This window comes from Stegostoma tigrinum, chromosome 28 (genome assembly GCF_030684315.1).
Source record: "Stegostoma tigrinum isolate sSteTig4 chromosome 28, sSteTig4.hap1, whole genome shotgun sequence".
In the NCBI taxonomy this organism is placed as follows: Eukaryota; Metazoa; Chordata; class Chondrichthyes; order Orectolobiformes; family Stegostomatidae; genus Stegostoma; species Stegostoma tigrinum.
Window position 1 is genome coordinate 14005042 of NC_081381.1, and position 144179 is coordinate 14149220.

Here is a 144179-nt window from a genome sequence, read left to right on the forward strand (position 1 = left end):
GAAGTACATTCCTTGGCGACTGTACCAACATTCACATTTACATGATTGCAAATAAAAACAAAAATCAGCTTTTAGATAATTTGATACCTCGCAACTAGTACAATATCTAGGGTACAACCACAGAGTCAGAGTTGTACGGAAACAGAGCCTTTGGTCCAACCAGTCCATGCCGAACACGTTCCCAAACTAAAAACTAGTCCCACCTGCCTGCTCCTGGCCCATATCCCTCCAAGCCTTTCCAATTCGTGTACTTATCCAAATGCCTTTTAAATGTTGTAATTGTACCCACATCCACCACCACCACCTCAGGAAGTTCATTCCATACACAAACCACTGTTTAAAAAAAGCCCTTTTTAAAAATTCTTTCTCCCCTCGTCTTAAAAATGCACTCCCTAATCTTGAAATTCCCCTATCTTAGGGAAAATGCAATTATCATTAATTGTATCTATACCCCTCATTGTTTTTAAACTTTTATAAAGGTTGCCTCTCAACCTATACACGAGTGAAAAAATCCCAGCCTCTCCTTATAACTCAAACCTGCCAGCCAATGAACTGAGAACATACATGGGGTTATGGAACTCTGTTTTCCCAACTCCAGAATAATGAAAGCATTGAAAACAAGCCAATGGCTCTTACAAGCACCCTTCGGAATATACCCAAACTATGTACATTAGACTAAAAAGCAACAATAAACATTTTTCTGCCTCACTTCCAACTTCTCATTGCAACCAACTCGCTCTTCAATAAATATTGGAAGGGAATTTGCTACAGAATTAAACAAACATCTCAGGTGTTATGGCCTCAGTAACATATTACGAGCTCAGTGACTATATGGAGAACTGCAATTCCCCCTACTCAAAGTAAAATGTAAAACCCAAGCATCAAGCAAATGTTTGGCACATACACTTGCCATTAAAAAAAGAGCAACTGCTGAATTGTTTTCTGGCAGTTGTGGTGCAGAGAATAAAATGAGCATATGTGGTAGTTTTACCTGCAGAGAATTGCTCCACAACAGTTCCACATTTCTGCAGTTACAGAGTAATCAAATTCTATTCAGCTGAGAGTATGTTAACTGTGAAAAAAATCAGGAACTCAAAACTTTTTGGAGAGGAATCAAGCCTTGTGTAAAAGTAGGGTTTAATGACAATGTCAGTGAACATGAAGTAAGCTGTTGTGTCACTGTGACCTTTGTAGGCATGTTCTAGGACTCTGCTAGATTTGAGCTGTAAAGTTTCCAAGGATATTGGTCTGTAGCTTTAACATCATGAACAGTCTATTAAGAGACATTATTTAAATGATAACCTAGAAATCAGCCTGAGTTTGTACAAATATCCGAACAGCTCAGATGGGAAGACCCTCCATGCACAGAACAGCAATAAACAAGATTAATTGTTTTGCTGCAAATTATGCTTTTGATTGGATTACCATGCACTGCGGCTGAGACACTCAGGGGGCAACCTGCTCCTGGTTACAGCACTGTTAAAGAGACCATGGACATTTGTGGTCTAGGAAGACTCCCCACTGACATTCCTTCTTTATTATTAGAAAATGTCTAGCCTGCATCTGGCTACTCTCACATAGATGAGTTTGGTAATCATCTGTTACAAATTGCCTTCTTTTTATACTGGAATATATTGCATGACTGCACCATTAATCTATTTGTAAAGCAAGGTGTTTCAAATGGCTGCACTCCTTTGCACCTTCTTTAACATTAACACTGCTGCATCTAATAGTAAAATTAGATTTGATTCCTTTCTGCAATGACCTGTTGAAATCAGAATTGAGCAGTTATGTGGTTTTATGACTATTCCACATAAAGGTTCATCAAAGCCCCTCTCATAACAAGCTTTAGGATCTGCAACGTACAATGCCTAGTGCTATTCAAAACCGATTTCTAAAATAACTTGAATCTGGAATCCCTGAAAAACCATTTTGAACAAGAATTGCAAAGTTTTCCAACAGCATAGAGTACAGTGATCACATGGGAAGTAAAAATGCTATGCTGCTACATTGGGCTTAATTTGAAAATCAGAAGTAGTCTTATTTACAGTGAATCTCTTCAGAAAGTTGAAAAAGCATGCCTGGATGAAGTCCCAGGAGGAACTTCCACCAAGAGTACAATTGTGGAAATGGGGCACAAAGAGGAAAAAAAAGTGGGGGGGTGGGGGTGTCAAAACAAGCACATTGCGATGCTCTCTTTCATATTGAACCTCCATTTCCATCACATCCTACATCATAATTAGTTGAAGGTAATTACACCAATATTCAAAAGCAAACCAATGACTAATTCTCGAGGATTTTCAGAATTTAGTTCAAATTGAGAGTCAAATGATTATCTAGGTAGTCAGGAAATGTGGAGCTGAATGCAGAAATCAGATCAATGATCCTTTGAAATGACAAAAACAAGATGCCAAATAGGAAAAAAACCAGAAGCAGTGGGCTAACGAAAGAAGTAAAAAACAGACAAATCTTTCAGCAAAAACAAGTTGCTAAAAGTTATTAGCAACTGAAAGCTACACAGTCAGACTAGACTTCATTCAGGACAAAGATTTACAAAGACGTCAGGGCTGTCTTGTGGAAATAGGATGGGCAAGAAAGGACAATTGCTCCCTGAAACTGTTGACTTTGTTAGAGCATTAGATTATTTTCATAAATAATCACAATAAACAAATAAGTCACAACATGGGAGTATATTTATTGCACTTTACTTTAGAACTAGACTCCCTATGCTGCAAAATATTCATCCAACGTTCACTGCAAATGACTGTTTTCATTGAGCCCTGTGAAGAGACTAGCATCAAATTTTACCTGATTTGACAGAAAAACACATTTCTACTCTGACCCACATGGCCTCAGGTCTTCTCAAATCATTTTCCTTGGCTAATTAAGTGTGCATGTAGACACTATTATATCATCAGAAACTGTAGCAGTTAATTGTTTGCACAGCAAGATCCAAAGAAACAGAGACACTGGTTTCTATTGTGGCTTAACCGTTGGCCATGGCATCAGGACTTCTGTCATAACCTTGTCTGGGCTGTATCACAGAATCTTTTATACCCACCCAGACATGGCACCAGTTTGACATCTCATTCCAAAGAGGAGCAGCTCAGACAATGCAGCAGTCTCAGTTCTGCACAGGACTGCCAACCTGAAAATGTTATGCTCAAGACTCTGAAATGCACCTTAAACCCACAACGTTCTGACTCAGAGGCAAGTGTGTTACCCACAGAATCGTGGCTGACATGTTGCATGAAACATACAGAACAGCATCCAGGTAGTTCTTGACAAAACAGTTTGCAACATCTGCTTTATAACAGCTTAAAAATTAACAGCTAAAATACCAGTTCAACAATTAACACAGATAGATAGGCATTGGTCCAGCACAATTTCTGAACAGGCTACTACATAAGGAAACAAAAGTTAAAATTCAAGAGATAGAATGATGAGTCATCCTCAATTGTGCTCTGTAGTCCTCTTCAAATACCTTCCTCTTCAAAAATTATTTTGATGCTTTGCTTTTGCCAGTATTATATGTTTCACTCATTTTTTTAAAAAAAATCAATATGTTCAACCATATTAAGATGCTTCTCCAGGACAGGTGAGACTTGAATCCGGACCTTCTAGCCTAGAGGTAGGGACAACACCACTGCACCATAAGAATCCTAACACAAGTAACTGAAATGTTTACTGCACTCATTTATAATTCAACTGGCTTAACAGAGAATGCTCAATAATTCCACCAGCTACCTCAACTGTTTTCAGTTGATGGCCAGAAGCTTGTGCACAGAAGCTAATCTGGTTGGTCAATAGGTACATTCAAAGTTACATTTGGAACCTTTGGATTCCAATGTGCACCACACATCATTTTTGTCCATTTAAAGCTTACCTAGTTGATATTCATACGTAACAACATCCGTGGAACATTCAATTTTAAATAATGAAGGAATTACTCATCCCTGTCACAGACTTGTGAAAAGAGAGTTGGGTAACAGTTACTGCATCTTTCATTTTAGTACTAAATAATGCAGAAGAATCAGTCGCATATATACAACTTTGGTCATTCTTTGCCTGCCACTGCTCAAGTTAGATCAAACCTTGAAACAGAAGTTTGAAGAGGAAGGTTAAATCTAATAAATTCTACAACTATTCTAAAATGAGACATGAATGTGGTGTGCAAGTTGGCCATAGCTCAGGAAGAAATAGTGTCACATGCAGTCTACAGAACAATGAAGACACAGACAAGCAAAGAATTATGCAAGGAATCCAGTTCAGAGTCACTAAAATGCAAATATATTTGGCTTCAAAAACAGAATGAAGAGTCTCCAACTCAGCAGAAGACAATGATACCATTTTGTATTTGAAATGTATACCACCATTTATTGGAATTCAAAGGATTGGAAGCAATCAGAAGTCTATACGAATTACCATTTCGAGCAGGCTTATCATTTAAAAACAGCTGTTTTCTAATAAATGCTGTCATAATCAAAGAAAACTTCCAGCTTTTTAAAATAAGAAATAAACCAGAAATTCAAGTGCCTATAGTTAGGGGCAATATGATATTACCAAAAAAATGCAAATTCTAACTGGACAACATAGCTGTTAAATTTCCTCGTTTACTTGCTGCAGAGCTAGAATTTCCAGTTTAACAATACTGGAGTATAAAGGATAGGTAAATACAAATCACAATATCATGGTATCATTTTAGTTGGCTGAAGGAGTGCAAATTACCTTATACAACATATCTGACAATCTTAAACAAATTTTAATTCTTTCAAGTCATGGATGGTCTCAATTGTCTTTTACACAACTACACTGGTACAGTTTCTAAAATAAATAAGGCCTTGAATTTAAAAAAGGGGGAAACTGAACAAAGCAGCAGTTAGAAATCCATGAATGTCTACATTTGGTCAAAATGTTAATTCTGGATGGCTGGGACATTATGGGTAGTCATATATTTGAATTGTATTATCTGGAGAAAGGTTCTGAATTAGAAGAGGTCATCTATTTTCTCAACAGGCCACCTCAAAATTTTATAAAATTACAAAAATGAATTTCCAAGTTTAGGTGAAATTAACAACAGACTGTTGTGCATGTTGCATGTCTGAACTGGAAAAGGATAGACTTTGCCTCACATATTACTAACTACATTATAATCAGTAGTAGTTTTAAGATCGGGCTATATAACTTGCACAAAGCCACCTTACATGTTCTTTATCTGAACAGCTTCCTTCCCATTTAAAGAGTAAACAGAAGCCAACATCTGGCCACGCCAACAAATTTTGGCTCAAAAGATTAAACAGGTGATTCTGAAAAGGACAAAATGAAAAAAATGCACTAGATTCACTTAATAAAATACTTAGTCTAAATTTCTTTGTTTAATAATCTAGTCCTAATGTGTGTAACACAGCTGCTGTAGAAAACATACAACCTTTAGCAAAAGCATTTTATGTTTAAATATTCTAATTGAAGGGACAGGGGCAGGGACAAGGCCAGTAGCAAGTTAAAAAGATTCATCCTTTATATTCCAAGTTATAATACTTGCTGACCTGCAATTGTTGGACTTAAGTCTCTGAAATGTGACTTGAACTCCATCATCTGACTCGGCAGCGAGTGTGCTACCCTGAGCCATAGCTGACATGATGTGAGAATACTCTATCCAGGACAGTGCGCTGTTCCCTTCTTGTTGAACTGCTATTGCAACACGTGGGGCAAGACACTCTACTAAAACAGCTAGAATACCAGTTTAACCATTCAAAAAGAGAGAGAGTCATTAATGCCGATTGGATAAGTCCTTTATGAAACCAGATTTATATTCCACGATTGTCAAAGCTAAATTTAGGCATCTCAAAAACAATATAAAAGGGGTAGAAATGCAGAGCCGGCCAGGTAGGATTTAGAGACAAGGCAGGTTCAAATCCCTGGATAAGTTAGCAGGATGGACACCTCAAACATTGGCCTGTCTTCTCTTTTTACTAACATCGCTGAGAGGGCTGTGTATTTCCACCATTTTACACTTTTATTGCTGAATTCCAGGTTTTCTTTCAAGATATTTTATAGACTTGCAACATACAGATTTAGTGTACATTTTCAAATTTTGCACAGAGCTATCAACAGATGTTAATTTATATAATGGTGAGATGTAAATGACCAGCTTTTGATGTGACAATATTTACTTAATCTAGAATTAGGGCAGAAGTACACAGATGTTAAGTACAGAAATGGGCTCAGAACCCTAAAATTGCTTGCACAGGATTAAGTGGACTATCATACATTAGGACATATGCTTGCTGGAGTTTTGCAATGAAAATCATCCGATTTTACAGCCGGCAATTTTAACACTTCCTCAATTAACCCTTTGGCTATCTTCCTCTTTGTCACTCAAGTACATTGCATTAGAACATACCGCTAAAGTTAAGAATCAGTACAATTTGAAAAGTGTAAAACCAGATTTGAAATCTAAGAGCATGGTAAAATATTTGCCAGAAAAACTTATGCTCAGCAGATCTGACAAATGAATTTGAAGAAACAAGCTGCAGGCAACTAAAATGAAATGGACATCCTTGAACGGAAAATTGGTAGGAACAGAAGTACTGAACGTGCTAAGAATGGTAGGGATAAGTGCACATTCTGTATAAAGTTATAATAAAATTCTAGCTCCCTTTGACAGCATTTTGTACTGTGGCCTCCACTTATTGCTGTTCTGTAATGATTTTGCACATTTACAGACTTCACTGCAAAAAGAATTAAGCTAGACAATTACAATTTCGAGACTAAAGGTGTTATGCAGCAGAGCACTCATCATTCACAGTTATAGCAAAGGCTTGCAATTGATGTACAGCAGCACAACACTGATCACTATACAAGTACAGCAACATGCCCACATGCTCGAACCTGATAACTGGATTTCCTTTTCCTGTTAACAAAGATGCTGTTGCACTGAAAGGAAACGGTGGCTAGTCACGTTTTGTTACTATAACTGGATCCATGCAGATTTGCAAATGTCACAGTGCAGCAGTTTAAAAGAACATCAAGATATTCCAGTGATACCAGATGATTTCTAAATTGTCAGATACAGAAATGGCAACAGTCAATTCTTCAATCGAAGCGTTTTTGTGGAACTGTGAACAACTCAGTTATTTGGAAATCATTTGTAATTTGGGATTTTTCTTGCATACTTTATTTAATTTGCAAAGAAGATTTTCCATAATGCAAAGTAACTTCACATTACCTCAACTTGCTGCAATTCAGGACTGTTGAAATAACAAGCTTCGCAGCAAATTACACAGAATGTAGAAAATGTAGTCAACTTACAAAGAATTAAAAGCTCTAATTAATGTAACAGAAGAAGTGAATACAACAGGGCCGATAGAAAAAAAGAATTTGGAGTTTGCATTTTTATTCACTTATCAGGTAGTCACTGAAGTGGCACCAACTATATACTAGTTAAAACACATTGATATAAGGCTGAAGGAACTCCTGGCAAACAAGAGTGCCCTCTAGTGTGCTGTAGCAGTAAAAGGTCCTCAGGGAGAGGAAGGCAATCCAACAGCAGCTGGACTGAAGTACTTTCTCGGAGAAAATCCCTCTTAAAAAAAAAAGCCTTATTGCAATCAAAATATTCCAATAATGCAGATCAGACTGTGGAAAAAAAATGATGGTCATAGAACATGGTTCAGCAGAAATGGAGGAAATCCATAACCTCGCTTGCTACAGAGTTTGCACAAAAGCCTATGCATTGGTGTCAGGGAGGTGGGGAGGGGGAGAAAATCTAGAGACAAAAATATAAGTTAATGGTAAACAAATAGAATTCAGCAGTCTCACCATTAATCATGTGAGCCAACTGATTATGCCTCATAATTAAAACATCAGATTTTAGGGAAAGGGCCTGTGCATTACTTTGGTTTTGAGAAACATTTAGTGCAGCAAACAAAACAGTCCCTTTAGCAGCGACTGGTCGCAAGATACAGTAATAACGTCAACCTAAAATACAGCCATCTTCTGTTAATACACAGTCATTTTAAAAAAAACATTGTTTGCTCAGACCGTTTTTGTCTCAAAATTGCCGCAAGGCAATTGGTCACGTGTAGCTGTACTGAAAAAGGTATTCTAAATTGTACCCAACACCTCTGAACTTTTCTCCTTTTAACTATTTTTGTTCTTTAAATTAGATTTATTTACAGAGACATAACATTTTTCTAATGTGTTCAGTTCACCCTTTTTAATATCAGTGCAGCAGACGTAGCCTGCAGAGCCTCAGTGTTGAGCAGATTTGCTTTTGGGTCTTAATAATCTGGTGGTCTAAGTTCACAAATACACATCTTTTCTCATTGTATTCCACATAAGTAACACTTCACTGTGAAGAACGATTTGCATGTTGCTTCTCTTTCATCCAGGCATGGATCTTTTCCTTCAGTTCAGGCACTGCAATATAGAAAATAACAAACTAAGAAATGAACGGAACTAAATTTAGAAAGGAGCTTCCTCCATTGCATTTAATGTATTCCATCACACTCCTGACTTATAGGTGGAATATGCTCTCCTGTCACACTGGAGAATGCATGTGGCTGGTCTGGTTGAGTTGGTGAATGGTGACAGGTGGGGATTTATGATGGTCATGTTGAATCTTATGGGGAGATGGATAGGCTTTGCTTCGTTGGAAGTTTGTTGGGAAGAGATAACGACTTTTCTTTTATCTCTGGTTTTTGCAACATACCTAACAGCTAAGATCAGGCAAAATGGCAATGGGGAGTCAGTGTAAGCTGCTACACTGCCAGTTTGTTGCAAAGCGAGAATTGCTGCACTTGATTTAAATAATGTGACTTATGTTGGGGTACAATTTTTTTTTCCCCAGACAACCAAAGCCTTCTGGTATATCTTTCAAATGTCTGACCTCTATAATGTGTGTGAACACACTAAGCATAACTACAGTCTATTCCTACCGATACGCAGACTAAACCTACAGCTTTCCTGGAGTATAGAAGTCAGCATACTGGGCAATGCCTTTGCCTAATTTACCACTGGAAGAAACCCCATTAACTAGTGCAATAAAAGTTTATACGGGTTTAAAGTAACTTTCATTACCTGGCTCCAACATATTCTCTGTCAGGTGTTGACGGTTAAATGGATCTGTTGGTGAATTCAGCAAGTGTCTTAAAATAATGGAACGGTCCATTATGGTCCCAGAGGGTAGTTTCACAGGATCATTCATCAGAGTATCCATCAAAGGATCTGTAACAGAGGTCTTTTAATTCAGCAACTCTAATAGCTATTATAACGTTGTAATCAAAATTTATTTAATTAGACACTCAGAACTCTGCTGCTACGGTTTTCTATTTGAAGCAGCTCAGAATGCAGTAAGCCCTATTAAAAATACAGAGATTCCACAATACTAGCAGCAGGAAAGCAATGACAGACAACGGTGATAAAGCCACCATTTGAAAAGCAGCAGAATACAACCTACCCATGGACAGTGGCATCAGCTGCCAGCAGTAGTGCTGCTTACAGAGGAGGCTGTGAAAAATCACTAGCTCCAGCTTACTTGCCATCTCACACAGGTTGGCCAGAAATCAGGCTGTTACAGACCTGCAAACTGCACCTCCCAATCGCAAACCATTTCCACTCCCCCTCCCATTCTCTAGATGACATGTCCATCATGGGCCTCCTGCACTGCCACAATGAAGCCACCCGAAGGTTGCAGGAACAGCAACTCATATTCCGCCTGGGAACCCTGCAGCCTAATGGTATCAATGTGGACTTCACCAGTTTCAAAATCTCCCCTTCCCCTACTGCATCCCTAAACCAGCCCAGTTCGTCCCCTCCCCCCACTGCACCACACAACCAGCCCAGCTCTTCCCCCCCCCCCACCCACTGCATCCCAAAACCAGTCCAACCTGTCTCCGCCTCCCTAACCGATTCTTCCTCTCACCCATCCCTTCCTCCCACCCCAAGCCGCACCCCCATCTACCTACTAACCTCATCCCACCTCCTTGACCTGTCCGTCTTCCCTGGACTGACCTATCCCCTTCCTACCTCCCCACCTATCTTCTTTACTCTCCATCTTCGGTCCGCCTCCCCCTCTCTCCCTATTTATTCCAGTTCCCTCTCCCCATCCCCGTCTCTGATGAAGGGTCTAGGCCCGAAACGTCAGCTTTTGTGCTCCTGAGATGCTGCTTGGCCTGCTGTGCTCATCCAACCTCACATTTTATTATCTTGTTACAGACCTTGCCTAGTTTTAATTTGTTTTTGCTGGCTTTTCAGCTTTTGTGCATTTTTGTTCCATTCATTTAGTCAAATTCTGACTCCATGGTTTTGAAGAATGTAAGACGATCTCATTAAAACTTACAAATTTTTACAAGGTGTTACAGGGTGGATATGGATAACTTGTTTGCCCTGGTTGATGAGTTGAGAACTAGGAAAAAAAGTAATCATAGGATAAGGATAGGCCATTTAGACTAAGGTAAGGAGGAAAGGTGATGAAACTTTGGAATTTGCTATCCCAGGAAAATGGAAGCTCAATCATTGAGCATGTTCAAGCCTGAAACCGGTGAATTCCTAGAGACTAACGACAGTAAGAAATATGGAAACAGTCTGAGATGGTACAGGGATGATGTTGTGATCTAAAATGGTCTACTCCTGTTCCTACAACATTAATTTTACTACTAGTAATATTTAGGGAGTAATTGAACGCTTACTGTACACCACAGGATACAAGTCAAATCTCAATTTTTCAGCAGCAGTAAGTTTGCAGATAATACAAAAATTAGTTGAGTGATAAATAGTGAGGAGGGTAGCCTTTAATTACAGGAAGATATAGATGGGCTGATCAATGGCAAACAGAACTCAATTCAGCTAACATGTAGGCAATACACTTGGTCAAGACAAACAAGGCAACGAAGTATGCGATGAGCAATAGTATTTTGGGAAGTACTGAACATCAGAGGGACCCTGGTGTTCATGTATACTGATCCCTCAGGGTATCAGGACAGATGAAAAACGTGATTCTGGCAGGATGTGGCGTACTCACCCTTATTAGTCAATGCATAGATTTTAAGCGCAGGGAGGAGATGCTAAAGCCAGATAAGATGCTGAAACTACCAAAAGGCTTGATGACAAAATTACCTTGCATCTGCTACCAAAGACAATGGATTTGACTGTTTATAACACATTTTAATAGAGTTAAAAGGTACCCTTTGTAGAAATAATTCCATCAATGAACCACATCGCATTGATTTAATGTGAATTATTGTTTTAGTTTTACATTTCAAAGAGACAATTATATACTAAATGTAAAATGCAATTGCCAGTGTCAGTAGACCCTCGTTCTTGTAAAGATTTTGATACTTCAAAGGTGAATTTATACATTGATCTGTGGTGGTTGAGAAAGATTTGAATTTGTAATGTTCAGTGTTAGGAATGAAGTACAATTGGTCCTCATACGGTCATCAATACAGCAGCAATTCAACATCAACTGCTCATGTCATTTCCACTAACTGTTACACAGCATTGCTTAAGATCCACATATAACCTGACGTCACCCAGAGATGATATTGCTAATCATAACAAATTAACTCAGTGGGCTGCAACAATAACTCAAACTAAGAAATGGGTGCTACTGGAGACTTTATTACTAAAAGGTTGCTGTAGTACATAACAGGCCATTCTTTCATAACATTGTAAAATGTGCTTATTACAGCATTTTGCAAAGCAGTTAGTGTAATTTAGTTGGTGTAGTAAGTTTTGGTCCAGGAACTTTAATGTATATGACTGAATCTGTAACAGTACTGCTCACTAACTGCCATTTATTAGATCAGGTAAGTCACCTGCAGTTCCCCTGCATCCTGAATCAGCTACCGACTAAAGTATAAAATTGTAAGAAATAAAAGCTTTAAAAAGGAATCTTGCCAGTCTACGATAGGTTTTTATTTTTTTGAAAAATTTGCTAGGTTAAAGGAACAGGTATTCAAAACAAATGCTTCATCAGCATCAATAAATGATCAGATTATAACATACCAGAATTGACACAAATTGAGAGTATTTTACAAGGTTCTGCAAAGACTCACCAAAAAATTTTCCATTCTAATTCGGCAAAAGAATTTTTCCAAATTAATTTACCTCTGAATTCATCTGGTGCATCTCCATAGTCAATTTCTGCACGGGCATTCTTTGTAACTATTTCTTCCACTTTTTCTGCCAGAAGTCTAAATTTTTCAATAGCTATTGTTGATTTAATTCCTGCTTTCCTCATTTTTGAAATCACCTCATCAAATAATTCTTTACTGTATGATCGCTGTTCCAAAAGAAAAAAGGTATCAGGATATGAAAAAAATTACAGGAAACATTCATGAACCAATAATCATTAATAAATGGATTTAGAAATTACTATTACAGAAGAGGCCTAAATGACCTGACAAGCAGGGAAGAAAAGATACACTATCTATACTAATCCCACGGCCTTAAACATTATGACACTTCAAGCGCTCACCCAAGGTCGGGAGACCCATTTTGTTAAAGGACAAAGTGTTGACCAACAGGCAGCAGAATGCAAACTTAAACTCAGTAATTTAGTGTTGTCAGAATGAGCACAGACCACGTTGGAAGAGAGTGCTTAATATCAGATTGTGGCCAACACAGCGGTTAGCACTGCTGCCTCACACCATCAGGGTCCCAGGTTTGATTCGAGCCTCGGTCAATTGTCTGTTTACACATTCTCCGTGTGTTCACGGATTTTTGCTGGGTGCTCCAGTTTCCTGCCACAGTCCAAAGATGTGCAAGTTAGATGGACTGGCCATTCTAAATTGGCCAGAGTTCAGGGATGTGCAGGCTAGCTATGAGAAATGTCATGGGTCATGGGGATGGTGGGGGAGAATTAACAAACTCTGGGTGAGATGCTCATGGGTTGGTGCAGTCTCGATAGGCCAAATGGGTTCTTTCTGCGCTGTAGGAATTCTGTGGTTCTACCGATCTGCACACTTTCTGTTGAGTTTCTTAGCATTAGCAGAGTATCATAGGATTGGGTGCTTAACCATTTTCTTGGAAGCAGCTCATGATGCACATAGCAGGAGTGCGCACTGGGTCTGAAGGTATGCAAGGAGGGGTGCAGATGGTTTGAAAATACTAATCTTGTCTATGCCCAAAATGCAAAATATACTTCTGACAGCTTGTGACTGCTTGACTGCCCTCCACATAATCTACAATATTAACATTTAAAATGAGAAGCAAAAATCAATGACTAACAACTTATAATCAAACAGTAGTTTTCAAGGTTGTTGGCTACATCTTCAGTATCAGTTTTTGTACGGTAGGAACAGCTGTTATTTCGTTGGAAGGGAAGTGAGTGATAGAAGCACAAAATCTTATAACACAGAAGGAAGCCATTTAACTTTTACAACTCTTTGAAACAGTTGTCCAATTTAGTCCTGATCCCCACCTTCCTCCAAGGAGGAAACAAGTAGCCTGTACACAGCCTGTCAAACTTGATTTACCACCATTATTGATCTTGAGCTTCAATTTCCCAGAGACACCAAAAATCTGTCCATCTCAGCCTTGAATACTTTCAACAATGAAGCATTCACAAATACTCTGGAATGGATAATTCTAAAGACACTCAACCTGTTTGAGAACTTCTTAACCTAAGTCTTTGAGACAGTGGTGGAAAATTTAAAATTCCCTGACCAGCTGAAGAAGCCTCTCAGTGTCTACCCTGTTCAGTCCCTTCAGAAACAGGTTTCACTCAGGTCAACTCTCATTCTTCTAACTTCCAAAAAAATATAGAACCAATTTACTTAGAGACTCTCATCATAAGACAACCTTTGCATGCAAGGGGACAATCTAGAGTGAAGCTTTGCTGTTTTGCCAAAGTGAAGGTGTACTAAAATACGGGGACCAAACTGGCACACAATAGTCCAGGTGTGAACTCACCTGTGCCTGCACAATTATGGCAAGAGTTCTTTATCTTAGTATTTCACACCCTTTGCAGGAATGGCAAATGCCTAATTGCTTACTTATCTCCATGCCAAATCTCTGCACTCCTGTACAAGCACAGCAGGTCTCTATGTAATCAATAAATATGCTTAAAAAGTATTCAGTTTTTCTATTCTTACAGCCAAAGTGACGAACATCAAACAATCTTGTAAATCAGTCCTCTTCAATGCCACATCCAATTGCCTTCTGAAAGATTCCAAGGAATTGGATTCTACCACGCTCTCAGGTGGTGTACACGAGATCTAAAGAACCCTCTGCAGGGTTGAATGTGAATGCTAAATGTCCGAGACCAGGAGGAGGCACATGCTGGAAGTCTGCAGGGGTTTCCTCTGATGGTCAACTTAAAAATTGGTCATTGACCTGACCAATTTGCCCAGAGTTGGTGCTACAGCTGCAAATTCCTTCCCTTCAGAAGTTGCAAACATGCACTTTGTTAGAAGTTACTCTTAGAAATAGATGTAAAATAGGCAAAAGGAAAGCACTTAAAAATGATGCACACAAACCTGATCATCAGCAATTGCTTTTGCAAACCGGGGGCAGTCTAAATGCAGGTAAATATCTGTCAGCTGATCCAAAAGCTTCTTTGGTTCAAAACCATATTTCTCTGGATTCTCTACCTTTAGATCGCGACATTTCGGTCCACATAGTTGCTGCAGGTTAAAATTTAACATGGCAGCTAGGCGTGGGCCAAGTTCCTGCAATAAACAAGGAAAAATTAAAAAACGTGTTCGTGAAATACTGATCTGTAATAGTTAATGTAGAGATTCCAATTAGGTCATTTTATCAACGTTCAAACAATTTTCTGAATACCTTAAACTCCCTGACAAAAACAAGAGAAACAATGAACAAAAGAAAATAAAGACAGAGCAAGTACTGGTGAGCACCTATAACAAAAGATATATTTTGGTTATTAGCATGCACAAAAGTAGCCCTGGTTAAGATAGTCGTCTCTTTTCACTCCTACATACAAACGTCCTTGCTACCTTCATCATGTAACCCTCATTATTTTATCCTTCAGCAAATAAGATTTAGTAAAACTAGTTTACAATGTCAATGTGAATCTTTGGTCAAGCAGGAAAACAATTATGATGGGGTTGAGAGCAATCTCAAGATATCCATTCTATGTCCCCAAGCATCATTTCTTCAAATCTAAATGATCATGCTCAGCATTTAGCAACTTAAAAGTGTCTGAAGTTCTTTCACACACTGGACAATAGTATGCCTGAAGCAAAGTGAATGTCTCACTACTACTCAAAAGTAAGACATAACAATCATGCAAAATGGTCTTTATATCTATGAGCATTGGCAGATTAAAAGGTGGAACAAATCACTAGATAATGTACTCACAGGTCTTAGGAAAGGTTTTTGTACTTGTTTGGTGAGATAATGGAACATATCTACTGTTTCCGCCCCAAGAGCAAGGTACGAGCGGGAGACACGTTCATCCTGTGTCAGCTGTGATTGCCGACTTTGTTGCTGATCCTTTGAAAATAAAAACCGTGAATAATTCGAGGTCCATTAAACGGTGGAATTTATTTTATTCAAGTATATAATCTACATTTTAAAAATGCAAGATGAATGCTGCCATTTCAAAATGCTATTTGCTCATAATTCTTCATAAAAATTAAAAATAAAATGACAGCAGATTTTTAACTCCTAGTTTTAAAAAACGTCATGCAGACCAATGGTGGAACGATAAGGAAGCAGAATCAAACAAACAGCCCAAACACCAGGCATTTAGCACAGTGACTCTGCAGCTTCCTTTTTACATATAACAATCCTAAAAAGGAGCAAAATTCTAGGTTTTGCTCTCAAAAACATTTGAAAGTTTATAAGTATTTATCTGCAGTGATTACTTTGGAAACAGTGTCTTTACGGACAATTTATCACCTAAGTATTTTTCGGTTCTCGACAAACAAAAACAAGTTTGCTATTTGGATACAGTTTCACAAATAATGGGCAACCAGTTATGCAAATACAGCATGCTCCCTTGTTCTTGAATTTCAAGATGCTGCTTTTAAGCACCCTGGAATTAGAAACGGTTTTTGTCTCATCTTTCTGTGGCCATCAGGCAAGATCCTATTCTAGTAATTATTCATAGTAATAACAGCAAACACACATTGAGATGCAAACTCACTCTGGGCAATGAATCCCAGCGCTCTTTGTTCTTCATTTCTTCTTGTACCTCATGGATGCGTTTGAGAGAATCTAGACTTTCATCCAGCAAATAGGTGGTGTCATTTATGAGCATATTGATGTAACGAACAAATTGCTTTCCCGAACTGTAAATATAAAATACATGCAGCGTAAAGCAGGATACAAAACAGCAAGCAGAAAAACTTCATAAATCTAATCAGGTTTTGGGAACAAAACCACAAATAACTGTCCATACACATGGCACTCAGTGGTTACAATGAATCCATGGTTCTTCAGGTTATAGAGTCAGAGAGACGTACAGCACTGAAACGGGCCCTTCAGTCCAACTCATCTGTGCTGACCAGATATCGTCAATTAATCTAGTTCCATTTGCCAGCATTTGGCCTAATCCCTCTGAACCCTTCCTATTCATGTACCCATCTAAATGCCTTTTAAAATGTTACAATTACAGCCTTCTCATCAATCTCACAGTAACATATCATCATACACAAAACCAGTCCTTTCTTTATTGATAGGAGGAAGTTGGGTTGCATCAACTTACTTAAATTCTTCCATGAAGGTACCTTGATGTGCCACATTCTGCCAAAGGCTCTTAAAGATTGTGCTGATGTGGTAACGGATAGTGAACTTGTCATAGAATTCACTGGTTGCTCCAGTATGTTCAACATCTGAGAAACAAATTAACACCCTTTGTTGTTGTTTCCAAAATACTGAAGATCAGTGTAATACGTCAGGTTTGATACTATCTGCTTCAGTAACACTATAACACTAATGTTATTAACGCAGCCCTAGCAAAAGATCACCCAGTCACACATTTTCATCAGGTTATTAGTTTACAAAGCTCCAAAGAAAAAAAAAATTTCCAAAAATGTACATCCTAAGACACTGTACTACCTTCCAAATATTAAGTTAGGATAATTTCACTGACAATGAAGATAAGCATCATTTTTTCCATATAATTTAAAACACATGCACTGAAAATGAAGTGCAAACTAAATGAAGATTTCAAAATAACTATTTGAACAATTCCTGGCACCCGCTGATATGATGCATTGTGATAACACTGTAACATTATAACCAGACTCTGCTCCCGACAAAAAAGGGTCAGTTCAGCTCAGTTGGCTGGTCACCTGGTTGGAGATGAAGCCAACAGTGTGGATTCAATTCCCTTGCTGGCTGAGGCTACCATGAAGATTTCTCAACCTCTCCCCTCATCTGAAACATACGAGTCATCTCTGTCTCATGGCAGAACAGTCTGTATAGTCTGGTGGGACTCTAGCAACTTCATTGTTTATTCTCCACTCAACCCAAGTAGGGCACTAATGTACAAATGTTGTGTGGACATGGATACCCCTAATAGTCAAACAGACCCACACAGCACCTGCATTCACTAAGGATGAGTACTTGTTGAGGAACCATAGGGTGGTCAGCACCTAAGGAACCAGATCACAGCATTAGTTCATGCCTCAAAATGAATGGAGACAGGTTTTTTCCTTTCAGAAAATCAGAACAAACATTCAATTATTTTGTAAAAGGATCAGTCCTTTCATGAAGTTGGTGTTCGCCATTAATTTTCCAATACAAAGTCAGATACTAATCATTGGCTTCAGTGCTTGATTTCTCGTCATGAAAGAATTAACTATACTTGAGGAAGCCTTGGAGTCCTTTAGCCTTTTAGTAAATTGAAAAAAGTCTAATCAACCCATCCTGGAGTGAAATGCTGTCTAGTATGTTTATTGCTGGTCTACCACTAATGATGCTGTTTCCCCAATAAACATAGCAATGAGAATTTAGGAATCACGAGAATAAATTTCTTGAGAAAGTACTTTACAGGAATTTCCCATGTAACTCGCGTGACCCGCGATAGGGTTAGGCTAAGCTCCTTTATCCAGGTGATTTAAACTAAGTCCATTGTACATCAACTGATAAGATTTCCAAGTTAACTTGGGTAATAAATAGGACAAACAGCATACCTGTGTAAAATTTCATTAATGCAGGCACAAGTTGTTTAGTAGCCAATGGATGATTCTCCATTATCTCATAGAATTTCTGTGTTCGAGGCTGAACTGCTGGATTTGTCACAAACATGACTTCTACCAACTTGGCAATCAAGTAAGGATTTCGGATATAGTTCTGACTACAGATAAATACAACAAGGAAGGTCACAACGTCCTGAGTACAAGGTTCATACAAAACCTGAGGGGAATATCTGCAGAAGAATAAGTGAAAAATAAATGATAAGAAAGAGCCATCAATTGTAAAAGCTGGCACATACAATGTTTTCACAAACAGCTGACAACCGGCAATTTGATATTATTTGACAGAGGCACAATGTTACCAGTAAATGCAAATATATTATGAGTAGGTGGCCGTTCAGCCTGTCTGGCCCGCTCCACTACTCAATAAGATCATGGGTGATATGATTACAGCTGTAACTCTACACTCCCACTTACACCCAAAAATTGACTCCCTTGTTAGTAAAGAATTTACCTCTTCCCTTAAAAGCACTCAATGACTCGACCTCCACCACTATTTGGAGGAAAAAAAATTCTAAAAACTTCCAAACCTACAAATAAAATCCTCATTTCAGTATTAAACAGCAGACCCTTTATATTTAAACTGTGTCCCCTTAGAAACATAGAAGATAAGCACAGGAGGCCAATCAAACCTTTCATCACAATCCTAGCTGATCATCCAACTCAATAGCCCAGTCCTACTTTCTCCCCATAACCTTTGATCCCACTTGCCGTCTCTTTAATACATTCAAAATTTTGGCATTAACTACTTCTTGGTGGTAATGAATTCCACATGCTCACCACTTTTGGGTGAAGAAATGACCTACTGATCTCCATCCTAAATGGTGTACCCCGAATCCTCATGCTGGGACCCCTGGTTCTGGCCACATCCATCATCAGGAACATCCTCCTTGCACCTACCCTGTCCAGTCCTGTCAGAATTTTCTCAGTCTCTGAGGATCCCCCGCACCTCATTCGTCTGAACGCCAGCAAAAACAACTGTAACCTATTCAATCTCACCTCATACATCAGTCCTGCCATCCTCGGAATCAGCCTGGGAAACCTTCACTGCACTCTCTCAAAAGCAAAAGCATCCTTTGTCAGAAAAGGAGTTCTGACTACAGATATATACAACATGGAAGGTCTCTTCTAATAAAACAATTATCCTTTCAACAACCACCTTGTCAAGTCATCTCAGGATTTTACATGTTTTGAAAATATCATGTCATAGGAAAATTTTAAATTAACCTTTTTGTTACTCAGGATAAGAGAAGCATTCAGAAAATGGAGAAAAGATGCTTATACCACGGATGTTCATGGTCACTTGTTGACTTTTCGGGGAGACAACACCAATAAAGCAGATATAGCCCAATGCTTCAGTGGGGTTGTGTTTTGTTGCATGATAGTCAACCAAACAAGTGAAAACAGTTCCAGATAGAACACTATCATGTGCTGGATTTACCAGGATACAGCAAGCACGATTAGCCACAGAGCCCCAGGCAATTTGAGAGTGGCCAGAAATAATATTGGCTGGAAGATGTTCAAACTTTGATTAGTTACGGCATACAGACAGAACAAAATACGTTACATTATGCTTTAAAACAAATTGATCACACTTGTGTTGGTTACAGTTGCCATTCAACAAAGAAATATACTTGCAAACATTTTCTGTGTCATTGATAAGGAAAATATTAGGGTTATATTAAGGAGTTCCACAGGACAAAATCCTGACTTGACATATTTCTCAATGGTGTATGCAATTTAGACAAATCATCAAAAAGAAAATTAATTGAACAATAGCATTTACTACCCCTAAATGAACTCAAACAGCGCAGCTTGAGTGTAAGTGGGTGAGGAAACACAATTACAATGCGCAGCTTCTAAATGGAAGCACGTGTAAGCGGCTTCATTACATTAAGATTACAGCTCCAGCAAATTGGCAAATTGAGAGAACCGCAAGACCCCAAAGTCAATTTGAAGGAAGTTCTTCTCATAACCTGGTGAACAGTCTAGACTAAATCAAAATCTGAAAAAAATGCTTTATGTAATTGGCATTTATTCCACCTTCAAAAAATAATTACTTTTGACAACAATATGCACTAAATTGAAGACTCTGACTTGTACAGAGAACCATACAAACTTAAGTTAGTCGAGAACACCAAAAGACCAAATTCTCCTCGAACAGTGGTAGTGCTTTGTATTTTTAGGCTTACCAATCTTGCATAAAAGAGAACTTGTTTTGATCAGCACCCTGGTGATTACACATCACCAAGGGACTAACACCATATCATTAAACCTGTTGAAATTACATTTACATTTACTTACTGTACAATAAACAGCAAAAATTCTGCAATATCTTCTAAATAGAATTCAGGCAATGCTGCAAACACCTTCGGGATCTCTAGGTTAAGGGGCAGTGTCATGCTGTGAGGAGAAAAAACAAACAAACGTTCAGCAATCCTGTAGTTAGTGAACAGCTCAAAAAAAACAGAAGAAACCATGTAAGTCACCACCTATTTGATTAGTATTAGTCTAATTTGTTCAGAAAAAAGTGACTTAAGTTAATATGTCTTCAAAAAGATAAGCAAAACTACAACAAGATCACTTTGTTCACTGACCTCAAAGTAAATGGTGTAGTTTTAGTGTTTTAGGAACAGAGAAATAGGTGATAGTAATTTATAACATGTTCCATACAGATGCTGAATTTGCATTCAAGTCAAAGACTGGTGGAATGCACATCGCTTGCCTTCTGACAGTTCTAGCCAGCAATAAAGCTGGTCATCTCAAACCATTCTTAGTGGCCATGAAGCTTTTAGGAAGTAACATAAATCTACAGCAATTGACAAGGAGGCAAGAAGGATAGCTGATGTCAGTAAAAGTTGACACAAGCAACTCAAAACTAACAGGATAAGTACATTACATGGACCGTTCTCTGTCTGCAATGCAATATTCTGGATTTTAGTACTATAGTCTGCCTACTGCTTGTGCACAAAGACAATTTGCTCATACAACATGCTTTACAGCATTTTGATATAAAAGGGAGTTTTTAAAAAAATCTATTCGTGGGATGTGGGTGTAGCTGGTTGGCCAAAAAGTTTTGCCAAACCTTAGATGCCCTTGAGAAGGTAGTGGTGCGTTGCCTCGTTGAACTGCTGTAGTCTGCCTGCTATGGGTTAACCCACAATGTCATTAGAGAGGGAATTCCAGGACTTTGACCCAGTGACAGCGATGGGAAGTCAATTTACTTCCAAGACAGGATGGTAAGTGGCTTGGAGGGGAATTTGCAGGTGATGTTCCCATATATCTGTTGCCCTTGTCCTTCTAGATGGAAGTGGTCATGGGTTTGGAAGGAACTCTCGAGGTGTCTTTAGTGAATCTCTGCAGTGTATCTTGTAGATCGTATACATTGCTGCTACTGAGCGGCAGTGGAGGAGGGAGTGGATGTAGTGCCAATCAAGCTGGCTGCTTTATCCTGGATGGTGTCAAGCTTCTTGAGTGTTGTTGGGGCTGCACCCATCCAGGAAGTGGGGAGCATTCCATCACACTCCTAACTTATGTCTAGTAGATGGTGGGCAGGCTTTGGGAAGTCAGGAGATGAATTACATGCCACAGTATTCCTAGCTTCTGGCCGGCTCTTGTAGCCCTTATGTTTAATATCATGAATCCAGTTGAGTTCCTGACCAATGATAACTCCCAGGATGTTGGCAGTGGGGGTTTCAGTGATGGTAACACCACTGAACGTCAAGGAGTGGTAGCAGATTGTCTCTTGCTGGTGACGGTCATAGCCTGGAATTGTGTGGCATAAGTGTTAGTTGCGATTTGTTCAAATGCAATATCTAGGTTTGACATGGACTGCTTCAGTATCCAAGGCATCAAGAATGGTGCTGAACATATCACAGAGGGGGCGAGGGCAGGGGCGGACCAGAGCGTTTGCTGCCTGATACCCACTGATTCCAGTTTTGCTAGGGCTTCTTGGTGTCAAGGGCTGTCACTCTCACCCCACCTAATTAATTCAGCTCTTTTGTCCAAGGCTGTCATGAGATTAAGAGGCAAGTGGCCCTGGCAGAACCCAAACTGGGCGTCACTGAGCACGTGCTGCTTAATAGCACTGTAAGTGACGCCCTTCATCACTTTACTGATGATCAAAAGCAGACCGATAGGGCAGTAATTGTCTGCGCTGGATTCGTCCTTCTTTTAAAGTAAAGGACATACTTGGGCAATTTTCTACATTGTCAGGTAGATGCCTGTGTTATAACTATACTGGAACAGCTTGGCTAGGGGAGCAGCAAGTTCTGGAGCACAAGTCTTCAGCACTATTCCCAGAATGTTGTCAGGGCCCATAGTCTTTGCAGTATCCAGTGTCTCCAACCATTTCTTGACATCACGTGGAGTGAATCAAATTGGCTGAAGACTGTATCTGTAATGCTGGCGACCACTGCAGGAGGCCAAGATGAATCATTCACTTGGCACTTCTGGCTGAAAATTGCTGCTAAAGCTTCAGCCTTATCTTTTGCACTGATGTACTGGACTCTTCCATCATTGAGAATGCAGATATTTGTGGAGCCTCCTCCTACAATGAATTGTTTGATTGCCCACCACCATTCACAACTGGATGTGGCAGGACTGCAGAAAGTAAATCACATTTCCTTAACAATGCATTTACTAATAAAGTAATCAAATTCAGATCCCTCATGCGAATGGAAAAGGGAAGAAAGTATAAATCAGCAAGGATTTCTGAGGAGGACTGTAATTCAGAAATCCCTCCTCTTTCCATTATAGGCAAGGAAGATGCTGGCTCAGGAGCCCTCGTCTTGCTCTCCACCACTTAAATTATTAGTTGTCCACTACAAGTTATACACCATCAATAAATGATGGGAGCAAACATTAGAAAAAATAACAATAATAATCGAGAGCAGGAATCATTATGTGTTAGTCATCAGATTTAAAGTGATCCATCTGACTTTTTTCTCACTGAAAACAACAAGCATATTGAACCGATATTCCAGTGGGGGGGGGGCATGAATAAATTATACTATCTTTGTGTCTAACAGATACAAATATTACTGCAATTTGTGATGATATTGTGTAAAACAAGGGCAGAACACTTACTCTGGGTAGTGTGGATCAACCAGACGAAAGATCAGTTGAATTAATGTGCCATAAAACTGGAGGCATCTTCTCAATAGATTCTCATCTAGCAAACCAGCATCAGCACATGCCTTGCTCCGCACCAATTTCTAGGAGTAAAATTGAGAACGCATCAATAAAAACCTAAAATCATCCCCAACTAAAATAACTTTTTAGACAAAACAAAGAATAGACCATTACCGGCACCTACACATCTCAGAACCAATTTCAACATGCCACATTTACACAATCCTCCGAATTTTGTTATAGTACCAACACAAAGGAACTTTGAAATCTATTTTAATGGCTTAACCCCAGGTTTATCGTTAATATCAATAAATAGGACAAAATCAGAATTAAAATGTTAAGGTTCCAAGAAACCAGCATTAATATGTATTGTATTTTAATGTTGTGTGCTGCCATTTAACACTTAGTACAATCTTGCGTCAGATCACCAATGCAACCTTTTTTTAAAATAAAGTAGACAAAGGGAGAGCCAGAGAACTTGGTTTAAGATGAAGGCTAAAGATTTCATGATTTTGAACAGTAAATTTTACTATCCAAAATCAGAACAGTAATATAAATCTAGAATACAACTAACACAAGAATTAACTAGGTAAATGCATAAACAGACTGATTGAACATCCAATTGCAAATGTGATCAAGACAGAGCCCACAGACATCTCAGCAACTCCCAGTCCTGATGGAGCATCAAATCTCACTTAACTTCACACGGGATTATAATTCTTCACTTGTGCCAATCAGGTCTTGAAACTCCATTTCAAGGGCCATTCCATCATAAACTACCTCAAACGACTCTTCCCATTCTGAATTTCCTTTTCTGTTGCATCTAACCACTACCTCTCTCTACTCCCCTCCCCCTCCACCCCCTCTAGTGCACATTCACAAGTGCAAGCTCAACTCTTCACTGACAGCCAGTTCACTAAGCTGAAACTGCTCCTGGGTTTTCTTTGAATTTGAATCTTGTTCAACTGCATCCAGCAAAATAAGCCTTTGGCTGATGGGCATTTCAACACCACTTCCCTGCACTTTCCCCGTAACCCTTGATTCCTTCTGAGATCAAGAATTTGTCGATCTCTGCCTTGAAGGCATCCAACGTCCCGGCCTCCACTGCACTCTGCGGCAATGAATTCCACAAGCCCACCACACTCTGGCTGAAGAAATGTCGTCTCATTTCAGTTTTAAATTTACCCCCTCTAATTTTAAGGCTGTGCCCACGGGTCCTAGTCTCCCCACCTAACGGAAACAACTTCCTAGCGTCCACCCCTTCTAAACCATACATTATCTTGTAAGTTTCTATTCGATCTCCCCTCAACCTTCTAAACTCTAATGAGTACAATCCCAGGATCCTTAGCCATTCATCATACGCTAAACCTACCATTCCAGGGATCATCCGTGTGAATCTCCGCTGGAGATGCTCCAGGGCTAGTATGTCCTTCCTGAGGTGTGGGGCCCAAAATTGGACACAGTATTCAAAATGGGGCCTAACTAGAGCTTTACAAAGCCTCAGAAGCACATCGCTGCTTTTAAATTCCAACCCTCTTGAGATAAACAACAACATTACATTCCCTTTCTTCATTACGGACTCTACCTGCAAGTTAAACTTTAGAGAATCCTGGACCAACACTCCCAGATCCCTTTGCACTTCTGATTCGCGAATTTTCTCACCGTTTAGAAAATAGTCCATGCCTGTATTCTTTTTTCCAAAGTGCAAAACCTCACATTGAATTTCATCAGCCATTTCCTGGACCACTCTCCTAAACTGTCTAAATCTTTCTGCTTCCCCACCTCCTCAGTACTACCTGCCTATCCACATATCTTCGTATCATCGGCAAACTTTGCCAGAATGCCCCCAGTCCCTTCATCCAGATCATTAATATAAGGTAAGCAGCTGTGGCCCCAACACTGAACCCTGCGGGACACACTCGTCACCGGAGCATTACAAAGCTTCTTCTGAGGTCCCACAGGTTAAGTCTTCCCAAGCCCTCACTAAACAGAGCTACTCAACTACTGTAAGACTGTGCAGCCCTCACTGCACAAAACCTGCGCAGATTGGTTGCCATGTGCAGCACAGTCAACAGCATCACTAGTTCTATTCTCGTCAGTCTTCTTCAACTAAACAACCTTTGAAACTCTTTTCAGTGACTCCCAAACTGTCCCGAATGGCTTAATAAAAATCTCACAAGAAGTCCTTCCCCTATTACCGTGCAGAACTGAATGTTGCCACCCAGCAACTCTTGGAACTGCTTGTTCCATAAACATGACCAGTCATAGATTGATGGCTTGTTTAGTACCAACAAAATACAAATAGGGGATTGCATTACACAAAACAGTTCACCACTGCACTTTAATGTTACTCTAAATGATGATCAGTAATTTCTTTTACCAGGCTCAACTTTTAAAAACTTCTAAGATGGATGTCATAAAGTTTATAATAACTTAGTTTACAAGGTCATGAAATACTGCTAAGCTAACTTAGCTACAAAAATACAAACACAATTTTATTGTGCAAAGTTATGAATGGGCTGACAACCAACATGAAATATACACCATATTTTTAACATTTGAATTCAATCTACAATAGTTGATGCTAAATTCAAGTTAATAGTATGTGCCATCAATGGTAAATGATATTCAATACACAGATTTTCTACATGACTGCAGTCACTAACAAAGCCCTACAAAATGCCACTCAACATTACGGGTGCAACGCACATACATCTCAGGACGTGATCTCTGGAAAGAAAATCATGAACATCAGGGTTGATAGTGATAAGGGAATGGGGGCATAGTCTTTTCAAAGTGAAGAGAAAGTCATTTTTACCAATTCAAAGTACTCCGATAATTAGAAAGGAGTAAAATATGATGTGTCTTTCAAAGGGTTCTTAACTGTTATGACAACATAGCACATGTGCTCTGTACAAAGGCTGGTCCTTGCCTCAACATGTACCGAGGCTTCATTCTGAGCCATTTTCTTGGCAGTTTTTGTCAGTGGTGGTTTGCCATTGCTTTCCATTCTTAGTTATCGGGAGAGGAGGCGGGTTTCAAGTGTACATCAGCCAGAGCAAGAAACAAATCTATGCCCTTGGCATTATTCAGCCAATTAAATAAAAATCAGCCTCTACAGTTATGATGCAACAGCAAAAAGTAGATGGACCCATCACTTTTTTCTGTGGAATCTAAAGAAACTAAATATTAGCACTATTGGTGCCACAATTGTATCATTACCTGCAATAATTCTTACACACCTTCAACTGTGTCTTGCATCGCTTCAACATCTCTCTGTGTCTGTTTGCCAATGGAGAATCCTTCCACTGACTTTCACTATTTTTCAGTTCCTCCACAGTCCTGTGGAAAAGGGAAAAGAAAAAGTCAATGTACACCTTAACTGAACTGGAAGAAAAGTTCACTGACACAATGGAGATCAATAAGTATAATTACACACTATTAGTAGAATATTGTGTCACATTTATGGTTTCAGGTTGCCTGTATAACCCCTGTATATGGGAACTGTGCTAAATGAGCTTGTACTGGTCACTCTCAAACCACATATTCTTTTGTGTATAAACTTCCAAGTGCAGACTAATAGATTACCAAACTATCTACTTCGCCATCAAGCTCCTTGAAAGGCCTTCCAAAACATAAATCTATTTTTGCAACCCCTTCCTACCGGTTTAGATCTCTAATAGCTCGCAGTCTTCTTATATATCGGCGGCAACTTGGCAAGATAGCAAGGTGGTGCGCATGTAGTGTCAGGAAGAAGCATTCTGTGGGGAACTTTGGCTCAGCAAACTTAGACTGATCATCTATTGAGATTTAAAAGAAAATATGTAAAGTTTCTAAAAACAATTTAAGCCAAAGAACGCAGTTTAAAATAAACACCTTACTCCAACAGACAGTTACAGGAGAAAGAAAAAACACAAAATTGCATACTAAATACATCAAATGTACTTACTGAGTTCAGAAAGCCAGCTTTTAATGTCTTCCATAGAGGCTTTCACACGCGTCTCATCAGATAGTATGTTGATGCGACACTTTGGGTGGAAAATGTACATCGGGTCAACGGTTTCTAGCTTGATCTTTGTGCTCAGTTGCTGTAGCACCCACAAAAAATTCAACATGAACCCATCGGTCGATACCAGTCGGTCATCTGTCTATTTAAAATAATTTCTACATTTTAAAAATGCTGTACTTATCATGGCGTTTTCAACTATAATTAGGAAATGAGACTTTTTTAAAATGGGCAATATACTCAACTATTTTAAAATTATTTTGTTGGACATGAACATCGCTGGCAAGGTCAGCATTTTTTATCCAACCCCAATCACTCTCAAGAATGGGATTTTGAGAGAAAGCTTCAAATACTATGCTCCCATTCTCTAAATCTCAGGCATTTGATTGGAGTATCTCTGGATATCTGAGTTTTTGTCTAAGGAAACCTAAACAGCAAAATTCACAGCTGATCATGGAAGATCATGTATGGGCGAGCTCACGGCAGGGGAGCAGCTGTGTGGCTTTTGAGAAGTGTAAGCTTACTGCTTTCATTCCCATAAAATTACAACAATAAGTAAAGTGGGTTATTTCTTGATGAAATGCCTTATCAAGATCTGTCTCTTGAATAAACTTCAAAAATATAAACATATGCACTAGGTTAGCCTGGAACAGCGTTTTTAGAGCAGCAAGACTGCTATTTTCTGCGTCTGTAGATTGCTAAGGTGCAAAGATGGCCTTTAGTAGAGTGATGTGCTCTTCCTGTCAGATGTGGGAGATATTCCATGTTACTGATGATTATGTCTGCACTAAGTGTTTGGTTGCAAATCCTATTGGATCGCATGGATCAGTTGGCGTGGCAGCTACAGACAATGAGGAATCTACAGGAGCTACCAAGTGTGATGGATGGCAGTTGCAGGAAGGGAGATAAACCAATGACAGAGTCGGGTAAATGGGTTACCTCCAGGAATGGAGGCTAGTCGTGCGGGGTTCTCCTGTGGTTATCCCCATGTCAAACAACTATGCTGTTTTTGAAACTGTAGAGGGTAATGGACTTTTTGGGAAAACATTGCACTAACAGCAAAGTTTCTAGTACTGAGACTGGCTCTAATGTCACGAGGGGTATGTCAGGTACCGAGCAATCGATTGTGGTGCAGGACTCTCTAGACATAGGCACCAGACACTTCTGTGGCTGAAAGCAAGACATCAAAACTGTATGTTGCCTCCCTGGGGCCAGGATCAAGGATGTCTTGGAGAGGGTGCAAAATATTCTTAAAGAGAAGAGGGACCAGCAGGAGGTCATTACACACATTGGAACTAACAACATAGGAAGAGAAAAGGATGAGATTCTGAGGGCAGAACGTAGGAAGTTAGGCAAGAATTTAAAAACGAAATCCTTGAGGGTAGTAATATCTGGATTACTCCTTGTGCCAAGAGCTAGTGAGGTAGGAATAGGAGGATAGAGCAGATGAATGTGGAGCTGGTTCAGGGGAGAAGGATTCACATGTTTGGATCACTAGAATCTCTTCTGGGGTAGAAGTGACCTGTATAACAAGGATGGGTTGGACGTTAATTGGAAGGGGACTAATACACTGGTGGGGACATTTGAGAGAGCTGACTGGGGGGAAAACTAATGGGGTGGGAATGGATGAAGTGGGGGGCGAAATAGAGAGAGATCGCAAGGATAGACATCAGTCTCAGACTGGTACGGTTGGGAAAAAGCAGAGAATAAGGTACGACTGATAAATTAAACAACATTTATTTTAATGCTGGAGGCCTACTAGATGAACTTGGGGCATGGGTGGGCAGACTGGGATATCACAATAATTACAGAGACAAGGCTCAGGGATAGACGAGACTGGCAGCTTAATGTCTCAGGGTGTAGATGCTACGGGAAGGATGGACAACACGGTGGTGGGGGGGGAGGGGATGAGGATGAGGAGGAGGAGGAGGAGGAGGAGGAGGAGGAGGAGGAGGAGGACGACGGAGGCGGAAACAAGAGAAGAGGGGGAGTGGCATTTTTAATTAGAGATAACATTATGGCTGTATTTAGGGAGGATACTCCTGGGAATACATCCAGGGAAGTTAATTGGATGTTACTTGCTTTGGCAAATGGGGTTAAGGAGAATCCAATGGGATTCTACAAATACAATTTGGACAAAAGAGTAACTAAGGAGAGAACAGGGTGCCTTAAAGATCAGCAAGGCCACCTACATGTGAAGCTGCAAGAGATCGGGGAGCATACTAAACGAGTATTTTGTATCAGTGTTTACTGAGGAGAAGGATACAGAAGGTAGACAGAGGAAATAATGTGAGACATCTTGAAAAATGTCCATATTACAAGGGATGTGGTGCTGGACGTCTTAAAATGCATAAATGTGGATACATCCCCGACACCTGATCAGGTCTACCCTAGAACTCAGAAGCTAGAGAAGTGACCGCTGGGTCCTTTGGTGAGATACTTGTATCATCGATAGCCGCAGATGAAGTGTCAGAAGTTTGGAGGTTGGCTAATATGGTGCCTACTATTTAAGAAAGGTGTTCAGGAAGCGCCAGGGAACTATAAAAATCAGTGAGCTGACGATTACATTAGATCCCCTACAGTGTGGAAACAGGCCCTTTGGCCCTACAAATCCACACTGCCCCTTGAAGCATCCCACCCAGACCCATCCCCCTATAACCCACACACCCCTGAAAACTACAGGTAATTTAGCATGGACGATCCACCCTAACCTGTACATCTTTGGACTGTGGGAGGAAACCAGGGCACCCGCAGGAAACCCAAGCAGACACAGGGAGAATGTGCAAACTCCACACAGACAGTTGCCCGAGGTGGGAATCGAACACGGGTCCCTGGCGCTGTGAGGCTGCAGTGCTAACCACCGAGCCACCGTGCTGCCCCGGCGGGCAAGTTTTTGGAGGGAATCCAGACAGACAGCATTGACCTGAATTTGGACAGGCAAGGATTGATTACAGATAGTAAACATGGCTGCGTCTATGGGAAATCGTGTCTCACTAACTTGAGTTTTTTGAAGGAGTAACAAAGAGGATGGATGGGGCAGAGTGGTGGACGTGATCTATGTGGCCATCAGTGAGATATTCAACAAGATTCCTCATGGTAATCTGGTTAGCAAGGTTAGATCACATGGAATACAGGCAGAACTAACTATCTGGATAGAAAACTGGCTCAAAAACAGAAAACAGAGTTTGTCAGTAGAGGATTGCTTTTCAGACTGGAGGCCTGTGGTGTGACACAAGGATCGGTGCTTTTTGTCATTTTATATAAACGATTTGGATATGAACATAATAGGTATGGTTAGTAACTTTGCAAATGACACCAAAATTGGAGGTGCAGTGGATAGTGAAGAAGGTTACCTCAGAGTACAATGGGATCTTGATCAGATGGTTCAAAGGGCCAAGGAGTGCTGGATCAAGTTCAAGTGACAGAATCCCTACAGTGTGGAAACAGGCCATTCGGCCCAAAGAGTCCACATTAACCCTCTGAAGAGCAACGCACACAGACCCATCCCTCACCTGTGGCCAACACATCTAATCTATACATCCCTGGACACTACAGGGCAATTTGGCACAACCAATCCACCTAACTTACACATCTTTGGTATGGGAGGGAACCACACAGACAAGGAAGATGTGCAAACTCCACACAGACAGTCACCTGCAGGTGGAATCAAACCCAGGTCAGTGGGGCTGAGACACAACATTGCCAACCACTGAGCCACTGTGCTGCCCCCATTTAGATAAATGTGAGGTGCTGCATTTTGGAAAGACTAATCAGGGCAGAACTTGTACACTTAATGGTAAGGTCCTAGGGACTGCTGCTGAACAAAAAGGCCTTGGAGTGCAGGTTGTATCAGGTAGATAGGATAGTGAAGAAGTCATTTAGTATGCTTGTCTTTACTGGCAAGTGTATTGAGTATACAAATTAGGAGGTCATATTGTGGCTGTATGGGACATTGGTTAGACCACTGTTGGAATACTACATGCAATTCTGGTCTCCCAGCTATAGGGAGGATGTTGTCAAAGTCATAAGGGTTCAGAAAAGATTTACAAGGATTTTGGAAGATTTGAGCCAGAGAGGAGCTGAACAGGCTGGGGTGCTATTTTCCCTGGAGCACCAGAGGCTGAGGTGTGACCTTACAGAGGTTATAACATCATGAGGGCTGCAGATAGGGTGAACAGATAAGGTTTTTTCCCCCCCTGATGGGATGAGTCCAAAACTGGAGGGCATTAGTTTAAGGGCCAACATTTTCATGCAGAGGGTGGTGCATGAATGGTATGAGCTGCCAGAGGCATGGTAGAGGTTGGCACAACTACAACATTTAAAAGGCGTCTGGATGGGTACATGACTAGGAAGGGTTTACAGGGATATGGGCCAAATGCTGACAAATGCAACTAGATTTATTGAGGATATCTGGTCAGCTTGGACAAGCTGGACCAAAGGGTCTGTTTCCATGCTGTACATCTCTATGACTCTGAGATAGAAGCCATATAATAAAACTGCGTCGCGGTTGGCCAAAAACCAACTGAAAAAAATTGAAGGGCCAGGCTTCCCTGCTGCAGCTTTCACAAAAGCAAGTCCCAGGGAAAATGACAAAAGTTCAAATTTCAGGCAGAGATTAACAGACTATGTCAAAAACACCACCAAGGGGTTTTATATTATCTCATCCAAAAGGCAACCCGAGAAGTGACGTGTCCATTCATCCGACACTTACCTGCATTTGTGCTTTCTTCATATTGCGATTTACCACTGCTGCCATGTAATTTAATGCAGACTCTCTAGTCTCACCATTAAGTAAAATATTGTGCAAAATTTTGAAGAGATCAGTCTGCAAACCAAAACACAAAAAGGGATATTAAAAAGTTGGAAGGTTGTCATTCAATCCACATTCAGTGAACTTCAATGGTTAAATAAAAGCAAAATACATGAGTAAAAGAGTCCACTTGTCACTCATTTGAAATTGCATCAGCAGATATCCTGGATTTAAAAGGTGCAGGTGTAGAAGACCGTAAAATCCGAAATGATGGCTCAGAACACAATTGCACATGACCAACTAGAAAATATTGAATTATGGGATTCAAACTCCATTCATGGATGCTTCTCACGTTCATGTTGATGAACTTGAAATGGTTGCCAAAAATAAATGGTGCTCACCCAGTGCATCATTTATTTAGTAGGCTTAACTTGAGCTAAAAGTTATTAGGCTTGAAATTCTTAACAGACCTGACAAATAACTCAGGGCATGGTTGGGAACATTGGACTGGGATATCACAGCTATTACAGAAATGAGTCTCAGGGATGGACAGGACTGGCAACTTAATGTATAGATGCTAAAAAGGGAGGCAAGAGATGAGGGGAAATTATATTTTTAGCTAGGAATAACATTACAGCACTATTTGGGGAGATATTCCGAGGAGACTGGCCAGTCAAGTTACATGGGAGAAACTGAGAAATAAGAGGACGAGCACCTTATTGAGATTGTACTATGGACCTCGTAATCAACAGTGGGAAATTGAGAAACAAATATGTAATGAGATCACATATCTGCAAGAATAGGGTTGTAACAGTAGGGGATTTTAACTTTCCAAACATAGACTGGAACTGCCAAAGTGTTAAAGGCTTGAATAAGGAGATATCTATTAAGTGTGTACAAGAAAATCCTTATTGAATATGTGGATGTACCTACTTCAGCAGGAACAATACTTGACCTTATGTTGGGAAAATAAGGCAGAGTAAACACGTGTGGTGTCAATGGGGGAGTACTAGGGGGCAAGTGACCATAATACTACAAGTTTTAAAATTGTTTTGAAAAACGATCGGACTGATCAAAAGGTTAAAATTCTATGTTGGACTAAGGCCCATTTTGACGGTATTAGACAGGAACATTCAAAAACTGATTTGGGGAGGTTATTGGCAGGTAAATGGGATGGTTGGAAGTGGGAAGCCTATAAAAATAAGATAACAAGAGAGTCCAGAGGCAGTAAGCTCCAGTTAGTGCGAACGGCAAGATTGGTAAATGCAAGGAATGTTGGATGACTAGAGAAATTGAGGTTCTGGTCAAGAAGAAAGTACGTCAGGTATAGACAGCAAGGATCAAGAAAATCCCTACAGGAGTGCTTAAGAGGGAAATTAGGAGGACAAAAACAGACATGAGATAGCTTTGGAAAATGGGATTAAGGAGAATCCAGAGAGATTCTATTAGTACACTCAGGTGAAAAGAGTTACTAGGGAGAGAACAGAGCCCCTTAAAGATCAACAGTGCTATCTATTTATGGATCCACAACAGATGGATGAGACACAACGAATATTTTGTCAGTATTTACAGGGGAGAAGGTCATGGAAGCTAGGGAACGTGATGTGGGGGGGGGGGGGGGGGGGGGAAATAACGATGTCTTGAAAATAATTCACATTTTGAAGAGATGGTACTGGAGATCTTAGAATGTATAAAGATAGATAAATCCCCAAACATGATCAGGTGTACCCTAGAACTTTGTGGAAAGCTACTGAAGAGATTTCAGAGATATTTCTATCATCGATGGCCACGGGTGAGGTGCCAATAGACAGGAGGTTGACTAATGCAATGGAATTATTGAAGAAAGGGTGAAACAAAAAAACAGGGAACTATGGACCTGTGAGCCTTATATCTGTGATGGGTAAGTTTTTGGGGGCATTCTGAGGGACAGGATTTACATTCATTTGGAAAGGCTAGGACTGATGTGAGGTAGCCAACTTGACATTATGCTTGGAAAATCATGTCTCACTAGCTTGATTTGAGTTTTTTTTTGAAGTGACATAAATGATTGATGAAGGCAGAGCTGTAGAAGTTGTCTATATGGACTTCAGCAAACTGTGTGGCAAGGTTCCACATGATAGACTGGTTAGTAAGATTAGATCATATGGGATCCAGGTGGGGACACAAAATTAGATCGGACGGTTGCCTTTCAGACTGGAGGTCCGTGACATAGGTTTGAGGTGACAGGAAAGATTTTAGATAGGATTTGGGGGATAATTTTTTCCATGTAGAGGGTGATGCACATGTGGAACAGGAAATGGTGGTGATGATGATACAATGACAACATTTTAAAAGCATCTGGATGGGTGTACAAATAGGATGAGTTTAAGAGGGATATGGGCCAAATGAGACTAAGTCAGATTGGGATGTCTGGTCAGTATGGACGAGTTGGACTGAAAGGTCTGCTTCCACATTATATGACTGATTAAAAAGAAAATTCTACGGTGTAGCGTACTCCAAGATCTCAGAATTTTGATTCCCCTTCTCTCTACTGCCCTCTGGTGAGGAAGTGTAGATGAAGCTAGTTCGAGAATAGCTGCCTGCTGTTGGGCATCTGCTGGCCCTACTCCGTGCAATATTGAACACTCAGGAGGTCAAGCAGCACTTGTAGAGAGGTTGAACAGAGGGTCTGTCTGTCTTCTTGGGTGGATGTAAACAATCACATGACATTATATCACACTACTGCAGAGGAGTTATCCTGTGTGTCCTGGCCATGATTAATATTCCAACGAACATCAATAGATTAACTGGTCATGATCACAGTTCCAAAGAAGGGTCACTGGTCATTAAGTCTGCTTTCTGTCCTCAGATGACCTGATGAGCATCTCCAGCAATTTCTGTTTCTGTTTCATCACATAGGGTATTGAGTCAGTGACTATGAAAAGTGTTATGTAAATCCAAGTTACTTTTTATTATCTCGCAAATTTTAGATAGAAGTTTGAAGGGAACAAATGGATAGCTTACTCTGAGTTACGACTAGCTGGTGGCCAAATAGTGATGCTTAATTTCGTGCTTTTACCTTTATGACATTTGTCGTGGTATTAATTACTATGCCATTTAAAAGTCAAGGTAACAGCTAGAGGTGGTGCAAGAAAATAACAGGACAAGACAAAACGCTTGGGCAAAAATATACTTTCAAAGAAATTGAGAACCTTTTGTAATCATCACTGCTATGTTAAATCTCACACAATTACTTACCCTGGCTGATTCTAGATGATGCTGCAAGGACTGACTAACAACTCTAGTATTTTCAAGTGTCAGTGTAGGTCCAGAGAAATATTTCTCAACAACTCTCGTCTAAAACAAAACCACATGGTTAATGTCAAACGGATCACTCTAAAATTACATTGAGAAGTGCACTGTTTTTTAAGATTGCGTACTGTATTTTGGAAACTAATTTTTCCCATTTTAAGATTCTTTCAGTTGGCCAGGTATTGCACCAAACATCAACCTGATGCCTTTTCTTTTAGGGAAGCCTGTGGAACAATTACGAAAGAACATCTTGCGAGGCCTCTCAAAAGGAGGGGCCAATAACCATCACCCTACCACAACGTTTTAGACTATAAATACAAGCACAAGAGCATTCCAAGAAGGGAACAATGAGATCTGGATCCATGCAGAGTAACATTACACAATTTATGTTCATTTTCTTCCCTCAGCCCAAATACGTTATTAAAGTTTCAGCTTTGTCTTCAACTTCACGACATATACCCTTCTCTTGCTCCCATTTACCAACGATACTTTAAAACTGCTTCTTACAAGTTGCGGCTGCACAAACTACACTGAATGAGGTAACAGGACAGCTAGTTCACAATTAAGTTTAAAAGAGTCATCTGCACTTCAACATTACTTGCCCGTGCACACTGTATTGTACAAATATGAATGCTTCGTGTTCAGCTTCCCGTCATCTGTGCTTATATTCCCGCTGACCAATGCCCTGGTCTATCTGAAATAGTCATAAGACTTGCATTCCAGCTGAAAAGTTGCTTTGGAGAGATTCAGCGAAATGAGACAGGGAGGTGGTGATAGAATAGTTATATGATATGATCACAGTTATATCGAAAGAACTGCAGATGCAAAAATAAGAAAAATAAACAAAAACAGAAACAGTTCTTAAGAAGAGTCACTAGACCCGAAACTTTAACTGTCTTCTCCTGACAGATGCTGCCAGACTTGAGCTTACCACCAATTTCAGTTTTTATTTGAGATCTTCAGCATCCACAAAGCTTTTAAGTCATTTATTTTCTTTTTAAAATCAGTTGAATGGTGTAGTTTTTCAGACAAATATGAGACAGATATTATTACATCTGTTACTCTTCAATTCTTCCAGACAGCAGTTTCCTCCCTGGTAATCTATTATTATGGTCATGTTTGTCCTTGCACTACACCTTGGATACACAGATGGGTAATTAAATATTCTACAGTACTCACATCATCCTCTGCAAACACAGACAGGCTGAAGAAAGAGCCAAGAACCGAAAGTCTCTGCAACTCTCTGCCTGTGCCTTGACTTAAAGGATCAGGCAAGAACAAAGGAAGTGAGATCACCTAGGAAGGCAAAAAGAATGCACAGTTAAACAATGGATTCATTTTTTTGAATAACCATTGTCAGTAAATAAGGTTCAACTCCCCCACCCTGCACCTGTCTCTAATGATTTGTTCTGAAAGCACTGACTTTTTGGCTACAATATAGCTGCACAGGCACTGACTGCCTGTGGCACCTGACACAGGATATCCTAGCCAACTCATTCTACCAAAACTGAAATCAACATTCACCAGTTTCCAGCAGGGCTGCTGGATAACAGATCAAGAATGCTGGCTGGAAGCTCCTACTTTAACTTAGTAGCTGCTGAACTACATCCAAAATGCTGCCCCTGCTAAAACCAATTAACTCAATACAAATCATGCACTGGGCTGCAAGTCCTTACTGGTCAGACTGGGTCAGATAGGGGCTGGATAAACTCCAAACTCCACGATAGCCAGTAAATATGTTTAAAGTTTATTGCTCAAAAATAACATTTTTAAAATATACTTTACACACAAAACAGATATATTCTATACAATTTTATTAAGCTTTTCCCACCCCTGTCAAATTGCTGACAAGTTGGTCATCAAACTACCACAGATTAAAAAAATATATTTCAACGTATTTTGGAGGAATTGCTATCTCTTCAAAAGGCTGTTTGATGTAATAAACCATAGGACAATAACGACACAGAAAGAGATGAACTTACCAAAGTGCACACAGGATGCATCTTCCCAAACTTAATTTCACATAATTCTTGCAATGCCTGGAATAAAATATTATTCAGTTTAATTGACTAAACAGATCACAGAACTAAGAAAAACAAGCTTACAAATTTAATTTTGATAAACTACTTTTTGTTTAATCTATACTGTAAGGATCCATTCAACAATGATTAAGAATTTTATTTTAACTCCTATCAGAATGCTGACTATGTAACATTTAGTTATTATTTGTTAATTTCAATAGTTGATCTGATTTAATCTTGTAAATACCAAATCAGAGACATCTTTGTGCAGCCATTTTCCACCTCACATCTCTCACAACATATTGCTGGTCTTTATATCCAGCAGGTTTCAATATGTTCGCACCCCCCCAACCCCCAAGTGGGAAAATATTTTGAATTCCTTCCCTGACGATATAAAGGCACTTAAGATGGAAAAGGTCTTTCCATCCACTGTCTCCACTGCACTTTAAGCCCTAGCTTTAATCACAACTCTTGGTGACATGAGGAGGAAAAGGTGAACTCCCACAACCCAAGGCTTAAGCAGCATCGGTCAACTTTCAAATTCATTTCCTTCTGGCAGAGCCATACAGCCAACTCGCAGCTACCATATTCATTCCACAAATTTTTACAAACTGTACTAACAAGTGGCAGTCATGCCTTTGGCACACTATCAGCAAAAAAAAAGGTGCGATTCTGCAAAACAAAATTACTCTTTCCATGGAATTTAGTGGATGCCATTCCAAGTTGAATCATTTGCTATGACTAACCTTTTGTACACAGAGCATAGCAGCTTGCAGAATATAGACTTTATGGTTGCCTCGAAATGCATCATACCAATGACCAAGAGAATTAGTTAAATTTATGTTTGGTTTAAAATCTCCGTGCTAATAATGGAAACTAACACACCTTAACTAATGCTCTTAATTATTGGTAAAACAGGTTTAAAGTTTTCAATGTGTACAGAATATTAGCCAGTACATGCTCATATAAAGACGAATTTCTGAGCCAATGTAGCACACGAGAATGAGGTGCTGAAAGAAGAATCCTTGTTGATATAAATAATTGAGGAAATATATTCATAGATCAGAATAACAGTCACAATGAACAGAGCAGAGTTACTTTGTACAAATGGCAGCGCATGAATCACGTTCACTATTGTATTAAATAGAGTTTACATAATAAGGTATAAAATCTTTACTTGGAGTCCATGAATAATCAAAAGGAAACATCACATTTCCTCCTTTCTTACCACAAGTGGATACTTGAAATTATCGCCATCTAAAGAACATTCTTTCACAGCCAGTGCTAGGCCTTGTATGATTGGAATAAAAATCTGTTGGACAGAAGATGAAAATTGCAAGCTCAGAATCTCGGCAGAACTATTATCTCCAAGTACTCGAAAAGTCAAACATCATGGAAACATTTATCATGGAACCATCCAATTAATAATCATGGAACCATCCAATTAATAATTGAATTGGAAAACGCATTTGAAAGTATGTGACGTGAGAGAAAAAGGCACGTTGTGCTAAAAAGTGTGTATCTTCAATTGTCCCAGCTCTAGTTAGCTAATAGTGGTCGACGGCGCTTTGATCTGCAATTTGTAAAATGTGTTTAAAATCTGTGTGACATCCCCAACTTCTTCCAATATGCCTATGTCCACATTTTCTAAGATTGTGCATCCCTTGAAACCAAACTTTTGCATAGATTAAAAAGGCCACAAAATTTTGAGCTAAAAAGACACACAAGAATTCCACAATAGAGCTAAACACTATTGCACATCAACCAAAGTATCATTCTGATTTAGTGGGTTAGTGGAGGATGAAGAACCAGACAGCATGAACGCGAGAGAGAGAAAACTGGACAACAGCTCATACCTGGAGTCAGGCTCTGATCAGTCATATTCCCATTGAACAGAATTAAGTGGCAAAATAACTTTATGTTCTAGATGGAAACTTAATTTGCATGTTTGAGTTTCTAGGGATAGATTTCAAATACACGGATTTCTGATTCAGGTGAGCTGATGCCTGAACGAAAACCAACATCTTTAAATAGGAATGAAAAAAATCCAAAAATATCTGCAAAATTTCTCACCTGTTTGAATACCTCGGAGTCCTGATGGGTCATTCTAACTAGCTCTTGAATGAAGCCGTAAGGAAGATTCCTACACAACATATATGGTACTAGTAACGACTGCTGCAACAAGGACCTGTGCAGTATAAATACATTTGTCTCATTAAACTCATTATGGTAAGCCAATCTAAGATGAAGCCCACTCATTACACAAACTTGAAGTAGCTGCCTAGCCACAATGTGTGACAGAACCATGGCATTTTTTTTTTGTTAAAATAACTAGCCCAGAGGCAGAGGTATTCTTTTAAAATGCTAAGCACAAAGTGAAAGCTATCAACAAACCTTCGGAATACTGACTATTTTACCGTGTGTCATAAAAGCCCTATACATTAACTAATACCACCAGTTCATCAGGCTCTTTGTAAAGGAGCGTGCACAAAAAGGAAGCGCATCATATCAAAAAACAGGAACATTCTTTTTATTCTTTCATAGGATGTCAGTGCCACTGGCAAGGCCAGCACTTGGTGCCCATCCCTAACTACTTTTGAAGGTGGTATTAAGCCATCTTCCTGAGCTGCTACAGTCTACTTATGCAGACACACCCACATGCTATTAGGCAGGGAGTTTCCAGGATTCATTTCAGTGCAAGTTAAGGGGCAATGATATACTTCCAAGATGGGATGATGTGTGAAACAACAAGACTGAAGAACTGTGGGTGCTGGAAATCAGAAACAAAAATTGCTGGAAAATCTCAGCAGGTCTGGCAGCACCCGTGAAGAAATCAGAGTTAATATTTCAGGTCCAGGGACTCTTCTTCAGAACAGGCGATCAATGGTTTGGCGAGGAACTTGCAGAAGATAATGTTCACACACATCTGCTACGTTCATTCTTCTGCATGATAGAGGTCACAGACTTGAAAGGCACCAAAGAAGCGTTGATGAGTTGCTGCCAAACATACACACTGATGTCACTGTGTGCTGATGGTGAACGAAGCAAACGTTGAAGGTGCACTCATCAGGACAACTTGAGAGGCTTCCATCACATTCCTTACTCGTACCATGATGTATTACCTAACTTTACTCTTTCAAATGGAAGAATCCAGAATCAAGTAGACCTTACTGGATACTTCACTTGAGCTCGTGCATTTCCCCATCGTAAATATTTCAAAACGGAACCTTTTATGAAGTGTTCATAGATCTTTGTGGACATTCACTGTATGAGAAGAATTCTATTGCTAGCTGCTCTCATCGATCTGCTAGCTGCAAACAAAATCAAAAGTTTTACCTCGTATTAACTGAATTTTGCCTTCAACTTTTCTACCTTGTGACTGACGAGAGATGTTATGGAAATTCCATTCAATTCCTGAGGTATTACACTACAGTTTGGTAAGTAAAAGGGTAAAAATCACATTTCTCGGTTTACTAAGCAAGCAATCAACCTAAATTAATTAGGTCTTCCTTTTTGACAAAGGAGTTGAGAAACAGAGGGAAGAAACTTGAGCAGTTGAGAAGCAGACTCCTAGATTGTCATTAGCATCTAGTACAGTCCTGGAATAATGCAAATATTTGGTCATGGAAGCCAAGTGAAATGTTGTTCTGATGACCAAGTCAGATTTGATAACAGACAATAAGGTAAACTGTTTACTAGATGTGTTAGAATCTGTTGGGTGCCACATGGAAAGGTTACAAGGCCAACAATGGCTGTGGGCGAGTAAGCTGATGTGCAGGATTTGAGAAGATAGGCAAAGGGAGCAAAGCAACAGAACTTGAGAAGAAAAAGTTTAAAAACTGCAAATGTTGGAAACTGAAAACAAAAACAGAATGTGATAAACACTCTGCAAAATCCTTGAAGTAAAAGGAACTAAAAGCTTAAGGCCAGGATTATTCTTCAAAATCTTCATGTGAAAGTTGAACTAACTGAAGAGTTACAAGGTACAAAGTCAAAATACAGGATAGAAAAATCCAAATGTAAGATAGCCAAGAGACTTCTGACCTGGCAATATTCATAAGACTTTTTTCCAATCAGCCAGAACTAATATTTTAGCAATTCTGTGTAGATTAAATTTGACTTTTTTCTTAGATATGAAAGTAAAACAAATGACCGGTGTTTAAAAAGAAAATCTAGCAGGTAAATTTCTTCAAAGATCTTGTAGAACCAATAAACAAGCTTGTAACAGGACCATACATGCGGTCATATATTTGGCACCGATTTCCTGAAATGTAAATTGTGCAGAAAGGCAAACTTATATTGTTCATACTCGTATTGTTTTCTCTTCTCCATCAATATGATGCAATTATACCGAAAAGCAGTAGTCTACAGACTCAGCTGTTAGAGTACAAACAAGATTTCATAAAAGTTACATTCAGCAGATCTATAATTTGTTTCAAATCATTGTCAAATATTTACACTAATCAAGGATAAAGGAAAAAAAAAATCAATACATGTGACTCCCACAGAGGAAATAAGATGGTGATTAGAAGTCACCTTGTTTTTTTTTTAAGAAAAGCAGATGCATCATTTCCTGGTCTGGAAGGTAAAAGTAACAAAGAGCAAACTGGACTCAAATACTGTTTTTAAGATTTGTTCTGACCTGCATGCAATTTTTTGATATTCTTTTGTGAGATGCGGGTACTGCTTGCTAGGCCTACGTTTGTTGCCCATCTCTCACCGTTTGCTAGGTCATTAAAAGGCAACTACATTGTTGTGGGGCTGGAGTGTCATATAGTCCAGACCAGTAAGGGTGACTGGGTGAACACCCCTACAGAACATTAATTAACCTTGGTGTTTATTTTTGGTAGGGTTTTTGCTAGGGTTACTAAGACTAGTTTTATTGTTCTAGACTTATGAATTTAAATTCCACCTGTTGCAATGGGGAGCCCATTTCCAGAGATTACTCCTGGGCCTCTGATTACTCATCCAATGACAGGATCACGATATCAACATCCATTGTCTGAAACTATCCCCACTCCCGCAGTGAAGCTAGTGAATGCCTTCTGTTCATAACTGAAATATGTTAAATAACACTGATTTAAACCAGTGAAAACAATAGTAGGGAAATGTTATTACTCCAGTTCTACAAAGATTTTAACAAAAGCATTCCCTATTTTCTTTAAAAAGCTTAAATAAATAATCGGCAGTGGATTAAAATAGAAATTGGGTTAATAGACAGCACAAGTTTTGATTTGGTGTTTGCGATCTTCCGGCAATGCTTTGATTTAATAATTGTATTAGTAAGTAAACTGAAGTGCAGTTACAAGTAAGAAAAACTAACCTTGGCTGTGTGAGGGCCCCCTGCAACACAAGAGCTGTGTGGGAGATACACTGGGATCGGATGTTGCTGAGCAGCTGACTAACAGATGGTTGACTGCACATCTGAAAACATTGGAGACATTTTTCGTTAGCCTGAACATTCTGCAGTCATTTAGCATTTACAAATAAAAAGAAATCAGGAAAAGGAACATTAAATATTCTTCAAAAGATGACAGAAATAAATGATTCCATTAGTGTAATATTAAATCTCCTTACCCCCACTAAAATCACAAACAGTATGTCAGTCATCTCTTCTGCTATTTGGAGTACATATTTACTGGGCAACTATATTCTTACAAATGTCAGTGTTACTCAATACTAAGATAAGTTTTTATTTTCTTAAGAGGAGAGCAATGTAGAAAATGGATCTACGTTCCAGTTCAAAACATCACGTGGCACAGTACAACTACACAACTTTTCTTTCCAAAACGTAAGTGGCATCACACTGGACATAATCAACATGTTTACTGATTTGAAATATATTTTTAGCCACCAGTTGCCCTTTGAAGTCACTTGCAGTGTTCCAGCACTTGAAGTACTGACTGCCACCGTGGGTACAGTGAAGTGACAATCAAGGCTTGCAAGTATACAGATTTACTGCCTGAGGGGCTCCAATTACTAAACTACCAATGCGGGACCAGAATTCGGCATAACATAAAAATACTTTTAGTTAATAACAATAAACGTGTGTTTCTTGGCTGCTCTCAAAGTCTGTAAGAACTATTACTCTGTTCCCATACACTGTTTGATCTGCAACTTGCGTTTACTTCAATAACCTAAAATAGGCTAAAGAATTTCACCCTGTCCTGTAGGTACCAATAAGGGGAAATTAAAGAGATTGATAAACTGATGCAAATGGCACAGCTTTGTCAATTGGACACAATGGCTGAAGTGCCTTCTTTTACACTGCGACAAATAGATTTGAATGAAACAACGGCTGTTGATCAACTTAAGACAATTGAGAACAATGCACAAGCCCATTTGAAATTTTAAGCTGCTACGCAACTCCTGTTCGCATGGTTTAGAAATAGCCGAAACTAAAATGCTACAGGCAAAACATCTGTCAATTTAACAAGTAGTAGCTTCAGCTCACTTTACTCCTTTCCTTTCCTCAGCAAACTCTTCTGCCTGGGATTCCATTATTCAAAATAACATGAATTAGATCAACTTACTGATTTAGAATATTTACAGATTTCACCTGAGCTGTCTTTACGTTTGCACTACTAGTTCTAGATGCATCAATTTACCAAGCTAGTTGCAGAAACAAAATAAGTGCATCTCTGAATTTTAGAAAGCATCTCAGGATGGCGTTATTGTCAGACCTGTCCTGACGATCTATTTTAATGAACTCGGCAGGTTTATTAAAAGGTATTTCCAGTCAAGGAACATGCTGTGTTGGAATCCAATCATACAAACACCACGTCATACAATATTAAAGCAGCTTGACTGGAGAACACAATCAAAAATGAAGAAATCCTGACAAAAAGATATCCCCCACCATAAGCAACAGATACAAGGCATCCAAGGCTAAGCATTTAATTGGGAGCAAGGCTACAGAAATGAACCAAAGTGGATCAAAACAATTATCAACAAATGGAGCTTTACCACCCCCCTCCCCAAAAGGAGGAAAGAGGGAGAAAAAAAAGTTACTTATCTGTTTTAGAGACAGTAGGGACTGCAGATGCTGGAGAATCTGCGATAACTAGGTGTAGAGCTGGATGAACACAGCAGGCCAAGCAGCATCAGAGGAGCAGGAAGGCTGATGTTTCGGGCATGGACCCTTATTCAGAAATGGGGGGAGGGGAAGGGGGTTCTGAAATAAATAGGGAGAGGGGGAGGGGCGGACCCAGTTCCCCAACGTTACAGTAATCTTCAAAATGAAGATCATTTCTGAAAAAGGGTCTCGGCCCAAAACGTCAGCCTTCCTATTCCTCATGCTACTTGGCCTGGTGTGTTCATCCAGCTCTACAACTTGTTATCTCAGTTACTTATCTGGAGGTCAGCAAACAAGGACAGAACAATGGAGATGCAAGCATGGATGAATATCTGGATTTTGCTTGATTATCTCATGTGTAGGTGTAAAGCTCATTGAGAGATCAAATGATTAGGTTGAGTCCTTTATTGACTGGATTCCTTATGGTCTGTCCAAAGGTGTAAGCTTGAGGTGCTAAACAGTTTTGCCCTATTTAATCCTTTACATTCTTATGGCCAACATAGCAAATGTGAGGTCTTGCACTTTGGAAAAAAAGAATACAGGCATGGACTATTTTCTAAACAGTGAGAAAATTCACAAAGCCGAAATACAAAGTGATCTGGGAGTGCTAGTCCAGGATTCTCTAAAGGTTAACTGTGTCCAATTTTGGGCCCCACACCTCGGGAAGGACATACTGGCACAGGAGCATGTCCAGCGGAGATTCACACAGATGATCCCTGGAACGGTAGGCCTAACATACGATGAACGGCGGAGGATCCTGGGATTGTATTCACTAGAGTTTAGAGGTTGAGGGTAAGATCTAGTAGAAACTTACAAGATAATGCACGGCTTAGAAAGGGTGGACGCTGGGAAGTTGTTTTCATTAGGTGGGGAGACTACGACCCGTGGGCACAGCCTTAGAATTAGAGGGGATCTATGTAGAACAAAAATGAGGAGACATTTCTTCAGCCAGAGCATGGTGGGCCTATGGAATTCATTGCCACGGAGTTCAGTGGAGGCCGGGACGTTAAATGTCTTCAAGGCAGAGATTGATAAATTCTTGATCTCGCAAAGAACTAAGGGCTACAGGGAGAGTGCAGATAAGTGGGGCTGAAATGCCCATCAGCCATGATTAAATGGTGGAGTGACTTGATGGGCCGAATGGTCTCACTTCCACTCCTATGTCTTATGGTCTTATAACAGTTAGGATTTGTACTGACTAGATAGTAAAACTACACGTTCATTTTTGGCTAGATTGATTTTAAAAAGCTGTTTATTATTTTACCTTTGGAGCTTTTCTCTCTTCTATTCCAACTCTGTCAAAGCACTCTATGAGGTAGTTCAACATTTCAGTCTCCTTACATGCTTCAATTGTGAAACGATCGCTGCCGGACTCTGTGCAAGAACCACTTGTGCCTAGACTGGTTTGGGGACAGGAGGCAATGGAAAAGATAATAATAAACAAACATCAAGCATTTCAAAGTAGTAAACATGATACGAGTGGTGGTGAGAACATTCATGCCTTATGCACAAAAGATACAGATAATATTCAATAGTTAAGTTGAACCAATATCTTCCTGTCGTACTTTGAATCTGTGTTGTATTAAAGGACAATTACTAAATTGCACTGCAAGTGCAATTATCAAAAGTGGTGGTTGAGTGTTTCAAGTCAACTGACTTATAAAATGTGAACCCTTTGGTAAAAGGCTAACTTAACAGGCACTCACTAATCATATGAAAAACATTTACAAACCAGACAGAGTGCTAATACTAACATGCATAAGGGAGGCTAACTTTAATTGTACAATTTGTTTGAAGAAATCAAGTTAGTGAACATGCATGCATCCAGGTGCATTTACATTAAAAAAGGTCAAATGTTCAATTCACACTGATTAAAGGCACAACAGTATCTAAACAGTGAAGTAAGCAAACCAAACAGGCTGTGACCCCTATAGACACATGCCTGATCACAGTTTTTCCATTCTAAATATCAATTAATCTTTTTTGGTATCACCACTTCAAAAACATCACCACCATATTACTGTGCAGTATCATGTATTCAAATAAACATAGAAAGAGAATGAACATACTCCAACTTAAGATAATAAAATGTGAGGCTGGATGAACACAGCAGGCCAAGCAGCATCTCAGGAGCACAAAAGCTGACGTTTCGGGCCTAGACCCTTCATCAGAGAGGGGGATGGGGTGAGGGTTCTGGAATAAATAGGGAGAGAGGGGGAGGCGGACCAAAGATGGAGAGAAAAGAAGATAGGTGGAGAGGAGAGTACAGGTGGGGAGGTAGGGAGGGGATAGGTCAGTCCCGGGAAGACGGACAGGTCAAGGAGGTGGGATGAGCTTAGTAGGTAGGAGATGGAGGTGCGGCTTGAGGTGGGAGGAAGGGATGGGTGAGAGGAAGAATAGGTTAGGAGGCAGAGACAGGTTGAACTGGTTTTGGAATGCAGTGGGTGGAGGGGAAGAGCCTAAAGCAAGTTAGATAAACTAATTCAAATCTCAGTATGTTACCAATCATTTCACATTTTCAATTGAGACACTTCTTATCCAAGCTTAGGCAACAGTATGCCATTAACCTCAAAAATATCTCCCAAATCAGAATTTAAAACTCTCCAAGTTTATAAAAATCAGAAGCAATTTTGTATCATAAAACCACTAAATCACTCAAACTTGCTATATGTAGGATACTGACAACTCAGCAGACTTGCATTTAATCAGCATTACCAACTCAAGACCAACAGTGCAACGCAAGTGTTAGAATGCAGACAATCTACCATATTTTCCTGAAGTAGTGAACTTTATGTATCTTGGTTGGAAAAAGATAGTTAATGTAATTAGCAGTAGTGAATTATAATTCATTTCTCTTGTAAACAGTTTCCCAGTCTTCTCATTTTCTTTGCCCTTTCACCAGTGTGGACGTAGCTGACTAGGCCTGCATTTATTGCTCATTCCTAATTACCCTTGGTAGTGGTGAGCTGCCGTCCACGTGGTGTAGATATAGCCACAGAGCTGTTAAGGATTTCTCAGATTGTGTGAAAGAACAGTGGTTCCCAGTTAGGATGGACATTGTCTGGAACAGAATTTGCAGGTGATGTCATTCCCATGAATCTGCTTGCTCTTCTCATTTTAAATGGTAGAGGTCCCAACCTTGGCAGATGCTGTCAAAAGTTGTCTTATAAATGGTACACAACACTACTACTGCATGGTGTTACAGGGAATGAACGTTGAAAGTGGTGTCAAATCAAGCAGGTTGCCTTGTGCGGGATGCTGTCAAGTTACTCTTCAAATGCCTGCCTAAGTGTATTTCCTCACATGGACCTATGCCTCATAGATGGTAGACAGGCACTGGGTGGAAAGGAGGCAAGTTATTCACCGAAGAATTCCTACTTTCTGATCTTTATTTTAGGTACAGTATTTAAGTGGCTAGTGCAGTTCAGCTTCTAGTCAATGGTAGTCCCCGGGACGCTGACAGTAGAGAATTCAATGATGGTAATGTCACAATGTTGAAGGAAGATAGCTAGATTCTGTTTTGTTGCAGATGGTCATTGCCTGGCATATGTATGCCATAGATTGTACATGCCACTTATTTGCCCAAGCTTGAACCTTATTTAGATATTGGTGTATATGGACACAGGCTGATTCTATATCTGAGAAGTCACTACAGCACTGAACAGAGTGCAGAGACCTTCCCCACTGCTGACCTTACAATGGATGGAAGATAACTAAAGCAGCTCAGTTGGGGCCTAAGGCACTTTCCAAGAAGTTTCTGCAGGAAATGTTTCATAACTGAGACAACTGGATTCCAACCACAACTAATATTCCTTTGAGTTAGACAGCACTCCAACCACTAAACAAATTTACCCCAATTCCCACTGAATCCACTTTTGCCAGGGCTTCCAGATGTTCCACACCATCAGATACTGCTTTAACATCATGGGCAATCACTCACTTTTCCTTGAGTTCAGCTCTTTTGTCCATGAATGGACAAAGGCTGTAAGTGTCAGCAGCTGAGTGGATCTGTTGGAATCCAAAAATGAGCTGTAAACAGGGTTATTGTTGAGCAAGTGCCACTTGATACCACTCAACGGCATCTACCATGACACTGCAATTAAAGCAGTAATTGGTCAGCTTGAATTTGTCTTGCTTGTGCCTGGACATGACATACCTGGGCAATTTTCCATTTTGTTGGGGAGGTGCCAGTGTTGTAGTTGTACGGAACAGCTTGGCTAGAGGGCAGCTCATTCTGGAGTACAAGTCTTCAGTACAATTGCAGGAATGTCTTCTGGACCACAGCCTTTGCAATATCCGGCGAGATCATTAAATTGTTGACATCACATGGTTTAAAGCAAATTGGCTGAAGACTAGAATTTTCTGGGGCCACGCTCACTCAGCATTTCCGGCTGAAATCAGATCTGAATATTCCAACCTCATCTTTTCCATTGATTTTCTAGGCTCCTTTCATTACAGAATGGGGATATTTGTGGAACAATTACTTGCAGTTAATTCGATAACCATCCACCATTCATAACTGCATGGGACAGGATTACAGAGCTCAGATCCAATCTATAGGTTGTGGGATCACTTAGCTGTTAATCGCATGGTACTTTTGTTGTCTTGGCATGCAAGAAGTTCTGTGTTATAGCTTCGCAAGTGCATTTTCAGCTTTCTTCTCACTTATCAAGAAGATATTCCCTAGCATCCAAGGGTACCTTCCAATATTATCCGGAAGGAAATATAATGATTAAAGCAGGTCCAACCTACATTGTTAATAAAACTACCTACTCTTTAACCACAGCTGATTCCATATATTACCACAGAGTATATTAAACTTCATTAGGTTGATAGAAAGTTACCTAATTATGGTACTTAATTATATTTAAAATTTCATATAGCTACTGCTGATGCATTTAGACAACATTTAATCGCTTCTTAGCCTTCAACAGGTGAAGTCAATAGCAGTGTCATTTATACCTATGACTGCAGATGAGTATCTGTTACTGCAATACTTCAACTTGTTTCAAAGTGGCAGAAATTACTTGAGTTCAAGGGCAAAATATCAGCACAGTACATTAGAGACCCAGCATGCAGCATCATGAATGAAAAGTCATTGTGTTGCAATCATAATCCACACCATTAAGCAGTCAACATTTAATAAACAAAGGAGGTAGTGTTATTTGGGAATGCAGCTGTACACATCCTTGCATCTGGTCTACCAACTAAGAGGAAAGGAATTTCAGTTTTTACTGTTAAGTTTACTTATGTGTTTTCAACTGTGTTAAACCAACACGGTTCACTCTCCAGCTATTTATTTCCCAGCACAGCATTTACAGCACCAAACAAAAGCTGAAATCTCAAACAAAGCAGTGTACTGATGAGAAAAAGCGAAATAACATGTGGTAATGAACAAAGGAGTGAAGGTAATACAAGTTACCTACTGCAGCTACTTATAAAACCAAAACAAAACCACACTGTTGTTAGTTGCACACTTAAATGCTTAACCCATGCCCGTTATAATAAAAGCTGCCAGGCTTGTACAATCAATACCTGGAACCGAACTGGACACTAGACAAATCAACATCATCTTCCTCATCATCGTCATCATCATCACTGCTGTCCTCAGGTAAATCAGAAAGAGCGAAGAGGAGAAGGGAAAAGGGGTTGTTGTAGATACTACCAGAGGGAAGATCAAGATATTTAGCACACAGACCGAGATTAATGAATTTGTTTCTGCTTGATGCACCGTGCTTAAATGTGATGCACAAGTGTATGAAACAATCAAGTCCTACAATAAAGTTATTTCTATAACTATGAAATTCATTACTAATGAATTCTACAGGCCATAACTTTCTTGACTACTGAAGGGGTCTGATGTTGTATAACTAATAGTCAACCCATCATGACAAAAGTGATTCTATGCAATTTCATTTGAAGGAAGAAAAGCAGCTGTACACATCAGAGACTCCTTGCATGATATACTTGATATTCCTCGTACCTTAATGCTATTTTCTAAAAATGTTTGACTAGTTTCTTAAGCTTGCTCCATGAACCTGTCCCTGTTTATCAACAGATTTATAAAACAAAGCTGCTCTCATTTCCCCATCAGATACTTTATTTGCTGCCCTTTCGGTCTTTCTCAGTCACACATCTTTCACAATTGAATATTGCTGTTTTGTATCCTCAAACTTAAAATGTATCCCATTCATCTTGATTATTATTACTGTGCTGAATGCTAGAAGTAAAACATTTAATGGTTGGGTTTCTTGAGCTGATATCAGAATTATTCAATCTTGTCATTAGCAGAATTTAGGTTTCTACAGAATGCTGAGAATTGTCTTCATACACATCTACTCTCCAAGCATAGCAGATTCTTTTGGAAATGCAGTATATCCAGCACCCTCCAAACACGAGGCCCTTGTTAGAAGGCAATTTAAAATCTTATTTTAAATTTCTCATGTTAAAACAAAGTTCAAGTGCCTTGAAATTTTAACTGGTGTCCCTGCAACTTTCTGTAATAGTACCTTAAATTTGCACATTTTGCTCAAATAAACTACAAAATTTAGAAATGTTCCAGTATCAAAATATTTAAAAAGCTCACAATATGATTTTTTTTTATAACTTGACACAATACCTAGGTGGTAGCGGGCTCAGTGCAGAAGAACGGGAAGTTGCTGGAGAAGTGACTGGAAATAACGGTGGACCCATTATGGTGGGTCGTTGCCTTGGAGAACTTATTTGGATTGAAGAAGGGCTACTGGCCACAGTTTGTGCACTAGAAGAGGCAGGTGTGATTGGCAGTGGATTTGTACCAACATTCCTTAGCCTGGGAGAAGTTGAGAATAAGGGTGGGGAGCTCATGGTCAATGATGGCTGTCCTGAAGAACTGGCCTGAGTGGAGGATGAACAAGTAACCATAGTACGTTGGCATGGAGAACTGGGCATCACTGAGATGGGGCTTGCAAACTTAGGCTGCTGATTCGCACTGCCTGCAATCTTGGAAGGATGGCTTGCTGCAAAGGATCGAGAACTTGGGCTGGTTCCATATAGACTAGAATATTGAGATAGAGAGAAATTAGAAAGAAGGAAGAGAGAAAAATGAAAACAGCATGTGAAAAAAATTACCATGTTTGTAATTAGAGTTTCAGTAGAAATGCTCTGCATTTGCACTTCCAGATATTTGCAGTCAAATGTAGCGGAAGCATTTAATCCCAATTAGCTCTGCAAATGATGTCACAATGAATTAAGCAAAGTTCTTATAATACATGGGAAATCATAGAATAAGCTCATTTTGAGAGTAGTCATGAGGAGCTTATTCATATTCAATAGCACAAAAGCTTATACTCTATTTCTACATCATCACTGGTACACAAACATCAATAAAGTAGATTTTAAATCATTACAATTGTGCTATTTTCCACCTTCACTACTTCGACTATTAAGTAACTAATGGGTGACATCAAGACATTTTTGATTAATACTTCATATTAAATTGGAGTAGTGATGTTATAGAGAAGAAATATTGTTTTGCATGAAATGAGCAGTCCCATTCTAGAATACATGAATTTGTGTCCACATTATCAGAAAGTTTGTTGAAAGTATCTTAACACTGCCTCAAGTATATTTAAAGTCAAAAATATGCATTGCCCAGAACTTGGAGGCCTAGGAATTAACTGGCAAGGAGAATTTGTTCAAAGATGTTTAATGTTACTGAAAATAACTACAGTTTGAAAAAAATCTTCCTTTACATTAACCTGTTGTGTCCCCTCAACTGAAGACTAAAATGGAGAGAGTGACACATTAACTCCGATTCTGAGAGAATGAAATATAAAAGGATAATGGGTAAAGTTGCCATCGTCTTAGAGGAGCATAGCATCACCCTCTCTTTAGAGATGACTCGTGGTTTAACCTCAGGCACCATGCCTTAGGAAAGGCAAGGAGAGTCCTTCACAGTAACCGCAGCTTGTGTGAGAACTGAACCCACACTGTTGGCAACGACTGCATCACAAATCAGCCACCCAGCTAACAGAGCTGACCAATCCCTATACAGTGGTATTCCCAACACAAGTTTAATTCAGAAGTGACTTATTTATGGGTTTTTACAAATCGCAATCAAAACTATTGGTTTTTATTCTGTCTCATGACCAGCCTTTCGCCTAACATGAATCTTAGTTGTGTGTCATGGGCTCCTCCTCTCAGTGTGGACTACAGATGCATTATGATACATGGCTAGCAGACATCACAGGAACTGGCTAATCAGCAACTGAAACTACTGCAGACAAAAATACATGAAGAATAAATCTTTTTCTCCCTTACACTCCTAAAAAAATTGAAGTGACTCTTATAAGTAAGAAATTCTGAAAACAAAACAGGAGGTATTATGTCCATTATACCTCTATTACTTGTCACGCAGTGGTTTACTCATCATTTCCTAAAAATATAAACACAGCATGCAATCCAACACAAACCTATAAAAAATTGCTGTAAAAATGCCTAAATTTAAATCAAGTGATGCATACTTATTTTATATTGTAAGTTTGCCAATTACTGGAGTCAATTGATACAACATTGCATCAAATTAGGAATGTGAGCACTTGACCATATTCCCACATTCTCCAAAAGAAATAAAGCTCTTTTTGTTAACAATTAGGTAGACGAAGAAGTGCACCATTACATGGGGAATATCAATCAGGGAAAAAGTCCAACAGCAAGTTGATAAGAGGTTTTTCCAGTGGACAATTATTAAATCACACCAGCATCTTTAGCTATTAGAAAAAATGAGTAGTTAAATGACAGTCAATGGATGGGATGACAAAATTTTAAAAATAAAAGTGAAGCACAAAAAGGCAGATTCAGCAAATTTAATCACAAAGAGAAAAAGGTTAATCAGAAAGATTAAAATGGAATACACAAGCTTTCTTTTTCACAAGCCTTTAAAATTCTTACACAAAAGGTTTCAAATTACAGAAAAGATCCAATATCATGAATAGTCATCTGTAGAAGACTTGCAAAGTAACAAGGAGTTTGAAAATTGCATTTGGTTATTTCACAACACCATCTCCCATGTTTTGCCATTTTTTATATTTTTATTCTAATTTTTAAAAATCTACAAGATGCATACCACCCCACATCTTCATTTGTAAATTTTAGAACTGACCAGAAAACATCGGGACTTTTATCACACTTACCTTGATAAAGAACTGGCACCAAAAGAACCTGGGCTGCAAAACATCGGACTTGTTCCATGATTTGATGGAGGGTTAAGAGGCAAGCTCCTGTCAGGTGACCTTGCAGCTGCTGCAATAGGTTGAGAGGTGGCAGTCAAACTGGCAAACGGGTTGTCTTCTGGCATTTGAGTGGACAGCATCAGAACCTCCATTAGAATTTGGCCGATCAAGTCTTTCCAATTTGAGAACACTAAAGGAACAAAAGAAAGAAGTCCACTAACAGGCAATATTGAATGTGATTCCTTTAAAATTAGTATATTTCTCACACCTCATTTGGTCAGCTGCTACACAACTTCATGCTTCTCAAGCTAGAGATCAGATTACTCTTTCTTAATCCTACTGGAAAAACTGAGGAGATAGTCTCTCCTCAAATGAATACCACAATTTACTTTAACACTAGCTAGCTGGTATCTAGTTACAAGTCAATATTTACCATGAGACTGGAGAAGTCCACACAATACATGTTCTATTACAGATGTGTGAACAGAAGTACTCCTAGATGTTAAACATTTATTAAAACAGGGGGATGCAGGACAGAACAGCTCAAACACAGTGTGGCGTACAGAAATCTGACAAACAAACAAAAAGTTGGTATGAGAGGCAAGACACAAACAAAAAAGGAAGTGTGTGACTTTTCCAATCTCCCTTGAGTAATGTCCTTGGTTGAAAAGGGCTTTGTGAAGAGGTTACTCCAGACAAGTCATAACTGTTGCTCGTTCTCACCTTCTTTTGCATTCTGTTTAAACTCTGCAGCCAGACCAGGTAAAAAGATTACATCCCTATCACGCTCCTTCCAAGAGACCCGGAAGATTTTGCATATCAGCAAAAGTGCTTGTTCTTCTGACACATCTGAGCCCAATGAGGGTTCCTAAAAACAAGAGCAGTTGTCACTGATTGACAGGCTCTGTTAGCAAGTATCCACAATAGCAGAGCTGCTCATTCAAAAAGTTGAAAATGTAAATCATTAGATAGAATCAAAGTGCCAGAAAACATTGACTAAAACAAATGATCATGATTGTAGTTCCAACTCACACCCTGGTGAAAAACATTTAATGGGGTAATAATCAGGTCCAAAAACTTTAATTGCACAGAAGATTCAATTTCAGGCAAATCTATCCAATCTATTTAGAACAAAAGGTATTTAATATTACCAGGGTTTAAATACAATCCAATAAACCAATAATTCACATTTTTCCACCAATATTTCATTAGGATAGCAGATTTAACATATCAAACCTATGAGCAATGCCACTGAAATTTATTCACGGAGAGTTTATGACTTTAAAGATAAACATTCCTACATAAATTCTTGGTGCAAAATTTGTCTATTCAAAGCACACTCTCCCTGAAGATCAGCAGGGTTTGGTATTTTAAAGATGACAAAAACAAGTGCTCATTCTCCCACATCCAAGTGACATAACCATTCATATGCTGTATCACTAAGCAGAGCAGTCAGAACCTCAAAACTGTTCAAACAGTTGAAACTCAAATGTGAGCTAAGATTTAAACTTACACATTTTCATTATTCATTAGAGATCTTCCACAGCTCAAAAAGAGTTTGAGTTTTCCCTCAACCATACTCAAATCTCAGACTTAAGAAAGGCAAAGGGGAATTTGACAACACAGCTTTAAACACATTAAAATTTTGCCATTAATAGCAAGCCCTTGCAAAATTAGGCAATAAAATTCAAAAGCATAAGTAACAGTACCTTATCGGTCAAACTCCGTTTTTCCCGCCGATCACCCTCATCAACTTCCATATTTTCAATTCCTGAGTCTACATCCACTTGAGACATGCTATTTGGAGTAGAAACACATTACATAATCCATGAAGTAACTAACTATTAACTTGTTGCAACTTTAACTTCGAAACCACTGCCTTCAGCTCAATTTTCTCTACTTTGTTGCAGTAAGTATTGCTGATGTTAATGTTCTTCCAAAGCCTGCAACTGCCATTCACTCCAATGTTATTACATTTACCACATAATATTGAAGTTCTTAGATTATCTTAAATCACGGATTCATGAAGTTACCAAAACTTATTTACAGATATACTTCAAGCTCTTCAATAAAACATATTAAAATAATCTGCTGCAAGGAAGCATTGATAATTAGCATATTGTTATTTGGAATTCCAAATTTACGAGCCAAAATCTTCAGTCATCGAGTCATACAGCACAGGAAACAGACCCTCCAGTCCAAATAGTTCGTGCCAACTAGACTTCCAAAACTAACCTAGATCCATTTGCCAGCATTTAGACCATCCCCTCCAAACCCTTCCTATTTGTATACCCATCCAGATGCCTTTTAAAATGTTATAATTTTAGGCACTTCCACCATGTCCTCTGGCAATTCATTCCATACACACACCACCATCATCTGAAAAAGTTACCCCTCAGGTCCCTTTTCAAATCTTTCTCCTCTCAACTTAAACCTATACCCTCTAGTTTTAGGCTCCCCCACCCGAGGGAAAAAAGACCTTGGTTGTTCACCCTATCCACGCCCCTCATGATTCTATAAACCTCTGTAAAGGTCACCTTCAGCCTCCAATGCTCCAGGGAATAAAGCCCCAGCATATTCATGTTCCCTTATAACACAAACACTGTATTCTAAATGTGACCTCACTAATGTCCAGTACTGCTGAAACATTACACCAACTCTTACACCCAATATTTTGACCAATGAAAGCAAGCATGCCAAATGCCTTCCTCATCACTGTCTACCTATGACTCCACTTTCACGGAACTAGGTCTCTTTGTTCAGCAACAATCCCCTGGGCCCTACCATTAACTGTAAAAGTCCTGCCCTGACTTGCCTTACCAAAATGCAACACCTCACTTATCGAATCTAAATTCCATCTGCCACACCTTGATCAGATGCACAGATAGGCCAAGGTCCCATTGTACTCTGTGATAATGCTCTTCACTGTCCACTACACCATCTATTTTGGTGTCACCTACGAACTTGCTAACCATACCCCTGAAATTCACATCCAAGTCATATACATAAACTGACATAATACAGCAGACCCAGCACCAATTCTTGTGGCATGCCACAGGTTACAGGTATCCAGTTGGAAAAGCAACCCTCTACCACCACCCTGTCTTCTGCCTTCAAGTCAACTGTGTCTCTAATTGGCTAGCTCCACCTGATCTAACCTTACTAACCAGTCTAGCATGCAGAACCTTGTTGAACACTTTGCTGAAGTTGACACAGACATGTCTATTGCTCTGCCTTCAATCATCTTTGTCACCTTTTAAAAGAAAGGCTCAAGTCATTAGGATGTGTCCCAAATACAAAGCCATTGGACTATCCTTAATCACTCCGTGCCTCTCTTAAATGTATGTAAATCCTGTCCTTCATAATCCCTTCCAACAACTTACCTACAACTAACGGAAGGCTCATCAGTCTATAGTTCCCCGGGTTTTCCTTACCACCTTTCTTAAATAATGGCACCACTTCAGCCAACCTCCAGGCTTCCAGTACCTCACCCATGGCTGTTGATGATAGCCCAGCAATCTCTTTCCTCGATTCCCATAAAATTCCAGGAAGTACATGAACAGGTCCCAGGAATTTAGTTACCTTTGTGTGTTTTAAGACTTCCAATACCACCTCTTCTGTCGTTTGAACCCTTTTCAAAGCATCACTTTATTTCCCCAAGGTCTCTAGTTTCAGCATCCTTCTCTACAGTAAATATTGACACAAAGTCATATTATCCTAACCATCTCTTGTGGGCCACGCTGATCTTTAAGGGGCATTATTCTGTCCTTACTTACTCTTTTGCCCTTAATGTACTTATAGAATCTGTATGGATTCTCCTTAACTCCATCTCATGGGCAAAACTGTTTTGTTTTGAGAAAGCAGTTTTAAATTTTCTAACCCTCCTGTTCAATCATTGTTTCTTTAAATTAACGTTTAATGGATCACATACAGAGGACATATACAGATTTGAAGTCTGTCAATACACAGGTTGATTACCTTTTCTCACAGGAAACACCATCGATATCCATACTCTGAGAGCGGGAGAGACTCTGAGACTGGTTCTCAAGGCTATTTGATGGGGAACTGCTGAGTGAGCTCACCCCTTCACTGCTCTGGCTTCTATGTGCAACTCCTGTTAAAACAGATGACATTCAGTTACAGACTTATCCAACACTGGAAGAGGACATAAAAACAGCAACAGGCCATTTGGCATCTTGAGCCTGTTCTAACATTTAGTCAGACCAAGGCTGTCCTGTTCTGCTTTTAACTCCATTTTCCTGCCCATCTCTTATAACCCTTGACTCACCTGGTGATCAAAGACTCCCTCAGTAACTCAGGTGTGAGTGAGTACATTCAATGGTATAGCCTCCACTGCTTACTGGACAGGCAGAATCCAAACACTAATCACTCTGAAATTGAATTGGATTTCAGTCTTTAAAAACAGCAGCTTTTCATTTAAAGAAATGTTGCATCTATTTTTTACTCCAAACTGGAGGGATCAGAACACCAACACTGCTGCACTGAGACAACATGGTACAATTCCTTTGTGTGGGAGTGAATAGAAGCATACTCCATCACCTTTTGCTTTCATAACAAAAGGTCAACTCCACCACTGGAGTTTACATTTCAAACGAATATCAAATGTTGATTTATCAACAATAACTCCAAACCTCCTCATTTCAACTTTGATCAATTTGCGATGTTTGAAAAACAGGAAATCAACACAGACTTGAGGTTTAATCACATTTGACTTAGTAAATGGATATTGGCTTTACTCCGGTAAGCTGCTTCAGCAAAGAGACAAATAGGCTCAGGGGAAAAGATGACTGTGTAGTATTACCCAACAAAGGAATGACAAAATATTCTACCAGAGTGAGATGGCTAAAACTGAAACCTCAGGATATGGTAATTCATCTAAATGAGCACATAGAACAGCAGAGTGCCTATTGGACTTGAAACATTAACTTCATTTCTCTCTCCACAGATGTTGCCAAACCTGAAATTTTCTAGCTGTGATCAGAGATAATGGGAACAGCAGATGCGGGAGAATCCAAGATAACAAAGCTTTTGTGCTCCTCAGAAGCTGCTTGGCCTGCTGTGTTCATCCAGCTACACAATTTTTTATCTTGACATTTTCTAGCATTTTGATCTTATTTCAGACTTCCAGAATTATGCAGCATTTTGCTTTTAGTCAAGAGGTGTCCTCTACGTTGACCTGTCACTTAGCACCCTGGAAGGCACATCAGTCTTGTGACAGGCCCACCTCTACCAAAAATCCTTCAAGCCATCTGGGGTTATGCTGATACGCAGCAATGCACTTCAAATGTTTAGAACATAGAACATAGAACAGTACAGCACAGAACAGGCCCTTCAGCCCACAATGTTGTGCCGACCATTGATCCTCATGTATGCACCCTCAAATTTCTGTGACCATATGCATGTCCAGCAGTCTCTTAAGTGTCCCCAATGACCTTGCTTCCACAACTGCTGCTGGCAACGCATTCCATGCTCTCACAACTCTGTGTAAAGAACCCGCCTCTGACATCCCCTCTATACTTTCCTCCAGCCAGCTTAAAACTATGACCCCTCGTGTTAGCCTTTTCTGCCCTGGGAAATAGTCTCTGGCTAGCAACTCTATCTATGCCTCTCATTATCTTGTATACCTCAATTAGGTCCCCTCTCCTCCTCCTTTTCTCCAATGAAAAGAGTCCAAGCTCAGTCAACCTCTCTTCATAAGATAAGCCCTCCAGTCCAGGCAGCATCCTGGTAAACCTCCTCTGAACCCTCTCCAAAGCATCCACATCTTTCCTATAATAGGGCGACCAGAACTGGGCGCAGTATTCCAAGTGCGGTCTAACCAAAGTTTTATAGAGCTGCAACAAGATTTCACGACTCTTAAACTCAATCCCCCTGTTAATGAAAGCCAAAACACCATATGCTTTCTTAACAACCCTGTCCACTTGGGTGGCCATTTTAAGGGATCTATGTATCTGCACACCAAGATCCCTCTGTTCCTCCACACTGCCAAGAATCCTATCCTTAATCCTGTACTCAGCTTTCAAATTCGACCTTCCAAAATGCATCACCTCGCATTTATCCAGGTTGAACTCCATCTGCCACCTCTCAGCCCATCTCTGCATCCTGTCAATGTCCCGCTGCAGCCTACAACAGCCCTCTATACTGTCAACGACACCTCCAACCTTCGTGTCACCTGCAAACTTGCTGACCCATCCTTCAATCCCCTCACTAGATGTCAAGTTATCCAGTACATCTCGTATGGTCCTTCAAGCATGCTCATGGCAAAAATATATTATTCAGTAGATGAGAAAAAGGTGGATTGGTACAGCAGCTGTTCCAACATGGAGGGTGGATATAAAACTGTGCCCATGTATACAGCATTCAGTAGTTACCTTGATTAGATTTCATAGAAGTAACTAGCTTATTCTGAAGCTTTGTACTTCTGGTATGTGCATGTTGTGGGATTGTAGTACTCACAATGCAGTTTCATGTATCTGCTGGTCACTTAAAAGCCCAAACCCACATTTATCACTTTTCTAATGGCTATTCTCCTTCAATGCAATGGCCAGAATCAAGGCAGCAGTCAAGTTGACTTTGAATGACATGGCTCACAATGGAAGGTTAAAATGGAGCTAATTCGTGACAGCAGATTGAGTAACCTAATACCAGAATCAGATATACCTGCAATGCTCTGGGGACAATTGATGGTTGACCAGTCAACTCCTGCTCATGATAAGATCTGGAGTTGGGTTTCCAAATATTTGCTTACAAATGAGTTAGCAGGCCTAACAAGATCAGCAGTTTTAGCTGAATAAGCAATAGTCAGCTGCAAACACTGGAGAGGCCCTCCTCACCTTCGCTTCCTACTCAGCTAAGCTCTGAACTGTGTTTAAAGTGTTGGAATGCATTTCTCATGAGACAAACAGAAACTATGTGGATCTACCAGGAGCACAGTAGGGATTTTCCACCTTGGGTTTATTCCACACACAGCCTCCAGCCGATTGAGAGTCAGGTAAATGCAATCCAGCCAAAAGGACAATGGACAGTAAAGGAAAAATATAGGAAAAAAATAAAGGACAGAGCTGCAAATCTAAGAAACCGTAAACACCTTTGGTAATGGTTGGCACTCAAGCCAATCAGTAAATATGGTATGAACTGGAGAAACATCATTGATGTGGTGCATGCAGTTTAAATACCAAAATCAAAATTTGCACATTTCTTCTGTAGATGCTGTGCTGTTTGTCCTGCAATATACTGAACCAAAATAACTTGCTGGCAGAAAACTCTGCAGAATTTCTCCCGATTCTTCATTAAGCAATATTTTGTTTAACATTTTACACCTTTTATTTCATGCCAGTTAATCTTCTGTGGCATTGTTCTTAATATCTAGCATGTAATATATGCATTATCTTACAGCTGGAGGATACATTTCCCTTTAATTCATTCTTGGAAAGTAGGGCTCGTTGGCAAGTTGTACATGCTTATATCATTTATACCACCACCTTCTTGGGTTGCTATTTCAAAGGCCAGTTATGAGGACTGAGGGGGACCAGAGTCTCAGTTCACCTGAAGCAAAGACAGCAGGTATCCTTAGACAAACGGGTGAACCAACTGAGCTTTTAATATCAATCCCAACAGCTGCATGCTAAATGTTACTGACGCCCATTTCTTTTTCCCCCTGTCAGGATGGAATTCAAATTCTCAATTTGTCATGAAAGAGTGACTCGATCACTCATTCTGTGTGTTACACATGAGAATTGCATTTAATGCACACACGGTCTCCATCTGCCAATCAATGCCAATAGACAGATTTAAGCGAGCTGCTCGTAATGTATCCCAGTATTTCTGAAGCAAGTTAAAAGAAGTAATTAGGAAAAGAGTTGAGTTAAGTTAAGAATAAATAACTTCACCTTTTGGAGAATTACACTTTTTTAAAAGTGCAAACAAACATTCAGCCTGCTTGAATATTAAATAGGTTCAAAAGGTTTGCCAGGATTGATTAAGGAACGTCACCTTCATAAAGAAATTACATTATTTACAGCACTAGGAGACAATCCTCTGGGATCCGTCCTTCAGGTCTATAGCTCAAATTCCTTATAAATTTAGCAACACTGAATGAATAATTACATTTAAATTGCACATCTCAAAAGATTAGCATATTCATTCTGCAATTGCTCATTGTTTGGCAGACTTCACAACAAATAGTAGTCCATATTTAGTAACTTGTATTCAGTCTCTGTCTTAGTGTGAATGAAGAAATTGATGATCTAATACTACTATTTGATCAGATTTACAAAGAACACCGCACCATATTTGTAGTACTGAAAACAAATTACATTTTTTAAAAAATTTATATTGTTGGGCAAATTAAGTAACCAATGATATTTGAAATGTGTCTTGCCAAGATTTAAATTACCACGGGTGACATTAAATACTCTAGAGTCTAAAGACTCCAAATTCAACAAATGCAAGGTAGCAACGTGAAAACAAGAACTTCCAGCTTTCAAAATCAACTAAGTATACTAATTTCAAAAGTCCCAGATACAACAGCATGTTTGAATTTTACACATACTGTAGCTCAGACGTTACAAAGGTAAATCTGTTGAGAATACATATTCATAGTAAAGCACTGAGGAAATGAAGTATAGGACTGTTTGGATATTGCTGATAGAAAGGGGTTCAAAAGGATTTGTGAGTTGTTGCAAAAATCTATATGCATCTTGTTAGCCAACTTCTTTATTCTGATGGAAGTCAAGCAACTCGGAAGAGGACAAGCAAAGCTTTTACAAAGGATAAACAATGGGTTTCAGAACTTCAATTGCGGATAAACTAAGTTGGAAGACCCTGTTCTGAAGGTTGCCTAGCAATCGCCTCTGACCGAAATTGGTGTTTCAGTGCATACCCGGGTCAGTTAAAGGGGCAAAACACCTTCAAGCTGGTAGCAAACAGAAACTCTTCTCCCATCTGGAAAAGAAGAATCTGTACAACACAGTCAAACAGGAGGCTCGAAGAATACAGCAGGCCAGGCAGCATCTGAAGGAAAACAACAGTCAATGTTTCAGGTATTACCCCTTTTTTAGGGCTGGATGTGGGTGTAGGCGGAGCTGTAGATAAAGAGGAGAGTTGGCGGGGGTGGTGGTAGCAGAATGGCGGCGATAGGTGGGCACTGGTAGTAGGTACAACCTAGGCGGTCGATGGAAGGGAGAGTCAGAAAGTGGGGCTGGAAATGGAGCAGGGGATGGGTGGCGAGATTATTTGAAATTGGAAAACTCAATGTTGAGTCCTCTGGGCGTAGGGTGCTCAGATGGAAGGTAAGGTGTTGTCCTTCAAATTTGTTTTCTGAGTCGCTGTGACGTTGGAGGAAGCTGAAGACAGATATATCGGAGGAGTGGGGCAGGGAATTGAAACGGGTGGTGACCGGGAGGTTAGGTTGGCCGTTACAGGTCAGGCAAAGATGCTCTGCGAAACCAACGTTTGGTCTCACCGGCATAGAGAAGACCAGATCGGGAGCACCAGATGCAATAGACTGGGTGGAGAAGATGCAGGCGAAGCTCTGTCTCGCTTGGAAGGACTGTTTAGGACTCTGAATGGAGGCGAGAGAGGTGGTGTGGGGGCAGGTGTTGCATCTTTTACTGTTACAACGTAAGGTACCAGGCAGGTGAGGAGTGTGGCACGAATTAAGGAGTGGCAAAGGGATTGGTCCTTGAGGAAGATAAAAGGAGTGGGGAGCAAATGATGGTCCAGCTGATGGAGTTTAATTGGAGTTGGCAGAAGTGTTTGAGGATGTAGCGGAGTGGTGCTGATAGGTCAACACTGAGAGTAGGTACGGCCTGGTTGGTCGATGGGATGGATGAAGTCGGTTGGTGGCTGAAAGGGAAGGTCAGAAGGTGGAATGGAAGGAAGGAGGTAACCGCACTTCCAGTCCTGAAGAACGGTGATACCAGAAGCGTTGACTGCTCCTTTCTTCCAGATGCTGCCTGGCCTACTATGCTCTTCCAGCCTCCTGTCTGTCTACCTTGGATTCCAGCATTTGCAGTTTCTTTTGTCTCTAAACTGTACAACAGGAACAGCTTTTCAGATCTCTCCCAACAAAAGAATCTTCTAGAAACCTTATTGTTCCTGAGATCATTACCTTTAAATTCCTCATAAATGCTGGAAGCTGATCTGTCACTTCTAATTGAACTGAAATCTGATTTGGAGATCTTGCTAATTCTACAGCTATCCACATTGTGATCTCAATGAGTGGAAATTGACTGGTCTATAACAAATCTCCCATTTTTCTAAACCTTTTGAGTTCTGACGCGTAGCTCACTAGGATATTTTACCAAACCTCCATAGAACATAACAGCACAGTACAGGCGCTTCGGCCCTCGATGTTGTGTCGACCTGTCATACCGATCTGAAGCCCATCTAGCCTACACTATTCCATGTATGTCCATATGCTCATCCAATAACGACTTAAATGTACCTAAAGTTGGCAAATCTACAACCGTTGCAGGCAAAGCGTTCCATTCCCTTACTACTCTCTGAGCAAAGAAACTACCTCTGACATCTGGCCTATATCTTTCACCCCTCAATTTAAAGCTATGCCCCCTCATGCTCGCCGTCACCATCCTAGGAAAAAGGCTCTCCCTATACACCCTATCTAACCCTCTGATTATTTTATATGTTTCAATTAAGTCACCTCTCAACCTTCTTCTAACGAAAACAGCCTCAAGTCCCTCAGCCTTTCCTCGTACGACCTTCCCTCCATACCAGGCAACATCCTAGTAAATCTCCTCTGCACCCTTTCCAAAGCTTCCACATCCTTCTTATAATGTGGTGACCAGAACTGTACACAGTACTCCAAGTACAGCCACGCCAGAGTTTTGTACAGCTTCACCATAACCTCTTGGTTCCGGAACTCAATCCCTCTATTAATAAAAGCTAAAACACTATGCCTTCTCAACAGCCCTGTCAACCTGGGTGGCAACTTTCAATGATCTGCGTACATGGACACCGAGATCTCTCTGCTCATCTACACTACTAAGAATCTTACCATTAGCCCAGTACTTTGCCTTCCGGTTACTCCTACCAAAGTGCATCACCTCACATTTGTCTGCATTAAACTTCATTTGCCACCTCTCAGACCAGCTCTGCAGCTTATCTATGTCTCTCTGCAACCTACAGCATCCTTCATCATTATCTACAACTCCACCGACCTTAGTGTCGTCTGCAAATTTACTAACCCATCCTTCTACGCCCTCATCCAGGTCATTTATAAAAATGACAAACAGCAGTGGACCCAACACCGACTCCTGCGGTACACCACTAGTAACTGGTCTCCAGGATGAACATTTCCCATCAACTACCACCCTCTGTTTTCTTTCAGCAAGCCAACTTCCGATCCAAACTGCTATATCTCCCACAATTCCATTCCTCCGCATTTTGTACAATAGCCTATTGTGGGGAACCTTATCGAACACCTTGCTGAAATCCATATACACCACATTAACCGGTTTACTCTCATCTACCTGTTTGGTCACCTTCTCAAAGAACTCAACAAGGTTTGCAAGGCACAACCTACCCTTCACAAAACCATGCTGACTATCCATAATCAATTTATTCTTTTCTAGATGATTATAAATCCTATCTCCTATAACCTTTTCCAACACTTTACCAACAACTGAGGTAAGGCTCACTGGTCTATAATTGCCAGGGTTGTCCCTACTCCCCTTCTTGATCAGGGGAACCACATTTGCTATCCTCCAGTCGTCTGGCACTATTCCTGTAGACAATGTCAAGTTAAAGATCAATGCCAAAGGCTCGGCAATCTCCTCCCTGGCTCCCTAGAGGATCCTAGGATAAATCCCAACAGGCCCAGGGGACTTATCTATCTTCGCACTCTTCTTAAATAAAAGAGGACACATTACCTCTATAGAATTCTTCCGTCTGGTCAAATATGTGAAGTCATGCGTCTGGGATTAAGAGGATATAGATCAGTTCCAAATAGTAATTTAGTTGTCAGTTTTGAAAGAATAAGCTTGCTTATAATAAACAAGTTATTTTTGTGTTTATCAAAGAAACCTGCTGCAAGCCTCTTTCGTTCTGGATACGATCGTTAATTATATGATAGTTAATTAAAAAGAAATAAATTGACTTCTTTGGTAATTAAACAAAATAGATACACTTTGAAACAGCTAGTGGCTGTAGAAGCAGGGCTCAATTCCCAGCACTGACTTCCCATCAATGAAGCAACAAATCTCCCAACTATTAAAGACAAAGCCAAAGTCCAGAAATTCATATAGTCACTAGGATTTCAAACAAGTAAAAAAGAGAGGGCCCAGAAAACGTTCATGCTTTGCCAGATGAATGGTGAGTGGCAAACGTTATTTAAACATTTGTGTTATCGAACCTGAGTCTTATAATACTTAGATGAATGACCAGAGATGGTGAATAATACTGGAAGGTGGTGTGTTGAAGGTACATACAAGCATGTTGATGTGGGCAAGTCAAGTGGCAACAAGCTAGGAATCAAAAACACATTCCACTAATTTCCCAATCAAAAGAAAAAATCTTATCCATCTAAATTCAAGAAAATAATTTGAGCCATTGCATCAACTGGTGCTATTTAGACAGGACATATGATGTGCATTTTCATTTCAGGCCATCTTAAAAACAAAGAACAATAATGGTGAAGTTCTACAGCAACTTGAATTACTAGAATGATTTAGATCAGCTTCAAGACATCAAAATTGGTTCTACAGTTCTGAGTTGGCCACCTCATTTCAAATGAAATGGTAACATTTCAAAACAAACTGTTTCGTTTTAAAATCTTGTTTTTAATCCTATTACCAGTTATTGGTCTCAATAAATCAAAATACTTTCAATACTAGATTGCAGACAGTAAGTTCTACATGCCAGGTACGACAATTCCCGAGACAGATCTTAGTCAAGGATATAAACCAAATTAAACCTTTTCACTTCAACACTCCACTGGCTATAGGTTCATGTGCGAATTTGCTTTAAGCTATCAGAAACCTGACTTTTAGAAGAGAAAAAAATTCTTTTACCTTTGTCTATTGAGGTTTTAGACTTGCTCACCAATCTGGTGTGTTTGATTGCAGATGTTTTGTCACTCTGCTAGGTAACATCGTCAGTGCACCTCTGGTGAAGCGTTGGTGTTCTGTCCCTCTTGTTACATATGTGCCTCGGTTTGCTAGCGTGGTTGGCGTTACTTCTGGTTCTGTTTTTCGGTGGTTTATACACTGGGCCCAGTTCGACATGTTTGTTGATGGAGTTCTGGTTAGAATGCCTAGCCTCCAGGAATTCCCTGGCATGTCTCTGTTTGGTTTGTGCCGTTACAGATGTGTTGTCCCAGACGAATTTGTGTCCTTCTTTGTCTGTGTGTATCGAGACTAGTGATAATTGATCATGCCTCTTGGTGGCTAGTCAGCATTTGTGTATCCTTATTGTCAGTTTTCTTCCATGTTTGAAAAATATTACACAGGCCAAACCAGGAAGACGACTGACAATAGGGATACATGAACACCTACTAGCCACCAAAAGACACAACCAATTCTCACTAGTCTTGATAAACACTGACAAAGAAGGACACAAATTTGACAGGGACAATACATCTATAACGGCACAAACCAAACAGAGACATGCCAGGGAATTCCTGGAGGCCAGGCATTCTAACCAGAACTCCATCAACAAACATGTCGAACTGGGCCCAGTGTATAAACCACCGAAAAACAGAACCAGAAGTAACGCCAATCACGCTAGCAAACCAAGGCACATATGTAACAAGAGGGACAGAACACCAACGCTTCACCAGAGAAGCACTGATGATGTCATCTAGCAGAGTGACAAAACCAAACACACTGATTCGGCAAGCAAGCCTACAACCTATTCCACAACCTGAGCTACAAATCTTCCCAAAAACTTGAACGTTTGTCTGTTATCACCAGTACAATAAAAATAACTACACCCTTGGTGAAAATACATTTAACTGTTGGATTTAAGAAAAGGGATAGAGAAAAAATTCAATATCAACAAGTGAATTAAAGCACAATCAAGCCTGTAAAGTGTGGACCATCCAAGGAGAGGTTATGAGCATGCCTGTTTTTCAATAATGTAGGCATCCCACTTTTCAATATGCTCACTGTATATAGTGATAGCAACTGCAAGGAGGATTCAAACATTGCTAAATGCAGGGACAGCAGCTGCAAGAAGAGTGTTTTATTTGGTGAGAAGTGGAGTTTACATGCTGGTGAAAGTTTAGGCAGGGAAGGGGAAATACACAACCTTGGGTAGCTGCAGACATCATTGTTCTAGGGAGTGGAGCAGAATCAAACCCTGATACCAAAAGAGGGATAAAACGAATTCAGCAGTATCCATCCATTGGTAAGAACAACCATCACAATCATATTTTGTCTGTAGGTTTCAAATTGTGCTGTCAAGTCATGTTCTGTACTTTAAGTTGCAAAGTTTCGATACACAGCACCTAAAGACCCTGCAATCTATATAAATCTTCTTTTCTTTTGTAAATTTGTTTGGGATCAAATTATAAACTTTCATTGGCTCCAATTTGGACTCTGCAGGTGTCCAGAATTATAGAATGCCACTTGTTTATTTAACAATAGTAGCTATTTGGAACTGCTAGGGGTGATTATGTTTTTGGAAGCACACATTGAGGTTTTGTTATACATACAGAAAACCAAATTATTTAATGAAAAACAAGGCTTTTAAAAATAATGACAACAATGTAGATATAATCAGCAAACAGAAGCAATATTTGAAATAAAGCATTTGACACGGAAAATTCTCCTGCCCTTGTAAAAATTGAATTATTTCAGGTCATGACAGGCTTTCTACAATCCATGTTTGAAACTCCAGTTTCTGCCACAAATAGCGACATAATAAATGCAGGTTTGATATTAAATATACCTCCTGCCTTAATTTGGATTGACAAGCAGGAAAGTTTGTAACTTGACCATAAACAAAATGAGTACTTGACTGCCACAAGATGCCATCAGCTTACAACCTTGAGATAAACAGGAAAGAAAAATTTTCCAGCTTTTGTGTATTGCTTTTACATAATGAACATGAAGATTAAACCCTGCTAGCCAACTGCAAAACTGCTAGCAATTTAGCTCAATCAGATCCAACCAACTCACAGTCCCATACCTGTTGCTCCAATAGGAGATGTGGCAGGAGTCATGCTCTGTACACTTAGGGCCATATTTTGAGATATGTTTGGTGTTGCTGTAGACACTCCAGGTGGGTTTTCTCGCTGTGGGGAGGTAAGTGGAGTGGTAGGTTGTGAAGTCAGTCCACCAGCCAGCCGTGCAAGACGTCTTCTACGAATCTGCATTCGAAAAGGGAGAAAATGTCTCTGCTCAAACTGGCATCAGCACTGAAACAGAGCTTGCAAGTACTGCCAAAACACCACAAATACTGCACAAATGTTAGAAGTTCTAATCAATCAGCTGCAGATTTGATAAAACCGCAGTAGCGACATTTTAGATTAAAAAACCCTTTCCATAAATTTCACCATACATTAGGGGCACACAGCAAACAATTTTGAATAGAGAGCAACATTGAAAATGCTGATTTGAAGCTATTAAACAAAATTTGACACAAACACTAAAGCAAATAATAGACAGGTGATAAACATTGTGTCAAGGAATTAGGTTTGTAAACAGCATTTTAAAGAAAGGACATGAAAGGCCGGGATTTAGCAATGGTATTCCAGAGGCTAGAGTCTCTGCAGCTGAAGAGACGGACATCAACAATGGACCAACCAAAACTCATGAGGTTAAATGCATTTATCAGAGGGTTGCCAGGCTGCAAGAGGTTACTCAGAGAAAGGAAGGGGTGAGACCTTGGAAAGATTTGAAAACAGCAATCAGATTTAAAAATAGACATTTTGCTGGGCTACCGTATCTCAGAGGGGATGAATGATGCAAGTTAGCAAAACCGACAGAGTTTTAAATGTGCTCAAGATTACGGAAAGCAGGAGACTGACCAGAAGAGTACTGGATAGTTGAGTATTTTGGTGATAAAGCACAGCAAGAGTACTGCTTCAGCTCATTTGCTGACAATAAAGTTGAGATAGGCAATGTTACAGAAGTGGGAGTTGATGGTTTTGGTCATGGAGGAAATGCAGGATGAGGAGCTCAGGGTCAATAGAAATGCTTGGCTCAGACTCAATGCTCAGGAAGAGGGCAGGAGCCGGTGGCTAAGAAAGGGATTTCTGCAGTATGGACCATGGTCAGTATCTGCGAGCTCAAAAATTAGTAGTTATGTTCGGCACATATGCAGAATACACAAGATCATAACGCACCAACGGGGACAGTATGAACATCTGGGGTCCCCTCTGGAGGGTTGGTATGGACTCAATAGATCAGATGGCCTGGTTCCATGCTGTAAGGATTTTAATGATCACTTCTATGATAAGTGCTTCCCAACTCACAATAAAAGTTGATTAAATACTTTTGCCATTTTCTACATAGCAAGATCCCACAAACAGCAATGTGATAAAGACCAATAAGCTTTTTCTGTGATGTTGCAATGAAAATGGAGAAATTTTTTGCAATATAAGAAGCATATCCAAGGGTGCCAAATACACGCAAGAGGCAAACAAATCAAAAACAAGATCTGTTTATTAATATTGCAAATGCATTTTACCATGAGGACCATAACTATTTAAGTGACCTTATGACAAAGATCAGCGATTAAATGAAGAAAGGTTCTTAGAATGCATCCAGGACTAGTTTCTTTATCAAAGTGTTGACCAGTCCATATGGAGGATAGGTAATGAAGGACAAGTAAATGACTTGAAGGTTACAGAATTCTTTGAAAATAATGAACTGGAATTTATTTAATTCCTTTTGGATAAAAGGGAACCTGGCCTAGAATATTTTTTTTCCTGGAAAACAAATTACAGAGGATACCTGCATTGTGAAATACTGAAAATTGGACTGGGAAGATGTCAATAATAGTGTCTCAGGATGCCATGTAAAACATTTCTGTTCCTACTTATCACAAAGTTACTTGGAAATAGGCACAGAAAGAATTATATAAAAGGTTGCACCTAAAACCAAACCATGAGCATGGCAGACTGAGGAAGCATACCAAAGGTCCAGCCAAATAAGTGGTATTGATTCATATTAAAATTGCACAAGCCACTAGTTATTCCACAGATGGAACATTCTCTGCAGCTCCACATGCAATATTATTTAAGGAACATTACAACCCATGGTAACAGATTTATAAGAAATTAAGGAAATCCAAGGTGGTTTTCAAAACAGATTAGAAACAGCCAAAGCTTTGGTTGGCAAATCAATAAGAATTATTAATGGAGAGAACATTAGGAGTTAGAATAAATTTAGGGTTAGTCACAAGTGGCCATTGAAATGGACTATAACAAGTTTAAATTATATTGAACAAGCATTTGAAAAATAAATCTAGTTTGAGAATAATTAGCTCCAGTTAAAGATCTTGCAGCAGCTAGGGCACAATGGCTTGTCTAGCTTTCTGTAATTTCAATTCATAAGTATTGCATATGAAAATATATATCACAAAAGCAGATGTAAAAGTATCTTTACCAGAGCACATTTCAGTATAGTCGAAGTCATGAGGAACAGAAATGGTGAAATTTCTGCAAACATGGCAACATTGCACTAAATACTCAACATTCCCAACTGAAAATAACAAAGAGTCGTAGAAAGGCACAGAGATGTCAACAAGGTATTTTCTGACACATGACAATTTTACACTCAAAGATGTCAGTCACCAAAGTCATAAGCTCTTAATACTTCAAACAATAATACTTCATTCCCAGTCAAGAAACCCCTGGCTTACATATCTCTCCTCTAAGGGATACATAACACAAATCCTAGTCTCCAGGACTAGTGCCGGCCTTCTCTCAATTAGATATCTTGCCTTTTTTTTGGTCAAAAAGGGTGGCTCAAGAAGTAGGTGTCATAATAGCAAGACAACTGAAGAAACAATGTTCTTCATGTTTCACCCAACCTGACTCCACAATTTGCCGCACACAAATCAGGGGACGGCAACAGTAACAGGAGAGCTACCAGGCTAGCATAATTCAGTGAAATATAGTAACACCCCATTCACGCTCTCAGTATGTGGAGAAGGGGAAATGTTTAGGGAACACCTGGGGAGAACTATTCTGCTTTTGCACAAAAAAAGAGAGGGGGAAAAAAAAAAGAAAGAGAGTTCACATCTACCTTGGTCTCTTCTGGACAGTTGGCTCCTCCCCTCTTCTTCCCCCACCCACCATGATTCTCTTGGTAGGAAGCTGACAATGTGGAATTCCCCTAGCTTGCTACTAACGCCGAAGTGGGCAACATCAGCTCACGACTTTTCACGTCTTAAATAGTTACCCATTTTGCTTTAGGTGGGACAGACAATTGAAAACAAGATTTCATTTTTCCAAATTTTAAACTTCACCCAACTCTTCCTGATATGCTGGTGGAAAAGGGGAGGGGGGCGAAGGGATAAAAATAAATGCCAATATGTTTTGTTCCACAAGGAACACCTTTTAAAAAAATGTCAATGTCATTCTTAATTTAATCTGTAGATAGCAATCTTAAAATCTTAGAGGATTTTTGTGTACAGTATAACCTCTTATCAACTCATTTGCTCCTTGACTAATATTTCTGATAAACACAGCCGGTTGGAGATGTTACAATAACACAAGAACCAAACTCAAAACATGTTAGGGGAAGAAGAATAGTGACTGGTTCACACAGTTCCTCTGCAGTAAGGCAGCAAATTATTTTTATTGAGAGCAATTATCTATTTTTAGACATTAGTATTTAAGAACCAGTTTATTTCAATTAAACTTAGCTTCCACTCAAAGATAGAAATTACCAAAGCTGTTACAGGTCCTAACAAGTGGTTTTCAAGCTTTCAATAACAGATGTACAAAAGATTAAAAAGTAAAGCCCTGTCAAATAATTCCCAAACAGGTTATGTTGGCTGATAGAGAAGTACAATATATTTTTTGACATTTGCAATAAATAACATGGCTGCACAAGACAAAGTGGTAAAACTGAAAGTTCAAACCCAATCATCGCTGAAAGAATGCCAATGCAATTAACAGCTGGCCACTGACTTGTAAAGCCTGAGTATATTTATTCAGAAGATTTACCTAAAATTTCTAAACCCTTTTTATCCCACTGCAACAAAAACAATAACCTGTATTCATGCACTATTGTGTTATTTTAAACCGTGTATGCAAGCTTTATCATGGCAGGTAACTGGTACTTCATGGTCAGCTAAACCTCTGATTGAGTGGCAAACGGTCAGAATACTCAGTGAAGAACTTTAAAACAAAAATTTAGATTGAGGACTGGAGCTGCTTTCATGTTGTGTAAATGCACTGATTTTGTATAAAAAGATATTTTTCATTGCATCTGTTATGACACAAGGGTGCCCGCACCTGAATGACCCAGCTTCAATCTTCCTGCATTGTAAAACTGCGCAGTTAAAATGCTCCTTCGAACCAACTCTATGCGTCGGGATCTCTTTAGGACTGAATGATTAACAGTTGCAGAATCAGTGATTTGCAAAAAGTAAAAATCCAAACATTAAAAAAAAAGTGTTTTTACAACAGGAAGTGATACATCACAAAAGTTCAGACTTTAGAAGAACAAGGGGAAATCTCACAGAAACCTATAACTTTTTTTTAAAAACAGGACTGAACAGGTTAGATGTGGGGAGGATGTTGCTGATGTTGGGGGTCTAAAATGAGGAGTCACAGTTTAAGGCTAAGGGGTAGGTCTGAAATGAGGATAGATTTCTTCATCCAGAGAGTAGTGACCCTGTGAAATGCACTGCCACAGAAAGCGTTTTCAAGGAGGTACATATAGCTCGTGGCTAGAGGGACCAACGAGAGTGGAATCAGGGTACTGAGCTTGATGATCAGCCATGATCACATTGAATAGCAGGGCAGGTTCGAGGGATCAAATTGCTTACTCCTGCATGCTTACTCCATATTTCTATGTTTAAAAGCATCAGATTAAAAGGGTGGTGATAGCAGATTCAATCATGACTTTCAAAAGAATATTCAATAAGTACCTGATGAAAATAAGTTTACAGGATTACGGAAAAAAGGCAAAGTCAATGTAGACAAGCTAGTTGTTCTTTCAAAGTTGACTCAGGTTCAACAAGCCAATTTGTTACAGTGCAGAAGGATGCCATAACTTTGCAGTGAAGTTCAGCAGTTAACTTTCATTGCATTACATATTTAGGGTTACTTTTCCGTGAAGAGAAATTTCCAAAGTTTTATTTAAATTCAACTACTTGTTTGATTGCTGCCATTACATTTATGGCTGTAATTTACATTTACTGAAAGGAAGATAAGGGTGAGTACATCACATGATTTCACTTTTAAAGTTCTTTTTATGACTGTTCTGTTGAGGAGTGGAGTCAAAAATGAATGTATTGACTGTAGGAGTTGGGAGGTCACGTTGCAGCTGTACAGGACATTGGTAAGGTCACTTTTGGACTACTGCATTCAGTTCTGCTCTCCTGCTATAGGAGGGATGCTGTAAAACTTGAAAGGATTCAGAAAAGATTCACAAGCATGTCACCAGCATTACAGGGTGTGAGCTATAGGAAAAGGCTGAATAGGTTGGGTGACTTTATAGAAATTTATAAAATCATGAGGAGCATGGATAGGGTGAATAGCCAAGGTCTTTTCATCAGCGTAGCAGAGTCCAAAAATAGAGGGCATAGGTTTAAGTTGAGAGGAGAAGATCTAAAACAGACCTAAGGGGCAACTTTTTCTAGCAGAGGATGGTGTGTGCATGGTATAGGCTGCCAGAGGAAGTGGTGGAGGCGGGTACAATTTCAACATTTAAAAGACATTAGGATGGGTCTATGAATAGGAAGGATTTAAGATGGATATGGGCCAAATGCTTGCAAATGGGACTAAATTTAGGATATCTGGGCAGCATGGACAAGTTGGGCCAAAGGCTCTTTGATTCCATAAAAGAAATATTCATTTAAGACGTATTAAAATTAATCTGCTCTTAAATTTCCCAGAAACTGAAGTAATTTCCCTTTCCCCTTGAAAGGGCTGTACATGAAACTGCATGTAATTTTTATACATTTAAGTTTTCAAACATGTTTTTAATCTGCCAACAGTACTAACAAAATAATTACAGATTCCATATATTAGAAATATGCATTATTCTTTGCCAACAGAAGAACAATTTGCCTTAGTAATTCTGATCTCAGGCAAGTTTTTCCCTGTACGCCTCCCTTCCCCAAATCTCCAGCCTTGGCTAAGAAACCATCCCTCCAAAAGGTTTAATTGCCCCTCTGAAAAGATAAACAGCAAATTGGTTAATGCAGCTAAAGATGGGATGGCATTCACATCTTGTTATTGGGAGCACCAGTTAGCAGTAAGAGACACCCACAGAGGAAAAATGACTACAAACACTTAATTACCCCTTTCAGCTTTAACATTTTTCTTGCGACAAGTAATAGTTACACTTGTGTTGGTCATTCTTTCATACCTCACTTGACGGACTTGCAGTGGCTTCCACAAACATTTCCAATTTCTGTCGCACCCAAAGGCTTCACAGGATAAAGGTATCTCATCTGGCTCGGACATAATTCGTTGCCTATCACTAATTGCCCGTGAAGTCAGTGGCTTGTTTGGCTATTTCACAAATGTCAACCACATTGCCGAAGGTATGGAATCACAAAGGATAGCAGATTTCCTTCCCTAAAGGATTTTAATGAACTATAATGGCTGTTTACAACCTCAGTGACAGGGTCATAGTGACTAATAGCTTTGAATTCCAGATTTTGTTTTCGTAATCCAATTGAAATCTCACCAGGTGCCATGATGGTGTTTGACTTTGTCACCAAGATATTAGCTTCAGTTTCTGGATTACTCTTCCAGTTATATTACCACTTGGACACTTTCATTTTATTTACCTATTAAAAGTTATTACAGGATTCCATTACGGTACTGCACATCTGTTTATTGCCAGTCATGTTTTACAGTCTCAAAGAAGTTTCTTTTTAAGATTTAAAACAAAGTGTTCTCCAACATCTCAGTTGTACACTCAATATTCATCCAGTGTGGCACTGAGCTACTAAGTCTATCTATTCTGAGCTAATGGATTTTAGAATCACAGAGGCACTGTAATTATTCTCAGAAACAACGTTTAAAGAAAAGACAGCCAAGAGTTTAGTTCCAGATTGCTATCTTGTGTCCCCCACAGAAAGAAACAATGAACGTATAGACATTAAGTGACAGCAGGACAGGTTTACGAATGATGGCCTTTGTAGGTAAATCCGCTGCAAAATTCTCCACCTAGATATACACAAAGGATAGCCATCTGGACACAATATTAAAAAGTGATTAGACAAGGCTTATTTGTAAGATACTCAAAACTTATCTGAGAAAATGTCTCACGCACCCCAAGTTAATAGTAATATATAAATGTAAAATTACTACCCAGCTATGTTGATGACGCCTGTAAGCTAAGGCACCAAGCTATAAATCATATTATGTACAAAAATCTCCACATAGGCTCTGAAAATAGAAACAAAAAAAAAATAAGGCTACAAAAAAACATCTAGTCTATTCAACACTAAAGATACAAAAGCTTAAACACATACCAACAGATTCAAGAACAGCTTCTTCCCAGTTATTATTAGATTTCTGAATGGACCTCTTAAATTTTCAATTTAACGTTGAACTCGTTCTCCGTGCACCTTCTCTGCAGCCATAACATTGCATGTGTTTCTCTGTTCTAGTACCCGAATGCACTTTGCATGTTATGATCTGCCTGTACTGCATGCGAAACAAAAAAGGTTTTCACTGCACCTAGGTGCATGTGACGACAATAATAAAGTAAAAAACAGTACTTTTCCTGGTATCAGTGGAAGACAAACAAAATGCACAAATTATTCCTTACACATGCTCCAGAGATAGTTGCTAAATTTTCTCAGCACTTTTTGTTTGATCTCTCTCACACTGGGTAGTGGAAATGGGTTAAACTACTTTTGAATGGGAAATGGATATATATTTTTAAAATTAAATATTTGCTTGCGGCAAATTGGTGGAATCATCCCTTCATGGTTTTGCTCCTCACAACGACTCCACCTCTATAGAACTCAAGACTCTTTCTAGGTATCCTTTCTTCCAATATTGGTAGCCATGACTTCTAAACTAGAATTCAATCCCCAAACCTTCAGCCTTCAACCATTCTGGTTATTTCCTACTTAAGCCACATCAACTTTTCTCTAATATGCCCTGTGAAGAGGGATGTTTTCCTATGCTTACAGCATCATAATATTGTACACTAAATTGCAAATCTTTTCCTTTATTATGTTTCATTAGTTATCTCAATCCCTTGTCCTCTATTTTCCCTCAATGCTCCAATCCACATTTCGTAGACACATCCTAGTCAGAAGTGAAACATGTTATGAATTCAGAAAAAGACTAGATTACGGGAACAAGAGTTAGATTCTCTTAGCTGTGTGCATACATTTCATGTATACCCATAATTTTATTAATTGCAGAGGGTTGCACGTTTAAAGCATGCCTACTCAAAGGACAGAATTCAACTTATTAAATGCATGTTGCTGACTAAAATGCTGGAAGTTAACTATCATGATGATAGTTATATTACTCTGATATAGGATAGTCAGTGTAATGTAACTTCAAATTAAATGATTGGTTCATGTTTGATTAGTTAAGCAGTGGCATGAAATGAGAAATCAAAAGATTGTTTAGTCAGTATCTGCCGCTATAGTATCAACTGGCAAGAGAAATCGCAGCACCTTATTGCTCCCCACTCAAATCTACCAGTTATAGTCATAAGTAGCAAATACCAAGAACAACCCAAATCATTCAAACAAAAAAAGTCAAAAAAGATCATTCAAATCTTCTTTAACTTCTTTTACACTCTTAAATCACAAAGGTAAATTCGAATGAAAACTAAAATCATTGACAATTTACAGATACAATAAATAAATTATATTATTAGTCCCCACTGCAAAGACTTAGCCACAAACTGGTCAGATTTTAATCTGGAATTCATCTGGAAATTTCACTGGGTCTAAAGTCTAAAAGTTTCTAACTATTGTGGGCAAATTGAAACAATCTTAGATGCATGAAAACGATTGCCATTTTACACAGTGAAAACAATGCTCATTATGCATCAAGCCATCCCTTATGTGCCAATTACAGAGAAAAGAACCAGAAAACTCAAGTTCCTATAGAGAAATTAGTTTTGTGCACAAGTGAGTGAGACAGGCAAGATGGAATTTGCATTTTTAAAAAATGTTTTCCCAATCAACCTATTCAGAGACGTTATTACATACTTCTAGCACAGGTGGGTCTTAAACCCAGGCCTCCTAGCTGAAAGATAGGGGCATCACCACTGCACCACAAGAACAACCATGGACATTGCACTTCTCACTTTTCCTAGAGAATAACAGAATAATCAACTGCAGCAGTGCCATCCAAACAGAACATTTACAAATAACTGAAGTGCAACAGAAAAGAAAAACATTCTTGTTTACACACTAACATTTCTGAAGTAATTGTGCTGCAATGAGTGCCACAAATCAGTTCAGTCAACTGGGTTTATGAAAGGTAATTTCCTGCTCGCTGAAAGCTGAATATTAGCAAAAGCTTCCTCAAACATCAACAGCAAGAAGTATACACCACAACCAGGACAGGATGGGATAGAGGGGACAATTTAAAAAGGGAAAAAAACTTGAATGTTAAAGCAAATTCTGAAAATTTGCTAAAGAATAAAGCAAGTAAATAATTCATATTACAAGTGACTGGTGGGGAAAGGGAGGCTGACAGAAGAGCTGGAAAAGGTAAAATAATATTTATCTCAAAAGTGGTAAGTAAATAGAACCACCAGTAAATCTGAGACACCCTCACTTTTCACAATCAATGCAAAAATGTATTGATTTTGCAATAATTTTACCCAAGATCAGCATGATGATACTTTTCCTCAGTAAATTTGATGGGTTACACAGTATCGAATAAAGCTAAACAGGGCTGCGATAAACTGAAGGTAGTACAATCGCAGGTCAGCCAATTGGCATTCCAAGTATAACCAATTACAAATTTACAAGTGATTTATAAAACTAAGACTTTGGCATGGATGAATGGGATGTAAAACAGAGTTTAACCTATTGTCCTAGATGAAAAATACATCTTTGGAATCAATCATTTTTCTAATAGATGGCAATGATTCAAACTTTTTCAGTTAGAAGCATTCACAACCATTGTCATAAGCTAAGCAGAAAATCAGATAGCAATGTTCTGAGGAAAATTATAATTACATCATTCTGTACAGGTAAAAGATGGAATGCTATTCTAATTCAAATAATTGTTGGTCAAAATCATGCAAAGTTTTCACAACAATGCTATAGTGATCCTACTGCAATGTCTGCTGTAACTGCTAGCTTGAATTGGCATCATTCTCCTCAACCAGTTCAATTTTATTTAAAGTTAGAAATTTCAGAACTTTTCTTGGAAGATTCACCACAGGTTAGAAAAAAAGATGCAAGATGTATACTTCAAAAAAAAGTTAATGTTAGTTTAAAATAACATTATTTCTTAAAAATAGTTAAACAAAGCAAAATGAAGTACCGATGCAGCTAAAACTGCAGGTATTATCAAGCAGATAAACCAGTACTGTGGTCAAATCTGGTAATTATTATATGCTGTCATACATATAGACTTTCACTTTCTTCATATTTCAAGAATAAAAACAAGCATTCACAACACCAAGTTATAATTTGTCAAATAAAGCTAGTTGATATTCACTAACAATAATGCGCACCACATTATCAAAATTAACACCAGTAACTGACAATTGTACAATAACACTCTATTCATTCATGACAAATTTAATAGGGAGCATTATGAACCACTTACAAAAGTGAGAAAAATCATATCTATGTTTGCACTAACCAGTTCCTAATTGATAAAAATCTCTTTTGTGCTCGTTTCCTTTTCTACCCACACTCACTGAAATAAGAGGCCTACAGCTCCAGGGTAAAAGCCAAAAAGTGCCATTAGCTTTAAAAATGGACTGCAGGAAATGAATATATTATTTTGAAGAGGGTACAAAATGCTGGCTTCAGAAAGTGATTCTTAGAACCATATTTTTCCAATATAAATTACATATATATAGAAATCGAAATCAGTTTTATACGTTGAAAAACCGCGTTTTATCCACTTTGGAGCAGCACGCACTTTCGCAATTACCGTGCTTATAAGCAAGCTATCGCACAAATTACTGAACAGAAAGCTGTAAAGCAACATTGATAAATAAGAGATTCTAATAAATCTTTAAGCCATGAAATAGGCAAGAATGGCCTACGCAAGTCGATTACTTCAATGAGGCTGACGAGCTTCCAGCAAAAGGGCATGCAGTGAGTTTAGCTTTTTCTTACAATTAAAAAAGTACACTTCTTTAAAATAAAACAAGCGGCATGTAACACAGATGAGAAACAGGACAAAACCAGGTCTCTCCTCACCTCATCAGCACTAAGTTCTTCCATTCTTTCAGTATATTGTTCCTTTTCGTTAAAACCTTACTTTTTTCAACAAAAGTGCATAGTTTATCTCAAACTATTTTAATAAACATAAATAAACGTTACTGCTGATCAGGAAGAAAGGGAAGAGAAATGCCTTTCTTTTATTTTCCCCAATGCCCCGTGGCCTCTGTAAGGGAGGCCCCTGCCTTTGACACAAAGTCTCTTATTCATCAAAACAACACCGGCGCCATTTTGAATCGATCACGTGACGCGGCGCGCTCCCCCGTTGGCAACAGCCAATAGCCAGCCCGTGAACGCGCGCCCTCGCCACCCTGGCCAATCAGGAGGGAGCACGGCCGGCGCCGAGCTACGATTGGATCAGAAATGGGCTAAAGACGAGAAGCGAGGCAGGAACCTCGCTAGAGTCCCCGGAGGTGGGGGACGTGATGGGCGGTGTGTTGTGCGCTGCCCTGAACGGGAATCCTTGAAGTTCGCTTTATTCTCTATCTCGCCTCAGTTTAGTTGAACATGGCGGTTTGAAGCAGGCAACTTCTTAGTGATGGTGCAAACCTGATTACGCACCCTTCTAAAGTGTCCCGACTTCTCCACATCTTTTCCATGTTTATTTGTTTAGCTATGGCTTAGGTGGGCAACGCCGTCAGTCCCGGCTCTCACCAGAAATAAGAAGAGGATGTGCCAGAGATCCACAGATCTGTGGGGTAAAGGGAGAGACAAACAGCTAATGTTTCGAGTCTGATGACTTTGGAACTTTCTCCAGATAGCTAAATGCAAAAATCAAGGCTGACACACTGTCCTGTACTCTGAGGGAGTGCTGCATGTTTGGAGGTGCCCTCTTTCAGATGAGATGAAAACTAAAATACCTCTAGCCTCCCCAGTGGGTACCAAAGTTTGTCTGATGCAATTCTAAAGAAAAAATTATGACAAATACAGTGGGTCAGGCAGCATCCAGGGAGAGAGCGAACAAATGTTTCGAGTCTAAATGACTCTTTGTGCTGGTAAAGATTCATCTGGATTCGATATTAGCTTGCTCGTTATTTTCAGCGTCTGCAGTAATTTGTTTCCCAGTTCTGAAGAAGCATGGTAGTGTTCTGCCTGGTGTCCTGGACAGTATTTATCCCTCAATAAACAACACCAAGTCAAACAATCTGGGTTCTATTAAAGTTACTGTGTGAAGAAGCTTGGTGTGTGCCTGTTGGTTGCTGTGTTTCTAACAATGGCCATGCTTCTAAAAAAATTTAATTGGCTCAAAAATTTGTTATGATATGGTGTGGTAATGAAAGGTACCTCATGAATGGAAGCCTTTTTGTAGAGGAGATAAAGACAATGATTGCCTCCACCCAAAGTAAAAAATGTCACGGCCCTGCTCTCCTAGGATGGTGACGGTGAGCACGAGGGGGCATAGCTTTAAATTGAGGGGTGAAAGATATAGGACAGATGTCAGAGGTAGTTTCTTTACTCAGAGAGTAGTAAGGGAATGGAACGCTTTGCCTGCAACGGTAGTAGATTCGCCAACTTTAGGTACATTTAAGTCATCATTGGACAAGTATATGGACGTACATGGAATAGTGTAGGTTAGGTGGGCTTGAGATCGGTATGACAGGTCGGCACAACATCGAGGGCTGAAGGGCCTGTACTGTGCTGTAATGTTCTATGCCTTCTCAGTAGAGAGAGATAACTGGTGGTGACTTCACCTGACTATCACTATGCCTCCAGTGAGGGGAGAATTTGACATCTTCATGGTAACCTCAGTTAGTGTGGGGAATTGAATCTGTGCTGTAGGTATTACTCTTGTATTGCAATCCAACTGAGCTAAATAACTAATCTAACATTCTTTCTGCATGTAGTAGCTGAGCAAATTTAGCTACGTCCAAGTACATCTGAAAGTACGAGATTCTCCCCGAATTGCAAGAATGACGATAGAAATAAATGCACAAAGCATTGAAAAGTGGTTAGAAGTGCCAGCCTACAACTTTGTGTAGCGGCAGCTGAATCTCCTAATGTTATTGTTCATATTTTGTCAACGCTTTAAGCTGCATAAAATTATGGCATGACTAATGTTAGTGGAAAATGCTTCAGACTTAATTTAAGATCCTGAGTAAGCCATTTGTTGCCCCCACTCACTCTGCTATTCAATAACAGCATAGCTGATTTTATTGTCAAACCTGCCTCTGATAACCATTGATTAGTTGTTAGTCAAGAATCTACCTATCTCTATGTTGGCTATCATGGTGCAGTGGTAATGTCCCTACTCTGGGACCAAGAAACTTGGAGTCAGGTCCAACCTGCTCCTCTGTGTAATTTTATCTTAGAAATAGTTTCTATCTCTGATATTAAATGATTCCACTATATGGTCCCTTGGGGAGAAAGAGCACCAAGGACTCTCATGCTTCACAGGAAAAAAAAATCCTCTTTATTTGTGTTAAATAGGTGACCCCTTATTCTTAAACTATTGCTCAGCTTACTCTCCCTATAAGGGGAAAATTCCTTTCAGTTTTCATTCTGTTATGTCCCCTCAGGCTGTTATATGTTCCAATCAGCTCAACTCTTGTTCTGTTAATCTCCAATGGATACAGAACCAGCATGTTCAACCTTTCCTCAGTAGGTAACGGCCCGTCAGTCAAGGTGGTGTTTTATAAATTTCTACTTTAGAAACAAAAACACCCCTGAGCTCCAAAGCAAAACACAAACAGACTGTAAACAAAGCCTGACACCCAACATGCATTGTCTGACCTAAAATGCCACCTTTTCCTTACACTGATGAAACCAGGACAGTGGCTTGAAAGGAATTCAGGGGTTTGCATATACACATTAATCATTTAAAACCTTCTAACTGGTTAAAGATTTAACAGCATCTTCAGTTTAATACATCCTCATCAATGGTGTGACCCTTTGATCTTTTCTACTTATAAATTCTGTGTCTGATGCTACCCCTCTCACCAACACCTGAAGAATGAGCAAGGGTCTGAAAAGCTTGTGTTTTCAAATAAACCTGTTGCACTATAACCTGATGTCGTGTGATTTTTGACCGGGTCTCGGTCGAGTGAACATTCTCAGAACTATTTCTACACAATGTACATCCTTTCTTAAATAAGGAGATGAAAACTGTGCTTAAACCTTCAGATGTGCTCTTATCAATGCTCTATACAACTGTAGCAAGCAGCCATACTCAAAAGAGTATGGATAAAAGTACTGTTGTAAATGTAGCAGATGGAATATAATATGGAGGAATGTGAAGTTATCCACACTGGAAGGAAAAAATAGAATATTTTGTAAAGGTGTGAGACTAGTCAAAGCCACTCCTCAGAATTACCTGAGTGTCCTTGCACATGAATCAGAGAATGTTCACATATAAGTTTTTTTTTTCTTAATTTGTTCACTGTGGTCATACTATGGCTTCAGGAGGCATATTTTGTCCTTTTTTAAGATGAAAGGTTGACACAGAAATGATGAGCAGTCTGCTTCATTGTCCATAAAATAAACAGCTTGTGAAGCCTTGAATAACATAACGTGGAGCTGAAAAAGCAGCTCCTCCAGCTCTAGGCAGCATCGGAGGAGCAGGAAAGTTGTCGTTTCAGGTCGAGACCCTTCTTCAGAGGCTTTGGGTTTTTTTTAAAGTTGGTACAAAAGAAGGACCCTGAATAAGGGGGGAGGGGGTGGGGGGTGGGGTCGAGCTCCCACAGAACCATGACTTTTGGTTTTAGCTTCCAGTAGTTGCTGGGGTCTTGAAGCTGGTTGTGGAAGCTCTTACTCCACTCTCTGTTACAGCTAAAAGCTGGGGTTCTCATCTTTCTGTGAGCATTGCATGTGAGACAATCTATTTTACTGGCCTTTGCCAAGTGTGTGTTCATGGCATGTTATTACATAGGAACAGTTAATTAGGAGTAGTTAATACACACATTATTTTGTTAAGAATTTTAATGGAGTTATTGTTAAGCCAGTTCTTTTATTTTTATTTTGTCTGTATTTTAAATGTGGTGGAAAAATAAAGTGTGTTTTGTTCAAAGTCAAGTAGTTTGACCAATCAAATTGCATCTACAGCACAACGCCTTACACTTACCTAGGGTCAAGGCTATCTTCTTAAAATATTTTGAAGAAGTTTGGTTTGGTCCATAACAACAGGATGAAGGCATCTCTGGCTGGGTCGAAATTTATCGCCTATCCCTAATTATCCAGAGGACAGTATCGGCGCATGGTGTGGAGGGCTGAAGGGCCTGTTCCTGAGTTGTATTGTCCTGAAGAGTCAACCACATTGTCTTGTGGATTTTGAGCCATACATAGGCTACACCAGGTAGGAGTGGCATTTTCCTTTCCTAAAAATGCATTTTTCCTGACGATAGATTCATAGTTATCATTGGACTCTTAATTTCCAGAATTTTGTTTTATTAAACTTGAATCCACCATCTGCCATGGTTGGATTCAAACCTAGGTCCTCAGAATTTTTGCCCTGAAGGTCTTCAAACAAATTCTGAAGCAATATCACTACTACAGTCATGTCTCCACCTTTCTATCCCTGCAACATTACCTAGGTGTCTGGATTAACAGGCCGGTTATAATGCCACTAAGACCATCACCTCCCCAGTGCACTAGTATGTTTGCAAAGGAAATAGTGCATTAGCCTTTATTACAAGGTGATTGGAGATTAAACTCAGAATTCTTACTCCAGTTATGACATTTGTAGGGCTATGTCTGGAGCCTTTTGCAATATTATGATCTCCTTACCTAAAGACAAACAGAATTTGTTAGATGTAGTGCAGTTAATGTTCATTAGGCTGAATTCTGGGATGAGGGAATTGTCCCAAGTGATTGAGGAGTATAGGCCTATATCCACTAGAATTTAAAAGATTAGTAGCTATCCCATGAAAATATAAAAGCATTCTTCAAGTGCTTGACAAATTAGATGGTAGGAAAATGTTTCCCATCACTGTGAAAATTATGACAACAGGTTTCAGACTCTGAATAAGGTAATTAGCTGTTCAGGACTAGGAATAAGCGGTTTCTTCATTCAAAACATTGTGAATCATTGCAGGTTTCTTCCCCGGCATTACTGAGCGTACAATAATGAACATATACAATGTAGAAATTGATAAATGTCTAGATATTTGTGGAAACAGGGATGTGGAGATAATGAGGGAAATTAAGTGGATGCAAAGATCAGCCTTGATGTTATTAAATGATGTAGAAGGTTCAAAGTGGCTTAGTCCTGCTATCATTTTTAATGTTAGGTAAAACTATTTCTGTGTATACATTTATTTAAGAAACCTCTATCACATTTATTGATCAGTGAAGTAAAGCACCCAAGGCAACCAGAAACACACAGCATACCCTGCTTTTCATCATATTATTTTATCAACAAATACACAAAAAGTACATAAATGTGCACTGACTATAACAACCAACACCTTGCATTTGTGTGGTGCCTTTAATATTGACTTCCCAAGGTACAACATCAAGCCATTTACAAATATAATTTGACAACCAAGATACCAAAGGAGACACTAGGACAGATGATTAAAAGTGTGATTGAAGAGATTAGGAACTGGATTGAAGACACAGCTGAAAATGGTGGAGAAATAGAGATAAGATTGCAATAGACATCAAAAGTAGGAAAGTGCAGAGATCATGGGGATCCAGTTATGAGGCTGGAAAAAGTTAGAGATAAGACCGTGGAGTAGGGGGAATGATGCAAGATGGTAGAGGGTTTTGAAAACAGGGATGAGAATTTTTATTCATGCCATTTCAAGAACAGGAGGCAATAGACATCAGTAAGACCAAGGAGAGGGGCGAACAAGACCTGATATAAGCAGCACAATAGAGTTTTAAAGAGCTCAAGTTTATGGAGAGTGGACAAGGGGAGCTGGGAGACTGTTAGAATCTTCGAACGTAGAGGTAAGATGTGTTGATATTAGGCCCAATAACTCTATTATCCAATTTTTATTTATTTTCAGAAATGCAATTAGCCACATCTGGATTCCCAAAGTAGCCATAAATGATGAGCAACGAACATGGTGGAAAGCACTAGGTCAGAAAGAAATTGTATTTATTTAGTACCTTCTTATGCACTTTGAGCTTTGCAGTATATTTCATAACCAAAGCATTATATATGAAATGTAATAATTTACTATGTTAACATGTCTAGTTGGATGTGTGCAAAAGGAGATTCCCCAAGCAATAAATGAAATATATGGTCAGTTATCTTAATTCTTTGATTGCATGAGTATTCAAGTATTCCTCATAACAACTACATTTACTCTTTCAATCATTCTGAATATATAGAGACTCATTTAGAGACAAATCATTTAAATGATTAATGATTTGTCAACAGTGCTATCAAGTGACATTGAATCAGCAATAACTTGCTCGTGGGTGCTCAGGTCAGGTTTCACCAGGGCAACTCAGATCCTGACCATATTACAGCCCTGGTCCAAACATCCACTAAGGAACAGAACTCAAGGGGTGAGGTGAGAGTGACTGCCCTTGACATCAAGGCCGCATTTGACTGAGTGTAATAACAAGAAGCTCTAGAGAAAACTAAAGTCAGAGAGAATCAGGGAGCAACTCTCTGCTGGTTGGAGCCAGACCTGCCATGAAGAAAAATAACTATGGTTGTTGGAGTTCCACCATGTCAGGCATGGAACATCACTGTGGAAAAATGGGAAGTGTCCTAGGTCCAAACATCTTCACAAGCTTCATCAATGATCTTTCCTCCACAAGAAGGTCAGAAATGGGGATCTTCAATGTTGATTGAACAATGTTCAGCCCTGTTCATGACTATCCAGATACTGAAGAAAATGCACCAAGTCCTCAATAACATGCAGTCTTGGGATGGTGAGTAGCAAGTGCTCAACTCTGACTCTCTACAGTCAATCTGCCATCTATAAGATGTTAGTCAGAAATGTGACTGAATACTCCTCAATAATTGCAGCTCCAACAAGACTCAACAAGCTTAACACCAACCAGAACAAAGCGGTCCATTTGATTGGTACCCCCATCCATTACCTTCAACAATCACTCTCTTGACCCCACACAGGTGTAGCAGTGTTGCATCATTGAGAGCTGTCTCTTAATTCGAGAATAACATCTCCCCAGGGTCTTGATTTATACCATGAGTTCTGATGTGACTGAACAGGCCTATGCTCCTTGACCTTTAGACCTTTCAGCACATGGACCAATATATACTACACCCATTTTGGGATTTGAAATGCAGGATTTAATTTATCTGTGTTTATCAACTATACAAGTTCCACTGCAAGGCTTCTTCAACAGCAGTTGCCAAACCCATAACTCGTACCATCTAAAAAGTCAAGAGAAACAGATAAATGGGAACACCACCACCTGAAAGTTCCCCTCCAAGCCACTCACCATCCTGACTTGGAAATGCATTGCTGTTTCTTCGCTATGGCTGGGTCAAAATCCTTGATCTACGCTCCTAATGTCACACTGGGTGTACCTTCCCCACATGGACTGCAGTTGTTCAAGTAGGCAGCTCACCACCAGCTTCTCTACAAGTGGGCAATAAATGAAATGATGGGCTAGCCAGCAAACCCGTATCATGTAAAAGAATAATTCTTCTTTAAAATCATACTGTTTACTGCTGGTAATATGTTTATTTTAAATTGAATAATTGATTAAAGCATGTCATAAAGGAAATTCTCATATGTAATACATTTGTTACTAGTGTTGTAAAGTGTGTTTTCAACCCATTTGACATTGCAGTACAATTCCTGGACAGAAGTTCAGTTAACTGATAACACAGAGTACAAGTCAACACTTGCCCTGTCCGGAATGTTACTGAACGATTTTGTTGTTGTCTTAAGATTGTTAAGATGTTCTTAGAAGAAAACATTTTCAAAATAAGGCACTTGGACAGACTTGTATTTTGTCATGGAATATATCAAACTATTTCATGTCAATGCAATGTATCTATTTGTACAGAGCTTTATTGGTAACATTCCAAATTGGAAAATTCAAAGTCACCCCTGGGGCGGAAGCACATTACCTAGGCTGACACTTCTGTGCCCTGCTGAATGAATGCAACATTTCCAAATAAACCTCACCTGAGATGTTAACCCAAAATCTATCCCATCCACCTGTCCTGGTCATTTTGGTTGATGTTAACAGACTTCACAATGCAGGAAATTATGTGACTGAAATGGTTTACATCCTGCCAGCTCACACAAGGAAAATAATTAATCAGGTACTTTCCTTACAGTCAATTGAATGATTCAGCAAGATGAACATTAAAATTCATGGAACCACGGAATTACAGTTATAGTGTGGAAGGAGGTCACTCAGCCCTTCATGTCTCGACCTGGTTCTTTAAAAAATCCACTGAGTCCCGATCCATTGCCTTTTCCAAATCTTTCTGTTTGGTGTGGATCCATTTCCTTTTATCTGTCTTCATCTATCCCTCAGGTAACACAGTGCACTTGTAGCCACTCCCCACATAAAATGGCTTTTCCTCATTGTGCTGTTAGTTCCAGTGCCAATCAACTTAAATTAGTCCTTTGGTTCTTTACTCTCCCACTAGGTGGGAACAGTTTCTCGCTTTCTAGTTTCTCCAGAATGCTCATGAATCAAACACCACGCCTCTCAACTTTCTCCACTTCAAAGAGAGTAACCCCAGTTTTTCAAGCCACCCATGTCATTGAAGTCCTTCAACCCTGGAACCAATGAGACGAATTTTCCAGATCATAGTCCGACCATGGGTAAAAAGCTGGAAGGGTGGAGGAGCCCATCCATGCTTGCAATGCTGCCTCACAGCAATTTTCCATTACCAACCTGATTTATCACAAAGTAAGCCAAGGAACGAGGTCATCACTTTAAGGTGAGTTTTCTGCCCTTTTCCAATTGGGGCTTCCAGATTAGAGAGTTCCCAGCCAGTTGGACTCAAACTTTAGCTCTGTTTCTCTCCCAGAGATGCTGCCAGCTGATTTTCTCCAGCATTCTTTGTGTTTGTCCTTTGTTTGTACAACTTGCCTGAATTCCTAAACCCCACTCACTGGACATTTTCCTCATTTCTGACCATGATTTACGTACAACATTAAGCCTTCAGAAAATTGCTTTGATTTGCAAAAAGGGAATCAATTTTGTTTTTGACTCAAGCCACTGTACACATTCCTATATCGCACAAATGAGCCAAATATTTCCTTGTTCAGCACCTCAGTAACTGAAGTGGAATAATACAGCGACACATTAATGGCTTACGTTGTGATAAATCGGGTTGGTAATGGCATAGCTCGGCGCAAAATAGACTGGCAAAGTCTCAACTCACTGAATGCTTAAAATAGAAGGAAACAAATTCTACTTGTACCAGGAGCAGGAACAAGCCGGTGACTTGGGTTGGGAACGTCACATGATTTGGGGCTGGGTAAGTTCATTGACGATTGTTCTCAAGGTTTCGCCCGTCAAGTAATGATGGGTTACAGTTTTGCAACTTTGCAGCTGATGCACTGTGTTTGATTTACTAAGAGTGAGAAGTGGGACTCAAGCTGCAGAAATCATTACCTTTCAAGATGTTCCTCTGGCAGCCTTCCATTGCAACACCACATTGTGCAATGAGCATGTGATGGAGCAGGAAAAGCAGATCATCTCACAGTTATTGCACTGGCCAGGGGAAGGCTTTCTAAACATTTTCTCATTGTGACCCTATCTTGGAAATATATCGTCATTTCTTCATTGATACTGGGGCAAAATCCTGGAATTTAATCCCTAAGGGCATTTTGGGTCATGCAGCATAGAAACAACCAGTCCATACCGACCAATTTTCCCAAACTAAATTAGTCCCATTTGCCTGTGTTTGGCCCATATCCCTTGAAACACACCTTATTCATGTACTTATCTAAATATCTTTTAAACATTGTAACTGTACCCACATCCACCACTTCCTCTGGAAGTTCATTCCACACACAAACCACCCTGTGTGTTAAACAAAACCCTAGTCTTGAAATCCCCCACCCTAGAGAAAAGGCACCTGCCATTCACCTTATCTATATCCCTTATTATTTTATAAACCTCTATAAGGTCATCATTCAATCTCCTATGCTCCAGTGAAAAAAGTCCCAGACTATCCAACCTTTCCTGATAGCTCAAACCCTCCATTCCCAGCAAAATCCCGATATATCTCTTTTGAACCTTCTCCTGCTTAATAATGTCCTTCATATAACAGGAAGATCAGAACTGGACACAGTAATTCAGATGAGGTCTCACCAACATCCTTACAAGCTCGGTGTAACTTCCCAAACCCTGTAGTCAAAGGTCTGCCAAATGAAGGCAAGCATGCCAAATGCTAGGGTCAACCTACAGCACATGGACTGTGGTGGTTCAAGAAGGCAGCTCACCACCACCCTCTCAAGGCCAACTAAGAGTGGGCAATAAACGCTGACACAGCCAGCGATGCCCACATCCCACAGGTGAACAAAGAAAGAAGTTCCAGGTTTGAAAACTGTAATGGCGCCGTGGTCACATCAGTGAAATCAGGCAGGCAGGGTGGGTTACTGCAGTTATAATTCTCAAAGGTCCATGGCAGCCATCATTGCTCTGAGATTGCGATTTCAAAGTTTTAACTCATGGCCCCACTAGGGGTCCCGATCCCCACCTTGTGAAGCTCTAGGCTGCACCTTGCTCAAACTCCACCATAAATAGAGCAGAATCTTCCCTCGTCAGAGAATCAGCAGAAAGAAATGGCGTAACAATCATAAAATTGGGGGCTGAAAAGAACAAAGAATTGCAGATGCTAGAAATCTGAAACAAAACAGAAATTATTAGAGAAATTCAGCAGGTCTGGCAGCTTCTTTGGAGAGAAGTAGAGTTAACGTTTTGAGTCCAGTGAACCTTCATTAGAACTCAGTTCCATTCTGATGAAGAATCACTGGACCAAACATTAACTTTGCTTTCTCTTCACATTGAAATATTATCCCAGCTGAGAACGCAGGGGTAGATGCTGTGGGTCTGGAGTCACATAAAGAAAATGTCAAGTCAAGAAGTTAATGGGAACTTATAATTGAAATTTATCGAAATTAAAGCAAAATATTGTTACCATGGGTGAAGATGTATGCTAATTTGAGGTTTCTAACATTGTGGTTCTTTAAGAAAAGCAAAACAAAAATTCCCTTTCAACATTCTAATTAGGGTTTTGGGTTATAGGTGGAACATGTTTCTAATAAAAGGAAATGCAAGGCAAAACTTTGCTGTTCTGGTTGTGAATGAAATTGGAACTGGATGGAAAGTATGGTAGAGAAAGATTCCTGAAAGGCTTTCAGGTTTCAAACTGAAGTGTTACATTAGAAAAATCTGATGTAATCAGACTGAGTAATGTTACACAAAAGGGAGAGAGGTGGTCCTTTTAAGTCAACATCGGAATGGACCCTTAATGAGCAAACATTCGCAGGACTGGTTGGCTAAAACATTAGTTCTGGTACTCTGAGTCCTCCAGAGCTGTGTTGGTCAATACATTAGTCACAAGGCACACGCTTACTTTTACTTCAATGATCACAACTCAACACAGCATTCTAGTTGCATAATGATCAGAACTTTGGCAAGGCAACTTAAAGTTTAAATTAAGTGATTTGGTGATGTAGACCATTAGGCCATAAGACACAGGAGCAGAGGAGGGTTTGAGATAACAAGGTGTAGAGCTGGATGAACACAGCAGGCCAAGCAGCATCAGAGGAGCAGGAAGGCTGATGTTTTGGGCCTAGACACTTCTTCAGAAACGTCAGCTTTCCTGCTGTTCTGATGCTGCCTGGCCTCTTTTGTTCATCCAGCTCTACACCTTGTTATCTCAGATTCTCCAGCATCTGCAGTTCCTACTACCTCTGAAGCAGAGGAGGGTTATCAGCCCATTGAGTCTGCTCTGCCATTCAATGAGATCATAACTGATCTGATAATCCTTGACTCCATTATCTTGCCTTTTCAACATAATCCTTAGTTTTCGTTTTGATTAAAAATCTATCTCACCCTTGAATTTACGTAATGATCCAACTTCCCACAGCTCTGTGTGGTAAAGAGTTGCACAGATTTACCATTCTCCGAGAGAAAAACATTTCCTTCACTCTGTCCTAAGTAGGCAGCTCCTTACTCTGAGGTAAAAACTGAAAGAACTGCAGATGCTGTAAATCAGAAACAAAAACAAATTGCTGGAAAAGCTCAGCAGGTCTGACAACATCTGTGGAGAGAAATCAGAGATAAGATTTCAGGTTAAGTGACCCTCCCTCAGAGCTGTTCTGTTTTTGTTCTTTACTTAGAGATTGTGCCCTCTGGTCTGAATCTCTCCCACAGATGGACACAATTTCTCTGCATTGACCCTGTCAAGCCTCCTACTGGCATATATCATTACTTAGAAAGTAAAAATAAGAACTAGGAGCAGGAGTAGGCCATCCGGCCCCTCGAGCCTGCCCCGCCATTTAATAAGATCATGGCTGATCTTTTTGAGACTCAGTTCCACTTACCCGCCCACACACTATAACCCTTAATTCCTTTACTGTTCAAAAATTTATCTAGCCTTGCCTTAAAAACTTTCAGTGAGATAGCTTCAACTGCTTCACTGGGCAGGGAATTCCACAAATTCACAACTCTTTGGATGAAGAAGTTCCTCCTGTCCTCAGTCCTACATCTGCTTCCCTTTACTTTGAGGCGATGCCCTCTAGTCCCAGTTTCACCTTCCTGCAGAAACAACCTCCCTGCCTCCACCTTATCTATTCCCTTCATGATCTTATATGTTTCTATAAGATCTCCCCACATTCTTCTGAATTCCAATGAGTATAATCCCAGTCTACTCAGTCTCTCCTCATAATCCAACCCTCTCAACTCTGGAATCAACTGAGTGAATCTCCTCTGCACCCCCTCCAGTGCCAGTATATCCCTTCTCGAGTAAGGAGACCAAAACTGCACACAGTATTCCAGGTGTGGCCTCACCAGGACCCTATACAACTGCAGCATGGCCTCCCTGTTTTTAAACTCCATCCCTCGAGCAATGGCAGACAAAATTCCATTTGACTTTTTAATTACCTGCTGCACCTGCAATCTTACTTTTAGCGATTCATGCACAAGGACACCCAAGTCCCTCTGCAGAGCAGCGTGCTGCAATTTTTTATCATTTAAACATAGTCCATTTCACTGTTATTCCTGCCAAAATTGACGACCTCACACTTACCAACATTGTTCTCTATCTGCCAGACCTTTGCCCATTCACTTAGACTATCTGTATCCCTCTGCAGACTTTCAGTGTCTTCTGCACACTTTTCTCTGCCACTCACCTTAGTGTCATCTGCAAATTTTGACTCACCAGACTTAGTCCCCAACCCCAAATCATCTATGCAAAGTGTAAACAATTGCTGTCCCAACACTGATCCCTGAGGCACACCACTAGCCACTGACCGCCAACCACAAAAACACCCATTTACCCCTACTGTTTGCTTTCTACTGGTCAAACAATCCTCTATCCATGCCACTATGTTACCTGTAATACTGTGCAACTTTATGTTATGAAGCAGCTTTTGGTGTGGCACCTTGTCAAATGCCTTCTGGAAATCCAGATACACCACATCCACAGGTTCCCCATTGTCCACCATGAGAGTAATGTCCTCAAAGAATTCCACCAATTAGTTAAACATGACCTACCCTTCATGAACCCATGCTGGGTGTTCCCAATGGGACAATTTACATCACCAATACTTATACATTATTTCATGGGAATGTGAACATCGCTGACTGCTCATCTCTAATTGTCCCTGGAGAAGATGGCATGAAATGCTTTCTTGAACGACTGCAGTGCTTGGGATGTAGAGACTACCCACAATGTTGTTAGGAATAGAGTTCCAGGATTTTGACTCAGCAGCCCTGAAAAAATGGTGATATACTTCCAAGTTAATATGATGTTTGCCTTGAAGAGGCAGTTGCAGGTGGTGGTCGTCCCCTGTATCTGCTGCGTCAGTCCTCCTGGATGATAGAGGTCATGGGTTTGAAAGGTTCAGTTGAAGGACCTTCAGCGAATTGCTGCCCTCCATCTTATAGATGGTATAGGTTTCTATCACAGTGTGTTGAAGGTGACGGGAATGGATAGCTAATGTGATTGGTCCTACTTCTTTGTTAATTTACAATGACTGGACATTGTTGGATTTGTGTCTGCCATTATCCACACCCAGATCTTTTTCTTTTCCTCATCTAGTGCAACTCAATCCAATAAATATTTCTCTCTACCACCACCAGTTTCTCACAACCAATTTATCTTTCATAGCATTGCTAACAATCTGTAGAGAATATTGTCTCTTTTTCCCTCTATCAGGTTTGCTGCCACTTTCTGTCTCTCCTCTTCTACAGCCATCCTTCTCTTTTATTTTTTCTTTTCCCTTATTTCATTGATGTGGTATGGCGTGGAAGAGAAAGAAGTCAGGAATGGTGGAAGTGGTGAAAATTAACAAATGACTTGTGGCCCAAATATCTTTCTTCCTTTCCACTTTTTCAATCACATGAGTCTGTCCCACTCATAACGCTTCCTTTGCCTCTTTCCCACTTTGCTCTCTGAACCCCTGATCAAATATTATCCTACCCCCCCTTATTTTAAGTACCTGGTCAATGCCTACATCATAGAAATAAATATGACTGTTTGGAGATGTTTACTTCTAAAAGAGGATGATCCACATGACACATATACTGGACTTGTTTGAGGAACAGACAACCAAACACAGGTGCATTGAAATGTCCAAAATGCATGTTATAAAGTTCTGAGTGAAAGACTTCTGATTATATGCATGGTATTGGAATTTGGGGTAAATCCTATGACTGGGTAGAGCTGGCTGAAGATTGGAAAGCAAAGGATATTCATTTGTGAAAGTATGTTGTGCTGGAGAGTGTGTTCAAATGGAGTGCTACCCAGGGCTCAGTGTTGTGCCTGATCATTCCAATTTACAAAACTGTCCTGGATCCATAAAACTCTGCACAAAGTAATAACATTTCCAGATGATGCCGAGCTAATGAAACAAAAGAAACTGCAGAGGGATTTGGACAAAATACAGAGGAAGGTGAAATTTAATGCTGACTGTGAAAGGTACTGGAAAAATGAATCAAAAGTGGTCAATGCATGGTACTCCATGATTTTTATTGAAATGTTTTGAAAAAGATGAAAAAGCCAAGGAATCTTAGTAGCTCATCAGGGTTGATCTTACTTCCCAAGTAGGAATGTGATCCTACAAATTTGAAGCCCATCTGAAAACCAGGGTTGATCTCCTGGAATGATGACAAAGGTGGAGAGGCTATGCTGGGCCATGAGTTTGCAGATTGTGGTTGAGTACAATTCTGTAGCAGCTGGTGGCCCACAGTGCCACATGGACACACAGTTTTCTGTTGCTTAATCTGTTTGAAACAGTAACAGTAGAGCCACACAACATGTAAGTGAGTATCCTCAATGTGAAGACAGCACTTTGTCTCTACAATGACTATGCAGTAGTCCCTGTGATGGTTACCTTACTATCATGTATAGATGCATCTGTGATGAGTAGAACAAGGTCCAAGTATGTTTTTGCCTTTTGTTGGTTCCCTCACCATGTGCTGCAGACTCAATCCTTTAGGACTCGAATAGCTCGATCAGGTGTGTTGTTATGGAGACAATCTCGGTAACTGACATTGAAACTTCCTGCCCAGACTATGCTTTGTGCCATTGCCATAACTTTTTCCAGTTGGTGTTCAACATGCTGCAGTACTGATTCCCCAGGTGAGAAGGTTGGGGTTGGGGAATAGGTTGGTGCTAATTAACAAAAGGTTTCCTTTCCCATGTTTGACCTGATGCTATAAGACCTTGTTAGATAGGAGGATTCTGCAGAATTGACAGATTACCACTGTAGTTTCTGATGACTATGGGATGCTGGGTGGTCCATCCAGTTTCATTCCTATTCATTGGGCTTTGCAGGAGATTCACACAACTGTGGGGGTCATTTCAGAAATCATATAGGAGTCAATCATAGCTCTGATCATTCATTACAGGACAGACCAGATAAGGATGGCAGATTTCCTTTCGTGAAGGGCATCATTAACCAGATAAGTTTTTACAGTAATGGTTACAGGATAACATTGAACTTGCTTTTACTTCCAGCTGTTACTGGATTGAAATTTTACCAGTTTTTTCAAACCCAGGGTCCTGCAGAACATTTGCCTGGTCTTTAGATTACTAGGCGAATGACAATTGCAGTGACACAGTGGCTCAACCGTTAGCACTGCTGCCTCACAGCGCCAGGACCCAGGTTTAATTCAATCCTTGGGCAAACTATCTGTGTTGGGTTTGTACATTCTCCCTGTGTCTGCGTGAGTTTCCTCCGGCAGCTCCGGTTTCCTCCTACAGCCCAAAGATGTGCAGCATATTTGGATTGGCCATGCTAAATTTCCCATAGCATTCAGGGATATCTGGATGAGGTGGGTTAGGCATCAGAAATGTAGGGGTTGGGGAATGAGCCTGGGTGGGATGTTCTTCGGAGGAGCCAAATGGTCTGTTTCCACACTGTAGGGATTCGATGAAACCAGAGACTGCCCATTCAATTTTTGTTCGAACATAGAAGTGGTCGAACTCCTGCTTATGTCCTCTCCTGCTTTGGGATGGGAGGGAAGTGGAAGGTATTTCATTGCTAGCACAAGAAGGAAATCTCTACAACCCCATAAAGTTAGTTAAGGAAATAAGAATAATTTGGTGTTACACAGAACAACACAGCACACATATCACTTTGCTATTCTTTAATGATTATCAGATTCTCGCATGCAATTTTTTCCAAAAAACAACCACATTCCAAAAGTATCAGTTTACCTCCCAAAAATGAAGCTGATTATAGAAGATCCATACTGAGTGTCAAGGTATTTCAATTTTTCAATAATATGGAATGAGGGGGTATCTTTGTCTCAGTGAATTAAGAAGTACTACCTTATTTGAAACCAATGGATGACAAGCAAATTGATTCCTAATTGAAGAAAAGCAGCTGTAAAATGTAGCCAAAATCACCATCCTTAAAATGATAGGAATCACATTTGTTTTTTTCCACTTGTTTTTAAGCTGGGGACATTTTCTTATAAACTTGTTTGCACACTTGGTTTTCACAGAAGAGTTCCTAAAGAGAAAGAAATGATATAGTTTTGTGGTCATCAATAGTGTTATCACGATCCAACTTTTCAGATGGTGATTTTATCCTCTGCCTACAGCAGGTACCATCATGTCAGGTTCGTCAGGTCTATCTTCTTTCTTTGCCGTGAACGTAATTGTATCTATTTTAAAATGTTGTAATTTAAGAATCCTATTTCCTTTTTTCGTCAAGGACTAAGAGCTCTTATTATAATACAAGGTCAAATCAATAGCAGTTTAAGTTAGAACGCTTTACGTCAGTCTGATTGAGCCTTGGCTTTCAAAATATTGTTTTCAAAAAAGCAATTATCTGTCACTACACAACAAAAAAATCCTCTCGTAGCAACACCAATGTAAGGAGCAGGAGAATGTACCTAGAACTTCCGGTTACAAGAGTGTTTTTTTAAATTCGCTTGTGGGGCGTGGGCAACGCTTGCTGGCCAGCATTTATTGCCATCCCTACGTGACCTTGAGAAGGTGGTGGTGAGCTGCCTTCATGAATCAGTGCTGTCCGTGTGCTGTAGGTAGATTGACAGTGCCTTTAGGGAGGGACTTCCAGGATTTTGACCCACCAGCAGTGAAGAGACAGTGATAAACTTCCAAGTCACGATGCTGAGTGACTTGGAGGGGAACTTTCAGATGGTGGTGTTCCCATATATCTGCTGCCCTTGTCTTTCCAGATGGAAGTGCCTGTGCATTTGGCAGGTGTTGTCTAAGGATCTGTGGTGAATTTCTGCAGTGCATCTTGTAGATTGTACACACTGCTGCAATTGAGCATCAGCGGTGGAGGAGGTGGATGCTTGCGAATGGGGTGCCAATTATGCAGAGGGATATCTTGGATGCTGTTGAGCTTCGTGGATGTTGGCACAAATGATATAGCCAGAAATAGGTTTGAGGATATAAAAAGTGATTTCAGGGAGTTAGGATGGAAGCTGCAGAGCAGGACGAACAGAGTAGTGTTCTCTGGTTTACTACCGGTGCCACGAGATAGCGAGGTGAGGAACAGGGAGCGGGCGCAGCTGAACACGTGGCTACGCAGCTGGTGTAGGAGGGAGGGCTTCAGATATGTTGATAATTGGGATGCCTTCTGGGGAAGGTGGGACCTGTACAAGCAGGACGGGTTGCATCTGAACTGGAAGGGGACCAATGTCCTGGGTGGAAGGTTTGCTCGAGTAGTTCGAGAGGGTTTAAACTAGTATGGCAGGGGGGTGGGAACCTGAGCTGTATACCAGAGGTGAGCGTTGATGCAGGTGAGGCAGTAGCAAGAGGTAGACCAGCTAGTGGGAAGGATTTTCCTGGGAAGGAACCAAGGGATCGGTTAAAGTGTGTTTGCTTTAATGCAAGGAGTATCAGGAATAAAAGTGATGAACTTAGAGCATGGATCAGTACCTGGTGCTATGATGTTGTGGCCATAACAGAGACATGGGTTTCTCAGGGGCAGGAACGGTTGCTGGATGATCCAGGGTTTAGAACATTTAAAAAGAATAGGGAGTGGGGAAAAAGAGGAGGGGGTGTAGCACTACTAATCAGAGAGGGCATCACAGCTACAGAAGCTTCCATTGTCGAGGAAGATCTGCCTACTGAGTCAGTATGGGTGGAAATTAGGAACAGCAAGGGAGTAGTCACCTCATTAGGGGTTTACTACAGGCCCCCCAATAGCAGCAGGGAGATTGAAGAAAGCATAGGTCGACAGATTTTGGAAAAGTGTGGACGCAGTAGGGTTGTTGTAATGGGTGACTTTAACTTTCCTAATATTGATTGGAACCTCCTTCGAGCAGAAGATTTGAATGGAGCTGTTTTTGTAAGGTGTGTTCAGGAGGGTTTCCTAACGCAGTACGTTGACAGGCCGACGAGGGGAGAGGCCATTCTAGACTTGGTGCTCGGAAACGAGCCGGGGCAGGTATCAGATCTTGTGGTGGGAGAGCATTTTGGTGATAGTGACCATAACTGCCTCACATTCTACATAGCTATGGAGAAGGAGAGGATTAGGCAGAATGGGAGGATATTTAATTGGGGAAGAGGAAACTATGATGCGATTAGACATGAGTTAGGAAGCATGGACTGGGAGAAGTTGTTCCATGGTAAGGGAACTATAGACATGTGGAGACGGTTTAAGGAACAGTTGTTGGGAGTGATGAGTAAATATGTCCCTCTGAGACAGGCAAGAAGGGGTAAGATTAAGGAACCTTGGATGACGAGAGCGGTGGAGCTTATAGTGAAAAGGAAGAAGGTAGCTTACATAAGGTGGAGGAAGCTAGGGTCAAGTTCAGCTAGAGAGGATTACATGCAGGCTAGGAAGGAGCTCAAAAATGGTCTGAGGAGAGCCAGGAGGGGGCACGAGAAAGGCTTGGCAGAACGGATTAGGGAGAACACAAAGGCATTTTACACTTATGTGAGGAATAAGAGAATGGTTAAAGAAAGAGTAGGGCCGATCAGGGATAGCATAGGGAACTTGTGTGTGGAGTCTGAGGAGGTAGGGGAAGCCCTAAATGAGTTTTTTGCTTCTGTCTTTACAAAAGAAACCAACTTTGTAGTGAATGAAACCTTTGAAGAGCAGGTGTGCTTGCTGGAATGGATAGAGATAGACGAAGCTGATGTGCTGAAAATTTTGTCAAACATTAAGATTGACAAGTCGCCAGGCCCGGATCAGATTTGTCCTCGGCTGCTTTGGGAAGCGAGAAATGCAATTGCTTCGCCACTTGCGAAGATCTTTGCATCCTCGCTCTCCACTGGAGTCGTACCTGAGGACTGGAGAGAGGCAAATGTAATTCCTCTCTTCAAGAAAGGAAATAGGGAAATCCCCGGCAATTATAGACCGGTAAGTCTCACGTCTGTCGTCTGCAAGGTGTTAGAAAGGATTCTGAGGGATAAGATTTATGACCATCTGGAAGAGCATGGCTTGATCAAATACAGTCAACACGGCTTTGTGAGGGGTAGGTCATGCCTTACAAACCTTATCGAGTTTTTTGAGGATGTGACTAGAAAGGTTGATGAGGGTCGAGCTGTGGATGTGGTGTATATGGACTTCAGTAAGGCATTTGATAAGGTTCCCCATGGTAGGCTCATTCAGAAGGTCAGGAGGAATGGGATACAGGGGAACTTAGCTGCTTGGATACAGAATTGGCTGGCCAACAGAAGACAGCGAGTGGTAGTAGAAGGAAAATATTCTGCCTGGAAGTCAGTGGTGAGTGGAGTTCCACAGGGCTCTGTCCTTGGGCCTCTACTGTTTGTAATTTTTATTAATGACTTGGACGAGGGAATTGAAGGATGGGTCAGCAAGTTTGCAGACGACACAAAGGTCGGAGGTGTCGTTGACAGTGTAGAGGGCTGTTGTAGGCTGCAGCGGGACATTGACAGGATGCAGAGATGGGCCGAGAGGTGGCAGATGGAGTTCAACCTGGATAAATGCGAGGTGATGCATTTTGGAAGGTCGAATTTGAAAGCTGAGTACAGGATTAAGGATAGGATTCTTGGCAGCGTGGAGGAACAGAGGGATCTTGGTGTGCAGATACATAGATCCCTTAAAATGGCCACCCAAGTGGACAGGGTTGTTAAGAAAGCATATGGTGTTTTGGCTTTCATTAACAGGGGGATTGAGTTTAAGAGTCGTGAGATCTTGTTGCAGCTCTATAAAACTTTGGTTAGACCGCACTTGGAATACTGCGTCCAGTTCTGGGCGCCCTATTATAGGAAAGATGTGGATGCTTTGGAGAGGGTTCAGAGGAGGTTTACCAGGATGCTGCCTGGACTGGAGGGCTTATCTTATGAAGAGAGGTTGACTGAGCTCGGTCTCTTTTCATTGGAGAAAAGGAGGAGGAGAGGGGACCTAATTGAGGTATACAAGATAATGAGAGGCATAGATAGAGTTGATAGCCAGAGACTATTTCCCAGGGCAGAAATGGCTAGCACGAGGGGTCATAGTTTTAAGCTGGTCGGTGGAAAGTATCGAGGGGATGTCAGAGGCAGGTTCTTTACGCAGAGAGTTGTGAAAGCATGGAATGCGTTGCCAGCAGCAGTTGTGGAAGCAAGGTCATTGGGGTCATTTAAGAGACTGCTGGACATGTATATGGTCACAGAAATTTGAGGGTGCATACATGAGGATCAATGGTCGGCACAACATTGTGGGCTGAAGGGCCTGTTCTGTGCTGTACTGTTCTATCTATCTATCTATGAACTTGTCCAAGCGAGCAGAGAGTCTTCCACCACATGCCTGACTTTATAATAGTGGATAGGCTTTGGGGAGTCAGGTGGTGGGTTAAAATGCCACAGTATTCCTCTGGTGACAACAGTAACAACAGCATTGCAACTCTGTTGTCAAAACTGGAATCTAACAGGACAAGATATTGCTTCTCGCAGAGTTCATCCAAACAACTGCATACGTTTAAAATTATCATTTTGTTTAAAGCTTACATTCCCATTTGTTTTGTGTACAGCAATTTTCTCTTGACAATTAGAACAGTTTAATTGAACTTTGAGCCAAATAACAAACTTCTGTTGTAACAATTGCTGCAATTCATGGCTTCAGAGTGAATGGAAGTTTAAACTAAAAGAATTTATGTCCAATTGAAGTATCAGCACTGGATCTTCAACTCGATATTTCAGAATATCATGCCGAGGTGGGGGTAAACCAAGGAAATAAAAAGTGACAAATAAGAATAAATGAAAAACCAGTCATAAAACAATAACAGCTTCTATTTAAATAGTGATAAAATGTCCTAAGATGCTTTGCAGGAGTTTTATGAACTACCTGATATCAAGGCACACAAAAAGTTACGAGGACAGAAGATCCGAAATTTTGTCGAAGAGGTAGGATTCAAAGATTGTGTTAAAGGAAGACAGAGAAGTAAAGAGGGAATTCCATAACTAAGGAAATGAAGGTGCAGTGATAAAAGGAACTGTACCCAAACAGACCTAGAGCTCAATTGGCAGAATTCTGGAAATCAGGAGCTAAGTAATACTCCACAACATGGACAAAAGAACAAATATCATCCAGATAGCTAACTATTATACAAGTCTTCAGGAACGGGTCTAGTTATAAAGTGACCTATTGGTATCCTGTATAGTCATGACAACATACCAAGTACAGTTTATTGTCCTCTATCCAGTGGGTCCATCCTCGATCCTTCTTCTCTCCTTTCTGCACACATAAGAGTTTGTTGTTGTCCCATGTAACAAGAGACTGGAAAAAGAAATCACCAACATAGAGGTATCTTCAAACCTGTTTCTACTGAAGCACACTGTTGTATTGTAGGGACATGGCAGTCAACTTGCGCACAGAATGCAAGAGCAGAAATGTGATAATGGCTGGTGAAATAACTTCACAGAAGCCAGTATCCCATCACCAAGTCACCCTTTACTTACACATGGACTCTGACCAGCCAGCTCAGTGCCAGTCGGAGAGAGCAAGAATTGCAGATGCTGGAGTCTGAGTCAACATGTTGACTCTCCTGCTCCTCCTATGCTGCTCTGACCTGCTGTGTTCCTCCAGCTCCACACTGTATTCACTCAGAGCCAGTCCTTAGAGTGAACAGAATCTCTGACAGAGATAATGGGAACTGCAGATGCTGGAGATTCCAAGATAATAAAATGTGAGGCTGGATGAACACAGCAGGCCAAGCAGCATCTCAGGAGCTCTCTGATGAAGGGTCTAGGCCCGAAACGTCAGCTTTTGTGCTCCTGAGATGCTGCTTGGCCTGCTGTGTTCATCCAGCCTCACATTTTATTATCTTAGAATCTCTGACAGGCTTGTTTGTATCTGGCAGACCCAGGATCTCTGAAGGGCCAAGATTAACAACCCCAATCAGGGAAACTGTATTCAATGAAATCCACCTGGCCAGCCTTGTTCCATTCACTACAAACAGGTAATCTAATTTCTTCGTAAAAGTAAAAAAAACGTGAAATCAGAACATCTCTTAATGTGGGCATTTCTGGAAGTGGAATGGCAGTGAATTAAACACTCAAATGAAAGCTAACTCCTCTGGATTCTCCAGTAATCTCTGCTTGGCTCTGATTTTGTGATGTTGATTGAGAGAGAGCTATTGGGGACAATAAGTCTCCCACTCTTCTTTGCAATAGTGCCGTGGGATCTTGTAGTGAGTAGGCAGGGCCTTGTTTCAATAACTCATCTGAAAAACAGGACCTCGAACAGTGCAGCTCAGACCTTCAAACCTAAATCTCTGGAGTGGGCTAGATCTACAAACCTCTTTTGCAACATTTCTGACTGACACACAAGCTGAAACCTGTGGTAGTTGGAGTGGATAAAGAGTAATGCAGTGAAGGGATGACGCCACTGTTTGGCAAGTCATTAAGGGGCTATTTCCTCTGGGCTATCACTGGGAAAATAAAGAGACAAAAATTTTTTTTTTGCACATATCTTTGAGAATGGAATGTTTTGTTACCAAAGCTGAAGCAGAGATTGTTGCAACATTTAACACAGAATAAGAAGCAATCAATGGAAAAGATAGCATTCCATCCCCCAAATCATCGCACACAGGTTGGAGGAGGGGCAGTAATTTATTTATGAGTAGTTTTGTGTTCCCTTAACGATGACAAATCATGAACACATTTTACATCATTTGCAATTTTTAATTCTAATGTGGAGGTGCTGGTGTTGGGCTGGAGTGGACAAAGTCAGAACTTACCTGACACTGGGTTTTAGTCCAACAAGTTTAGTGAAATCACAAGCTTTCAGAGCGCTGATGAAGGAAAATGCTCCAAAAGCTTGTGATTTCAAATACCTGGTGTCTTATCATTTCTGAATATTTTTATTCCGTTGATTTCAATGGAAATAAAATTGTGAGAATTTTAGGACAAAGAGTCTTTACAATGGGTCCTTTTCAAACTGGCAGGCAGTAACTAGTCGGGTAACACAGGGATCGGTGCTGGGGCCCCAGCTATTCACAATATATATAAGGATTTGGATGAGGGAACAAAACGTAACATCTCCAAATTTGCATATGATACCAAATTGTGTGGGAGGGTGAACTGTGCTGAGGATGTGGAGATCCTTCAGCATGATCTCGACAAGTTGGGTGATTGGGCAGATCAATGGCAGATGCGGCATAATTTGGATGAATGCGAGGTTATTCTCTTTGGAAGCGAAAATAAGAAAACTGATTACTACCTGAATGGCTGTAAATTGGGAGAGGGGAGTGCGCAGTGGGATCTGGGTGTCCTGGTGCACCAGTTGCTGAAGGTAAGCATGCAGGTGCAGCAGGCGGTAAAGAAGGCAAATGGTATGTTGGCCTTCATTGCGAGAGGCTTTGAATACAGGAGCAGGGATGTGTTGTTGCAGTTGTACAGGGCTTTGGTGAGGCCACACCTGGCATACTGTGTGCAGTTTTGGTGCCTATTCTGAGGAAGGGTGCTTAAGGGAGTTCAGCAAAAGTTTACCAGGCTGATTCCAGTGATGACGGGTCTGACCAATGAGGAGCGATTGACTAGGTTGGGACTATTTTTGCTAGACTTCAGATGAATGGGGAGGGGGTATCTCATAGACCCTTATAAAATTCTAACAGGACAGACAGAGGAGATGCAGGGGGCATGTTCCCGTTGGTGGGTGTGTCCAGAACCAGGGGGCACAGTCTGAGGATTCAGGGTAGACCATTTAGGATGGAGATGAGGAGATATTTCTTCATCCATCAAGTGGTGAGCCTGTGGAGTTCATTACCACAGGAAGTAGTTGATGCCAAAACTTCGAATGTAGTCAAGAGGCAACTAGATATAGCACTTGAGGTGAATGGGGTCAAAGGTTATGGGGAGAAAGCAGGACTCGGCTATTGAGATGGACGATCAGCCATGATCGTGAAGAATGGTGGGGCAGTCTCAAAGGGCTGAATGGCCTCCTGTTGCTCCTATCTTCAATGTTTATGCTTCTATGATTTGTTATTGCCCTCTTACACAGTCTCACAAAGTTTAGGTCCAACCAGGAACTGACAGACAAGCCTTTGGGACCAGTGTCAAATGTAAATAGCCTTTGTTTCAATTAATGCTGGTGATAAAACAATCCATTCTAATAGATTTGTGCAAAATATATCTCCTAACCTGCCTCTTTATTCTTCTACTGATAATCCATTAGAAATATAATTTAAATTAATTCATACATGGGTTGAGGTGTTTACTGGCTAGACTAGTATTTATTGCCCATCCCAAAGAACAATTAAAAGTCAATCTCCCCTTTTTTAGTAATATGCCAGATAACAGAAACAGTCCTTTATTCCTTAAAGGTTGAAGAATAATTAAAATGGTATGTTACAGATATAACTCAGACCCCCATTCTAAAATCAGTACACCCTGTTCTGTTTGCATTCCCAGAAAAGTTGTGTTGGATTAGACGTCACCTTGAGAATTGATCATGCTGCAGTTCAACCTTCCTCCTACTGGTGGTGCTGCAGCTCTTCCACAGGAGGCATTAAAGTAATTTCTCATGAAGGGTTGTTCTTTGAAATTCTTGTGGCACAGTGGTACTGTCCCTCCCTCTGAGTCAAAAGACTCGGGTTCAAGTCCCACCAACTCTAGGTTAAATCCCTGAACAGGATGATTGAAAATGTTTTAAATGGTGTTGTGCTACAATAGTTGAGCCAAGTTGGGTAATGCCCGATAGTCTGGGTTCAAGTCTTGGCTGTCCCAGAGGTGTGCCAACATGTTGATGAAAGCAATTTTAAATTGACCTTAATTTATAAACAAAGTTTCTGTTGTAGCTGTGACTGGAATAATGAGCACGTGTGTATTGTTAGCCAAGGCTTCAAGGGGTCAAGATTGTGTATTATTCTTCAAGTGAAACGTACAACACACAAAAATTTTATAGATTTTAAATTCTTAGTTTTATTTCTCTATGCAAACTTTAGCATCATAACTCTACCCCCCCCCATTGAATTTGCTGATGCTGCTCATGCATTGCAGAGTGCAATTACAAGATAAAAACCAAAAGAACCTCACAAACGCTGTAAGATCAGAAACAAAAGTAGAAATTGCTGGAAAAGCTGTGGGGAGAAATCAGAGTTAGCATTTCGGGTCGAGTGAACCTTCTTCAGAACAGTGTTCTGATGCTGCCTGGCCTGCTGAGGTTTTAGTGATTGCCTATGCAGCTTCCTTTGTAATTGTACTCAAAGGAAATTAAAACAGTAAGAGGTTGTCAAGAAGTTCATGCAGATGCAAGATCTTTATTTTCGGTGAGAAAAGGGAAGATCGCTCCTGTTATGAGCTAGCACCAATGATAATGGATCAAACTGTATTAATTGTGTTGTAGTATTTCTGCTGTGTGTTGAACTTGCATGTGATGACACAGCAAGGCTCATCACTGAATTATAGCGTGAGATTTGTGAATGGTGGAAAGATAAGTTTAAACAAAATCCTCAGTGTACCTGTTACGAATCATTCAGACCGAATGAGCTGAATTTTCATCTCTAATAACACTGAGCATACCCACATCAGGAGAACGAAAAGGAGTCAGTCTCCCTGACCTCAGCCCATACCTAACTCTTAGCAACCAAAACACAGCTGACTTTCTCCAGGTCAAAGATGTGACACTAGGAAATGGCCCTGCTCACACTACCCAAATCCAAGAGAGCTGGGCCTTGTATATTACAATGTAACTTTTCATGAAGTTACTGGAAATAATTTGCAGTGCCTGACACAGCTCAGTTCTCATTACAAACACTACTGCTGATCAAGACACATTGAAAGTACAAAAATCAGTCAATTTTCCATAGAAGATGGTTGCAGGGAGCTTGATGAACCTTTTCCATACTCCCATCCTCTCAGACATGGACAGAAAATTGAAACAAGATTTAAAGTTGTTTTCTCCAACTAATAGTCATTTCATTTTAGTTCTAAAGAACTGTCATACTGTAGTCAAAACACTAGCTCTGCTTTTCTCCCCACAGATGCTTCCAGACCTGCTGAGCTTCTCCAGCAATTTCTATTTTTGTTTCAGATCTCCAGCATCTGCAGTATTTTGCTTTGATATGCTCATTTGGCTCCCATTGGCACAGGTCCACAATCTCACCAACAAGCACTTTAGGACATAAGACCAAGGGCCCAGAGTAAGCTATGTAGCCTTTCAAACTTGCTCCACTATTCAGGAAAATTATGGCTATTATGATTATTCTGGTGATTTCTTACCTTACATTTACGATTGTCTAATCCTTTCGTATTTTCTTCAAATTCTTCTCCCACAATAAACTGGACTTCATAGTTTCTGAATGAGCTTATGGTTTTGATAGTGAAGAAATCTCCTTTCTGTTCAATAATCTTCTGAGGACTCAGCATTCTGGCAATTTTACGAGTTGCAAAGTCAATATCTACAGAGAGAACAAAAACTGTTAATTTTTTAAAATTTCTTTCATGGGTTCTAGAAGTAGCTTCAGGGACAGTATTCATTGCCAATATTGAACTTGGCCATTTCAGAGGCTGGTTAAGAGTCAACCACATAGTTGTGTATCTGGGGTCATGTGTAGGCCAGACTGGGTAAGGATAGATTTCCTTAGTGAACCAGAGTGCCCTTTACAACAATTAACAATAGTGTCATGGTTGCCATTACTGGGACTTCCTTAGTTGAAATGTTAACTTAATGATTGTATTTAAACTTCACCAGCTGTTATGGTGGGATTTAAACTCATTTCCTCCCCACCATCTGGACCACCAGCCCGTCCTGTAGATCACTCATTCAATGATCATTGCCTCCTGTACATTTTGCATCAAATTGGCCTCCTTTTTAAACTGGGGAAGCAAATCAAATTCTGATTCCCCACATTCCAAAGATTTTCAAAAACTATACCTGTACGAATGGCAGGAAGGAGGGTGTGATGCCTACTACAGCCTAATAGTCAGAAAACACTGACCCAATCGCACAGAGGTAAATAGAAAGTTACCACAGGAAAAGCCATACCAGGAAGGCAGCAATGTCAGAAAACTGAAGATACAAATAAACAAGACTGCACGCCTCTTGGCATTTGAAGAGCAATGGATAACACAAGTACATCACGTGGCAATAAAAGTTAATAACCTCACAAGAAAACATTTTGTCAAGGATCTCCTATTTTCACAGAACAAGATGGTATAGTGGAGATATGATACCTCTGCCATAACTATCCAATTAATCTATTTCTCCTCCTCCAGTAGGATTTTTTTCTCCTTTCAATGGTTTCTCCAATTTCCCTTACCATCAAATCTGCTTTTCTTTGTTCTTTCAAGCACCAAATTGTAGATTATGACAACCTACTGTGCAAAGTATCATGCCATCGTATTGTCTCTGGTAACTTTTTTACTTCCCTTTCGAGCCTTTAATCTACATTATATGGGACTAGCACAATTGATCAAAATCATTAACCACCATTTTACTGGGTTGGGCAGATAGCCATCCTGCCACCTCTCTCTACAGTTATTGAGACTGGGGAGCATGTCAGGCTTGCTCACACTCCCAACAACATCCTGGAGTGAGACTACAATCTGCAGTTTCTGGGTAAGAAGCAGGAGAGGGATTAACTGGGCTAGTTTCAGGTCCTCATTGCTGGCTCTTTTATGACTTACCTTTAATCTGTATTACCTGGTCACCAATTTTTCTACAACAGGCAACTCTTTCTTCTTATATTTTCTACAAAAGCTATTCACAATTTTCATGGTCTCTATGAAATATAATTTTTTCTCTAAGAAGAATAATCTCATCTTTTTAGGACTCCCCAGTTGATGTGACTCACCCCATGTACCATCATCCGAAGGTCTGTCACACCTAGAATTCTTAATGCTGGGCAAGCCCAGTGCCACAAACAAGGCTGAAGCATCTTCAGCCATGGTGCCCAATGAATGGCCCATCTGGGCCACCATCTGACCTCACAGATGCCAGTTTTCAGAAAATTTGATTCACGCCCATATGACATCAATGAACGACTGAAGCTCCTGGATACTGGGCCATGACAGCACTCTGGCAACAACTCCGCTTAAGACTTCTGCTCCAGAACTGGCCACAGCCCTGACCAAGCTGTCCCAGCGCAGTTACAATATTATCGTCTGCTGACAATGTGGAAAATTATCCTGGTATGTTCAGTAAACAAAAGGAGGGATAAATCTGGCCAACTACCATCCTAACAGTTTATGCTCGATCGTCAATAAAATGATGGAAGATGTCACCAACAAGATGACTGAGCAGGACCTGCTTAGCAATAATCTGCTGATGAAATCTGCCAGCTTCTGACCACGTTACAACCTTTGTCTAAACATTGACCTAAGAGCTGAATCCAATAGAGAAAGTGGGAGCAATTGCCTTTGACATAAATACATTATTTCACCTAATGAGACATTAAGCAGTCCTCACACACCGGGTAGAATAGGAATCACCGTAAAACTCTCCCCTGTTTGGAGTCGTACCTAGCACAAATATAGATGGTTGTTGTGTCAGCTCCAGGTCATCTCTGCAGGAGTTCCTCGGGGTAGTGTTCTCGGTCCAACCAACTTCAGCTGCTTCATCGATGACCTTCCCTCCATCATAAGCTCAGAAGTGGGGATGTTCGCTGATGGTTGTACTTTGTTCAGTAATATTTGTGACTCCTCAGGGACTGAAGCAGAATGTGTCCAAATGCAGCAAGTCAGGAACAACATCCAGGTTTGGGCTCATAAGTGGCATGTAGTATTGGTGCCATTCTCCCATGAGTAACTCATCCCCTGACTCCCCAAAGTCTGTCCACCATCTACAAGGCACAAGTCAGGAGTGTGATGGAATACTCCCCACTTGTCTGGATGGATGCAGCTCCAGCAACACTCAAGGAGCTTGACACCATCCAGGACAAAGCTTGATTGACACCACGTCCAATACACTGAAAATTTACTCCACTACCAATGCGCAGTGGTAGCAGTGTATGCTGTTTACAACAGGCACTGTTGCAATTCACCAATGCCTTTTAGGCAGCACCATCTAGAAGGACAGGGGCAGCAGATACATGAGAAGTTCTCCTCCAAATTACTCACCATCCTGACTTGAACATATATCACCGTTCTTTCAGTGTGGGTTGGGTCACCGTCCAGGGAACTCCCTCCCTGTTAGCATTGCGCACGTACCTGAAACCTGGGAACTGCAGTGGTTCAAAAAAGGGGCTGCTCATCTCCTTCTGCAGCGCAATTAGGGGTGAGCAATAAGTGTTGGCCCTGCCGGTGATCCGCAAATTAATGTAATAATTAGATTTCTGCGTAATCGACATACCTGGGGCAGAACAAATGGAAAGAAAAACAAAGTTGCTGGAAAAGCTCAGCAGGTCTGGCAGCACCTGTGAAGGAGAAAACACAGAGTTAACGTTTCAGGTCCGGTGACCCTTCCTCAGAACTGATGGTGGCTGGGAAAACATCAGTTTATATGCAGAAAATAGGGAGGTGGGTGGGGGGGGGGAGGGAGTAAACAATAGGATACGGCCCAAAGAGAGAGAAAGACAGTTGGACAGACAAAGGAGTTGCTAACGATCAGGCTGTGAGCGTAAATAGTTGTTAATGGGGGCAGTTAGTGACTAACAACAGGGGGTGTGTAGTGGCAGACTATGTGTTAACAAGGCCTGGTGTGTGGGATGGGGGGTTGGGACAATGGGAGAGTTTAGGCCCTAAAATTGTTGAACTTTTTATTGAGTCCGGAGGGTTGTAGGGTCCCCAAGTGGAAAGTGAGGTGTTGTTCCTCCAGCTTGCGTTGGGCTTCACTGGAACACTGCAGCAAGCCAGAGATGTTGGCCAGGGAGCAGGGTGGTATGTTAAAGTGGCAGGCAACAGGTAGTTCAGAGTCAGTCCAACAAGGCTGCAAACGGAAACACTTTCAAAATGATTATTCAGAGGAAGGCTCACCGGACCCGAGACGTTAACTCTGAGCTTTTCCAGCAACTTTGTTTTTGTTCAAAATTATTATTATCCATTTGCTTGAGCTCACAGCCAAAATAAGGACGTTAATTGCTCTTTAAAATTCTTACTGCGAATTCTCTTTAGCAGATTAGTTGAAACACCCCAATTTCATTATTAGTTACAATGCTCCTCTTTGTAAGATAACAGGCACCAGAAAAAATTAACAAACCTCCGAACCCTCATTTCCAGACAAAAACAAAGACATTTATATCTCCTGTTGAGAAGAAATGTTACCAAACTCTGCGGAAAGTTGCGTCAGAATTCTACATTGAAACATTTTCACACTCACCCAATGCTTGCATATAAGACTCGAAGTTTTCATTGCTGATAATGTTCCAGGTGCCATTGAAATCAGTCGACATTGTAAAAAGAATCGAAAGGTACAATCAGCACAGGTTGAAATGGAGAAGTAAAATTGGTGGGAGGCCAGTAGCTGCGAACCTGCAAACGCTGTTGAGCAAATGCAGCAAACAAACTGGAAATGAACACAGGTTTGACCTATGGACATAAAAATTGCCAACTAGGCTGGAAGTAAAGGTTACTGTGGGCAGGTTTTCAGACACAGAATTTCTCTCAGCAAGTATTGAAGGACAGTTAATAAAGAATTATTAAAAGCAGGTTCTGTCTTTTTTTTCCCCCTGGAATCCCTACAGTGTGGAAACAGACCCTTCAGCCCAACAAGTCCACACCAATCCTCAGAGAATCCCACCCATTCACCAAATACACCTAATCTCCACATCCCTGATCACTGTGGGGCAATTTAACATGGCCAATCCACCCAGCCTGCACATCATTGGGCTGTGGGAGGAAACCCATGCAGACACAGGGAGAACGTGCAAACTCCACATGAACAGTTGCCTGATTGGGAATTGAACCCAGACCCCTGGTGCTGTGAGGCTGACAGTGCTAGCCACAGAGCCACCTTGCCACCCCCAAAAATTGCCACAGTGGGATTTGAACTTATGGCCCACGGTTAACAAGGCCAGTGCTCTAACTACTGAACTACAGACCCAGCACTTACATAAAAGGGGTAAATACACATGATACAGGGGACGTGATAACTTCGTGGAAGTATTACTAGATTGTGAATCCAGAGACCCATGTAAGATTCCAGAAACCTGGGTTCAATCCCACCAAGACAGGCAGCAGACAGGAAATAAACTGCCAACCTTACCTGGATAACAAAGCGTGAAGCTGAATGAACACAGCAGGCCAAGCAGCATCTCAGCAGCACAAAAGGTGATGTTTCGGGCCTACGCCCTTCTTAGATGAAGGGTCTAGGCCTGAAACATCAGCTTTTGTGCTCCTGAGATGCTGCTTGGCCTGCTGTGTTCATCCAGCTTCAAACTTTGTTTTCTTGGATTCTCCAGCATCTGCAGTTCCCATTATCTCTGCCATCCTTACCTGGCCTGGTCTACATGTGACTCCAGACCCATAGCAATGTAGTTGATTCTTAAATGCCCTCTGGGCAATTAGGGATGGGCAGTAAATGCTGCCTGGTCAGCGATGTGCTCATTATGTGAATGAATTTTGAGGTCACTGAATAGCAAACAGGGAATGGACTGACTGCAACATACGATGTTGAATCTGGTTTCTCAAAAGTGGCTTGCTTGAAAGGGTCAGGCAGTTTGTAAAGTGCCATCTGGCTGCATTACAAAAATATGGTAAACTCGTGCAGCCAAACCTGGAAATTTTGCTTTGCAGCAAATGGGTTCGAGGAGCAGGTTACAGAGTTGGGAAAGGTGTTGTTCGGCTACAAATAATTATCTGTCAACGAACACAGAACTGATGCACGAGATGAGGCTTATGGGCAGCGAGGAGAATTGGAACCATGAAGTCTGGATGTGATAAAGTTCAGGGTTTCTGCATTTGTTGGATTGTGAGAGAGGCTGCGATATGGAATGTTCTGGGGACCCAGGTCTGTATCCTGCTATGGCAGGTGGTGGAATTTGAATTCAATAAAAACAATCTGGATCCATTGCTGATTGTCAGAAAGACCCCACCTGGCTCACAAATGCCCTTTAGGGAAGGAAACTTTACCTGGACTGGCCTACATGTGACTCCAGACCCACAGCAATGTGGTTGAATATTAACTACCCTCTGGACAATTAGGGACGGGCGATAAATGTTAGTCAGGCCAGTGATGACTACATCCATGAATGAATTAAACAAAAAAGGGCAATGTCTTATTCTCCTTCATTTTTTAACCACCTCATTTCTCTTATTTGAGGGCATGGGAACCCCCATTATGTATCGCCCAGTACTATTTGTGGGTTCATTCACAGTGAATGAGAAGAACATGGGGGTGCTTAGCTTTTCCGAGGGCCAGGTTTTCTGCATCCTGATTACAAAAGTAAAAGCATTAGCCTGTGCATTCAACTCTTGTTCTTCTTAGGTTTTGTTAACGCTCTTTCTGCTTGCGTTCGCTTAGCAGAAGCGTGGCACGTTTTATCATGGGGAGTGCCTGATGCAGGGATGGCCATCCTTTAAGAGAAATATCTGAAGTAGATTGCTGGGGTGTGGGCAATGGAGCATTTTGGGATCACTCTAGCAAAGAATTGGCTCAGACATGATGATGAGAATTTCCTCCTTTTGTGTCTGTAAAACACGCGGTTAAAAATGATGTGGCAACAGCGCAGTCCCATAATTGTGTTCTTTAACTTTTCATTAGCTCTTTATTAATCAGAGGGTGAAGATGAAATGAAATTGTTGACTACCCTTCCCAAATGTCAGTTTGTTGAAACAGTTAGTGAGATAGAACCATAGTGTCATAGAGTCATACAGCACAGAAACAGACGCTTCGGTACAATCCATCCACACTAACTGTAATCCCAAATCAAACTAGTCCCACCTACCTGTGCTTGGCCCATGTCCCTGCAAACATTTCTTATTCACGTACTTATCTCAATATCTTTTAAATGTTGTAATTGTACCTGCATCCAACAGTGCCCTTCCTCTGGAAGTTCATTCCACACACGCACCACTCTCTGTGTAAAAAATAAATTGCCCCTCATGTCTTTTCCGGATCTTTCTCCTCTTGCCTTAAAAATGTGTTCACTGGTTTTGAAATCCACTAACACAGGGAAAATACACATGCCATACGCCTTATCTAAACCTTTCGTTACTTTATAAACCTCTCCCGTCAACCTCCTATGCTCCAGTGAAAAAAGTACCAGCGTCACCTTCTCACTCATTCCCAACAACATCCTGGTAAATCTCTTCTGAGCCCTCTCCAGCTTCATCATATCGTTATTTGCACAACAGTGCACAATTACACAATGAGCTGGAGATTAGGAGCTGGCAGAAAGTGTAAGGCTGGACTGTTTGTTCTTTGATAACTGGAATTGACCAGGTTGAGAGTGATTATCTCTGTGATTGCAAACTTTCTCAATCTGCTGTTTTGGCTACAAAGCTGAAAAGTTGGATTTGGAATTTCTGATGATGTTGAGAAAAGCTGCTATCAGTTTCAGCACAGGTTTAACAGGATCCAAAAAAATTAGAACTTGCTGGAAAAGCTCAGCAGGTCTGGCAGCATCTGTGGAGAGACATCAGAGTTAACATTTTGAGTCCAGTGAGCCTTCTTCAAATCTTTCTGTTTTTGTTTCTGTTTCTGATTTCCAACATCCACAGTTCTTCCTTTTGTTTTGTTTAACATAATCACATCGAGTTCGGTCTGGTCCAGCAATGTTTCCCAGGAAGTAACAGAGTCGTGGAAACCAGCAGGGCGCAGTATCAGTATCCCAACAATGCCAAGGAAGCAGAGTCTCCAATGGGTGATATATTGAAACCAGTGGGGCTATGGCTTTCTGACCCACACTCGCAGCTTGTGAGCTGTCTACACAGATACAACAAATGAGAAAACTGGACTAGTGACCAATAATGTGTTGCATAAATCTCTAAATTGGGAAAGCAAGGACTACACCTCTTCACCAAGTAAACTTTGAGACCTGCATGTCTATCACACAATATCTTCTGAAAAGCCGATCACAACTGCAAGGTTATACACACATATACCTTTGACCCTGTGTCGATTACGCCTCTTCTCCAATTCCCTTGCTGCAATACTGCACCTCACCTCCAACAAATTATCCACAGGCACAGAGACATTAAACCAGCTGGAAGGCTGCTCAATCTCTGCTGCCCTCAAGCAGAAACCAAAAGCTCTCTAACCTCCAGTCACAAAGCTTCAGTTTGTAGTTTGCACTCACTTAGAAACTAAGCTCTAGATCAGCGTGTACTCCTTTTCCAAAGCCTCTGAAAAAAAACAGACCTTTCACTAAACATGTGGAAGCTCCCACACCACACTAAGATCAACAGTAAGATCATGGAATTAGAACCTCTGGAGTGTCGAAGCAGGCCATTTGGCCCATTGAGTCCACACTATCTCTCTGAAGAGTATCCCACCTAGAACCTCCAACTCCTCACCCTATCCCTGTAACCCTGCATTTCCCGTGCCACACCCCCCAGCCTGCACAGCTTTGCACTATGGAAGTGTTGCTGATTTCCCACATACTGCATTTTACTAGGAAGGGTTTTCCTGCCATTGAGAACCTTACTCACTACAAACAATAAACTATTCACAACCTTACCCACTCTGCACCAAAATCAGATTTGTCACTTTTGCTCTCTCTTCCTAACAAACTACTCACTCATTCTCCAGGCCTGGTTCCTGAGCAGTCGAGCCTACATCATTTTTTGAAACCTACCGTCACCCCTTAGAGCTCCGCCTCTGGATTCAGCTCTTACATAGGGTGGGCTCACTTCCCATGTCTTGACAGTGTCAACAGCCAATATTCCAACTGCATGTTGTTGCTATTCAAATCACTAGTAGGTGGGATAAGGTTCATGGGGGAACTTCATAAAATCAATCTGGACATGGAATGCTGCAGCTGGGGTCTGCTGTAACAGTGGAAACCAGGTGTGATTCCTACAGAGATAACAAGGCGTACAGGTGAATGAACACAGCAGGCCAAGCAGCATCAGAGGAGCAGGAAGGCTGACGTTTAGGACTCTCCTTCAGACCCAAAGCATCAGCCTTCCTGCTCCTCTGATGCTGCTTGGCCTGCTGTGTTCATCCAGCTCCACACCGTGTTATCTCGGATTCTCCAGCATCGGCAGTTCCTACTGTCTCTGATTCCTACAGAGCTTGCTTTGTTGTTGCCCCGCTTTCCTGCTCATATCTCTGGTGAACTTTGCCGCACTGTATCTCAATGGGATAATATTTTCATTGGCCTTGTTAACGCACTTGGTTTTCTTTACTCATTCAGGGGTTGTGGGTGTCACTGGCTGGAGCACCATTTATTGCCCATCCCTAGGTTCCCCTGACGAGGTGGCAGCAAGCCACCTTCTCGAGCCGCTGCATGTCGACTCTTCACTGGGATACATGGGGCTGCCTCTTCTCGTTAGTCACTAACTTCCAACCCTCCACATGCCAGGATGTTTCAGAGCAGGAGGCTTGTTCCATCAATGTGACTCAGTGAGACAGTAAGGAAGCCGCAAAAATTAGGAAGGGCAAACACTAAACAGAAATGTTTTTTCCTCTCAGCTCGTAAGGAGCCTTTAAGATATTAGTTTGAGGTAATCAATCCTATTTCTGCTGTCAAGCAAATGTAATAAACAGTTAAATAATAAGACATCTGTAATTAAGTGAAGCTGTTAATTTTACTTGCCTTTTGCAAGAAAGAAAGTAGTGAATAATAAAGTTGCCAGTCGCACTTTCTCATTTGGGAAAGATGATTGGTGATGGTTTAACCTGACTATTTCTATGCCTCGGGCAAGGGAAATGGTTGAGAATTGAAGCCATGCTGTTAGCATCATTTTGCATTGCAGCCAACTGAGCTGACCAACCCTCTAATAAATAGCGCTGCCCATGACACTCAATTTAATGTTTCTCATCTGTTGGTTCTTTCTATTTACTCACAATCCATGATGATTATTTAGAATTAGAATTAGATTTATTGTCATGCATACTCGAGTACAAAAGTACAGTGAAAAGTGTATAGTGTTTAGCACCATCATAAGTACAAAGTACCTGTTCTCTTGACTAATGTAGATTTCCAATGGCACAGAATAGGGCCTTCCAACATGGTGAGTCTATGCTAGCTTTCTGTAGAGCAATCCAGGCATCCCAATCCCCTGTTCTATCCTCATGGCCCACAAGAACTGTGTAATTTGAGTCAATGTTCAGAAAATCTTTCCCAGAAATGACTGGGACAAAGCCAACTCAATCGGAGGTTCATTGGGTTCCTAAACTATTGGTCAAATCCAATCTTAACTAATCCAACAAATCAGCTGTACGTCATCTGAATGGCTTGGTGTCCTCTCCTGACAAATCCCCAGCAAAGGCTAAATGGCTAATGTAACTATTCCGTCAAAATTAGGCTGAAGATTTTTTTTGTCAATGGCACTAAAGAGTCATAGAGACGTACAGCACAGAAACAGACCCTTCGGTCCAACTCATCCATACTGACCAGTTATTCTAAATTAATCCAGTCCCACTTGCCAGCATTTGGCCCATATCTCTCCAAAGCCTTCCTATTCATGTACCCATCCAGACGCCTTTTAAATGTTGTAATTGTACCAGCCTCCATCACTTCCTCTGGCAGCTCATTCCATACACTCACCACCCTCTGTATGAAGGAACTGCCCCTTAGGTTCCTTTTAAATATTTCCACTCTCACCTTAAACCAATGCCCTCTAGTTTTGGACTCCCCTCCCCTGGACAATAAAAGACTTTGACTATTCACCTTATTCATGCCCCTCGTGATGTTATCAACTTCTATAAATTCTTTGTTTAAATGTTATCTTTTTGCTACAGATTTAAATGAGGCCATAACAAATGTCTTGTTCTTTATTTCTGAGGAATTTTGAACAAATGAGTTTGGTGGAGAAACATGTGAGCCTGAAGTTGTTGGTGCATCAAATTGCAACAGTAATTTCCAGGTTTACATTTGTTAGTTCTCACTCATGTTGAAACATGTCAGACACCCACAGTAAATAAATCCTGCAGCCCCTATATATAGATTTAGATAACATTCATTAGGGTGAAATGGGTCTTTGGCAGAAGTACAAATCGGGCAGTGAATGAATCTGTGATCTACCAGTAAGAGTAAATCTGAAAGAATATACAAGGTGCCACTTCTGTTTATTAATTATTTGGGGCTACACTTTAAGTTTCATCCCTGACATTCCTATTATAGTCTTGCACCCAGTTGAGGTTTCAGTGTCTGGAGAAGTGCCTAACATTAGGTTTCAGGAACCCTCATTAATTGAAGCTGCTAGATTGGCTAAATATGCATTTGGATCTGCAAATTCCGGCTGATCTTGCATTATTTTGCAAATGCCACACATCGACAGAGCTGCTGATTAATGACAACTCAAAACGATGAGTCATGAATGTCAGGGATTAATGTCTATAGACTAGCCAATACTCTGATTCAGTTCTACTGTGTGACAGGTTTAGCTTGTTTACAGGCCAGTCTTAAAAGGTCACTGTCCTTCCAGAAGGGTAATTGGAGACTTATCTTCAAAATCCTCTAAAAAGAATTCACACAACCATTTCAGTCTCAACGTTTCTTCAATGTTTCTTTTCAGTGTCAGCTCCCCACTCAACCACCTTAAATTATTAAGAATGTGATAAATTGCTGGCATATTTAATTACAGAAACAATTTAGTTTAAATCATTAATCAAATTAGACAGGAACTGTTAATAAGTGCAGGTAGGGAAGGGGAATGAAGAGTGAACTGTTCACTACAAGTTTGGCAAGCTCTGAAGAGATGTTTCACTGCACTCATTTCAGAGGTATAGAACATAGACATAGAACACAGAACAGTACAGCACAGAACAGGCCCTTCAGCCCACAATGTTGTGCTGACCATTGATCCTCATGTATGCACCCTCAAATTTCTGTGACCATATGCATGTCCAGCAGTCTCTTAAATGACCCCAATGACCTTGCTTCCACAACTGCTGCTGGCAACGCATTCCATGCTCTCACAACTCTGTGTAAAGAATCCACCTCTGACATCCCCTCTATACTTTCCTACAACCAGCTTAAAACTATGACTCCTCGTGCTAGCCATTTCTGCCCTGGGAAATAGTCTCTGGCTAGCAACTCTATCTGTGCCTCTCATTATCTTGTATACCTCAGTTAGGTCCCCTCTCCTCCTCCTTTTCTCCAATGAAAAGAGTCCGAGCTCAGTCAACCTCTCTTCATAAGATAAGCCCTCCAGTCCAGGCAGCATCCTGGTAAACCTCATCTGAACCCTCTCCAAAGCATCCACATCTTTCCTATAATAGGGCGACCAGAACTGGACGCAGTATTCCAAGTGCGGTCTAACCAAAGTTTTATAGAGCTGCAACAAGATCTCACGACTCTTAAACTCAATCCCCCTGTTAATGAAAGCCAAAACACCATATGCTTTCTTAACAACCCTGTCCACTTGGGTGGCCATTTTAAGGGATCTATGTATCTGCACACCAAGATCCCTCTGTTCCTCCACGCTGCCAAGAATCCTATCCTTAATCCTGTACTCAGCTTTCAAATTCGACCTTCCAAAATGCATCACCTCGCATTTATCCAGGTTGAACTCCATCTGCCACCTCTCAGCCCATCTCTGCATCCTGTCAATGTCCCGCTGCAGCCTACAACAGCCCTCTACACTGTCAACGACACCTCCAACCTTCGTGTCGTCTGCAAACTTGCTGACCCATCCTTCAATCCCCTCATCCAAGTCATTAATAAAAATTACAAACAGTAGAGGCCCAAGGACAGAGCCCTGTGGAACCCCACTCACCACTGACTTCCAGGCAGAATATTTTCCTTCTACTACCACTCGCTGTCTTCTGTTGGCCAGCCAATTCTGTATCCAGACAGCTAAGTTCCCCTGTATCCCATTCCTCCTGACCCTCTGAATGCGCCTACCACGGGGAACCTTATCAAATGCCTTGCTGAAGTCCATATACACCACATCCACAGCTTGACCCTCGTCAACTTTTCTAGTCATATCCTCAAAGAACTCGATAAGGTTTGTGAGGCATGACCTGCCCCTCACAAAGCCGTGTTGACTGCATTTAATCAAGCCATGCTCTTACAGATGGTCATAAATCCTATCCCTCAGAATCCTTTCTAACACCTTGCAGACGACAGGCGTGAGACTTACTGGTCACTAATTGCCGGGGATTTCCCTATTTCCTTTCTTGAAGAGAGGAATTACATTTGCCTCTCTCCAGTCCTCAGGTACGACTCCAGTGGAGAGCAAGGATGCAAAGATCTTTGCAAGTGGCGAAGCAATTGCATTTCTCGCTTCCCAAAGCAGCCGAGGACAAATCTGGTCTGGGTCTGGCGACTTGTCAATCTTAATGTTTGACAAAATTTTCAGCACATCAGCTTCCTCTATCTCTATCCATTCCAGCATGCACACCTGCTCTTCAAAGGTTTCATTCACTACAAAGTTCATTTCTTTCGTAAAGACAGAAGCAAAAAACTCATTTAGGGCTTCCCCTACCTCCTCAGACTCCACACACAAGTTCCCTATGCTATCCCTGATCGGCCCTACTCTTTCTTTAACCATTCTCTTATTCCTCACATAAGTGTAAAATGCCTTTGTGTTCTCCCTAATCCGTTCTGCCAAGCCTTTCTCGTGCCCCCTCCTGGCTCTCCTCAGACCATTTTTGAGCTCTTTCCTTGCCTGCCTGTAATCCTCTAGAGCTGAGCTTGACCCTAGCTTCCTCCACCTTATGTAAGCTACCTTCTTTCTTTTGACGAGAAGCTCCACCGCTCTCGTCATCCAAGGTTCCTTTATCTTACCCCTTCTTGCCTGTATCAGAGGGACATATTTATTCATCACTCGCAACAACTGTTCCTTAAACAGTCTCCACATGTCTCTCGTGCCTTTACCATGGAACAATTGCTCCCAGTCCATGCTTCCTAACTAGGTATAGAAACAAGGCAGAACAATCAAACTGCTATCTTGGATTCTCCAGCATCTGCAGTTCCCATTATCTCTGAGAACAATCAAACAGTTGCAGCTCACTCTGAGAATGTAGATCAAATCTTTATCAGACTGCAGCCCTCCCCTCACCTCTTGATACATTTCTATCTCGGCATTTTGATCTGATTCTCTTCTAAATGACCATAAGGGCAAGACACATGGGAACAAAGTTGGCTATTCAGCCCATCGCAGCTGCTGTGCCATTCAATGAGATCATGGCTGATCTGATAGCCACCCCCACTTTCCCATAACTTTTCTTGATCAAAAACCTTTCTATTTCAGCCTCGAATGTCCTGAATGTTGCAGCCTCAGGGAATTTCCGCAATGCTCCAAAGGAGTTGGTAAATATTAGAATAGCAGGACTTAGTTTGAATTCTGCCTTCCTCAAATTTAAAATAAAGCATGCTCCTACATATGGCCATAAGACATGGGAGTAGAATTAGGCCATTTTACCCATCAAGTCTGCTCCACTGTTTGATCACAGCTGATGTTTCTCGAACTCATTCTCCTGTCCTTTCCCTATAACCCTTGAACTCCTTACTAATCAAGAGCCTATCTATCTCTCTCTTAGAGACACTCAATGACTTGGCCTCTGCAGCAATGAGTTCCACAGATTCACCACCCTCTGGCTGAAGAATTTCCTCCTCATCTCTGTTCCAAATGGTCATCCCTTCCCCTGAGGCTGTGCCCTCAGGTCCTAGTCCCTCCCACTAGTGGAAACATCTCCATGTCCACTCTATCCAGGCATCTCCATATTCTGTAAGTTTCGAATAGATCCAACCGCCATCCTTCTAAACTCCAACGAGGGAAGGGCAGTCAAAGTGCAGTCACACTGTTCCTCTCCCATCAAGCGTGCCAGTCTGCATGAGTGCATCAATACCCTGTCAATAATACATAACTAGGTCAGCTGCTGGTGGGGATGCTGTTTGAGAGAAAATGTCAATCAGGCCCCTGTCAATATTTTATACAAAAATAAAATACAGCAGCTACCAGAAAATTGAAATAAAAACAAAGTTCTGGAACTTCTCAGCTGGTCTGGCAGCATCTGTGAAGAGAGAAACAAGAGGTAATGGTTCAGTGCGAGAGCCTTTAGCTGATTGAAAACTGATTTTAAAAAGTTCTGATCAATCTGAAACATTAACTTCACTCTGAGGCTGTGTCCCCAGGTCCTAGCCTCTCCTACTATTGGAAACATCTTCTCCACATCCATTCTATCCAGGCCTCTCAGTATTCTGCAAGTTTCAAACAGACCCCCCTCATCCTTCATATATCCATGTTTCTCCTGCCATATCAATAACATGTCCACATATTGACAATATATCCAAATATATGTACCTGCAATACTGGACTTTTTATTTGTGTATTTTAAAAATTTTTTCTCTTAAGAATTTGTACTTAGGAATCTATACCTAAATACCTTTGTTCCAAAGATGGTACTGTAAGTGGTGACTTGTGAACTTTTCAGTCTACTCATTTGAGCACATGACAATAATGCTAATTCTAATTATTAGTAATCGAGCATAGTTTTGGTTCAATGTGATCTTTTAGCATTGTTCAGGAGAATTTGATAAATACTTAAAGGGAACATATTGAAGAGCGCTTTGAGGAACGATTTAAGGAATGGGGCTCATTCACAGAATTATTACAGTCCATGAGGCCATTCAGCCCATCATACTTGTACCAGTTGTTACCTAGTGCCAATCTATGGCCTTTTCCTCCACATCTCTGCACATTACTACTATCCAATAGACTAGCTATACTGTACACGCTTGATGGGTTGAATGATCTCCTTGCGTGGGGGGGATGGGGGGGAACATCAGTATCAGTTAGTTCAGTTGGCTGGACTGTTGCTTTGTAATGCAGTGATACCAACAGCATGGGTTCAATTCCCACACTGGCTGAGGTTACCATGCTGGACTCTCCTTCTCAACCTCTTCCCCTCTCCTGAGGCACAGTGACCCTCAGCTTAAACCCCAATCAGTTATCCATTTCTCTTACAAGACTGGCACTATCGTGACTTTACCTAACTCTATGCTGCATTGATATGCCCTTACATCTTTCAATGGTGTTTTTCAAATAAACTTTGACCATAAAACTAGCTTCTGCATTTAAAATGAGAAATGAATACCGATGCTTCCATGGCTCATTTTGTTTATTGGAATGAGAGAACCGAGGGTTTAGCATTCTATAGTAAACACAGTAGAGCCAGGCTGTATCCAAGCTTCCAGCAGACAATCGGGAGAAGAATGAATAGTGCCATATTGTGCAGATTTAAGAGACTAAACACTGGTTCTTGCTCTCCTAGTGTTCTGAGACCTTTAACATCCAACTGGACCACTGAAGCCAAATGTCAGCAGCTCTGCATCAACAGTGTGGAGCTGGAGGAACACCGCAGATCGTGCAGCATCAGAGCAACAGGAGAGGTGATGTTTTAGGTTAGGATGAAGGGTCCAGGCCTAAAACGTTGACTCTCTTGTTCCTGTGATGCTGCCTTACCTGCTGTGTCCATCCAGCTCGAAACCATGTTGACTCTGACTCCAGCATCAGCAGTTCTTACTGTCTCCCAGCACCTCTGATCTGGCAGCACTCACCAGATTGTGTTCACGTTTTGTAACAGGCTACACACCTCCAAACTCTGAGGCCAAAACTGAGATTGAGACACACAACAAACAGCCCCCACATCTATTGACTGAAGGTCCCCAACACTTCAACAAGGCAACTCTTACCCAACTCTTGAGTGGGTTTTCTCCAGGCGCTCCGATTTCCTCCCACAGTCCAAAGATGTGCAGGCTAGGTGGATCGGCTATGCTAAGTTTCCCATAGTGTTCAGGGGTGTGTGGGTTATAGGGAGATGGGTCTGGGTCTGGGTGGGATGTTTCAAGGGGCAGTGTGGATGTGTTGAGCTGAAGGGCCTGTTTCCACACTGTAGGGAATCTAATCTAACAATGAGACCAGGAACAATCAGGAGTGAAGGGAACACACATTTACTGAATCACTTTGACCTCGTCTGTAGAATTGTGCAGTTTTAGTGCATGTCCATCTGAAGTCGAGAGGTGCTGTGAGGTTACTGAGCTGTTGTATTTTTTTGATTATTGCTTCTCTCCACCCCTGCCCCCCAATACCACCCCAACCCCAACCCCCAACAATCTCACTGGCAGCAGTAACTTTATTTTGTTAGTTTGGTTCTAGCCCTTCTCATCTAACCCTGGTCCCACTCACAGACTGCAATTATACCTCGGCTTATTGGAGTAAGGAAGGTGTTACTGGGTTTCAACAACCTAATTGATTTCAAATGTAATTGATGAGCACATTTCCATTTCTTTAAATAAGGCTCACGCAAGGTGGTGGGCCCTTTATTGTTGCTCTTTGCAAAAACCCGAAAAGCGCACTAATTGTGTGTTTTTTTCTTAAAAAAAAAAGAATTTGGACTCACTCAAAGTCACACAAATTCAAATTGTGGTGCACCGACCATCTAAGCATTTCAAAAACAAAGTTACTGGAAAAGCTCAGCAGGTCTGGCTGCATCTGTGAAGATAAAAAAGTGAACGTTTCCAGTCTGGTGACCCTTCCTCAGAACTGGACCGGTCACTGGACCTAAAACATCACCTCTTTTTCCCTTCACAGATGCTGACAAACCATCTGGGCTTTTCCAGCAACTTTGTTTTTGTTCCTGATTTACAGCATCCACAGTTCTTTTGGTTTTTATCTAAGCATTTCAACCATGACTAGGTATGTTCAATATCTTCTGAGGGGACTCCTCTGGGCCATCACTGAAGTGCAGGTTGCTTAGCGACCAGCAAACAGGCTCTAATTAAAAGAGTTTCACATTAAAAGTTTTTAGTGCTCTATCCTGGGGAGGCTTTTCCCCTGTGTTCAGCTGAACCTCCTGCTGCCAAAGTACTGCTGGAAGTATTCTGTCTGGCTCCTCGGCAATACTAATGCGAACTCTTTTCCCGAGCTTCGCAGGTAACACCCAGAAAGGGTGAGGACAACATGCCAAATAATACTCCCTTTCTTCACATCACAGTAACAACCAGAACCTCAGCAGGTATCCTGTAAAGCTTGAAACAGAACATCTAAACAAAGTACAAATTATAGACCCAGTGCACATATTTTATTTCCAGTTTCTCATTCAACGTCATAACAAATGTGTGGGATTTGTTTACTTATGTTTCTCTTCTGGGTCCAGCTAAATGACCTTTAGCCCTGCCTTGTGCCAAGGAGAATAGCGAATCTGGATGGTCTCAGGATTGGTTTCACACCTCTTCCGAGAGATCGTCTAGCACACAGCACTCCAGCTCAGCGTTCCGGGCACGGCCACCTTAGACAAGGCCCAATACAAAACACTGGAGGTGTGCAAAGCTATGTGACACACTCCCATTTTCAAAACGGGGTCTAAAATCTAGTGGTCAGGCTCCGAATGACTAACGTTACAGAGTGAGAGACACACGCCCCAACAGCATCCTCAGGTAAATATTCCATCATTAAGGGAAGGAGATGGGGGGGGGCTGTGTGTGTGTGTGTGTGTGTGTGTGTGTGTGTGTGTGTGTGTGTGTGTGTGTGTGTGTGTGTGTGTGCAGGGGCATCTCTGGTACCAACTCCCAGCTGGAGACTTGACAGTCTGGCCCCTACATGTAGGAGTGATCATTAGTAAAGGAAAAAAATGAAAGCGCTCAAACTGAGCACAACCTGGGATGTCGTTGGTTGGGACAGAGGAGACACAAAGTCTTGCGCTAAAGGTAACGTCTCTTACAAATGATGACCACTGAGGCCTCAAAATGTGAAAGAGTTGAAGGAAGAGAGGCAGTTGGATAGCCACATTTGCAGATGGCTCTAGTTAGGAGGCTTAAAACAGCATAATGCATCAATAAGGCAGAACTCCAACAGAATATAATCCGGTATGGTAAAAGGTTCTCTCCTACAGCAGCCTTGAGGCACACAGTATGTAGCTAATCTGACTGACGATAATACAGCCTTTTAGGTCTTGCCACGAGGCAATGGTCTAAAGCCGTCATATCAGACAGCTTCTCCCATTCTTGGAGCCCGATACAGGCACTGAGGCCACTACATTAACTCCTTTAAAAATAACCCAAACATGCAATAAAAATAATGTGTGTACATGATCAATCTGATCCAGTTTGAGCCTGCGGTAAAAATTCCCATGGATCATTTTGCATAGCGCTGCAATGGTGCTAAAGTGACATTAGAGTTCTTGTCTTCACTACATGGATCATACAAATTGTGCTGTTGAATATATTCAATGACGGAATCAGGTATCACATATTTAACACTCTGTCCCCTTCGCAGAGCTTGCCGAACTTTTGTGGATGAGATTTCATTGGCAATCCATTCGGTCACAAGATGAATATTTTCCTTGAACTTCCACATGACATCAGACTCATAGACAAATTTCTCGATGTTGCTCCCGAGACGGCTGATGCACACGATGCCAAATTTCCCGACAATCTCTTCAATGTCTTCCTTCTTCCATAGGTTGGGAATGTTAAAAGACTCCACAACATCAGCTCCACATAGGAGCATTAACCCCGGGACCTCTGGAGAGGAAACAAAATCCCATTATATGTAGCAGGCCATTAGATAATTGGCTCTAAAGTAGATCACTGGAGGTCTTGAGAATGCAGAGCATGCAAACAAACGGAAAAATAACTTTAGCAATTACCTGAGGCTGTTATCACAATCATAAGAAACTATTCTTGTGTACAAACGTATGAATTAGGAGCAAGGCAGGCCACTTGGCCCCTTGATGTACAATTCAATATGATTGTGGCTGATGGGATTACTCTCACATTCCCACCCATCTCCAATAAGTAACAAGGGGCTGGAAAATCAGGAATCTATCCATCCTGCCTTCAAAACTCTGCTTGCACCACTTCTGGAGAAGGAAAGCTCCTAAGAATTCTCATCTGTCTTAACTGGGTGACTTTTTACTGTTAAACAGTGAGCCCTCGCTGAGGCACAGATCTACAGTGCAGAAAAAGGTCCGTTGTTCCTTTAGGTCTGTTCCAGTTAGAAAGCATCCAACTAACCCCATTTTCCAGCACTTAGCTCACAGCCTGGCCGGCCTCAGCACTGCAAGGGCATATATTTAATTACTTCTTCAATGTTTAGACGGTTTCTGCCTTTACCATCCATTACAGTCAGTGGGTTCCAGACTTTCACCACCCCTTGGGTGAAATCTCCTGCCCCTTGCCTTAAAACACCCCCAGTTCTAGAAAAGAACATTGTGAACACGATTTTTGTATGACAAATCAACAACTGTCACATGGTCAGCATTAGATTATTTTTTAATTCCATAGAATCTGTACAGTTCAGAATCAGGCCATTTGGCCCTCTGAAAAGCATCCCACACAGCCCCAGCCCCTTACCTCTATCCCTATCCCTGCATTTCCCATGGCTAATCCACCTAACCTACACATCCCTGGATATTATGGGACAATGTGGCATGGCTAACCCACCTAGCCTGCACATCCCTGAACACTGTGGGCAATTTAGCATGGCCTGCACATCTTGGGACTGTGGGAGGAAACCGGCGCAGACACAGGGGGAATGTGCAAACTCCACACAGACAGTCGCCCGAGGGTGGGACCAAACCCGGGTCCCCAGTGCTTTGGAGCAGCAGGGCTAACCACTGAGCTACTGAGCTGGTGAAATAAAATTTCACATCTTATTTAATTCAAATTTCACCACTTTGCAGGGGTGGCATGTCCTGGGTTTCAGGGATACTGCTCCCCACTACACCTCACCCTTAGCTCTCACTAGTGTTGGTTTGTGATCGGATCCCAGGCTGTAAGTTCTGGATGGGCTTCTAGTCATACTGTTTATTAGTTGCAGCTGCTGCATTGGGTTTTAAAGAGAAAAACCAACCGGAATCCTGCTCCCGGCTGCCCCAATCTCCACTGTGGGGGCAAACAGAATCTGATAACGATGATCTGTTAAAAACCCAAAAGAACTGCAGATGCTGTAAACCAAGAACAAAAGCAGAAGTTGCTGGAAAAGCTCAGCAGGTCTGGAGAAAAAAAAATCAGAGTTAACGCTTCGGTTCCTCAGAGGAAGGCTTACTGGACCCGAATCGTTAACAATGATGAATTTGTACACCTCTGAGGGGCACGAGCAGGGTGGATAGGAATCTGTTGTTCCCCTGAGTCGAAGGGTCATTAACGAGGGGAAGGGGCATAATTTTAAGGTGAGTTGCAGGAGGATTAGAGGGGTTTGAGAAAAACATATTTTCACCCAAAAGGGCTCTGGATGGGGAACCTCACAGACTTTATAATACTTGGATGGGAGCACATGAAGGATCATAACATGCAAAGCTTAGTGCTGGAAAGTGAGATGATTCTAGATTTGGCAGTACAGACCTAATGGGCCAAAGGGCCGCCTCTGTGCTGTACGATCCTATGACAGCCATTAAATAAACCAGAATCCCCCCCAACTGCTTGGGGTCAAGTGGAGATCGGGGTGTCGACCAACCAGAAGACACCAGCCAGCAGCCCGATAGGTTCTATAATTGATTCCGAATTTTTCCTGACAACTTCCTTGCTCTTCGCGGGTAGCAAACAACTTCATCCTTGAGTCTGCAACTCCCCGAATGGCTGAGAAGTAAAATCAAGGTGGCTGAACCCAATACCCAACCTGGGATTCACTGGCCAGGTCACTATTTATTGCCTGTCTCTAACTGCCCAGAAGACAGTTAAGAGACATTGGTGTGGGGTTGGAGTCACATGTAGGCCAGACTAGGTAAGGATGGCAGTTTCCTTCTCTAAAAGGACATTAATGAACCAGATGGGATTCAACACTGCCCCCTCCCCACCACCTCTGCCTTCCGCTGGTGATCCTGCCTGTATCTCCCACTGATGGGAGCAGATTTGGGGATAATTTCAAAATTAGCTATGTGCTATTTCAGAGCGTCTGTCACGATACGAGGTGAGACCCCAAACATTTTGATTTTTTTTTTCTCCATTTCAAACCATTTCTTGCAATTCATTTATTTTGTGGAAGTTTAAATGTGTAATGGGGAGCCAACAGCCTAGTGGTATTATCACTGGGCCGTTACTCCAGAGACCCAAGTAATGTTCTAGGAAAAACCAAACGGACTGCAGATGCTGTAAATCAGGAACAAAAACAAAGTTGCTGGAAAAGCTCAGCAGGTTTTGGGTCCGGTGACTCTTCCTCAGAACTGGAATGTTCTGGGAACCCAGGTTCAACTCCTGCCATGACAGATGGAAAAAGTTAATAATTAATCTGGAATTAACAGTCTAATGATGACTATGGAACCATTGTTCATTGTTGGGGAAAACCCATCTGGTTCACTAATGCCCTTTAGGGAAGGAAACTGCCATCCTTACCTAGTCTAGCCTACATGTGACTCCAACCCCCTACCAATGTCTCTTAACTGTCTTCTGGGCAATTAGAGATAGGCAATAAATGGTGACCTAGCCAGTGACATCCACTTCCTATAAATGAATAAAAAAAGTCACTATATGTTTCATAACATCTGCTCTGTAAACACCTTTTGCTTCCGGGGTACTGTCATCATTTTCATTGAGCTTCCTTTTCTTGCCCTTCCTGCGTTGGGTCGTGATCTTCTTCTCGTTATTACTGAGGATCTCCAAATTCTCATTATGGTACCTGTGTGAAAATACCAAAAGCAGTGTCGAAAAACAAAACTGCCAGCTTTCTCTTCAAAATGCTTGCTCCTCTTGGCTTAACGAGAGCTGAATTTCTCACAATATTCTGCAAAGAGATTTCTGGCCTGTGTGCTGGAAACATTAGGTTATTGCTTCCAGGGCCATGTGGGTTGAACTTCAGTGATGGAGTGATTGTGAATCTTTGATGCATTGTTTGGATGTGTAGGTAGAGCCTACAGTTGCCTGTCTCAGATGGCTGAGTGTCTTTGGGACATCTTGCAATAGACAGCTGAGGGGGCACAGTCCTTGTGTATACTTGAGGCTGAGATAAAGAGATAGGTTCTCAAATTAGGTGGAAAATCAAGGGTTAAGAGGAAAAGGCAGGAAAGTGGACATTAAGAATGTCATTGGATCAGCTATGACCCTACTGAATGGGCGTGCAGGGCTGAACGGCCTTCTCCTGTTCCTATCTCTTATGGTCTTATAGGAAGGGGTGCAGAACAAGTCAGCCCCCTTCCCATTCCCCGTCACCTGTGTCCCAAAGACAGACAAGGTGGGTATTCTGGACAGTTTTGATGCCAGAGTTGTCGGTGGATACAAGCCCATGGAAAAACAGAATTGCCGAGGAAGGTGTAGGGAAGGCAAACATCCGTGGAGTCTTTCTCCTGATAAAAGCATGGCCTGGTCTTAAACACAGAGGCGCACTAATCTCAGAGAAGGGTTTTGATAAAAGGACTGGCAGAGTTTTCCATGGCATCACTCACCTGAGAACTTTAGCAGTCTCCACCCACTCTTCTTGTTGGCTTTCCCAAGAACTCACTGTGACCCAGTCAGAGCTCTCTGTGGCCTTTCTCACCATAGCTAGTCGGTGCTTCACTTCAATTAGACCCTTCTTCTTGTATCCATCACCGACTGGAGATATTATACCCTTTACTACCCTGTACTTTCCTGAAAAAGATAACAGTGTTAGATAAAGCTTTGATCGGACCTTCCTAACCCAGCAGTGGTAGAAACACAAGGACAGCAGATACATGGAAACACCTTCCTTCACTGTTGCTGGTCAAAGACTGTAACTCCCTCCCTCATAACCACTGAGGACAAGCCTGCAACACATGGATTTAAGGTGGAGGCTCACAAAGAAGGACAATAAATGCCTCTCTCTTGCCACTGAGACCCATCAAATAAAAACTGAATACGTTTTGTTCACCATCCACGATAAAGCAGTCCACCTGACTGGCACCCCATCTAACACTCAACAGTTACTCTCTTTGCCACCAATGCACTGGCACAGTAGGTATGTACCATCTACAAGATGCACTGCTGCAACTCACCAAGGCTCCTCGGACAAAATCTTCCAAACCTGCGACCTCTACCATCTGCAAGAACAAAGGGCAGCAGATACATGGGAACACTTCCTGCAAGTTCCCCTTCAAGGGGCTCATCATCCTGACATTTTTTCCTTTGTTCATTCACGGGATGAGGGCGTCACTGGATACAGCAGCATTCATTGTCCAACCCTAATTGCCCAGAGAGCATTTTCAGAGTCAACCACAGTGCTGTGGGTCTGGAGTCACATGTAGGCCAGACCAGGTAAGGATGGCAGTTTCCTTCCCTAAAGGACATTAATGAACCAGATGGGGTTTTCCCGACAATCACAATCATCATTAGAGTCTTAATTCCAGATTTTTGTTGAATTCAAATTCCCGCCAGGGCAGGATTCGAGTCCGGGCTCCCAGAGCATTACCTGAGTCTCTGAATCAACAGTCCAGTGAAAATACTACTACGCTGTTGCCTACTCTATAATGGGAATGGCAAGGAGAGAAATAAAAGAACCAAAAGAAGTCTTTGGGAAAGATCACCGGAATCAGATGTTTAACACACCAATATCCAAAGAGGAATTAGGAAGCAAAAGACTTTCAGAGATTTGCAAGGGTTTTATTGTGAATCCATAGTTTAGCACTAACACCAGTTTCCATCATTGTCTGTTCAGAAGCATTCAGGAAGTTCTTTTTTTCAAGAAATAAACCCAGTGCTAAATAGATTAAACACCTAAATACAACTTGCCCCCATGATGGCAGTGTGCCAAGAACAAAATTATAACTGAAAAAAAACAAAGAGACAAAAAGCAAGATGGAGTTGGTGGGAGAAAACAAATGAACCCCAGCCCCGACAGTGCCCACCCCATTCTCTCAAAGATTTGACGGTAGAGAAGTCAGCTCCGTTATTTTCCAAACTCCACCGCCAGATCACCCAAATAAACAAATTACAAGCCCTGCTGTGCAACAACAATAATAAAAAGTAGTGGGGAAAAACAGGGGAAGATGTTTAACTAAGGTGCGGTCACCCGGGGAGATAATGCCGTCCAGACCCCCTTAGGAGAATCCAGCTTTTTTTCAAAAATGTTTAGAGGCTTCAAAACAGCAAAAAAAAAGAATGAGCACAAAAAGGCAGCTTCTGCCTCGTGACATCTGACCCCTAAAAATACAGTGTTTTTCTTCTGCAAAAACTACCCATTTCACCAGAAAACTTTAGACATTTTTAATCAATCTGTCCCAGGATGTCACTACACACCTCTGGAGCAGGTGGGACTTGAACCCTGGTCTCTGGGCTCAGGGCTCAGAGGTAGGGTCGCTACCACTGCATCGTAAGAGCCCTTAAAAACCCAGCATTTTTATCTTAAAATAAATCTTCAAAATCACCCATGTTACTAATGAACGAAACAATTAACCAGGTCTACCCAGCAGGGACAAAGAGACAATTGCAAAAAGGGAAGATTCGCATTATCCCTGATAGGATTAGAAAAAGAGGGACACAGAATTAAACTAAAATAGACTTGGAGGTGCCTAAAAAAGCCAGATCTTTAAGAGCATTGAGCAGTACAGCACAGTGCAGGCCCTTCGGCCCACAATGTTGTGCCAACCTATTATCCTACTAAGATCAAACTACCCTGCATACCCTACATTTTACTGTCCTCCATGTGCCTATCCAAGAGTCGCTTAAAAGTCCCTAAAGTATCTGACTCCACTACCACTGCTGGCAGCGCATTCCACATGCCCAAGCCTCTCTGTGTGAAGCACCTACCTCTGACATCTCCCCTATACCTTCCTCCAGTCACCTTAAAATTATGCCCTCTTGTAACAGTCATTTCCACCCTGGGAAAAAGTTTATCCATGCCTCTCATCTTGTAAACCTCTTAAGTCACCTCTCATCCTTCTTCACTCCCATGAAAAAAGCCCTAGCTCCCTCAACCTTTCCTCATAAGATGTGCCCTCTAGTCCAGGCAGCATCCTGGTAAATCTCCTCTGCACCCTGTCTAAAGCTTCCACATCTTTCCTATGATGAGGTGACCAGAACTGAACACAATATTCCAAGTGTGGTCTAATCAGAGTTTTATAGAGCTGCAGCATAACCTCACAGTTCTTAAACTCAATTCCCCTGCCAAATGAAAGCCAACACACCGTATGCCTTCTTTACAATACTATCAACTTGGGTAGCGACTTTGGAGGGGTCTACGGACATGGACCCCAAGATCCCTCTGTTCCTCCACACTGCCGAGAATCCTGCCATTAACCCTGTATTCTGCATTCAAATGCCACATTCCAAAATGAATCACTTCACACTTTTTCTTATTCACAGCAAATTTATTTGATTCGTTTAAAAAAAAATTATGCCATGATCTCGTGTGGAATTGGTTCTAGTAGGTGTGGCTTGCTCACTTTTATTAATACAATGTGTTGCAGAGTCCAATGTGTATCACATTCCCTTAATCAACACGGGAGCTGTCCCCTTAAAAAGAAGCACAGTGGTAGTATCCCTATCTTAGAACTAGGGGTCATTGGTTGGAGTGCTTTCTGCCCCAGAGGTGTGTAATAACATCTCTGAAAAGGTTGAGTAGAAAAGTAGCTCCCCGTAAAAAGGGTCCTGCATTTCTAATACTGATTAGAGGAGAACCTGAGAAAGGCAGAAAGAGATGATATGAGAACATAAAGCCGTTTAAAATGCCTGGCTAAAATTTTTGAGTAATGAAAATATAGAACCAGCACAATCTCTGGCCACCTCTGACAGGAACAGAGATTGATTCAAACAAACAATTTGAAGGGTACATGAGACTGAAAAGCTTAAATAAAGAGAGACCTCTAACCTGTTTGGTGGAGATAATCGCGGGCCAATTCGAACATCCTGAGGTGCATGTTTGTGATGGGATTAAATGACCCACATGCTAGCAACACCACCTCTGTCCAACTGCTAGATCTCTCCATCACGGTCTCACTGTAAAACACAGAGTAGACACTTACCCTCTGTCAACCTGATGGCGTGCACTTGTAATAGGTTAGCAGCCTAAGCAACCATTCTTCCAGCAGAAGGTCAAGCAAACCTGGCTACTCAACCAAGGAAGGCATGTCTGTCTAGCCCACTGTTGTCCTTGACCCGCACCTTCAGACAGACTGGGAAATGGCATTTCCACATCGAGTCATAGAGCTGTACAGTGTGGAAACAGACCCTTCAGTCGAATACATCCAGGTCAACCAGACATCCTAAATTAATCTAATCCCATTTCCCAGCATTTGGCCCATATCCCTCAAAACTCCCCTATTCATGTACCCATCCAGATGTCTTTTAAAATGCTGTATTTGTACCAGCCTCCACCACTTCCTCTGGTAGCTCATGCCACACATGCACCACTCTCTGTGTGAAAACATTGCCCCTAATGTCCCTTAAATCTTTCCCCTCTCATCTTCAACCTATGCCATTTACTGTTGGACTCCCCTACCCTGGGCCTCGGCTATTCAGATTACCCACGCCCCTCATGATTTTATAAACTTCTATAAAAGGTCACTCCTCAGCCTCTGACGCTCCAGGGAAAATAGCCCCAGCCTATACAGCCTCTCCCTACAGCTCAAACCCTCCAACCCCAGCTACATCCTTGTGAATCTTTTCCGTGCCCTTTCAAATTTCACAACATCCTTCCGCAAGCAGGGAGACCAGAACTGAACGCAGTATTCCAAAAGTGACCGAACCAATGTCACGTACAGCCACAACATGACCTCCCAACGCCTACCCTCAATGCACTGACCAGATTAACAGCCCCCATTAGGGAACTCACATTCTATCAAGTCCAGCTGGCTCACCTCGTTATAATCTTTACAGAGGCGTGTGTGCATGTGCCTGTGATGGACTGTTGGACAACAAACTGCATCACATCACAGCCTGTTAGCCAATGCCAAATTTGCATCACTGGCCTCACATATGGATCACAATATTCATAATGCAAACTCAACCCCTCAAGAGTATGATTACAGGTGACCTGATTTAAAATCAGGAACAAAATACTATGAATGCCAATGGTTTAAAATATGATTAGGACATAAAACATGCAAGTTACAGGGAGAGGTATAGGCCATTCAGCCCAATAAGTGTTATCCACCATTCCATGTCATGGTGGATCACCTATCTCAAAAAGGACGAAGAACAATTCAACACTCCGTTTGTTCCTCGTTAGCATAGTGGTTAGTATGCCCACCTGTCATGCGGGAGACTGGGGTTCAAGCCCCAGACGGGGAGTTGCATTTGGGACGCACAGTGGCTCAGTGGTTAGCCCTGCTGCTTCACAGCACCAGGGACCCAGATTTGATCCCACCCTCAGATGACTGTCTGTCTGTGTGGAGTTTGCACATTCTCCCTGTGTCTGCGTGGGTTTCCTCAGGGTGCCCCGGTTTCCTCCCACAGTCCAAAGGTGTGCAGGTTAGGGTGGATTGGCCACGCTAAATTGCCCATAGTGTTATATGTAGATGTATATGTAGATTCAGTGGGTTACAGGGGGATGGGTCTGGGTGGGATGTCTGAGGGTCAGTGTGGACTTGTTGGGCCAAAAGCCCTGTTTCCACACCGTAGGGATTCAATGAATACAAGAACAGGCCCTTTGGCCCTCCAAACCTGCGCCAACACAGTTTTAGTATGCAAGGGCAAAATGTCTTTACTTACAGGATTCGAATCCCTCTATTCCCCTTCTACTCATCTATTTATCCAAGTGTTTCTTGAATGCTGCTATTGAGTCTGCTTCCACCTCCTCCTTTGTGTGAAAACCTTGCCTCGTACATCTCTTAAATTTCGGCTCCCACCCTGCATCTTGAACCTGTGTCACCTAGTAGGTGACCCTTCCAACCTGTTTAAAAAAACCTCATACTTTTCATTCCATCCATGCTATTCACAATCTTACAAATTTCTATCACGTCGCCCCTCAACCTCTTGCGTTCCAGTGAAAACAAACCCAATCTATCCAACGTTTCTTCATAGCTAAAATCCTGGTAAACTGTTTCTGTACCCTCTCCAAAGCATCCATATCCTTCTGGTAGTGTAATGACCAGAACTGTGTGCAATATTCCAAGTGTGGCCTAACTAAAGTTCTATAAAACTGCAGCACAACTTGCCTATCCTTATACTCAATGCTCCTTCCAATGAAGGTAAGTGTGCCATTGACCTTTTTTACTAGCTTATCTACCTGCACTGCCGCCTTCAGTCATCAGTGGATTTGCACACTCAGATCCCTCTGCACATCAATACTCCTAAGGATTCTGCCATTCACTGTATAATTTCCAACTGTACTTGACCCTCCAAAATGTATTAGCTCACATTTGTCCGGGTTAAACTCCATCTGCCATTGTTCTACCCCTGCTCTTCCAAATGATCTACACCTCTGACAATCTTCCTCACTATCCACAACTCCATCAATCTTCAATCGTTTGCAAATTTACTGAAATCTCAACATGTTCCCGCTCTATCCTTGGTTGTTATCAGTAACTAGAAAGCTAATAGTTTATATCTTGAACTTATTCAATGACTGAGCTTCCACATCTCTCTGGGGTAGAGAGTTCCAAATATTCACCACCCTCTGATTGAAGATGTTCCTCCTTATCTCAGTTCTAAATGATCTTATTCTGAGACTTGTATCCCCTGGCACTGGACACCACAATCCTTCCTGCATCAGAGATAAATGGGAACTGCAGATGCTGGAGAATCTGAGATAACAAAGTATGGCGCTGGATGGACACAGCAGGCCAAGCAGCATCATGGCCTGCTGTGTTCATCCAGCGCCACACTTTGTCATCCTTCCTGCATCAACTCTGTCTAAATCCTTAAGAATAAAAAGGTAAAGTCTCTAAAGTAATACTGGGCCATAGGACTGCTCTCCCTTTAGAAAAAGAGACGATTAGTGGTGGGTTTAAAGACACCTCAGGACAGGAGAAGAGGAGAGACATTCATAGTAACTCTTAAGAATATTTTAAACATGCATGAGATCACCTCTCATTCTACTAAACTCCAGAAACTAGTGGCTCAACCTCCTCAAACTCCCCTCACAGGACAGTCCCACCATCCCAGAAATCAGTCTGGTGAACCTTCGCTTTACAGTAAGTATTTCTTTCCTTTGGAAAGGGATTCAAAACTGCACACAATACACCAGAGGCTGTACCAACAGTTCGATACAATGGAAGCAAGGCTTTGTTGCTCCTGTACTCAGAAGATCAGGTACTATTTGTGGAAAGGGGCACAAAAGCGAACATTTTCAGGTCACTGACCATTCATCACTCGATTCCTACATTCAAAGTCTTCTCAAATCCTTAGTTTTAAAATAGTATCAAGCAATGTTTAGGTTTGAACAATCAGCAACTATTACACATTGTATTGGGGTAGCTCGGTGCAGCTAGTTTAATCAATTGGGTCCTTTTCATAAGAACTAGGAACAGGAATAGGCCATTTAACCCTTCAAGCTGTGCTCTGCCATTCAATACAATCATCATGGCTGATCTCATCTAAGCCCCAACTCCACTTTTCTGCCCACTAACCCGCAGCCCTTCAACCCATTACTAATTAAAGCTCTGTCTATCTCCTCCTTAAATTTATTCAGTGTCCTGGCGTCCATTGCACTCTGGGGGAGCAAATTCCACAGATTCACAATCCTTGGGAGAGAAATTATTCCTTCTTATCCCTGGTTTTAAATTTGTCACTCCTTAGCCAGGTCTGTGCAAACACACACAATATACCTTTTGTTAAAAAGGGAGATTGTTCATTTACTTTGACTATGTTATTCCAGCATTCATAGAGTCATATAGCACAGAAAAGACGCTTCAGTCCAATTCATCCATGCCAACCAAGTTTCCCCAAGCTAAACCATTCCTACTTTCCTGCATTTGTCCCAAATCCCTGAGTCCTTAATGGTTTGGCACTAATTTTAATATTATGTCACTAACACTCCCACTAGGCAGAATAGTTTCTCTTACTAAATCATTTCACCGTCTTAAAAGTCTGAGTTCGATCATCCCTAAATCTTCTCCACTCGTAGAAATACAGACGTTGAGCTGCAATCTGCCCTCATTATGAAACCCTATTAGCGCCATTAACTGTAGACCATTAAGTGGGAATCTCAACAAACCGCCCAAAAACATTCAGGTGCATCAGCGTCAATAGCAAGGTCTGCAGAAACTATCAAAGCAGTTTAAATACAATAGAGTCACAGAGTTATAGAGCACGGAGACAGACCCTTTGGTCCAACTAGTCCATGCTGACCATGCTTCCAAGCTAAACTAGTCCCACCTGCCTGCGTTTGGCCCATATCCCCCCCCCCAAAAGATTCCTGTCCAAATGCCTTTTAAAGCTGTCTCACATACGTTTGTATACACTGCTTAAAAAAACAAGTTGTGTGAAAACAATCATGCTCCCAATTCTGCTCCTGTTTCTCATGTACACTGCCAGGTGAAACACTTGTATAGGAGGACAACCCCGTGCTACAAAATCGAATTCCAGAATTATTTAGCTGTAAATGTACTTATGCCCCATTACTCCTCAAGATTCACACAGCAACAAGTTTCTGGCCTCTCTTTTAGTTTTGTTATATTGCTGGCCCCATATTCGTTGTCATCGGTCATCCAAGTGTGGTCGCTCCTTTCTCTTCAAAATATACTTGGGGCTGTTTCCACCAACCATGGACACTGCCCACCTCCCACAAATGTCCATGCCGTGGGCACATCCTGTCAGCAGACTCTGACCAGTCACAACCACCATCATGCCAAGGACTCACCCCATTTCTGACGGTACAGTCGTTCGCTGCAGCAATACTGCCAGGTGTCACCGTGCGTCACACTCGTCTGCCCATCTCCATCCTCACCCACTCACTGCAGCCTGTTGGCAACTCCTTTGTGATGCTCGCCCACACAGGTCGATCCCACGTTCTGATGCCCTCCAGGAGAGATCCCTGGAGCTTTTCAGCTCTGATCAAATGGTCAAAATACTGGCACGTTCCTTTGCAGTTTTTGCTCTTGCAATTTAAAGCTCCCCTCCATTTGTCTTACTGTCTATATATGGAATTCTAAGCAAACATGTGAGCACTTATCTTTCAAAGGCCTGTGTTCTACTGGAGATCTCACTGTTTGGAATTCTGATACAAACAAGGACAGGGACAAAATGTTACAGCTTACGAGCTTTTCATCATTGCAGGCTTGAGTTTTCTGGTCGAAACCGCATTCCTTCAGCTTCACAAGACCTCTGGTTCTCTCTATCCTTTCAACTTCTGCATTCCACCATATAATGTGAGAGAAATAGAACTTCTCACAGTGTGTGTAGTCTGGGTCTGGAATGCATTCTGCTGCTGGAAACACTGTGGAAGTAGGTTCCACTGAGGCATTGAACAGAGCACTGGATGATTTTTTTTAGATTAGATTCCCTACAGTGTGGAAACAGGCCCTTTGGCCCAACAAGTCCACACTGCCCCTTTGAAGCATCCCACCCAGACCCATCCCCCTATAACCCACACACCCCTGAACACTACGGGCAATTTAGCATGGCCAATCCACCTAACCTGCACATCTTTGGACTGTGGGAGGAAACCGGAGCACCGGGAGGGGTTATCTGGATAGAAATGGTGTGTAGGATTGAAGAGTAGGGCGGAAAAAGGCAGCAGACCAGCACTAAATAATAATGTTTGTTTAATGAAGGGTGCAGGTACAATGGGGTGAATGGCTCCTTTCTCACTTTTTCCTCTTATTTATTTTAGTTACCTCATGGCAAAGAGGTCAGTTGCAGGGGCGAGTGGGCCCAGCAGCACAGGCCCGTGGCAGCAACGTCTGGGGCGAGTTCGTGTTCCCGACAGATTCTGCATTGTCCTCGAGCTGGCTCAACATCTAGTTACCTTGCTTTGACATCTTTGGGTGAGGAAGGAGGTTTTCAGCTGTGGTGGAGAATGCGGTGTGGATCCAGCCGTTCCTCATGACCGCTTCGGCCCAGGCGGTTCTGGGCCTGCGATTCCAATGGTCCCGGTTTTCTTTGAGGCTGCTGTGACGTCATGGCAATGATGCGGTTGGTCTGGCCTGGCCTGGGACTCGTGTCAGCGGCTGTTTTTGTCAGCGTCAGTCTGGGTCTCCTTGTGGCAGCTTCAGTCAGTTTGTGACTCCATGTAGGCATTTTCTTCAGCATCGTGATGGGTCTGGCCTGGGATTCCAACTGGGGCAGGGATGCAGGAGGGTTGTCGGGTTCTGAGCCGTGAAGTGGACTTTGTCTTAAATTCTCTCTTTATTTTTAAAAAATTCTTTTTCTATGAAGGTGGAAGTACTGTTATCATTAACAATTTTTATCTCCGTGTTTTCCTAATTCTTTTGCATTTCTGTAATGCTGGACTTGAATGTTTCTAATGTATTTATACTCAAAATCTGTACCTAGGTACCGTTCTACTTGGTACTAGATGGTGCTGCAAGTGGCAACTCGTAAACTTTTTACTGTACTCACGTGAGTATGTGACAATAAAAAGCAAATTCAATTCAATTCTGTGCTATAACACTTCTGAGAAACCCAGGTTGTGTAATTTCCTTTTTGTAAAATATGCCTGATGCTATTTAAAGTCGTTTTGCTGAAAAAGAGGCTCAAGCAAGCAGTTCCCATTATCTCTCAAGCGTTCTAAAGTTTATTTCACACGGCTGTATTTTGAAAACAGATTCACCAGGGCAGACTACTGCACACCTTCTAAGCTCTCTGAACATTTGTTTCAGAACAAAGTTTCAAACAGACCCTGGAGAAACACGCCAGGTCTAGCAGTGACTGTGGAGAGAGCGATAGAGTTAATACTTCAGGTTGGTAAGAGGATTGATGGGTGTCACCCTGAAAGTTCACTCTTGTATCTCCTTTCCACAGTAACTGCCAGACTGGCTGAGGGTTCAGTCTCTTGTAAATCTTTCTCCTCTCGCCTTGAAAATATGCCCTCCAGCTTTGAACAAACCCCACCCGAGGGAAAAGAACTTTACTATTTATCTTCACTATGCCCCTCATGATTTTAAAAACTTCTATAAAGTCATCTTTCAACCCTTGTACACTCAATCCACATCGACCAGGAGAACCACAGCTTCGACTGGGACAACACCAAGATCCTGGGACAGGCTAGGCAGAGACAAGCACGAGAATTCCTGGAAGCATGGCACTCCACGAAGCAGGCTATTAATAAACACATTGAACTCGACACCGTATACATTCCACTATGGAGGAAACCCGGAAGTGAGGCAATCCATCGCAACGGACCCCAGAGTTTAAAAGCCAGACGGGAAAACACACCGACACTTCATCAGAGGCTGCACCGAGGATGTTACCCAGCATGGTAATGAAACGTCTGCGGAACAACAAACCAGCTCGGTGAGCCAACTAACCTCAACACCCACAACCCGAGCTACAGATCTAGTCCAAAGCCTCCTACACTGCAGTGAAGAAGGCCTCAATCTATGCAGCCTCTCGTTATAACCCAAACTTTCCTTTCCCAGCAATATCCTGGTAAATCTTTTCTGAAACCTCTCCAGTTTAATAATATCCTTCCTATAACCAGGCGACCAGAACTGTACACAGTAAAAGTGGCCTCATAACCCCAACATGATACCCCAACTCTCTATGCTCAAAGGTCTGAGCAATGAAGGCAGACATGCCAAACACCTTCTCAACCACTCTGTCTATAATGTGATGCAAATTTCAAAGAATTATGTACCTGAGCCCCTGGGTCTCTAATTGTAAAAGCCCTGCCCTTGTTTGTTTTACCAAAATGTAATACCTTGCGTTTATACAAATTCTTCAGGCACTCTTCAGCCTACTGGCCGAATTGATCAAGATCCCTTTGTAGTCTGAGGTAACTTTCTTCATTGTTGTTCACTATACCACCAATTTTAGTGTCATCTGTAAACCTACTAACCATGCCTCCTAAATTCTCATCCAAATCATTTACCCAAAATGACAAACAACAGCAAGGATCCTGGCAAAACACCGCTGGTCACAGGCCTCTGATCTGAAAAACAATCCTCCACCACAACCCTCTGTCTCCTACCTTCAAGCCAATTTTGTATCCTTTTGGCAAGCTCTCCCTGAATCCCGTGTGATCTAACGTTACTAATCAGTCTGGCATGGGAACATTGCTAACCACATGTAGAATAAGAAGGTTTCTCATGCCCACTGTTGCTTCTTTGGCCACTCACCCTCAAAAGAATGTTCCCTGGTTCTCCACCCATTGCCAAGGAACTGTTTCTTCCTCTTTACTCTGTCCAGAGCCCTCATGATTTGAGCACTTCGATCAAGTCTTCCTCTGAACCTTCTCTTCTCCAAGGAGTACAGTCCCAGCTTCTCCAGTCAATCTGAGCAGCTGACTTCTAAGGTCAAGCATCAGAAGAAAGTGCAAGATTGTCCACAGAGAATGAATGAAAAAATATGATGGAGGGAACTCCCATGTTTAATGACACAAGGCCGGCTCTGAGCTCTCTACAGCCAAATGCAATTCCCAAACTCACCATCTTGATTCATACAGAAAACCTCTACACGAGAGGTGAATTTTGCAGCTGTTCAACACTGTGAAAGGAAAGCGCAATGCAAGTCTGCAGCCTCATAGCAGGAAGGCAACGACTGTCCATTAAACACACTGTCGTTCTTCAAAATCTTGCTTTTATGTGGAACCTCTCACAGCCCTAAGTCATCACAGTACTCTACAAACAACCAAGTGGAGACCCTGTTATAATGTAGGAGACATGGAAGCCAGTTTGTGCACAGCAATCTCCCACAACCTGCAACAAGAAAGGTCCCGACCCAAAACGTCAACTTTCCTGCTGCTCTGATGCTGCCTGGCTTGCTGTGTTCCTCCAGCTCCACACTATAATATCCAGGTAATGTGTTTTAATCATGTTAATTGGAGGGATAAAATAGTGGCCAGGATAACACAGAACACACGGATGCTCTTTTTCCTAATGGTACACAGGGCCTCAGTTGAACCCCCGCTACCCCCTCAACACTGCAGTGCTTTCTTAGTGAATGAGACAGAATTCGCAAGGCTGGCTATTTTGCAACTTACTTTTTTTAAACATTTGTAATGAACATTTTACCTCTAGCAGAGTATTTTGTCAGATGCAGCAATGCTTTTGTGATTCCTTAGAAATGTAAGAAACCGGACATTGATAACATGCTATTGAAGAAGCTAACATTATTTATTACCCAATTATTATTTGCAAACATTACATTTGAAGGCACTTAACTGTCCGGGCTAACATTAAGTCACTGGCTTCTAACGCAGCACTCTTAGGGAAGCCCAGCTTGGAGCATCTGCAGGCCCTTGACTCAAAATAAGGGCTATTAATGTATGACATTTTAAACTTCATTTTTCTATTTTTACACTAAGGAAGGCTGTGGTGTTGACCATTTTAAAAACTTATCTCTCTATTTCTGTGACAAAGATTTTGTACCCAGTACTTTTGTACTAGGATGGTACTGTGTGTAGCAACATTGTACACTTTTCGCTATGCTCCCATACACTACACTTTAGAAGACATGACAATAAAACCTAAATCTAAAACCTACAACAGTACAGCAAACTTCTAATAACATATCAGGCTATAAGTGATAGTCTGAGACCTTTAAAACCACAGTCACATGTTATGTTACACACATGAATATGTCTCTTAAAACATACACTGACAATAAAGGCAATCCTATGGTCATCACAACAAAACAGGCCACATCTATCGCAGATTGAACTGATCAAGCTTCTAATTTAACACGCTGCTATATTGACTGGTTGTGAATCTACCCCAAAGAAATATACCATCAGACACAACTGCAAATATCCACTGAAACTTTGCTTCATTTAAAATACTTTGAGTTTGTTCTCATGTTCTGTTATGATTCCCACTAATATTAATACCATCAAATCAGATCCCAGACAGGAACCTACCCTGATAGATCATAGTTTGTTTTTAATGAAGTGGTTCCTTGCTGAAGCATGAACATGCAATACTGCAGATTTTGCTTAAACAATAAAATGTAAATTTATCCCAAAGATATTAATATAA

At 41.1% G+C, this 144179-nt stretch overlaps 2 protein-coding genes across 3 annotated transcripts in view; both read right to left on the reverse strand.

Annotated features, from left to right (window-relative positions):
* Window positions 1-3939: 3939 nt before the first annotated feature.
* Window positions 3940-80487, reverse strand: ube4b (ubiquitination factor E4B, UFD2 homolog (S. cerevisiae)). Of its 2 annotated transcripts, XM_048561346.2 has the most exons (29): window positions 80209-80487; window positions 68833-69013; window positions 57640-57775; window positions 55371-55458; window positions 54385-54529; window positions 53623-53851; window positions 51069-51485; window positions 49985-50110; window positions 45714-45849; window positions 42698-42798; window positions 39448-39562; window positions 38603-38686; window positions 37336-37392; window positions 36533-36649; window positions 35300-35398; window positions 32024-32137; window positions 27256-27454; window positions 26971-27106; window positions 26549-26648; window positions 23262-23389; window positions 20478-20576; window positions 18111-18346; window positions 16679-16805; window positions 16118-16262; window positions 15328-15462; window positions 14484-14675; window positions 12112-12286; window positions 9082-9228; window positions 3940-8421 (listed from the first exon to the last, which is right to left on the reverse strand). In XM_048561346.2, the coding sequence occupies exons 1-29, from the start codon at window positions 80230-80232 to the stop codon at window positions 8351-8353; spliced, it is 4059 nt and encodes a 1352-aa protein (XP_048417303.1). In that variant the 5' UTR covers window positions 80233-80487; the 3' UTR covers window positions 3940-8350. The 2 variants fall into 2 exon arrangements, with proteins under 2 accessions (XP_048417303.1, XP_048417304.1); XM_048561347.2 differs by lacking the exons at window positions 49985-50110; window positions 51069-51485 and having other exon boundaries at window positions 3943-8421.
* Window positions 80488-96930: 16443 nt separating this feature from the next.
* The window catches only part of nmnat1 (nicotinamide nucleotide adenylyltransferase 1), a 48372-nt gene continuing 1123 nt past the window's right edge, over window positions 96931-144179 (reverse strand). Inside the window, exons 2-9 of the mRNA XM_059655593.1 lie at window positions 133973-134100; window positions 130596-130779; window positions 129714-129832; window positions 126362-126741; window positions 111483-111579; window positions 107447-107625; window positions 102402-102503; window positions 96931-97313 (exon numbers count right to left, since the gene is read on the reverse strand). Coding sequence (XP_059511576.1) covers window positions 97254-97313; window positions 102402-102503; window positions 107447-107625; window positions 111483-111579; window positions 126362-126741; window positions 129714-129832; window positions 130596-130779; window positions 133973-134090 — 1239 coding nt within the window. The 5' untranslated portion in view covers window positions 134091-134100 and the 3' untranslated portion in view covers window positions 96931-97253. The remainder of the gene's footprint in view (window positions 97314-102401; window positions 102504-107446; window positions 107626-111482; window positions 111580-126361; window positions 126742-129713; window positions 129833-130595; window positions 130780-133972; window positions 134101-144179) is intronic.

Excerpts from the sequence above, each read along its gene's own strand:
- ube4b (XM_048561346.2), bottom strand. The coding sequence starts at position 80,232 with ATGGAAGAACTTAGTGCTGATGAG. Across the intron at positions 23,390-26,548 it reads GATGCAAGACACAGTTGAAG|AAATTGGTGCGGAGCAAGGC; the intron begins GTGTGTAAGAAT and ends TTTTACTCCTAG. Across the intron at positions 15,463-16,117 it reads GCTGGGATTCATTGCCCAGA|GATCAGCAACAAAGTCGGCA; the intron begins GTGAGTTTGCAT and ends TTATTTTCAAAG.